Below are 144,179 nucleotides of genomic sequence, written 5' to 3'. Positions count from 1 at the left end.
TCTACTCATTTCATGTTTGACAGGTTTTGCAATTGTGTATCGTTAAGCCATTGATATATGACTCTCAGTTCGACTTGTATAATCTTACTCATTTTGTGTTTGCTTTTATTGCAATGGATCATTGTACTTCATGACACATGGCCCGTAGCTTTTCTTAGTCTTTCTTCTATTTTCACTAACCAGGAGGAGACTTCCCCACTCTCCTTGCTTCAGTCGTGGGTTGTACACAAATAAGAGCAATTGTTTTGCGCTGGATCGCTTACAGCATTTTTGTTTTTCAGAGGGAGATGCTTTCACTTCTCCTCACTTTAGTCTTGAGCACCAGCTTTTGTAGCAGGCGCCGTATGAGGGTGACCTTTCTCTTTCACTGATTTCAAATCTGAATCTCTGTAAGTTCAAGCATAAGCTTTGCCTTATTCATTTTTCTAACTCTTTGTAGCATTTTTATTACTTTGTCCAATTTTATTTCAGTTTAATACACTCCTGTGAACAGGGTGATTCTTCAGCGGGTGGCTCGTCCCCGGACCGCACAGTTTGGAGGTACTGGGCACATTTATTTACTCAGCTAAGAGTCAGCATGAGTTAGATGCACATTTATTCAAGGACCGACACTGCCCGGAGGGGGTACTTTGATTTTAGCATTTTGGTAGAGCTTGTTGGGGATACACATCAGCTTAGTCACGAACCATGCACAAAGGTGTTGTTTTCATTTGGTTTTACCCTTTAGAACTCATGGCCTGCAATTGTTTTGTTTTTTGTCCTCTTTGTGCAATAATCTACCAGAAAGCAAATAAGAGGGACTTCGCACTTCCCTCCAAACGGTGACTTGGCGAAGCATGAATTCCCAAACTTCCTGTCCCTTGGTGTCCAGATGGAGGAGGACTGAGGGGGACTTTGGGGGCTCCAGTCCTAAACCCTGAGTGATTGCAAAATTGCTTAATCATTGGACATTTTGGATCTAGCCTTGCACAATTAAATAACGTAATAAACCTGTGAAAGTAAACTAAACTAAAAGATCCTGATCCCAAATATCCCCAAAATCAAGCTTCTTTATGCCATACCTGCTCTTATCCAACATTTGCACCCTTCGTATTGAGTCAAACCATTCTGTCTTTGATGGGGGGTGCAGGATTCTCCACTTAATACAGATTTCATGCCTGGCTAATAGTATCAACATAAACAACAGTTTTTTTTGCTTCCTATCCAACCTGGCCCCTACCTCCTCCACCTGTTTCAAAGCCCCAAAGTTACATAAAGTCATGCTTACCTCCACATCCCAAGACCCACCCACCCCACCAGCAACCTCCGCACCCAATGGCTACAGACCTCAGCAGACCCTTCCCAACAGGACGACCCTCAACTCTGAGGACACCCTCACGATCATGAAGAGCATCCACTCCGGAGCCCCCTGGGACCCCTGCCCTCACCACATCTTCAACAGAGCCGGCTCTTCCATCACCCCCGAACTCTGCCACAGCATCAACTGCTCCATCAAGCCCATCACCTTCCCTGAAAATTGGAAACACACAGAGTTCAACCTCCTGCTGAAGAAACCCCCTGCTGACCCGACAGACCTCAAGAATTACAGGCCCCTCTCTCTGCTCTCCTTCACAGTCAAACTCATTGAGAAGGCCATCAACTCCCAACTCTCCAAGTTCATCGAATGAACCACATCCTGGACTTCTCCCAGTTGGGCTTCGGAAGCAACCACAGCACAAAGACCGTGCTCCTTGTCACCCCAGACTGCATCTGCACCTAATCGACTGAGGAAAAACTGCAGCCGTCATCCTCCTGGACCTATCAGCCACCTTCAACATTGTCTCCAATCACATTGTCTGTGCAAGACTCCACAAGGCCTGCATCTGAAACAAAGCCCTAGAATGGATCCGTGCCTTCCTCACTTGCCAAATACAGAGATTCAGACATCCACCGTTTCACTCAGAACCCGCAAAGATCAGTTAATGAGTGCCCTAGAGATCCTCCCTGCGCTCCACCCTCTACAACATTTACATTGCCCTGCTTGCAGCCATCGTCAGAATCCAGGGACTCAACATCATCTCCTACACCGACGTCATCCAGCTCATTCTCCCCCTCACCGATGAACCCATAGCTGCCAAGCGCAACTTCCACAATGGGATGAAGGCAGTCGCTACCTGGATGCAGGACAGCTGCCTCAAGCTCAACTCAGACAAGCAGCTGAAGTCCTCATTCTGGGCTCCAGCCCTTCCTCATGGTATGACTCCTGGTGGCCTGCAGCACTTGGAACCCCCACACACCCAAGGACCACACATGTATCATCTGCATCATCCTGGACTGCTCGCTCTCTGTGAACCACCAAATCAACGCTGTCTCATCCTCCTGCTTCCACACACTCTGCCAGCTTCACAAGATCTTAAAGTGGATCCACACCAAGTCCAGGAAAATGGTCCCCCATGCAGTCATTAGCAGCAGACTCAACTACAGCACCACCCAAATACTCCTAAAGAAACTGCATAACATCTAGAGCGCATTTGCCAGACTCATCCTGAACATCCCTCTCCGCAGTCACATCACCTGAGAGAATTCCACTGGCTCCCAATCAACAAAAGAATTACCTTCAAGCTCCTCACGCATGCCTACAAAGCCCTCCACAACACCGGACCTGCTTACCTCAACCACCACCTCTCCTTCTACACTCCCATCAGACATCTCCACTCCACCCAACTGGTCACCATCCCACAGATCTGCAAGACCACAGCTGGAGGAACATCCTTTTCTTACCTCTTTGTGAAGACCTGTACCACCCTGCCTCAACATCTCAGTCAATCACTGTCTCTTCCTCAATTCAGGAAGGACCTCAAGACCTGGCTATTTGACTGAACTGCAGTCCCCCTCCCTCCACTCAGTGCCTTGAGGCCCTAACATGTGAGTAGTTGCTCTTTAGAAGAATCATGGTTGATTGATTGATTGATAGGTAGAGTTGATTAAGAACATAATGGTATTGACAATATTCGTCTTCTGTTAGTATTAATTAGACAAAACAAAGATAGGAAAATTAGCACAGGCATAGGTTCAGTAAATTCAGAAAGTCTGTTTAATAGGATTAATTAAGTTGCAATATATGGAATTTGCATTGACTTAATTTGTGTTGTGCACTAATTTTCTTACATTGTTCAGAACGCAATTTTTATGGACCCTCACTATGGTATAGCCTAAGGGCAAGATCTCTTATTAGTATTAGTTTGAAAAGACAGATATTCAGGATTATCACTAGTCTCTGCCACTTTTTCTCTGCTACTTCAAATCCTTACTGTTTTTATGGATCAGTGCCCTATTATTACAGGAATTTGAGATTCAGTTTCAATGGAACCCTGTCTCTTCTTTTGAAAGGCTGCGAAAGTGATTTTCATATACTGTGTCTTTGTCTTTCACAGTTTTATCATGGGCATGTCTCAATGTTTGGACCAGCTGCTAGAAGAAGAACTTGTGGTATCCCCCTCCTCCTGTGCTTCTGCGAAGTTGCCCTCTGTCGGGAAAGTAGCTCAGTGGGTTGACCTATCCTACCTTTTGTACTACCACAGCTGCTCTAATCGATAAAAGAACTGTCTTCTCTCTCCTCTAAGCTCTAACAGGCTGGGCACATCTGGAGGCATTGTGAATAATAACATTATTATGTCTTCACACAGAATGTACTTAATCCTAATTGCTGTGGTTGTGAGTGTTCATCAAGTGACCACAACGCACAGCCTAATCTTTTTCTGAATGAGTCAAAATTTCTCTTCAACAGCACAATCCCTACTAACCGTACCTCTCACCATTTTGACAATTGAAAAGAGGAGAGCTTTGTTTTCAAGCGGCGGTTGTATCCACATTTTAGGATGGGATGCGGATGCAAGGACGCAAAGCTATAAAATGTACATTTGCCAATAATTGCAAGTTGTAGGCAATATGAAGGCCGCATAAGCAGTGCTTTAATTGGGCAGGTACTGTCCGGTACTGAGAACCTGTACTTCTTTATTTTGAAAGGGAGAGTACCTGCAGGTCTGCAGTAGCAAACAGGTATTCTAGAGAATGAGTACCTACACTTCTATATTTCCATTTAAAGTACTGAGCATAATCACAAACTTTTGCCTAATGAAAAATCCTAATTTACAATTTTACTATATGTAACAAAAGAATGCTTGCACCTGCTGTTGCAGGACTGAATGAGGATGGCAGATTTGCCCTCTTCTAGATTCTGAAGCATCAGCAGTCTCCAGTGAGGGCCACCATCTGTCCAGGGTCAGGTACTGAGACAGTATGCCGCTCATACAGCTACCTGGTGCCTCACCCTGTGTGGCACAAATGGACACTGACTTGCTTATTTGCTTGGAGTCATAACTCTTGATGGCGGGACAGATGGACAGTCAGTCCCACTGCTGTGGTGCTGCTCATGTTACTGCTGCCATCCACGTCTAACCATGTTGGTTTACAATGAAGTGCTAGGTCACTGTACGTGGAGGTGCTAGGTCACTGCACGTGGCTTCATGCTCACGCTGTTGTTTCAGGGGAGGGGTGTGCAGCCAGGCAAAGTGGGCCAATAACAGCTACAGATTGGGGTGCTGGAGGTAACATGAAGTGCAAAAACAGAATAACAGGAGGCAGAGAGATGTGTACTATACTTACAATGCTTGCTTTGCTCCCGCTGAGCCCGTCAAGCTGAATGTACCACCCAATTGAAGGCAAATCGGATTGGTATTTGCTGTCCAGTGTCCTGCAGCTTTGAGGTCAATTTTTCCCTCGGCTTGATGATGTTGACGTAGTGAGTGACAGGATGGCCTCCATTCGCCCTCAATACTTCACAGTTAATTTAGAAAAAGATTAAGATAAACAAAATCAATAACTGCCTCTGTGCTACATATGCAAATGCAATGCACTGACAGAAAAAGTGTCCTAATCCTGGTCCTTAATTTGTAAAATATAAGTGAGGGGCCCAAACCTTTGCTCAGACGGTGCCACCAGCACTGCAGAAGATTGTAAAGCTGCCTAGTCTTGATTCCCCCTCATGCATCTTTAATCCATCCTAAGATCCTCTATCTCATTACTGCATGTTCTATTTCGTCTCTGCTTTCTCACTTTTCCACTGTTTTTCGATCTTTCTGTACCATCAGCTTTCTTCCTTTTGTGTTTTTAGGTCTGACCTAGGCAGCACATGGGCTCTCTCGGAAAGACATGTATCTAGATATGGGCTTCAAAAAACGGCCTTTTTTTTCATTGGTTCCTCTTACTGTCCTTTATAAATGCTGGCTTTTCATTAGTGAATACATGTACTAGTCCCTCCTTTTGTTCCGCCATGGAGACTGCCCCTGCTACTTGAATCCTTTCACTATGGGCCATATATATTCCTTCAGTTCACTACTTTGTCTTTCGATCTGTCCTCTCTGCTGCTCCTGTTTGACTCAATCTCCCCTGCCATTCACAGAGCAGCACCTCCTGCCCCTTGCAGCTTGTTTGTATTTTGAACAGTTGCTCTTCACTCCCTCTCATGGGCCACAGCTGCCTCCTCCTCCCTTCACCCTCCCCCGTTAACGACGTGAGGAGGAAGCTGGAAATTTGTTTTAATCAAATACTGCTTTGTGGTAGGTGTTACAGTAGTTCACGTTTGCTGGGTGATTGTTTCTGTTTCTCGTGCTGTACATACATCTTTGAGCTAGGCAAGCAGTCATAAAGAAGCTGTAAGTATTATGGAGGCTTTGCTTTCATTTAAAAGTTGCTTTTGTTTCCTGTGACACGGACCACAGAATCCAGCTACCTACTTCCAAGACGGACGCTAGAAGTTACTTTCCCGGTAATTTGCATAAAAATCAGATGGTTTGTTGATTGTGCATCCCTTTATGATGTTAAAGGGTTTCACATGCCCTAGAATTGTTTACATTGGCATTTTCAATGAGGCACGAAATACTAAAGGGCAATTGGGCTATTGGTGTGTGGGGGGGGGGTGGCTTTAAACATCACTTCCCCCCTGGCAGCCTCCTTGGGGTGGGCTGAACCAGGATGCAAGTATTGTTGCATGTATAGCACTGCTCTCCTCTAAGAACGTCTGCAGTAAATCATTCATTCATAAAGTCTTTATTTCGATATTAATATCATAAAAGACAAACATTATTTGTATAAAAATAGAAATTAAAACCAAGTGCATAACATTTCTTTTGCCCGATTACATTGCACAAGAAACCATCAGGGGGATATGGTAAATAAGTTAGTCCATCCATTATAAAAAAAATTATTTAAATGCATTATATTGTATATAGGTGTGATTATAAAATCGTTCGTATACACTTTTATTTATAGTAAACCAAGCCTTCATTGTTAAAGTGTAATTGATTGGTTTTCCTCATCGCTTGTTCCCTTTCAAATAGAAACACGCTACAAAATCCTGTCCTGTGCTTCCCTCTAAGTGGGGGTTCAGCAGCCGAGTTTGCAGGAAATTAAACTAGCTGAACACCCCAGATTTCGCGTATAATACATTTAGTTATATTCTGGTTAGATAACTTATTTGTGCTGCTTATCATTTTTATTCTTGAGGAAGAGTTGGTATGTTTGAAGATTTTAATCACAATATACTTATTTGGAAAGCTCCTTAGTGTAACGTGTACAAAATATAACCGGATGCCATATTACCAAATAAAAAGGATACTTAAGACAATAAAAATGTGGATAGAGAACTAAATATGAAACATTTGAAGCTCATCTGGACATTAATGCATCCTTAAAATGCATTTCCTACTCTTTTATGGCATCTCCCTATTAGTCAGTGTGTAGCAGCAGGGTGCGCGGAGCCAGGCACTTCAAAGCTTTTTTTCTTCTTCAAAGCCATCATGCTTATCTTTGGTATGTATTTAGTTACACTGGAAAGTGACTGTGTATCTTGTTGCTTTAAGCATTCCACATAGTGATCATGGTTTCTTGTACACTCCCTTTGCCCTCCATCACCTCTTCCCTCTCACAATCAACCACAGCCAGATCGCCCTCACATACAAACATGCTTTATTTGATCACTCTACAGAGTGCTTCTTTGCACTCTACCACTTCAAAAATCTGCAAGCCCTTCTACTTTCATTCCTCATTATGTTTTGCATTTTTATGTAGAGCAAGTAAAGGTATCAAAGAACTTTAACCAATTGGCTTGGCACTTTCAAGTTTGGTCACCAATGTCGGATCAGTACTCCTTCTTCGTTGGAGGAACAGCATATAATATGTACACTGAAAAAATTTACTGTCTCAAAAATGGAGCAGAGAAGCACTCTGTTTATGACTACCTGGAATTCTGCTAATAAGCAGCCTGTTTTGTTGGACCGTTTACTTGTAAAGCGCACAGTGGGTGTTGAGCTTGAGGCATTTTGCTTAAATATCAAATGTAAAGGTGCTTCATTTGTTAAACAAATTGTTTAAAAAGTGTTGCATAGCTAAATACTTATAGCTGCTTCTCTGGTCTCATTGGTAATTCCTCATTCTAAGTCCTCTAGGCAGTGCTGCAGCTGCATCTTTGGTCCTGTCAGTAACTGCTCATTCTACGTCCTGTAGACAGTGCTGCTAGCTGCTTCTCTGGTCCCTTCGTTAATTCCTCATTCTGAGTACTCTGCACAGTGCTGCAACCGCTTCTCTGGTCCCATCAGTAATTTCTCATTCTTAGTATTATACACAGTGCTGCTACCTGCTTCTCTGTTCTCTGGTAACTCCTAATTCTAAGTCATCTACACAGTGCTGCAGCTGCTTCTCTGGTCCCAGTGGTAATTCCTAATTCTTAGTCCTCTAGGCAGTGCTGCAGCTGTGTCTCTTTTCTTACACCCACTACACTCCAACCAAAACACACAGGTAAAAGACATGGGGGCATATTAGCAAGAACCCTGCGTAAAATTATCGCAGTTTTATCAGCAGGAAACTGCCGATAAAACGGCGATAATGGGCTTGCTAATATGCGTTATAGAATTCCAATAGAAGCCCAGGTTAGATGTCCTGCACATCTAACCTGAGCTTCTACTGGAATTCTATAACGCATATTAGCAAGCCCATTATCACCGTTTTATCGGCAGATTCCTGCCGATAAAACGGCGACAATTTTACGCAGGGTTCTTGCTAATATGCCCCATTGTCCTTTAGAACACCAATAGCTCTAACTCTAAAAAGTGCAAGACCTTTTACATCTCAAATGCTTGATCTCCCTCTTGTTCTGAGCCAGAGACTGGGGCCCATCTGCAACCACCAGCTTAAATTTAGGACTGCCTAATCCTCAAGAATGAGTGCCAGTGTTCAGCACCAGAAAACTCCAGCACAAATATGCAATATGTGACTAAAATGTATGGTCCGATTTTTGGTGATGTGGAAGAACTCATTCAGGGTACTCTAATTGAACTACAAAATAAAATGTGGGTTATTGCTCCATTTATTTTTCAAAATGTTCTTGGTGGAAGAATCCCACTCTGCACTGCCTAAACAGCCCTACACAGGGTCGGATTCATTTTCTGTGCTTGCTTGAAACCCTATGGCTTCAAGCAAAGCTCTATTCTGATTTGTATACGTTTTCTTGCCCTGTTTAGATCTATTGTGACAGTGCAGCTATCAAAAGACCCTATTGCTTTTTAAAAAAATACAGGCAGTGATGATTGGCACTGCCCAGAGAACTATAACTCTCTCACAACATGCTATTATTTGTTTGGTGTATCATTCCTTCTCCTATGGAGTGCTGCATCTAATGCAAACAGGGCTGTTTTACATCTCAAAAGGACACAGAACCATCACACATTAAAATATTTATCTTATAAATATATATAATGCAGGTAGCAAAAGTTTTGTTTGGCTACTGCAGAAATCTTTTATTTAACGACTTATCTCGTCTGTACGTTAGAACTCTTGACTTTGACAATGCTTGTTGTATCTGCTTTTGTGTATATAATGAGAGATTTGACAGTCTTCCCTTTAGTGTCCTAAGGTAGTTTCTGTGTTATGTGGTGTTTTAAGAATTAAACATAACATTAGCTTATTTAACAGGCAGTGACTCATTCCATGTCTAGAAGATAACGCACGGTCACCTAGAATTAATTACCCAGCTCACACTTTTAATTCTTGGCTCTAATCCTGCAAAGTGACAATAAAGGTTACTTTTACTTTTAAAAAAATGCACTGCGAATTACACTTAAAAAATGTAACTGAAAGTTTGCAATTATCAGATGTGATTAAATATGTATATTAATATTTAAGACCACAAATACATATGATGCTCTCCACGAGAAAAAAAATGATAAATTAAAAGTAAAGCATGAAAGAAAGAACTTTTTAGTCATCGTCTCTCGCTGCTGCCTTGTACTCTTTGTAAGTTTTAGAAATACCGGGTTATTGTTTCCAGTTTTAACGATCCTCTATTTATTGTCTTCAGAGGTGTTCTGTTCCAGCTAAAATGAAACTCTAAGGGGTATATTTACAAGTGAAGTGGCGAAGCGCTGCGTTAGCCTTGTTGGCTTGCTTAATGATGCGCTCCCCCACTTCTGAATTGCAGGGCTGCTTCGTATTTACAAGAATACAGTGCAGCCTTGTGTTTCCCCCTGAGCTGGCGCTAATTACAGATGCCTAGCGCCAACGCAGGCACCCTTGCATGGTGCAGGTACCCGTGCACCATTGTGCAAGGGTACCTGCGTTGAGGGAATGATTGTTTATGTGCAGGAAGGTGTCCCTTTCTGCACATAAACAATTTGAAATGGCGATTTGTAACTTCTATGTGTGCTTCTTAATGCAGCACACATAGAAGCTGCAACTCATTATTTTTTTTAAATGATTGTTTATGTGCAGGAAGGGACACCTTCCTGCACATAAACAATCAATGGTGTTTTGCTGTTTCCATGTGTACTGCACAACGCAGCACACATAGAAACAGTAAAAAAAACAAGGAGAAATATCACATTTCTCCTTGTTTCACCTTCTTAAGACCAGGCTTTCCCTGGTCTTAATTTTGGCGCTGCCTCCTATTTACGTTTACCTTGTACATATGGGGCAGCGTCAAAATCAATGGGTGTTGCGGTGGGACACCCACCAAAACACCCATTGCCTGCCCCTTTCACACTAAGTATAGCGTGAAAGTGTGCCTTATTCACAAGGCTGTGTTAAGTGGCTTAACGCCGCCTTGTGAATAAGGCGAAGCCCCTTATGCCGCCTGAACATCACTAAAAGTGACGTTCCTGTGGCGATGGGGGCTTGTAAATATGCTCCTTAGTCCCTTGCTTAGAGTCAGCAGGAACATAAGCCGGCCCCCTGGTGGGTGGGATGCGAACATTGTTTTAGTCAATTCCATATGGTTCGGGTTTCCGGCACCAGGGATTACCGCATGCAGTAATATTTATATGCACTGGGACTCAACCTGGAGGGAAAAGAGGCTCTACTTGGCTCTGCCTCGCCCCTGCTAAAGCCCAGGGGAATGTCCATTGCTTCCCTACAGCCCACAGTCAAAGCAGAGCTATTACTGCTCAACCCCACCCTGAAACCAGCCACGGCCCCTCCGTTCAAATAGTCAGAGTGGATAAACATCTCTGGAAAAGGACCCTCTAATCCTGTGACAATATTTTTTTTATCAATTCCGGGGACTAATACTTTGAATGGCCAAATTTGTGAAAGAGCGCTTAGCAAGAATTGGTCATTCCGGATGTGGTATTTTCACCTCTAATCTCCAGAAAACTCACAATGATACCCTTAGCCAGAAGATAGATTGCTTTGGTCACTGGACCATCTTGATGGCTGTTATCATGTTTCATTTCAGTGAGACAATTTAAAGAGCAAGTCAAGAAAGATTTAAAAACTCTCTTTAGTTGTTTATTCAAAGGCACCTCCATCACATTTTAGGCAAATACCGTGAAATCTGACATTAGGTAGTTGCTTTTTTAATACAGGAAAGCCAATGGCCATTGCAAAAGCGTATTTTTCAAGCCAAAAAATACTTTAAAAAGCTTGTTTGAAAAAACTTTAACCTGTAGTTTCAAGGTATGTGGTACTTCAACTATACAGATCATTTAACCCTTAAGTTTTGTCTATCAATGTTATATATATTGAAAAATCAGGAGAAAGGGTGGTTCTCCTCTCATTTGTTTGTTTATAATTATAAATTTATATTTAGAACAATGCAGCCTCGAGTTGCAGTACAAAATACCAACAAATCATATGTAACGATAACACATAAACCATATAATAAACATAAAACCACAAAACTAGCAGTTGTAGTCCAGAAAATTAGGTATGGAATATCAATTTAATACAATATCATATCCAAGATATTGAGATCCAAAATAAAGAGGTGGTAAATTTCAATAACTAAGTATAGATTTACTACTCTTAAATCCACATTTAGGACCTTTGAAGACAGATATATCGTCAAGGTACATATATATGTGGAGTTAAGTACAGTAAATGTATACTTACCTATAGATATATTTACCTGTCAATATTTTGGTTTCAATATTGTGGTAAATCAAAATTCTCTATCAGTATCCTGTACCGCCACAAAAACTAACAATCACAATACAGCAAAAAAAACGGAATCATTTACTGAAAGACATTAAAGATGTACTGTAACGCAATAATGAGGTTTCCATGTAGCTAAAAATCATGCCTCAACAAGAGCAGGTTGAACAGAAAACCCTTCCCCCAAACTGGCTCATTCCTACTAACAATAGTGAGCCTTGATGCATTAAACGTAAATGTTGAAATAGCAAATATCTGCTGCTGCAATTTTTTCTTTAGTTTTGCTCCAGGATCTTTTAGTGATTTCTCAACAAGCTAAGTCCGACTCTATCTTGGGATAGAGATTGTTAAACTGAAAGCCCTGATATAACTTGGTGTCAGGCTATGAATTGAAGTCTGAATAGTGTATTTGATCTGGAATACCACCAGCAACCATCCATGGTCATACGTCCTGAAGTTTGTGTATCAAACTTTGTGATACATGTGGATAAACATACCCCTCTACGGGATGTGGCGTGCTGCGACCTACGACTACGCTGGAGCACTGATAAAGTAGACTTTGTGTGGTGTGTGTGAGGGTTGTGTGAAAGTATGTGGTGGGGTAATATGAGTGAGTGAATGGTTAAAAAGTGCCTGGCTCGTGGAGTAAGACAGAACTATTTTAATGAGCCCCCGGGCTGGTACTATTAAAATGGGTGCAGGTCGAGGTGATTATGTGATATTAAGCACATCGTGGGTGCGTCAACATGTTTTGGAGATCAACTCCTTCTTCAGGACAGGGTGCACCACACCCCACCTTACTCACGTTTCTCTAAGTAAAAAAGTGTATTTACAAAGTAGTGGAGATGTAGTACTATTATGTGCCTACAAATTTAAAGAGGATTATTTTGCCAATATGCAAATAAGCTGGAAAAAAGAACAGGAAGAAAGGACCAAATTGTAGTACTCCACTTCTCAATTTACAAAGTACAGTGACCTGTAAAAAATATAGTGTAGGGCACTAGACATAATGATGTCATTATACTCGTGCAGGTGACCCTGTAAAACAAAGGGGGACAAATACATTACAGACACACATATAACATAAAGCACACACTCTAGAGCATTGTATTCCTTGTGTCCCCTAGGACATAATTTTTAAAGTGAAAAGTCAGCAAAAAGAGTTAAGAGAAAGGGCATACTTTGTGTTCTTGGTTCAATGCCTCATGAGCCTCCAAACGTTGGGGTATGCTTTGGCCAAATGACTCCTGTAAATAATACATATTATAGCGGTTAAAGGTACGTACAGGCTTGTTGATTCCCAATAGTCCCACCGCCATGAACCATCTACTCACGAGTTACAGCATAGGTAATGTCCTTGCTCCCCCGAACGCGGCTCCGTTGTGTGTGCGGTGGAGCGCCCGGGGGGTGATATTTATAGTGATGGAGAGCCTCGTATGTAAAGTTAATTGGTGAGTTAATTGACGGAAGGGCCGTATATGGGTATTCCGCCCACCCGTAATCCCGCGGTATGTCTGAGGCGCTGTTTAGTTGTTCGGGAGTCCAGCGCGCATGCGCTAATGTTGTCTTTGTTGCGCGCATGCGTGCAAAGTCAATCCTATAGCGCATGTGCGAGAGAGAGACAATTGTCTCTCGTGTTCGCTGGATAGCGCTAGAGAGAGCGGTAGGCCACGTGAGGGCCTCTGCATAAAGGGGAGGATACCTTGGTGGCTTTAACGTTTTAGATACATGCTGTTACTTACTAGCCCTGAAGTAGTGGGGACTTAGAGTCTATTAATTTGCAAAAAAATTCTTGCGGATCTGGAGATGCAAGTCATTCAGGTGGGTGAAGGGATGCACACCCCTCTATCAGAGGGTAGGTTTTTAGGGGTGGATAGTCATTAGGTGACTTGAGCCCAGGGATTTCATCATTGAGCCCATCTATATGTGTTCCCAGACTGAAAACCCACCTTTGTTCCTTTTGGAACAGGCCTGTCTCTGTGGGCAGTTGTTCAATGACTGTCCATTGTTTGTCATTTACACAATGTCGGGCTTCCAAAAAATGTGTTGCCATTTTCGTTGTACTTTTTTTACACCTGATATTGCTCTTGTGCTCAGTCAGACGTGTTTTGATTGCTCTGGATGTCATGCCTACGTATTCCAATGTACATGGGCATGTAATCATATAAATTACATTTTTGCTGTTGCAGGTTGTGAAACTTCTTTGTTCCCATGTAGTGCCATTTTTTAAGGTTAGTTGTTTGCTCTTTCTGGTGAGATGGCAACAGCTGCAGTTTCCGAAAGGGAAGTGACCCTGTATGCCGTGCATGGAGGGTGTGTATGTTTGGCTATCTTTAGGGCGAGTATGGACTAACATGTCCTTTATATTTCTCCCGCGTTTATTTGCGAACATGGGATTTTCAAAAGCCAGTTCGCCGCAGGTCAGGATTCGCCAGTTTTTATTAATGATCTTTGTGACCTCATTCGAATGTGTGTTGTATGTTGTAACACATGCCTGTCTTTTTTGGTCATTTTCTGTTGTCACCCTGTTTTCCAGGAGAGCATCGCGGTTATTGTTCCTTGCCCGTTTCATTGCGGCATCAATAATGCGGTCTGGATATTGTCTATGTTGTAATTTGGTTTTTAGGTCCTTGGCTTGTGTTTTGAACTGGGCAATATCAGTGCAGTTCCACCTGAGGCGGAGGAATTGGCCGTAAAAAAGTAAAAGTCCACATTTGTAAAGCGCACAATCACCCGTAAGGGTCTCTAGGCGCTGGGGGGCCGTCGGGGAGATTAAGCGAGCTATTGCCCAGAGTCACATGGTGCTGGGCTAACCTGCCGCCAGAGCCGGGGATCGAACCGTGGTCCCCAGATTCCAGCGTCAGTCGCCCTGGCCGTGGCGCCACACCTCTCCCACAAGCCGTAGGTAAGTTCGTTCGTAGGTGACGGGGATGAAAGCTGTCAAACCTCAGTAAGCAGTTCCTGGCTGTTGGCTTAAAGTGGTTAGTTGTCTTCAGTGTGCCTGCTTCAGGGTAGATGTTCAGATCTAAATATTCAAGGGACTCATTGGAGACAGAGCTGGAGGAGATACATAGACGATGTCTTGGTAATCTGGGAAGGGGATCTACAGTCGGTAACAGCATTTATGACTTGGCTAAACACTCAAAATGCCTTCCTTAAATTCACCAGCTCTGTCTCCAATGAGTCCCTTGTATTTTCAGATCTGAACATCTACCCTGAAACAGGCACACTGAAGACAACTACCCACTTTAAGCCAACGGCCAGGAACTGCTTACTGAGGTTCGACAGCTTTCATCCCCGTCACCTACGAACAAACTTACCCTACGGCCAATTTCTTCGCCTCAAGCGGAACTGCACTGATATTGCCCAGTTCAAAACACAAGCCAAGGACCTAAAAACCAAATTACAACATAGGCAATATCCAGACCGCATTATTGATGCCGCAATGAAACGGGCAAAGAACAATAACCGCGATGCTCTCCTGGAAAACAGGGTGACAAAAGACAATGACCAAAAAAGACAGGTATGTTTTACAACATACAACACACACTCGAATGAGGTCGAAAAGATCATTAATAAAAACTGGCGAATCCTGACCTGCGGCGAACTGGCTTTTGAAAAACCCATGTTCGCAAATAAACGCGTCCCTACATTTTGGAGTAACCGGACTGCCGCATGTAAATAGAAGACCCGATGCCTGGACATAAACGCTTTTACCAACGCTGCTGTTAAGGTTGGCTTGAAGTCACATCCAACATCAATAGTAGACACAGACTTTGAAAAAGGGGTGTCGCTCGCAGCCGGTTGCTGGAGGATAAACGTTCCCTGGAGTTTGGATGCTGTCTGGTGAACTGCCCTGCCTGCCAGAACTAATTTCCACATTGCGGGTGGATTGACGGTGCTTCTTCGAGGGTGCGAGACTGCGAGTCCCAGCGGACAGTGCGCCAAGCCCATCAGGCGCACCTGTGACTCTTCCCGCCCCCTACCTACCCTATAAAAAGTAACGCCTACTTCCGCGCAAGCGGAACGCGCGCGGGACCGCGCCGGGATAAGCCCGGGCAAAGGGCGGGCCCTCTTAGGCCCTCAGCGGCCGTAAGAGCCCGGACCGGGCCCCCGCTCTGAGTTGTGTAATCCTAGGGGTGGTAGGAAGGGCCTCCGGTCCGTGTTGTTGCCTGTTAATTGTCTGATGTCTCTAAGATCCAGATAAAATATTGTTTAACATCTGAATTTGGTGGATTGTGAATCTTCAGTGACGTCTCCATTCATATGTTTGCTATTTGAGTAATTCCAAATTATAGCCCCAAATCGATATAATGTCCTCACCGGTGCCAATTACAACGTCCGCAGTGGGCGGAGGGATAAAGCAAGGGACTCTAGATAACTACTTCATTAGGGCCTTAGGAAGACTGGATAGGGATAGTGCTCTTGCAGAACGACGGGCTGAGTGACGTCGCTCGATAGAGCTAATCAAGAACAAACGCTCCTCGTTGGGCCCGTCACAATTTGCCTTGTCTCCCCTCCCTAGTATTAACAGCGATAGCAAGGACGCTGAAGATTCTCCCGAAGACAGCATTCCTTTACTGCTACAAGATATTACTTCTCCCCATCCTGATATAACTAATGATTTGCCTATAAATCTTTCTGTATTCTCAGGTATTAAGTCGCCAGAGGTGGAAGTTTCTGTAGTTTTATCATCTCCAGTGGTTGAGTCTATTAAAAAATGCAACAAACCCCCGAAAAAAAAAGCACGTTTGTTTGGTCCTCCCCCGAAAAGAAGGAAAAGAGGGGTTAATATTGTCCAGAAGAATAAAACTAGCCAAGTAGAGTCTGGTAATCTTATGACCCCTGACTTAGTTATACCAACTACTCCTATATCACCTATAACATCCCCTTCCGCTTTACTGGATACAACCGATACCGCCTTAGTGAAAAGTATCGAGAAATTAGTAAGGTCTCTCACACTGCATTTGGTAGAGAGATTAAAACTAATAGGGCAACAACTGGGAAAATTAGAAAAGGCAATTAAAGAACTTAAAGAAGGAACCAGGAGTGTTTTAGTTCCTTCACCATTGACTACAACTATTACATTGCCCCCAAATATTACCGATCAAAAGGTGAACAAAATTACCAATCAGACAATTTCCCAAAATTTAAAACCATCACTTTCTAAAACAGCGAGACTAAAAGGGAAAAATAGTGACAAGTTGGTACAGGAGGACCTAAAGACAAACATCCCTGGCAATTTATACAAATCCTCTAGTAAGGATATCCTAGCGAAGCCTACCGCCTCTAATAGGCTAAATGTGGAATTACCCCCACAAGCAGTCCCACTAGTGGTGGTGCTCACCGGAGTTCCAGTATTGGAGGAAGGAAATGCTAGTAAAAATGAAAACCAAACTCAATTAAAAAATAAAGTTATATTTTGGCTTAAGAAAAATCGTCCTCTACCCCCTAATGTGAATGGTGAGATTCTCCACGTTAGGCGCCTTCCTTGGTTAGGGCCTAGCAAAAAGAATATTACGGGGGACGTCATCATAATTAACTTTAGAGACACAAAGGCAGTTAGTTACATTTTAGATTGGATTTCCCCCACTGACAGTAATCTGATTATCCCTCGCAACCTGACCTATTTTTATCCCAGAAATATGATAACCTTTCCAAATTCCAGGCCTCAGGATTATTATCAGGATGATACCATCAGACCCTTATTACATCGAGAGCCCAACTACTTTGGGCCTCATTCGGAGTCATGAGTAGATTATCCCAGGCCCTTATCCCAATGTCTGGATGCTTTTACCAGGTTTCAACCAATACAGCAGGAAGAAAAATACAGAAATATGCCCAATTATCAGTATAATTATACTGACCCTCCAGGTAATTATTATTCTTCACTATGGAGAAATTCCTCTACTCAGGTGGGCAGCTTTAATTACCACCCGACAACAAGACCTTTTTTTATTCCCACACAAAATCGTTTTAACATTCTGTCAGGTTTAGATGATATTGAATGACCATTACTCACTCCAATTCTTGAGGATAATTCTGTTTTGCTCCCTCCAGTTAAATTAAGAACAGCTCAAAAGCTACGCCAATTGGAGGATCGCCGTGGTAGTTTTTCTTCCACTGGTGAAGGTCCCACAGAGGATACAGATATTATTGCTCCCACAGAAAGTCACAGGACTATAATACAGGATGCCTCTCTCTTATTACAATATGGTAACGTCAACCTTAACCACTACCCTGATTCTTTCTATCCTTTTTTGGAATATTGCGGGTCTCCGTTCCCAAGTTGACCAACCGAACTGGCTAGAAGCAATTAGACAACATAACATAGTTTGCTGCCAGGAAACATGGTCAGTTACTCGAATTCACCTTCAGGGCTACAGATTATTTCAAGCTAGTGCATGTCCTTCACCTGCCGGTAGACCCAAGGGAGGCTTAGCAATTTATGTATCCAATACCCTAAAATTTGAAAAAATGGTAGAAATTTCGACTGATGAGAATTAGCAGTTAATCAAATTCTCAGTAAATTGAGGGGATACATATTTCCTGTTAAACTTTTATAATAATCTTTCACCACCTGACTTTGAGAAAGTCTTAAATAGGATACTTTCGGTCTTAGATGAGCAATGGAATAAATGTCCTTCTCAGTCTTTTAAATTAATTTGGGGTGGCGATTTCAATATTGCTCTGTGTAAAGATTACTCTAATTTAAATTGTGGAGTTGCAGATGAGGAGGGGGCTTCCATAACGCATTTCGCACACTCCAGTGTTGGGACCACTCTAAGTGAAACACTTTTTTCCCTAGGACTGGGGTTTGCGAACGAACTTGTTGAACCCCCATTTGATTTTTCCCCCACCTTTCATGGTAGGGGCTGTAATACTACAATTGATTTTATTTTGATATCCTCTCACATGAAGGAGGAAGTGGTTACATTTAATACGGGCAACGACATTAGTAGTGATCATTTTTCCAATAGTGTCACTATCTCAGTCCCCTCAGGGTTTGATCCTATAGGTAAACCAGGATTGCTAACCCAAAAATCCCTGTCTTTAGATAAAATTAATGGTTACTCGGTAACAGACCCGGATGTTATTACATCAAATGTCGTTCTCAAATCACTTCCTATGTTGGATACCTGTCTAAATTTGCACTCCACTGTTGATGATAATCTAACTAGTTTTATTAATATTACTAAAGTAATTAGTAAGGAGCTGCTCCGCAAACAAAAGCAGACTGGTTTTCAGGACAACGGGTGGTTCAACTCGGAATGTCGCAGAGCCCTTTCAAATTTAAAAGGGGCACTGCACAAAACCGAGAGGGATCAGCAAGAAATCAGGAAGCTGAGACGGATTTATAACCTGGCGAAAAAAGAATTTAGAAAAGGAAAGGAAAAAAGAATTGTGGGCAAACCTCCATGAGAGCTGCAATAGAAAGGATGGTAAAATGTTCTGGAAAGTGGTTAATTCACCCTTCCTGAACGATGTGAAGACTGGTCCGAGTTTAGAGGTAGCAATCAATGCAGATGGATGGGCATCACATTTTTCAAAAATATTTTCAGTAGAAGCTGTTGAACCAACTCCAAGTCCAAATACATCTCCATATCCTATCGATTTAACTTTTAGCCTTGAGGAAGTAATTGAGGCCCTGTCATCCTCGAAATCTGGTAAAGCCCGGGGCCGGACGGCGTTCCGCTAGATATTTACACCCATACCCAGGAACTCTGGGCACCAGTACTAACCAGAGTACTTGAAGCAGCCCTAAAAGGGGGACTTGTTAAATCTTGGTCAACTTCTATCCTGCTTCCCATTTTTAAGAGGGGTGATCGTAATAACCCGGCTTGCTATAGGCCCATCTCCCTCCTGGACTCGTTTGGTAAAGTTGCAGGTCTGTTGATCCTAGAAAGACTTCGGATCTGGTCAGAGGATAACGACATTCTGACCGACCTGCAATATGGTTTCCGGGAGGGACTGGGCACAGTAGAGCAGGCTTTGAATCTCTCTCTTCTAATTGGGAAGTATGTCCAGGCCAAGAAAGGCAACCTCCACCTGGTCTATGTGGATTTGACCGCAGCCTTTGACTGTGTTTCACATTCAAGGCGGTGGTCAATCCTAGTAGAACTGGGTGTAGATCTCCCGATAGTATCTTTTTTACGTGAGCTGTACCAGGGAGCAATGGCCAGGGTCAGATGAATGGGGAGCTTAGTCACATCTTCCCAGTTACAAAGGGGGTTAGACAGGGATGTGTACTGGCTCCCTTCTTATTTAATCTCTATAAATATGGGCTTGAGAAGGCCATGTTAGAAGGGAGCCAGGACCTATCTGCCATTGTTCGTATCCCTATTCCCACGTTACTTTATGCGGATGACGCGGTGATTATGGCGCGAACTCCAGTGCAGCTCCAAATACAGCTAAATTCCTATTGTAACTTTATGGCCTCATTGGATCTCAAGGTTAATATTAAAAACAACATTTGTCATGCACCTTGGAAAAAAGACAACCAAAAATAAATTGATATTTATTGAAGAATCTAGGCTGGAGTGTACTAAAACATACCCCTACCTGGGTATTTTATTTGATAGTGTTTCTTCTTGGAAACCTGCTATTGTTAGCAGGCATCTCCTATTTTTAAGAGCGACATCCGCCCTAATCGTGTTTGCACGCAAAGTAGGGAAGCCCCCCCAAAAGCACTTTTACAAATATACTACGCAAAATGCCATAGCGTAGCTGTTTATGGCGCTGGGGTATGGGGCTATGTACCGGCCGACATTTTGCAGAGGGTGGAGAATACCTTGATCTGTTATCTGCTGACCGTTTCACCACATTCTCCAACTTATGCTTGTCATATCGAACTGGAAATGGACTATATAGCTGATTATATAAAACTTCAGCCAATATTATTGTGGCACCGCATTTGGACAACAGAACAATGTTGCTTAACTCGTGCCTTAATTTTAGACTGTTTGGGCCTAGACAACTGGTCAAACATTCCGTGGCTGTCCTTTGTACATGATACTTTCAGGGATTTGAATCTTTCTATATATTTTAACGAACCCATACTTTTAACTGATATTACAAGAAAGACCCCGAAACTATCATGTCTGTCACACTTAAGAGAGCTACGTTTAGCTCAAGAATCTAACAAAGCCTCAAATCGACACTTGTTAAGTATTCAATGTAATCAGGGTATTCAACCGTATCTAACGTATTGCTTGACCAACTATGAAAAATATTTGTTGACACAGTTTAGATTTAACACTTTTTTTCATTTGATTACATTTCCGAGGAGACAAGATTGGTCTTCCTCAATTATCCGGTGTCCATGCGATGGTATCTCCGAACAATCTAACATCCATGGAGTATTGTTCTGTAAGTTCTACGTCCTACCACGCAAACGCTGGTTATTGCCAATATTGTTGTCCCAAGGACTAAGGAGATGCCGCCCCGCTTTTCTGGTTTTACAACACCTAGAAACAGTATCAAGTGCCAAAAGTATCGCTATGTTTCTTAAAAACTGTTTTAAAATTCGATGTACATATGACCATTCATAGCTTCAATATTGTATTATAATATTTTTCCTTGGAGCTCAGAACTGTCTAATTGCTCTTGGTTTTGATAACATACAATTAACTGGCTGTACCCAAACTTTTTATTTTTTATTTGTAGTAACAAAAGACTCTATTCGGTAATCGTAATTCAATTGTTTAATATCAATTTTAGCTTATTTCTATGTTTGTATGATGAAACTGTATAATATGTTGGTCGCTTTTATTATTTTATCTAGTTCTAAAATCGAATAAAGCTTTTTACTACTACTACTAAAAAAAAACATGTTCGCACATAAACATGGGAGAAATCTAAAGGACATGTTAGTCCATACTCGGCATAAAAGACAGCCAACCATACACACCCTCCATGCACAGCATACAGGGTCACTTCTCTTGCGGAAACTGCAGCAGTTGCCATCTCACCAGAAAGAGCAAACAACTAACCTTCAAAAATCGCACTACATTGGAACAAAGAAGTCTTACAACCTGCAACAGCAAAAATGTAATTTACATGATTACATGCCCATGTACATTTGAATACGTAGGTGTGACGTCCAGAGCAATCAAAACACGCCTGACTGAGCACAAGAGCAATATCAGGTGTAAAAAATGTACAACGAAAATGGCAACACATTTTTTGGAAGCCCGACATTGTGTAAATGACATACAATGGACAGTGATTGAACAACTGCCCACAGAGACAGGCCTGTTCCAAAAGGAACAAAGGTGGGTTTTCCATCTGGGAACACATATAGATGGGCTCAATTATGAAATCCCCTGGGGTCAAGTCACCTAATGATTATCCACCCCTAAAAACCTACCCTCTGATAGAGGGGTGTGCATCCCTTCACCCACCTGAATGACTTGCATCACCAGATCCCAAAGAATTTTTTCGCAAATTACTAGACTCTAAGTCACCACTACTTCAGGGCTAGTAAATAACAGCATGTATCTAAAACGTTAAAGCCACCAGGGTATCCTCCCCTTTACGCGAGGCCCATCACGTGGCCTACCGCTCTCTCTAGCGCTGTCCAGCGAACACGAGAGACAATTGTCTCTCTCTCGCACATGCGCTATAGAATTGACTTTGCACGCATGCGCGCAACAAAGACAACATTAGCGCATGTGCGCTGGACTCCCGGACAACTAAACAGCGCCTCAGACATACCGCGGGATTACGGGCGGGCGCAATACCCATACACGGCCCTTCCATCAATTAAGTCACCAATTAACTTTACATACGAGGCTCTCCATCACTATAAATATCGCCCCCCGGGCGCTCCACCTCACACACAACAGAGCTGCTTTCGGGGGAGCAAGGACATTACCTATGCTGTAACTCGTGAGTAGATGGTTCATGGCGATGGGACTATTGGGAATAAACAAGCCTGTAAGTACCTGTAACCGCTATAATATGTATTATTTACAGGAGTCATTTGGCCAAAGCATACCCCAACGTTTGGAGGCTCATGAGGCATTGAACCAAGAACACAAAGTATGCCCTTTCTCTTAACTCTTTTTGATGACTTTTCACTCTAAAAATTATGTCCTAGGTGCACAAGGAATACAATGCTCTAGAGTGTGTGCTCTATGTTATATGTGTGTCTGTAATGTATTTGTCCCCCCATTTTTTTACAGGGTCACCTGCATGAGTAGAATGACATCATTATGTCTAGTGACCCTACACTATATTTTTTACAGGTCACTGTACTTTGTAAATTGAGAAGTGGAGTACTACAATTTGGTCCTTTCTTCCTGTTCTTTTTTCCAGCTTATTTGCATATTGGCAAAATAATCCTCTTTAAATTTGTAGGCACATAATAGTACTACATCTCCACTACTTTGTAAATACACTTTTTCACTTAGAGAAACGTGAGTAAGGTGGGGTGTGGTGCACCCTGTCCTGAAGAAGGAGTTGATCTCCGAAACATGTCGACACACCCACGAGGCGATGTGCTTAATATCACATAATCACCTCGACCTGCACCCATTTTAATAGTACCAGCCCGGGGGCCCATTAAAATAGTCTGTCTTACCCCACGAGCCAGGCACTTTTTAACCATTCACTCACTCATATTACCCCACCACATACTTTCACCCAACCCTCACACACACCACACATAGTCTACTTGATCAGTGCTCCCGCGTAGTCGTAGGTCGCAGCACGCCACATCCCGTAGAGGGGTGTGAAGACCCCAATGATGAAGCATGACACCAAGGATCCTTTTGGTGTGTGAGGGGTATTTAAAAAACACTATGTGCTCCCCACCACAGTAGGGAACACACTGCCCAATCCGGTGGATTATTGTTGTTTATTTATATTACAAGGGAGAAGGAATCCACCTCTCTCTCTCTCTCCCTCCCCTTTGTTATTTACAGTATCTAGACAGCGCACAGCTGTGGGAGTTTTCCCTTTAACATTCTGTACACACACATAGCACACACACTCTTTTTACCACCACAATGGAGGATTAACATGGCCTGACCTTCGGCGAGGATGAGATTGATCGAATACTTGCTGCAGTTAATCCCTTCGAGGGCCTTAGCAATACAGACCCTGGTCCCAGTGTGGCAGACTGGGATGAGCTGAACAACCTCAGGAGAACACAAATTAAAACTGCCCTACATGGACTACTTATGACGGAGTACCTTAGGAATAAAATATCACCCCAAGGGTTAATAGTGAAGAATGAACCGTTAATTTTCCAAACGGATGCACAATTCAAAAAAGAATGGTCCCTCATTTCTTGGCATTGTACGAGGGACTGGCTACCACTCATAGTAAAAACAGCTACCAGAATCGCACAGGAGCTAAAAATAGACATTCAAAAAATAGCGGTCCAACTTAAAGCATATACATCACCTTCTGTACTAAAAAAGAGGTTAGAGGAGCTCAATCAAGAAATGACCGATTTCAAACTCACCCTCAAACAGAGCAAATTTAACAAACTGAAGAAAGACTAAGAACGCTTCACTCTAGAAGAAGCATACCCTTACACCAAAAGTGGCTACGTCACCAGAAACAACTTTAGCAGAACTGAGAGTGGAGGTTCTGACTGTGGATCATCAAGCTCAAACTCTAGTGGACAACAGAGGTACAATCATAACCGTCGAGGTTACAGATGCAGCAGACAACAATACCCGAGACAAAGGGGGTGGAGAGGTTACCAACCTGCACTGCCTCAATATCAACAATACATGGGCCTCCCTCAGTTCACCCAATTTCCATATGGTCCACCAGCCCAAAGATCAGTATTTCCACAATGGAATCCAGACTATGAAGGGTCGTATTATAACCACCAGCCTTTTATAGGGACACGCCCTGGACCACGGAGAGGGAGGAACAGAAAAAGCAATACTGTGGTGTGGCAAGACCCAAAGATGAACACACGGAGCATGACAGGGAACCTCCCCAACCAAGCATCAACCTCAACCAACAAGAGACCGAATTAGTAGTGAACCTCACACCCTGGCCTCTCACCAATGCCCAACACACTGTACTTAACAAAGGCCTTGGTTTCGTCCCCACCAATAAACCAGACATATTCAAACTCAATGTGGAAATGAAGGAATTTGTCTGAAAGATTAAACTACAGGCTTTCTTTAGTGACAAAGAACCACCTGCGACCATTTTGAATTCAGGTCTAAAACCAAAATCCTCTTTTACCCCACCAGATGCCATGTTACCCATTGAAGTCTTACCTTCGAGAAAGCAGTAATGAGGGAGTTGAACACCATGAACCACTTACAACCCAATAATTTCCATAATACCAGCAGTATGGAACAACAAGCCATCAGACAGTTAGCTTCCAACCAAGAGATCACGATAAAACCAGCAGACAAGGGGGGGAGCAATTGTTCTGCAAACCTCCACAGCATACGATCAAGAATGCCTAAGACTTCTCTCTGATAGACGCAACTATACGGTCTTAACAGACGACCCAACAGAGTCACTAAGATCAGTATCGGGGGCATGGTGGAGGAGGCACTAGCACATGACTGGCTCACAAAAAAAGAAGGGGAGTTTTTGATCCAAAAAACACCTAAGATCCCATATTTCTATAGTATCCCTAAGATACACAAAAATCAAGAGAAACCCCCAGGGAGACCCATAGTCTCGGGAATTGGCTCCATCCTCGAACCCCTTTCAAAATTTGCCGATGCTTTCCTCCGCCCACTTGTGCAGGCCACCGACACGTATCTAAAAGATACAAAAGCGGTCCTCCAATTGCTGAAAGACATGCCCTTCGACCCTAAGACTCAACTACTACTCAGCTTAGACGTCAAGAGCCTGTATACCAGCCTGCCCCATGACGAGACACAATGCATTATTTAAGAAGTACTATTCAGTAACCCCTGGAAGTACGAGACACCCAGAGGTGTGGTCCTGGAGTGTGTTTCATTGGCACTAACTAAAACCTTTTTTAGATACAACACCACCCTTTACCTCCAAAGCCATGGGACCAGTATGGGCAGTTCTTTTGCTCCTAGCATAGCAGGCCTATACGTCCACCATTTGGAAACAAGCAAGATCCTTAACCCGACTAACCCCTTCAGGGACAAGTTCCTCATCTAGAGGAGATACATAGACGATGTCTTGGTAATCTGGGGAGGGGATCTACAGTAGGTAACAGCATTTATGACTTGGCTAAACACTCAAAATGCCTTCCTTAAATTCACCAGCTCTGTCTCCAATGAGTCCCTTGTATTTTTAGATCTGAACATCTACCCTGAAGCAGGCACACTGAAGACAACTACCCACTTTAAGCCAACGGCCAGGAACTGCTTACTGAGGTTCGACAGCTTTCATCCCCGTCATCTACGAATGAACTTACCCTACGGCCAATTCCTTCGCCTCAGGCGGAACTGCACTGATATTGCCCAGTTCAAAACACAAGCCAAGGACCTAAAAAACAAATTACAACATAGGCAATATCCAGACCGCATTTTTGATGCCGCAATGAAACGGGCAAGGAACAATAACCGCAATGCTCTCCTGGAAAACAGGGTGACAACAGACAATGACCAAAAAAGACAGGTATGTGTTACAACATACAACACACACTCGAATGAGGTCACAAAGATCATTAATAAAAACTGGCGAATCCTGACCTGCGGCGAACAGGGTTTTGAAAAACCCATGTTCGCACATAAACGCGGGAGAAAACTAAAGGACATGTTAGTCCATACTCGCCCTAAAGACAGCCAACCATACACACCCTCCATGCATGGCATACAGGGTCACTTCCCTTGCGGAAACTGCAGCAGTTGCCATCTCACCAGAAAGAGCAAACAACTAACCCTCAAAAATGGCACTACATGGGAACAAAGAAGTCTTACAACCTGCAACAGCAAAAATGTAATTTACATGATTACATGCCCATGTACATTGGAATACGTAGGCATGACGTCCAGAGTAATCAAAACACGCCTGACTGAGCACAAGAGCAATATCAGGTGTAAAAAAAGTACAACGAAAATGGCAACACATTTTTTGGAAGCCCGACATTGTGTAAATGACATACAATGGACAGTGATTGAACAACTGCCCACAGTGACAGGCCTGTTCCAAAAGGAACAAAGGTGGGTTTTCCATCTGGGAACACATATAGATGGGCTCAATGATGAAATCCCCTGGGATCAAGTCACCTAATGATTATCCACCCCTAAAAACCTACCCTCTGATAGAGGAGTGTGCATCCCTTCACCCACCTGAATGACTTGCATCACCAGATCCCTAAGAATTTTTTCAAAAATTACTAGACTCTAAGTCCCCACTACTTCAGGGCTAGTAAATAACAGCATGTATCTAAAACGTTAAAGCCAACAGGGTATCCTCCCCTTTACGCGAGGCTCATCACTTGGCCTACCGCTCTCTCTAGCGCTACCCAGCGAACACGAGAGACAATTGTCTCTCTCGCACATGTGCTATAGAATTGACTTTGCACGCATGCGCGCAACAAAGACAACATTAGCGCATGCGCGCTGGACTCCCGAACAACTAAACAGCGCCTCAGACATACCGCGGGATTACGGGCGGGCGGAATACCCATATACGGCCCTTCCCTCAAATAACTCACCAATTAATTTTACATACGAGGCTCTCCATCGCTATAAATATCGTCCCCCCGGGCGCTCCACCGCACACACAACGGAGCCGCGTTCGGGGGAGCAAGGACATTACCTATGCTGTAACTCGTGAGTAGATGGTTCATGGCGATGGGACTATTGGGAATCAACAAGCCTGTAAGTACCTGTAGCCGCTATAATATGTATCATTTACAGAAGTCATTTGGCCAAAGCATACCCCAACGTTTGGAGGCTCATGAGACATTGAACCAAGACCACAAAGTATGCCCTTTCTCTTAACTCTTTTTGCTGACTTTTCACTCTAAAAATTATGTCCTAGGGGCACAAGGAATACAATGCTCTAGAGTGTGTGCTTTATGTTATATGTGTGTCTGTAATGTATTTGCCCCCCCGCACATTTTCTACAGGGTCACCTGCACGAGTAGAATGACATCATTATGTCTAGTGACCCTACACTATATTTTTTACAGGTCACTGTACTTTGTAAATTGAGAAGTGGAGTACTACAATTTGGTCCTTCCTTCTTCTTGTTCTTTTTTCCAGGTTATTTGCATATTGGCAAAATAATGCTCTTTGAATTTGTAGGCACATAATAGTACTACATCTCCACTACTTTGTAAATACACTTTTTTACTTAGAGAAACGTGAGTAAGGTGGGGTGTGGTGCATCCTGTCCTGAAGAAGGAGTTGATCTCCGAAACATGTCGACGCACCCACGAGGCGATGTGCTTAATATCACATAATCACCTCGACCTGCACCCATTTTAATAGTACCAGCCCGGGGGCTCATTAAAATAGTTCTGTCTTACCCCACGAGCCAGGCACTTTTTAACCATTCACTCACTCATATTACCCCACCACATACTTTCACCCAACCCTCACACACACCACACATAGTCTACTTGATCAGTGATCCCGCCTAGTCGTAGGTCGGAGCACGCCGCATCCCGTAGAGGGGTGCGAAAACCCCAATGATGAAGCATGACACCAAGGGTCCTTTTGGTGTGTGAGGGATATTTAAAAAAGACGATGTGCTCCCCACCACAGTAGGGAACACACTGCCCAATCTGGTGGATTCCCGTTGTTTATTTATATTACAAGGGAGAAGGAATCCACCTCTCTCTCTCTCTCCCTCCCCTTTGTTATTTACAGCATGTGGATAAACTGCAGGACAGTTTATATTAACCTTCACAGCACTGCTGCTTGAATTAACCATATAAAATAGGTAGCTGATAATAAAGGACCCATTTTGCAAACGTTGAAAAGTGTGCAGTGTTCTCACTGCCAGCATCTGGGCCTAGGCACATGCTCACTGGGGCTGGTGGATGTCTAGAAACAGATGCTCATTTAAAGGCTAGTTACAATTTAAGATTTCCCAGTACTGGGTCAGAAGTATTTGTCTTCATCCACATTTTCTAAAACTAGAGGCAATTAAAAATCAAGGAAATATCTGCTGAGTTATCATTGACATATGTTTGATATCACCAATAACAGATAATGATCCATGGTTAAGTGATTATGCAAGTATTAAATAAGAGAGGCAAGAAACCTGTACCTAGGTGTACTTCATGTGTGATAGGTATTGATAGTCATGTACATTGGCCTTGCTCAACTTATTGATGACATTTAGTTAAGACAGAACAGGGCTACTCCAAGGCCCTGAAACCTGCACCTGAATAGCTGACCAAATGTAAAAAGCAGCCATGGTCCACAGTATCAATGGCTATCAATAAATGTAAAAGGATCAGTGATGTGGAGTTAGGCTGAGCGTGGAATTCAAATAAATGCTCCCTTGTGTTCCAAATTTCTTCTTCAATAACCCTTAAGGGGTGACTCTCTGATCACTATTTGTAAAAGAGACCATTATACTCCATATTGCATTGAAGCTGAGTTATGACAGCTTCCTGCTGTATTGTTCCTACTACTGAAAATGGAAGCACTTAACTGACTGCTAGAGGGCAGTAAGAAAGAGGAAGAACAACAACCTGTCAATCATTATATAGTATCTGAATGGGATCTTAATGGGTCACAGTTTTATCCCTCAACATGTTGGGATTTGTAGTTTCTCTTATCATTACATTACTACTCAGTTATATGTATTTGTTATGGCCGCTGAGAGAGTAAAATTCAGTGTGTACTTTCAGTGTATTAGTGTATTGTCACAGTTGTTCCATATGTCTCTGAATGTTATAGAGCCTTGGTGGAAATGTAAATATTACAGGGCATATGAAATAGTTTTCGATGGATCATATTAACGTATATTTTTACCATATATTTTGGAAGTGGCTTTAGGCGGCCATAAAAGCAAAAATCCCTAGACAGTAAGTTGGAGTATATGCACTTTTAGTGAGACTATGGCCCCAATTTAGAGTTTGGTTGATAGAGTGAAAGCAGTCAGGATGGTAGAGACTTTATGTTCGCCACCCTACCTTTACTCCACTTGCCAAATTTAGGGTTCACCACTGCCCCAGCAGTGAACTCAATGGGTTTGTATGAACTGCTGTCACAGCAGTTCCTGCAAAGCCTTTTAAAAGTTTGGTGTACATCTATTATTGGTGACAGGTGCTTACACAAAACATTTAAGAGTTTTTACTCCCAGACTGGTAGTTTTTTTTCTTGGTCTTGAAAAAGTAAAAACTAATGGCCCCAACACAATTGGAACTTTCTCCCATGGTGTGCGAGTCATTTTTAAATTGTCACTGTCCCTCATGCCAGGATGTTCCTGGTGGTCACAGACAGTTAAAAAACCCATCCAACCACTCACTCTGAATATGGAAGACAGTCAGATGGCTTACTTCTGACTTTTACTCTGTCGGTGTACACATGCCAGCCCACCGACTCAAAATTAGGCAGACGGGCTGAGAGTTTGCGAAACAGTGTACTTCAAAATCAGGACCTAGGAAAATAGAACCTTAAAGTGCATGACAAATCTATATATATTAAGGGCCCAATTTACGACAGATCAGTGCGAGTAGACACAGGATCCAACCCCCATTTCTCGTGCATGCCATCATTTTGTTATAGTGAATGCAGCATAATAGAAAGTATGGTGCTCCTTATTGAAAAGTTGGTGGTGCCTTACCCCTTTGTGCTGACAGCAAGGTTGTTAGAGATGTAAACCAAAGTGGCATTTTTTTGTTTGATTGTACATAAGATTTAGAGACAAATCCATGTCCTAAAGACATTAATATTTAATTTGTAAAACCAAAAAAATATATAACTGCAGTGGCCTAAACTTCTTCTTAAGGTCCCAGGAATGGCGATGCCATATACTGTGGCTGCTGAATAACCAGGTTGCCTAAACTTGGTTCCACCTCATGTCTTTTTCACCAACCTACACTTCCTCTCTCTTATATCACTATATCCCTTTGCATATTTTTCCCATCCTTGCTTTCCCCCTTTGACAAACATCTTTCTTTCCCTTTCTCCTCCTTTTCCTTTTTCACTTTTTCTATACGTCTAAGGCTAATGATCAAAAAAATAAATCTAGGTCCTCAAAGATTGTGTGTCTGCCAAATACATGCAACCCCTGGCACAAAATAAGCTCTGAAGGCAAACATTGACAGTCTAGCAAACCAACCTCCTTGTGGATCTCAATGGTTTTGATGGCCCTATGTTTGCAACAGCAGGTCAATAAGACTCCTTTGTGGGTATCTCAAATTAAATCTACCCTTCCAAGTGTGCTTTTTCAAAAATAGGCAATATATTTATGTGTAATTATATGACAACCCACTTGCACTTAGTTTCAGTTCCTTTTCTCTGTATAAATATGTATATCATAACCTGGCATGTGGATTTCACTCCACACTCTTACTGCTGACAGACATGTTGCCGCTTTTACTGCATCAGGTAATAAAACAATGCCCCAGGTGTAGGTAGAAAAATCCCAAGGAGTGAGGGGCTGCATGAGGTAAGGGGGCGCCTCCTTCAATAAAAAAGAATCAATGGCACAGGAGCATCCCCTGTAAATACAAAAAAGAACCCAACTGGGCTAGAGTTGACAAGGTTGCAAAATCACCACATGGTTTTAACACCCATGCCTAGAGTTTGTCAGTGTTTGTCTAGCAGTGAAATATCCCATGGCATGTTGTTGAAAATTATATTGCAGATTTATGAAGTATCATGGCGAACCTTCTTCGAAGGTTGAGAAGAATCTGTTTGATCATCTTGATTGTATTGATCTACTAGTTGCATGAATATTTGAGTGGCCTCCTAATGCTGATGGGGCTGATAACAGAAGTTTCTGGCCACATTTGAATTATGAGTTTTTTTGTTGTCATTTGACATTTTTGACTGCTCAGCAGTATTGGACTTGCCTGCCTGGCAGTCTGGTAGTCTAGCATTGCCAGATGGTACAACTTGAAATGACCAGAGTGCGGGCTTGTGTTTTTAGTCCTGTAATGGGCCATGGTACCAATATGAAAATGGACCACACACTGGTTCTTTCAAGGTGACCCATATGGCAGTGCCTAACTGACCAACAGGCCAATCCAACACTGCTACTCAAAGAGGTGAGAGTTCATTCTAAAATGATGAATTACTAGGGAAATCAGACATGTAACTGCCAACTCTGCTTGTCATTTTTTATTTCTTATTAAATCCTCAAAGTCCAATTAGTAGTGTGTCATATTTTCCCCATCCTTAAAGTTACTGGTACCACTGGTGTCAGTTACTCTGGGGTGAGGAACAATCCAGCTTTTTCCTGGGCCACCCCTAATAAGGTCCGGAGTATTTCTTCACACTACAATAGCATATGGTGTCCTGAAAGACAATGATAAGGGTTTATGACACCTGAGATTAAGGCCTGTGATCCCAGGAAATATAGACAAACTTGGTAAATTGTGCCTCCACTAAATATGCAGAATGTTAGGGTAAATAAAAAAAGCTTTCATAGCTATATCCTGACAGAATAACGTAACACATTGTTGATCTCAAAATTGCTGTTCTTGTCTTCAAAATTATTGTATTTTATTATATTTATTTTTTATTTGGTAGTACAAAATAAATAAAACCTCACTGTTAGAAATGGGGGTTTCTAGTTGGCAGTGGTTTGCACCTTTGTCCACGTAGGGGCACTTCCATCTAGTGAGGATGAGGGGGCTACACTCCTAAAATAACCAATGATCACGCCCTTAGTAGCTTGGCACGAGCAGTCAGGCTTATTTCAGAGGCGGTGTGTAAAGCATTTGCACATAACCAACAGTAATACAGTAAAAACACCACAGAAGGACACCACACCAGTTGTAGAAAAATAACCAATATTTATCTGTGCAAACAAGACCAAAATGATAAAAGATCAACATACAATAATAAAAATAGGCACGTTGCAAGTATGAATTAAAAATGCAGTTCCTTGGAGTCGGTAGCTTCATCCGGTGCCAACGCAGTGCTGAAAACAACAGAATCCAACAGTGCTGGACAACTATTTCAGTGCGGACCATCTTTAGTGTCAGCAGACTCGTAAGCAGTATCTTTGGTTCTAGCCGACTGCATTTGTGTGGGTCGGTTGTGGCAATCGCTGTAGTTGAAAAGCGTAGCGGTGCAGGGTGCAGTGCTTCAAGTGCGGTGCAGGCACCGTCTTGTGACGGTCGTCCAGGGGCATTGGTGAGACCAGGGCTGCGGTGCAGAGTGAGGTGGTGCTTGTAGTGGTGCTGATAGGTCATAGTGCAAGCAACAGTGCCGGACTATGGGGGCTGGCGTTGGTCAGGCCAGACTGCGGTGTGGGACAGGGCGGTGAGTCGTGCAACTTACGAGCGGTGCCCCCAAACCATGGTGCAGTCATGGGTGTGGTGGTCAGTGGGCAGCCACGTCGTTGGAGAGATCAGGGCGGCAGAGTGCGGCGGAAAGGTGTGGAGTGTGGTACCCACAGGTCACGGTGCAAGCAGCAGCTCAGTGGTGGCGGGGGTTGCCGGTGAGACCGGGGTTGCAGTACGATGTGTGGCGGTGCCCTCTGTGGTTCCTTCAGGACACGGAGTCAGCAGCAGTGTCAGTGATGGTGTTGGCTGCTTTCCCCCTCTGTGGCAACTGAAACCTACGGTTCCAGAGGCGGTACCAAGAGGTAAATAAAGTCTTTGCTGTCCCTGAGACTTCGAGAACAGGAGGAAAGCTTGATTTCAAGCCCTTGAAGATTCTCAGCACAAGTAAAAAAGTTCAGGCCAGTCCTTTCACTGCCCAAGCAGAAGCAGCAACTGCAGGCCAACCCAACAAAGCAACAACAAATCAACAGAGCAGTACTCATCCTAGCAGTTCTTCCAGCTCAACTTCTTGCCAGTTTCTTGATTCCAGCGAGTTAAAAAATCTCGGGGTCTGGGCCCCAAAATTTATGCTGCATTTCTCTTTGTTCTCTTGGGCAGAGAATATCTGTGCTCAGTCCAAACCAGTTTGGTCCTCTCTGGCCCAACTTCTCGACAGGAGATGGAGACACCATTGTCCAAGGCAGATCACGCCCATTCAGGTGCAAGGAAATCTCCTCCCATTATTCTAAATGCAGCTCAGGACTATCCAGCCCAGCCCTGATTCATCCAGGAAGCTAGGACACACCTTGACCCCCCCAGTGGCTGTCAGAAGAGAATGAACATTCCCAGCCCCTGTCACTCCAAAGGCAGACAGTCAATCCACAACCCAGCAGAGGCACACATGATGACTAAGCAAAAAAAATACCTACTTTTAAAAGTGGTATTTTCAAACACAGAACCTAAAAAACACCTTCACTAAAAGATGTATTTTTACATTCTGAGTTCAGGCATACTAAACTCTGTTACTCTATTTTGTCCCAATGGGAAGATATACTATTAAAATGTTACAGAGTATTCCCCATTCTATCCTACAGGACAGATAGCCTTTTGACAGTGAAAAACGAATTACACTGTAGTTCACTATAAGGACATGTCACACCATTACATGTCCTACCTTTCAAATACACGGCACCCTGCCCATAGGGGTACCTTGGGCCTACCTTAGGGGTGACTCACATGTAATAAAAGGGAAGGTTAGGGCTTGGCAAGTGGGTGCACTTACCAAGTCGACATGGCAGTAAAAACTGCGAGCAGACAGTGCAGTGGCAGGTCTGAGAACCCTTTGAACGGCTGCATGTGTGGGTGGCACAATCAGTGCTGCAAGCCCACTAGCAGCATTTGATTTACAGGCCCTGGCACTCATAGTGCACTTTACTAGGGACTTACTCGTAGATCAAATATGGCAATCATGAAAACACCAATCCATAATCCAGTTTACAATAGAAGCACTTGCACTTTAACACTGGACAGCAGTGAAAAGTGTGCAGAGACACTAAACCAGCAAAAACAGAGTCAAAACCAGGAGGTCAGAAAGCAAAAAGACTGGGGAAACATGCCAAAAGATGTTGGGTCTCACGAATATGAAAATACATAAATACAACACAAAGGGTCTAATTTCGATGTTGGTGGGACTGCCACTGGCAGGCTGTCGGTGGTGGTCCCATCAGCATACAGCCCAATAATCTGACCGCCGTATTTGGATGAAGGCAGTTGGACAGCAGAGGTCGGGGGAAAGACCGCTGCCTCCGACAGGATCTAAGACCCCGTCAGGGCAGCAGTTGAAATCCTATCCCTTCAATGTAGGTGGTGCCTGTGCAGGCACCACCATAGGGATTAAGATTGACCTTTCCGACTGCCTTTCCCTGGAGGTCAGTTCATGGACCGCCAGGCTCATAATTAGGCTCTTAATTTGTGCCTGTGGTTGGAGGTGGTGGACACCAACACTAATTTCTGCTGACTGGGCTTAATCATTAGACTTAGACCCATGGCAAGAGAGAGAAAGGGAAACAAGAGGAATAGAAAGATAGGACAACGGTGACAACGGAAAAAAGCAGGGTTGTGAATGGACCATGCAAAAGTGAAGGAAAGAGGTAAGAAGCCGGTGGGGGGTGGGCGGGAGAGGTTAATAACAAGGAATGAGGTGAAATCAAGATTAGGCAGCCTTTGGTATTCTGTAATTTCTGTATTTGGCAGTGCCGTATTCCACTGCCTCTGTTTGAATGTTCTAAAGCGTATCTCATTACCACAGTGCCATATTGAGTTCCTAAGAAAACATATATTACTGCTTGCGTTTACTGCTGGGGGCTAAGGGGAAGGAAAGCAGTGAAAAGCACAACATGTAAATATTGCCTAGAGCCTTCTTTACTTTATGTTTATGCTGCTACCTCATGACCCCTCAGAGGAGCAGTAGCAGGGGCAGTTTCCTTGCTAACAAAGGCAAGCCAGGAGGTTGCAGCTGCTTCTTGACATCTAGATCCCTGAGCCTTACCCCATACACAGGCCTATTAGCCAGGAAAGCATAGCTTGATTTCCTGGAAAAGCAATCACATTATTTCCGTGCAGAGACTAAAATCTACACTCTCTTCATCGTATCTGTCTCCTGTATCTTAATGTCTCCTTTTTAAATGAGCATATCTGGCCCATTGATTGGGTTCTTTCTTTACCAGTGACCTCTAGGTGACTTGTGTGTTAGAAATTTCAATCCATCTGCTTGTCTAGCACATAATTAGGCAATCAAGCTGACTGCAGAGACCGTGTTCTATTTTATCCAGTCCACTGCCTTGGAGTACCACTGCAGCTGTTAGCAGTGCTTCGCATGAAGAAATGCAGGAGGAATCCAGTTCTAAGGCCCTGCAGGGCTAAAGCAACTTTTATACAGGGAATGGAATTATGAATGTGCAATAATTATCAAACCTTCGGTTTCAAACTTACTGGAATTTAGGGCAAATGTCTGTAAATAAAGGAAAGCATGCATCCTTTGCCCTGTTAAATACTTATTCTGAAAGTAATGCCTCATTTTGCAAGTTAAAAAGAAGGAATATGAAGTATTTACTACACTTGGTAAAAACCTCATCATATGGTAATGGTATATATCACATGTGGTAAATACCTCACCTTATTCTGACTAACTTGTAATGAGGGCCTTGGTTTTCATATTTTATTATTGTGCAGTTTTCGTACATAGGCCTACTATGGCCTGTGTCTGCAAATAAAGCTTGCGTGAATTAGGTTATTAAGGGATAATAGGTCACCATGTATTTTTTTTTTTTACATATCACCTAAATCATTATCCAGGTGCTCTACTTACAAATGTTACAATTGTCTAAAATCTTGCATTCCAAGGAAGCTGAGTTGAATAAATCCTGTTTCCAATTTAAGGTAGCTCTTATTCAATATTCCTCCGAATCATGCAACTTTTCTGCATATGACACAGGGGTCATAGGAACAGCCAGGTCCACCCTGAACTGAAACACAAGTAACCAAGGACCGGTTTCACCCTAGTTATGTGCTCATCAGCCAGGTACAGCTTGGTTCAAGGTACACAGTGGGCACGGACTCCATGTCTGGGCATACACGTTCCACTTAGGGTGACAAAATAAGCATACAAAATAGTGATGGATGGAATGCTTGAATTAATCTCAGCCACTGGTAATCACTGGGGCTGCAAACCAATTCATCTTTTTTTTGCATACCCTTCCACCTCAGTCTGGACCGAGCTATAAGCAAATCAGTCTTGACCCTGTTCCAATAGTAACAGTATTGCCTGATCTGACAAGCAAGGCCCTCCATGGCCCAGAACAGTAGCAACCCAGGACCGGTTTTGCCCTAGTTATGGGCTCAGCATTCCATCCATCAATTGTTCTTTTTGCATTTGTTGCCCTAAGTGGGAAGGGTATGCCCAGAGGTGGCTCCCGTGCTTGCCATGCTGCTGGATTCAAGCTATCCTGGCTGCAGAGGGGGTGATACCCCAAAACCGCTCCCAGGATGCTTGTTTTCAGTCCAGGAGGAATCAGCCAGGCAGTTCGAGCTGGACTGTTCCTATGGGGAGCAGGGTCAAGACTGAGCTGCATATGGCAGGGTCCAAACTATAATGACGTGGTGAGCTAAAAAACAATGGATTTCGGCCCAGATCTCTGAATGTTTGACATTATTCATCATTCCATCCATCAATTGTTCTTTTTGCTCTTGTTCTTTTTGCTTTATGAAATATGGGCACCTGTGGAAGGCCAGCACCCTCATGACTTCAAGTTTATTCGCAATGGTATTTCCCAACTACTTCCCCATGTATATAACACTATGGCCCTGATGATGAGTTGCACTGTACTAGGGTGATTTTACTGTTTCCTGCCGTAAATTACCCTATCACTGTGCATTTACCAGTACAACCCTATGCATTAGTCAATTATCTCGTTGGACCGATTGTTCCAACCGTAAAATCCACCAGGACTTCACTACTCTATGCATTTTTTCTGCATATATATACGATCTGATCTGAGCAGGTTGTAAATATATGTGGGTGCATTGGGTGGCGGCCAAGGAATTGGTGGAGGGAGAGTATGAAACGCTTTTTGAGCAGGGGAAAGCATTGTATGCTTTCCCCTGTTAAAAAACAGAAACAAAATAAAACTTGGCTGTGGCTGCTGCCAAAGCCTAATGTGATTTTTCTGGCCTGTTTTTCCAGCTGATGAAATCAAGTCAGGTTCTTCCACACCCCGCAAATTCGGTTGTAGAAACACATGCCCAGTAGTAATCAGGCAAAGCAAAATGAATGGATGCAAGCATGCATTCATTTCGTTCCTTCTGACATGTAATTAGGTCCAATGTGTGTACTGTGGTTACTCAATATTATAAGACTATCGATGACGAATACATTTGATGTCCATGCATTGCAGATGCTTCATCCCATCTTAGAAGTGGCATTTGCATCTTTTTTTATGTGCCTGTGATCTTGCCACAGTGTAACTGTAACAGCAACAAAATGGCAGATGGAATGCTTGAATGCATCTCATCCATTGGCATTCGCCAGGGCTGGATTCCAGTCCATTGTTTTTCACCCACTTTGCCACTCTAGACGAAGCCCCACCTTGTGCAAATCAATACCCACCCTACTTCTCATGGTAACCGTCTGTCCCGAATTGCCAGGCACGTCCCCTTCCAGAAGGGACTAAAAACAATGGCAGACCTGTTTCGACCTACTTAGGTCTCATCAGTGAGGTATAGCTTGAGTCATATAGCACAGTTAGCACGGGACCCATGGCTGGGCATACCCATCACACTTTGCTGTGTCGCACATACATGTTGCATAATTATGATGGATTGGGATATGCTACGAGTAATTACCCATGCCTGCGATTGACTCAAACATTCCATCTATAAATGTTTTGTGTATGTTAGTGCTCACTATAATTGTGACAGGTCTGTAATTTTAATGTAGCACACCATGTTTTTTGTATTGCATGGTGGTATAAAATGTTTGTTTGTGGGCACGTGAATTGGAGTTATCTTGTGTTCATGTTAAGCGTGTTACAGGGCTAACATTTGTCATAGCCCTGCGATATTACCATCTAGGTTTTCTTTCTGCCAAAACAGTGGTTTTTGTACTGTGGCAGTTATCTTTTAACAAGTTGCTACAGCGCAGACTGTTTTAGCAGGGCCGGCTCTAGGACGGTGTGACCGGTGCGACTGCACCGGGAGCTGACTTTGGGTGATGGCGTTGTGTTTGCAAGTATAATATGATTTGAAAAGCACCTAGTGCCCCGTTCCTGGGCTCCAGCAATTTTCAGGCAACAATAAAAATGGCAAGATAACTCAGGTGATTAATGTTCTTCCTAGAGAGAACTCGTAGGTTTGTCTAGTGGAAGTTTTGACTCATGGTAAGGTAGAATAGTGGGTTAATATGACTGCTGCAAAGAAAGTGTACCATGCAGATTGCAAAGTGCATATAATGTAAATAGGCCAGTGGGTTACCGGTTTTGCCTGAGAGATCCTTTTGTTACTTGCAGTGAAAATCCTAAATTAGAACAGTGAGCTAATAACTGTCATCAAAGAGCCACATGCAAATTACAATAGATTCGAGTGTTATGATTTTTTTCCCAGTCTTTCTTTATCCTAATGTTGTAAAAGGGTTCATTTGGGTAGAAATCAATTACGAGTATACCAAACTTGGTGTTACGTTTTAAATTCTGAGTTTGTCCTCTGCCTTAAGTAACATTTCCTAGACACTGATTTACACACCTATGATTGATTGTAGTGTGTGTGATGTAAAGTTCTCTGACTCCCTACACTGTTATGAGTGGTGCTATAAAATGAATTAAATGCATCTGAGAGAGAGTGTTATGGAGACTTGAGGGGCACTGTTAAATAGTGGTAGTGAGGGAATTAGTGGCAGAGGTGGTCCTTGAGGAACGCCAACAAACATTGTCACACTGGACGCAACCAGCGCTAAAGCCGGCCCTGTGTTTTAGCGATATTGATTTTTACTTTTTACCTCTCTCTCGCTACGGAAAAGTTAATGCCCCTGCTTAATTGGAACAACATGCGCATTACTCAGAATGAAAGTGATCCCTCATTTCACAGTGCCCATTGTTTTCATATAGAAGAGGAAGCTTCGGATTTGACGTTGCTGTAGATAAAACACAGCTCTACATGCCTTCCCACCCAACGCAGACATCCTATATTAGGAGGGTATAACTCAGCTGAGTCCCCGCATAGATGAAGATTAAAGTCCCCTAAGATCATAAGGAAAACATTTTGTTTAAACTTTGGTCTCATACCGTTCATAGACACACCTAGCCTAGAAATATTACAAACATCTAGGGCAGTAACAGCGTTATAAAAGTTCAGTAGCAGCAGCTTGTCTGTCCGCTGTGAAAATAACAAAGTCTGCACACAGGGATTGTCCATTTGCAACACCTTCATACAGCAATTGACAGCCAGGGAAACAGATAATCACCGCCCTTATGTCTTCCCGTCTTGGATGGAGTTGCGGGCACCAAGAAGGTCTTATATCCCTACTAGGAAAATACTGTTAGTGATGACCCATGTCTCCTGGAGACATAATAAATCAAAACATTTTATAAAAGCACACCAGTTAGGGTCACTCAGTTTACTTATTATCCCAGCAATGTTCCACAACACAATTATCCATGCATTTCCTTCTCTGGTACCAATAGGGGCTGAAGTAATCAGGGGTTAAACGGTGGAGATAACTGTACTAGAACTTTCTCAATAAGTCAATCACAAGAGTACAAGGTATCCAGGGAGGCAAATAAATTGAAGAGGGGGGTATCTTGAATCGTTAACTATCTGAAGGGCAGTCGTTGTAGGGAAAGAGCCAGGTGAGTCCAGACATTCCCTTCCCCAAGTGGTCTTATTCTAATTCCCAGAACTATAAACGTAATCCAGGGGAGGGCTACTATAGATTATACAGGGCCACAGCAAGTATTCTGACTGACTGTGTGCAAAATCCTGTCTACCAGGTGAGGCCTATTAAAGTTGATTACCATGCAGTCTTCTTCCATACATTCCTGGATGTCCTAGCCCACAAAACTCTTCCAACCATGTTGATAAAACCCTCCATTCTGAGACCTAATGTTGTGTTACGAGACAACCAGTGAAGGACTTTGGTCTTACATTGGTCAAAAGTTTCAATACCACCCTGCAGTAGAACTTTGACATTTCCAAGAACCACTGCATATGGGATTGATTCTGGGATAGGTCTAAAAGCGATAACCTCTTCATCTGTCTTGACTCAGAATGCACTGCTGCCCGTGCCTCCTGACAAGCCCTTTCCCCCCTCAACAGTTCTTCCTGCCTGTGTGGTATTTGGTAACCTAGGACAGGTCTGGTTTTTGAGTTGGGAGTTTTCTGATTCCCCTATTGCAGCCACAAAATCAGCATTCAAGGGATTCAAGTCCATTGGAGGCCGGAAGGGACTGAGATCTCTTTCATTTTTTTCACTCACGGACGTTACCGATGGTAAAGACCCCTGCCCATTGGGCCCATGATGAAGTACACTGGCACCATCTAATCGCGAGCCAGATGCTCCCCCCGGCCTACTCAAAGTAGCTCGAACCTCCATTGGCCTAATCTGATGGGACTTTTGGTGCTCCAATTCTATGGCTGCTAAACATTGCACAATAGGGTCTAATTTAAGATCCATCCTTGAGAGTAGTGTCTCCATCTAGCCCTCCATAAAAACCACCAAGTCTCCCTTAGTTACAGTTGGCCCAGAGTTTGCTGTTTGTGCCAGCACCTCTGCCCTGGGGTTCTTTGCTTTGCTTGTGGACAATGGGCCTTTCCTTTTAACTCCCTTGTTCCAGGCCTGCTCCTTGGCTTAGGGTTGAGCTTGTCACAGATGTTCCGAGTGGCCAGGCAAGATACTAACTCCAGCCCTGTGATCGGTAATGCCTCTCTGCCCGGTCCGGGTCCTACGTCTACCCATGGCCCGCTGGTACCAGAGCTAGGAAGCATAGAACCTGGATCTTATTCTACTTGGGGTTCCCGCTGATCTAAACTGACCCTTGAGGTGCCAGGTAGGCTGGATGATGACCAGCGACTGGTGATTGGGACAACCGACGAGCGTCAAGCTAAATCTCCTTGTCAATGATCCCCAGGTGCCTGTGATAAATGAGACACCGCCACCTTTAGAGGGACGGGTTTGGCCAACTGAGGGGTGGCATGAGGAAGGGTGGAGAAGGGTTTCTGGGTGGTAAACCAGGAGGAGGTGGGTACAGTTCCTCTAGGGTCCACCACCACTAGGGACTGGTCATTTGTGGAGGCCTCTGAAGATGATGACAAGGTGGTGCCTTCTGTTCCAGTCCCCTCACCCTCCATGCAATTGTGTTGATCGGTATCAAATGTTTCACCTCCCAAAACACAGTGTCCAGCTGCTTCTCTACCTTCTAGGCCAATGTCCCCTTCACCTGCTCCTGAAGATGCTGTAAAGATATATACAATAGTTTTTTTGAATCTGTGTAAATATAACTGATCATGAAGTCCTTTCTCAAAATATTTTCTACATTTTCAAATTACAATTGCTTCAAGGCTTTTAAACCTTGGTTTATTTTTATCATTATTTCCTGCATGTAGGGAACATCTTCAGAAATTATTTGGTCTCAGTTTTGTAATTTCCGATTATTGCTCATAAATTATTTTTGATCATTTCTCTTTAGCATTTTCAATTCTCTACTGGAACTGTTTTAACTCCTCTGAATGGTTCTGATTTCTTGTTTTGAATAGTGAACTTACGTCATAAAAAGTAATATAAAGCAAAAATCCCTTTCTACTTTGTGTGTACTAGGCAAAAAAGCTGAATATTTTTTTTTTAAAAATATGAATCAATGTGTGTCAATATTTACTGCAATGTTCTACCAATATTTGTATAAACTGAAAGCCTGTTTCATTTGTTTGTACATTTCACAATGGTAAAACTTACTTCAAGTAACTTAAATATTTTTCTAATGTTCCATAGAAATTACAAATACTCGTATGATTCACCTTTATTATGTTATGTGAATTTGTAAAGCATATTATCACCTGCAAGGGTATCCTGGAGTTGATCAGTTGTGTGTTTAACCCTGCCTATGGTAGAGTGTTTATTTGAAAAGCCCAGTCTACATTTTCTTGTGTAATTCAGGAAGAGTGGGGTGGGGGCTCTGACTTGGAGTGGGAGGCCATTCCATGCTTTAGGAGTAACATATGAGAATGCCTTTCCTCCTGATCTGGTTCTGCGTATACATGGGATTTGTACAATCAGGGATCCTGTTGAGGTGTCTGGATGGTTGATGGAAGGAGATATGACTGTCCTGGTCAAAGGCGTTACATTTTGTAGTGCCTTGAATGTGTGTGTGAGGAGTTTGAAATTATCGCATTTGTGTATCAGGAGCCAGCAGAGTGCCCTGAGATGTGGTATAATGTGAGCTCTGTTTGGGAGGTCGGCTGTCGAGCTCTGGATGCTTTGTTGTCTTCTAGTGAGTTGCTTGGTGATTCCACCCTAGAGGGTATTCCCGAAGTCAATCTAGTCCAACTTGCTAGTGACTTGGCATAAGTGACAGTGTTTCCAGTGTTGCTTGGGAGCCGTTTGAAGATCTTCCTCAGCATATTCAGGCGGTGGAAGCAGTATGCAGTGATGACGTTGACTTGTGCGTTCATGTCCATTTTCTGTTGGTCATTTTTTTGAGGTTCTTGGTATGTGTGCTGGGTGTTGGTCTGATTTCGGCTGGCCACCAGCTGTAGTCCAATAGTGAGTTGTTCTTGCCAAAGGTCACTACTTCTGTCTTGTCGATGCTGAGCTTGAGACAGTTGGCTTTCATTCAATTAGCAACTTTGGTCATGCAGGCGGGAAACTTGTTTCTTGTATTAAGGGTCTTGTCTGAGAATGAAAACATAAGTTGCGTGTCAGTGGCATAGGAGCCATCCTTGAGGTTGCAAAACACTATGACCTACTACTAGACTCAGAATTATATGAAAACAATCAAGAGGAGCAAAATCCCTTTCTGGAATAAAATGAGGGCATTTTCAAGTAGACGCATGAAACATTCAGGTCACAAGTGCGAACTCAAGTTCCACATTTCCTGATGGAATGTGTGGGGCACCATATTCAACCAGGAAGCAAAACAAGTATTGTGGCAAGAGTGGCATAATGCCGTCCACGGGGCACTTGCATGAAGTCAGCCTACATTACATATATTCCTTGAAATTCTCATAAACAGCATTAGTACTAAGATTTATATAAAAAAATCACTATTGCTAAAGCTGTGCCCCAAACTTTCACAACAAACTAGACAAAAGCATGAAATGCTAGCAGAAAAGGTACAACTGTATGAAAACCATCCAGGATTATACAGCTTATAAATCATTAGATATACTCTAATCTAAGTTACATCACTAAAAACACCACAAATGACTAATTTAGTTAGTCGAAACCAACAATTTGAAATATAGAACATTTTTAATGATAATTGTAAAATAATGTAAAAATTAATTTTTGTGATCCCATTCTGGTACATTTTATCTTTTAAACGTAAAATATATCAGTCAAAATGCAATAAAATAAATTAAAGTATTTATAAAATGCTTACATTAAATATCCTTAGAAAAATACTATTGCATACATTTCAAGCACATAAGTAACATAACTCCCAATTTATTATGATTTGAAAACCGTAAAACCATCAAATTAGCTTTAAAATAATACTACTACAAACTAGTATACAATATTTATTCATTAACATCCAATATAATACTCTCATTAAAATTAAAATGTAAAGTATAGTCACAATTTTAAATTTGAAGGCAATTCAGATGAATCCACATACACAATTAGGTTTTTGAGGACTATTACCCCAGAAAAGAACTGAAAACAGTCACAAATGGCAGATGTATCAGCCTATTTACAGATTACTGCTGAGGCACAGCTTCGCGCTGTTCATATTCTTGGAAGACAGGCAACCAGATGCTCTGTTTTTTACAGAGACATAGCTCAGAGAGCACTCTATGCTAGTTGTTGCAATGTTCCTTCCTCAATCAATCAAGTAGTATTTATAGAGCGTGGCTTGTCACCCACCAGGGTATCCAGGTGCTTGCTTCAGGTCTCATTCGAAGAGCCAGGTCTTGGGCCCCTTTGTGAAGTCGGTAAGTGAAGTGGAGGTGTGGAGGTGGAGGGGTTCCATGCTTTGGCGGTGAGACGGGAGAAGGAGTGTCCTCTGGTACAGCAGGGGTGTATGTACGGTATCTGCATGAGGGCAAGGTGTGTGGAGTGGTGGTTCCTGGCGGGATGGTGGAAATGTAGTTAGTGGTTCAAGTAGGTGGGTCCTTGGTTGTGCAAAACGTTTTAGGCATGGTCCAGGAGCTTCAAATGGCATCTCTTCTGGACTCGGAGCCAGCGGAGGTCTTTCCGGTGCCGGGTGATGTAGGTTATCTTGGACAGGTTGAGGATAAGTCTAGCGGCTGCATTATGGATCATCTGGAGTATTTGCATGAGTTTGGTGGTGGTGCCTGCATAGAGTGTGTTGCCATAGTCTAGTTGACTAGTGATGAGGACATGTGTTACTGTCTTACTGGTGCTGATGGGGAGTCAGTTAAAAGTATTGAGGAGCGTGTGGAAGCAGGTTGAGGAGACAGCACTTGCCTGATGTTTCATAGAGAGTTTGCTTACTAGAATGATGCTGAGGTTGTGGGTGTGGCCTTTCGGTGTGGGGGTAGGTCCGAGTTCCAACGGACACCAGGAGTTGTTCCAGAGGGTGGTGTGTTTGCTAATAATGAGAGTGTTTTTTTTATCCAGGTTACATTTCAGGCAGTTGTCCTTCATCCATGCTGAGATGTGTTTCATGTAGTTGTGGAAGTTGGACTTTGTTGAGGAGGGGCCAGCAGAGAGCGATAGGACGAGCTGTGTGCCATCAACATAGGAGATGATGTGGATCTTGTGCCATCTGTCAGTGTCTGCCAGTAGAGTCCGGTAGACATTTTAAGATTGTTGGGATGAGCCTTGGGGAAGGCCTTAGATGTTGTGCTTGGCTTGCAATGTGAAGGGAGGAAGGTGGACTTTCTGGGTGCGTCCTGTTGGAGAGAATGCCATCCATCTGAGCGCAGCGTCTGTTATACCAATCTGGTGCATGTGATCGATGGGTCTGTGATGGGAGATCATGTCGAAGGCGACGAAGAGGTTAAGCAGGATCAGGGCGGCTGATTCTCCTCGGTCAAGTAAGGTAGGGATATTGTCTGTTGCGGCGAACAGAGCTGTCTTGGTGCTGTGATTGGTTCTGAATCATGACTGAGAGAGGTCTGGGAAGCTGATTTTTTCCAGGTGTTCGGTGAGTTGTAGGTTGATGACCTTCTCCAGTACTTTGGTGGGGAATGGGATTAGTGGGATGGTACAGTAGTTCTGGAGTTTGCTGTGGTCTGCCGAGGATTTCTTGAGGAGGGGTCTGATCTTGGCATGCTTTCAGGTGTAGGGAAAAGTGGCTGTGGTTAGCGAGGCGTTGATGCTGGTGTTGAGTTGGTGGCTGATCTTGTCTCTTCTGAGGTTAAAAGGTCGGTGGGGGCAGGGATATGCAATAGCAAGGATGTGACCCAGAAGAGAAAAGAGGTGGTGGGGTAGCTATAATTTTCAAGGATGAATGGCAACGGAAATTTGCACCCATTTTTTATCCCGGGGATTGAAAGCTTGCTTTTTTCCATAGATCTTTCTATTACCTCCACCTTCTCAGGCATACTGATGCATGGTCCTACGGGTGCAGCTACTCAATTTATTGAGGTGCTACCCGATCTAGTGGCATAACTTAGCCTTCAGAATTTGAACCTAAATTAAACTCAAATAAATCATTTTCACCACAGGACCTAGACCCTCCAGCCATATTTAGGAAAGGGGGAAATGCAATTCTGTCAATTTTGACAGATATCTTCAATCATTCTCTGGAAAGTGTAAACACCCCCTTGCATGGAAACATGCAATTGTAAGACCACTGTTGAGAAAACCCTCTGCTGATCCTTTACGCGCTAAGAACTACAGACCAATTTCACTTTATTCCAGTGGCTAGCAAATCCTTGGAGAAGTATGTGAACAAACCCCTGTTCTCATTTCTCAAGACACATGCTATTTTACACCCAACCTAAACAGGTTTCAGACCTGGAAGCACTACTGAAACTGGCCTACTAGCAGCCACAGTAGAATCGAAAGCAATTTTGGATCAAGATGGCTCAGTGGCTGTCATTTTGCTCGCCATTTTTGTTGAAAACAGGAGTTTCTTGGTATGTGAAAAATCCCTGTTTACTACTACCTACCCCTTAAAATGTAGGGTTTTTCCTTTCACCCCACATTATTTAGTTTATATGTGCTCTCTCTGGTGGAGATAGAGCAGGCTCTTGGTCTAGCACTGGTTTTCTACGCAGACAACATAAAGATTGTCATATTTCTTACTCCTGATACAGGAAAAGTATTGAACCGAATAAATGCCTGTCTTAAACGGGTAATAGATTGGATGTCTGTCAGCAGCCTAAAACTAAATGATGAAAAAACGGAATTATTATTTGTTGGCATAGGAACTGTGCTGGCCCGACAGACTAGGTGTGCCCCCTCCTCCCACTCCCACAGTTAAAAACCTTGGGTTCTGGATTGAGAACAAACTCTTCATGGATATACAGGCTGGTAAACTGGCATCCAGATGCTTTGGACTTCTAAGGGCACTCAGAAAACGATTACATTGGTTACCGTGCTCTTTGTGGAGAGTGGTCGTGCTGGTGATTTCACACTTGGACTTTGAAAACTCTCTCTACCTAGGAAGTCTTATTAATATTTCATGAGAAAGAGACTGCGGTTAAGGACACTGCTGTCTGGATCCTCTTTAAAATTCCAAAAGTACCAGTCGGCTACACCGGCCATAGCAGCTTTGCACTGGTTACCTGTGCATAAGAGAATCAAATTCCTGAAACTCTGCTTAACTCATTGTGCTATGCATAGTAAGTTTCCACAGCTCATTCAGCGATTGCTGAAGCATTGTATTCCAAAGAGATCAGTGCATTTTGGGGATTAAAGGTTGCTGCTGGTCCCCAGGATAGAGAAGGCAAGGAGTGGGGGCGCTCCTTTACCCAGTCAGTTTCCAAACTCTGGAATGCGCTTCCATCGGATCTTAGAATGAACCAGTGAGAATTTAGGGCCTGATTTAGATCTTGGTGTATAGGTTACTCCATCACAACAGTGACGGATATCACGTCCGCTGAAATATAAATCCCATCGAATATAATGGAATTTATATTTCTGTGGACGAGATATCCGTCACCATGGTGACGGAGTAACCCGTCCGCCAAGATCTAAACCATGCCCTTAGTTTTAGGAAACACTTAAAGACCTTTCTTTTTTAGTCTTTCTTCTGGACATGCTCTGAGTCTTGTGGCAGATGTTTTGTTCTCAGTGCTGGTTGGCTCATTGGGTAGCTATGCGCTATACAGGATCTCCAGAATAAAATAGAATAAAGTACAACAATATATTCCTTCTTAAAAATCACAAAACCTTTAAAAAAATATATTGTAGTGTAGTTCCTATCATCCCAATAGGCTCTGCGCATTGGAATAATACCTTCAATAGTATAGGCCTAGACCAGACGTTAACTAGGTCTACTACTGTCGATATTAGACTTAAAGTTTTGGGTTTGCCAGCTTAGCTCAGAGTTCACTAGAAACTTTCTCGAATAGGCAAGGAGGAGTTGAACCTCCCTGGATAGACAAGAAGGGATTTAGTTTCTGACAACCATAGAACATGACAACTTTGCTCTCCCCTAATCAAGAGTGTATCTCGAGAGTCGTGTGAACAAAAGGCAATTTATTTTACTCAGTCAGTACGTGCATTCTTAGTCTCATCAGATTGTAGAGAAAAGGAAGAGACGGGCGTGTTCAATAAAAGATGTTATTTATTGATCAGTTTCTTTTCTCATACAAGAGAAATGGATCGATATTATTGCAATACTTATAGTTAAGTAAAGTGCATACATTAAAAGCAGAAGTATAAAATAATACTGTAAAAACATTTATATGGTTTCTAAGCCATATGAAGGTTTAAAATGAATTAAATATATTACATACACATATACATTTGACTAATCGTACTCAACTGGTGTTTCTAACTACGCCTACCCCGTGTACCTGACCTAAGCCTAATACGTGGGCGGGAATAGAAAGTTACAGTTTAAGTTAAGTTTGTTTTGCCAAGTGACTGACTAAAGAATTCTCTGCGAGGGGTTATTCAGTTCTGTACCTGGAATCTAGGATGGATGAGTGATGGTATCTCTCGTCTCTGGTCTCGATATTCCAGGCTGCCTGCGAGGGCTACCCGGAAGCGCCGGAGCTGGATTTCTCGGCAGGAGAAAAGGCAGCTGCTCGTTCTCAGCGCGTCAAGAAGGCGGGGCTGCGCCAGCGGGGTCTGCTCTGCTCTGGGCTTCGGCAAGTCTGGCTGCTCCGATCTCGTCACCACCGCGTGTGTTTGCATAGGGCAATATCGGTAATATTTATACCTTTAAGGTGCCGAGATTGACGTAAGGATGGACATAGATACGTCAATAAGGATGTCATACGACTTGGTCGTTAGCACATTCTTTTGCTGAAGTTCTCGGTGAAATCAAAACAATGGCCGCAGGGTTTTTCCAGGTTGACATAGGTTTGATTTGTTTTGAGAACTCCGTATGCCTTATCAGGGGCTGGAGGATTATCGCTTGTCTAATTAGATGTCAAGCGTTATGACCTAATCAGATAACACGTTCCTGTGCCGTAGTGTGGCTTTATCAGATAACGGTTCCTGCATCATGGGGGTTTTCTGCCTCATGGGCTGACTGCTAGTTAACTTGTTAACCAGAATAGGGTCAGGAATAGGGGGATCGATACAGAACCTATAGGAATACATCACACCCACTCCACGCTAACTATGGACATATTTACTAATCTATGCAAAGTAAAACATACTGTAGAGTATCGTGTATACCTTACCACCCCAAAATACATAAATGCATTTTGAAATTATCAAATATACGGAAAAATGCGGTCATATGTATAGTATGCACTCAAGCTGTAGAATAACGTTAAAGTAATTACGCATTTGTATACATTATTGCTATTTGGTATATGAGAATTTACACATGAAATGGCTCTTAATACAGAAAAAAAGTTCGAGACCATTTCATCACAGAATAAAATATTTATGAACATACCAGCGGGCAGCTAATGTCTATAAACTACCTAAAATTAGAAATTTTAGTTCTCTAAGAATAGTTCTTACTTTAAGCAGAAGATAGTGTCCCGAAAAATATGTAAAAATATTTTGGGGCTGCTGAAAAAAACTGCTGTCCGTGAACTGGAGGGAAAATTGTTCATGTGACTTTATTATTAAAGTTGAAGGCCAAATTCAGGGAACGCCGTGTGCGAGCTTGCTCAAAAGTCTCTATTTCTGCTCTGGTGAGAACATCATATCATTTAGACTCTCGAAAAAGTTGTCAACAGCTTCCTGGGAAAGTTCCACTAACTCGGAAAAAGGTGTAACCATGCATTCGTGCGCATGATTGTCTCCATTGACATTCTGATTTGGATTGCTGACAGAAGGTCGTACCTGATCGATGCTGCTTTCATCTTGAACTTCACTACCCCTTAATCGTAGTGGTGAAGCTTCCACGAATGCCGTCATCAGGATTGGTAGCCGTTGAGGGCAGGACAAAGCATGAGCCTTTATCGGACTCAACAATGTTTCTGCATCCATTGGCGCATCCGATTGTAGCGTCAGACAGGTGTCTAACACGCATTCTTCTCCGCATAGCAGGCACCTTAATACAGGTAAAACACATCGTTGCCACATTGGTCGAAATGATAGAAACCAAGTCATGTTCAGGTCTCTAAGCCGGGATAGTCCCAGGATTTTTGATATCCGGTCCCGGTATCCAATGGCTAGGATTGTTTCTTCCCTTGTCGCAGGTGTTTTGTCTGTGACACGGTTTGCCATAACGAAATATAAGGACTAGGAATAGGATTCCTGCAATCAGTCCCAAAATGAGGGGAAGTCCGCCAAAAATCGAGTGGACGAAATCTGGAAAAATACCCAGTATGGCTTTGAATGGTGTTAATGCCATCGAAAATACTGTCTTAAATACCTGAGAGACTCCACTGGTATCAAAAATATTTAAGATTTCATTCAGGATTTCTGCGAAATGTATGGGGGAATTAGTTGATAATAAGGAGTGTATCTCTGCAGTCGTCCTTGCGACTTGGAGATCATACGTTTCTTTTGATGACGTGAGCCTTGTCGGCGTCTGAAGAAGCACTGTTTTCATTCTGCTTAAAGTATCTATTCGAATAGAAGTAATTTTCAAGTTGGGCCATGCCCTTGCCTCCCTGTCTGGAAAGGAGCTGGGGAACAATGAGTGTCCACAGCACTTGACCTTCGCAGTCGTAGTTACGAGATAAGGAGTCCCGGGCATAAGACTACAGCATCTGCGGTCTACAATTAGAATGTAACTCCCATTGTAGAGTCTTTGAAAGAATGGTTCTATCTCTGTTGCAGGTGCGCCTTGCTGGTGACATGAAAGGTTATTTGAGTTCCCTTCACAGGCTCCATGCAAACTAATTCCGTTACACAGAAGTGTACCGCTTAGTGACATCGCACAATTATTGCCACTAAGAAACACTTTCTGGGGGGGAGGAGCCAAGCTCGCGTCCGAGATGGCCGCGTTTTAGCTCGGCTCCGTTCGCCTGCCTGTTTTTATCGTCTATCCTGCTGTTATCCTGCCCCGGGAAGTCCTCTTTGCTATGCTGTAGTGCTAAGACACCTTGCAGGCACTCCCCTTTTGCTCTGGTTGTTCTTGGGTGCCGTGGATCCTGCACGTCGCTCCCGCTCGCTTCGGGGCCTCCGGAGCGGGCTGGCCTGGATCTTCTCGGCGGCGCCCGGACGGGGCGGAGCGCGATGGTCGGCCCTTGATGGCGCTGTGGACGCGGTCGTAGAGGCCGTTGTGCGTATAGGCCGGCTGTGGCTTGCTGGCCGGCTCTGGTGGGCCGGTGGCCTTGGGTGGAGGCGCTGCCTTCCGTTGCCGGGGCTGACCGTACATTTGGCTTGCTCCCCCTTTGTTCTCCGGTCCGGCCATTTTGATTTCCTCCGCCCGGACTCGGAGAACGGGACCGGCGGCACTGGGGAGCCGGCGATCCCCCTTCTTCTGGTGGCCCCCCCTTCCTGCTCGGGAGGTGCCCTGCTGCCGGTCGGCTGGTCTTCATTTGCCTCGCTGCTGCCCGGACGGGGGTTGACGGACGCCGCGGCCCCGCCGGGCTTCCAAGATGGCGGCCGACCCTGAATGTCTCAGCCGGGCCTGGACGAGCGCTGGAGGCCCGCCGCATGGCCCGGGTGCCGGATACTGTAAAGGTTTCCCTACACTGGAGGACATCCTGGACGCCCTACACTCCTGGCGAGCTTCGGTAGCCGCACCCGTTGTCACCCTGGAGGTGGATCCTCTCTTCGGGCCATTCGGGCCCCCTAAACTGGATGCGGCTTCGTCGCCGTTGCAGGGTGCGGCTGGAACTGTCCTGGGAAGCATGGGCCCGGCGACTGCCGCGTCTGTGGGTGTGTGGAGTTCCGTTGCCCTTCATCGTCCTGTGTTATCTCCGGCGCCACTGGTCCGGGGGCCGGATCCCGTCTGGACTGGACTCGATGGTTCTTTCTGCCTCTCTTCGCCTCGAATGACCGACCCTGGCTCCTGTGCTGGCCCCGCTGAGTCGGCTTTTCTCGAACTGTCCCTGAAACTGTGCCTGCATCGCGTGCGATGTTCTTTGACTTTTCCGGATCATCCGGGTTTTACTCCACGTATCTTATTTGGGCTGCCGTTTGATCTCCCTGTTCTTCGCCTTCTGTTCTTCGTGGTCTGGTTCTTAGTGAATCGGACGACTACAACTTTGGACAAACAAGGACAGGGCTGAGATGGACTTGCCTCTGTGTGCGGTAGTCTTGTACTGGTTGGATGATCTACATGTAACGGTATGACTAGGTGTGGATTTGTGGTGCTCCTGGTGTGTATCCTGATACTTTCTTGACTTCCCGAGGGCTCTGCCTTTTTCTCAGGCGGGTGGGTGGGTGCTGATAATTCTGTTCCTTGGCCCTCTCCCGTGCGTTTTCTTCCCTTTTCCCTTCCCCCCCCCTTTTTTGTCTTATGTTTCCGTCTTGCCTTTGCTCTTCTATATTTCGGGTTCTAATTAGGGCGACAGGCACGCTGCTGGGGGGTAGGCCATAGCCTTCTGCAGGGGTGCAGGGTGGGCTTGCGGGGTGGGTGGGGGGGGTCTGTCACTTTGGGGGGTCTTTTTCCCCCCCCTTTTTCTCCCCTTTTTTTGTTCTATGGCTCTTAAGTATTCTCTTTTTCGGGACTCCGTCTCGTCATGTGTCCCCCTGGGGTGTTTCTGATGCATTGGCCTGCCGGTCTTATTGTGATTATGGCTCACTGCGTGTTTTGTCATTAATCTTTAATGTATATTGTGTACCGGTTTATGTTTTCCTGCTTCGTTGCCGGGGGGCGTCTGTTTGAGGAGGAGCCCCTTCCTTTTTCTTTTTCTTCCTTCCCCTCCCTCTTTTGTGGGGGATTACCTTCCTTTTATTGGGGTGTGTACCGTATTGATTGATACGATGGGCCTTTTTTTTTTTTTTTTTACATCCGTTTGTTAAGTCTGGTTGTAGCTGTGGTGGGTGGGCGCTGGACGGCGAGCGCAATTGCCTCTCCTTGTGGTACTTCCGTTGGGATTGTATTTACCGCTATGTTTAGTTCTTGTTTGATTTATCCTGTACTTTCTATGATCGCCTGTTCGCGGCTCACCACGGCCCCTCCCTTTTAGCCTGATTCACTGCCCGTCATGATCCTGTACTTCCCGTTCCCATAATAGAAAATCAACCTTCACATATCCTGTCCATGCTGGTTGCTCTATGGCTTTTGGCCTATATCTCCTGTGTTCTTGTTGTCATATCCTGTGGATACTTTTGTACTGCTGATTATGCTCCTGCTATGTGGTGGCCAGCCCGCTGGGTTGTAGGCCCGTATTTGTGAGCACTTTCTGTACAATAAAGGTTTTTAAAAAAAAATAAAAAAAAAATGAAAGAAACACTTTCTGTCCTTTATTACTGACACATGCATGTGAATAGGGCAAGTTCCATGTTGTTTTAATGTACCCTTTTCCTAATTTTTCATACATGCCAGCCTGTATATATTTTTGGCAGTATTGAAACCTGAAGGTTGATATTGGAATATTAATTATCCCATGTATTATCCATTCACTGACAGGTCGTTCTGACATTGTCACTGGTAATCTTTTGAGTTTCTCAATGCTCAGGATTGTATAATCAGCACCCTTTTGTGCCATACTGATTTGTCTATCAGTAAGGTTAAAGATATGGAATAGTGACGTTGTGTTGATTAAACGCCAAGGCACATAGCCTGAACGCAGATTTTGTAACGTCCAGCCAAGCTGTACAATAGAACGCAATTGTGACTGACCGTGTTGTAACAACAGCAAGTCTTGCGATAATATGTCGATTGCTGAAGACACAATGCTGTCCAGAGAAAAAATTCTGGAGGACAGAGTCATTAACCCATTGTCCACTACAGAAAGTGATTTTTCCAAATTAATACGGTCAATTTCCCGTATCCTTTCTGCTGTTTCAATTTGAGTCACCTTCCAGGCCTCGTTGTATGCTGCATATACAGAGGCTGCTATGAAATGCTTTTGACGCTGTTTGCGTGGTCCCATAATGAAATCACGCAAGTCAGCACCATCAGTAAGTAAAGTTAGGTGTTGCTTAATTTCTGCCAGTGTGGAAGTTTGTAGCCATTGAAGGCATAATTTGCCCACACTGTAGGTGGTTATTATCCCTGGGTGTTGTCTTTGAGGATATCTAGGGTCTGGCCTGGTCATTTTGAACCCCTGTGTTTTGTTCAGGAATCTGTCTTGACAGTTATTAGTATCTGTGGGCCAGATCAACCACTTTTTCCAATCTGGATGTGTTCTGTTTTGGTTTAATACATAATTTACGTCTATCTCTTCATCTGTAGAGCTATTGCTGTTCATTGTTGGTTTTGGAATAGACGGTTTATTTAAATCTTTGATTTTGGCTAGGCCAAGACAGGTGGTTTGTTGAACAGTGTCATTTAAACATATAATTTGTTCTGGGATCATGCAGGCTCTAAACAAAGATTCTATACCCTGTACTTGCCAATCTTTCGTACCCCAAACACTTTTTACTTCAACATGTTTGTCCCAATAATCAAAACCAAAAGTATTCATTTTTTCAAAGAATGAGTCTGAATATATCAATTTCGTGTTTGTTATGATGTTTTTTGTGCCTGTCTTGTTTGACAATTTGAAATAAAATGTTTCAGCATTACTTATGTTAAAACCTGAAAAATATGAATATTTGTCGTAAACGGTTCTTGAGCTTCCTTTTGGAGGGGTTGCACAATGTTCCCATTGATTATAATTTAAAACATTTCTAGGTTGTGCAGATTTATGTAAAAAATGGTTACCATAGTGGTTGTAGCAATACATACTATCATAATTTGTAGAACCCTGCAAATAATCATGTTTGGTAAATTTAGCAGACATTACTAAGTCAGACATCATATTATTAATGCTTTCGAAATCCCAATCATCAGCAAATGAGTTTTGTTTTACAAAGTCACTCAATGAGATCTTAATTTGGTGTGGATATTTCAGGATTTCAACCGGACCATAGATTTCGTAGTCAGTGTTGTCCCATGCTACCCCACCCGGTATAGGATTGGCTGTGAAGTTGACTGAAGAAAGTTCTCTTTTCTCGATGTGTGAAGATGTGTGTGGTTTGAGGATCAAGTTGATTTTCTGACTTGCTGTGTCCATTTTAGCATATTTTCCCTCAATGAAGCGTCCCAATGTTAGTATCATGATGAGCCAAAGTATGAGGATAAATGCACCAAAACCCACCCAAAATTCAATCCATGGAGAAATTAGATATGTTTCTTTCAGTTGTTTCAAAAGTTCTTTAGCCTTATCTTTAAAGGTTTTTGATGATGGCTGTGTCTTTGATTCACTGAAGCCTTCAGAGGAATCATCGAAGTTTATGAAGTAGCCGGATGCAGTTCTGTCAATTGTTCCAATTGCTTCAGGATTACTGTTTCTTGCATTATCATTTGGTACTTCATTATAGATTGGTGTGTCTCTGCTAAATGTTTTTATTTGGGTTTTCAGAAGTCTAAGTTCCATTGCATTGTTGCATAGTCCTTGTTGTTCTTCTGTAGGCGTTTCGAATGTGATTAGCCTCCTTGTTAGGACCTCTGTACTGGTAGCAAACCTTGGTGTTCTGCTACTTATGGGGAGTCCACTTGGCCTACTATTTGTTATCGGCCACATGATTGTGGTTTTACCAGGTCGATGGATACAACTCGGTTCTCCTTTTTACCAGCAAGCGGCGGTAGTACAACTGATCTTGTCCCGTTGACAGACAAGACAGGAACTGCTTTTCTGTAAGAAGGCCCAAATTCCTTCTTTACCGCGATCTTTTCTCTGACTAGATCCCCGACTTTTGGAATCCAGACAGGTCTTGCTGGGACAGGTGGTGGTTCTTCAGTGGTTGTGGGCTGCTGTTTCAATTTTATGTTGCTCAGGTCTTTTCTTGTTTCGTTTAAGTCCTGTAAAATAGCCAAACGGTCTTTGATATCAAAGCTTTTTTCCTTCACCACTGAAGTTTGACTGTCAAGGTCAGAGATTAACATCCTAGTTCCAAACAATAATTCGTACGGACTGAATCCCTTCAGAGAATTTCTTGGCAAGTTATTTAGACTACGTTGGACACTTATTAGATGTTTGACCCACCCAGCTCCCGAACCTAATATCCTTTCCGTTATAGATTGCTTTATGCCTTGGTTTTTCCTTTACACCATCCCGTATCCCTCAGGAAGGAAGTGAGAAGATTCCCGCTGTGCTATGCTCATTTGGCCATGTTTCCCATCAGGCTGGAGGGCTAGAGTGAAAACAATGGTCAAACGTAGCATGCTCTTAGCGTATATGCCATTTAGACTCGCAAATCTTGTATAACAGTCCAGACGTCAGCCGAGTGCTGGTGATCTACATTATAAGTGGAAACTAGCCTGTATATGTTAATCGCAAGCCTTGCTTTTTACTGTTGATTTTTTCTGGAGTGAAACGACACGGTATTACACCGTTTCTCTCACCACTGCGATTCCTGTTGCAGTTTGGGCAGTTTTTTACAAACATGGTATGATGCAGGCTCATGCCTGGCCACCAGTACCTTGATTGTAATTCTTCCAGAGAATCTTTTAGTTTGAGGTGTCTGAGACCCTCGCCCATATGTGCGTCTGCGATTAACAAGTTTCTCCTGTCCATGTTTGGAATCACTCTATCCCCCACTCCAGGGATTCGAGCAAAAGGGACGGAGTTTGCATCGATTATGTATGTATAATTGAGTGGATAGTTGATCGGTAGCGCTGAGCAGTCGCCTTTTGATGACGTTTTCACCGCCAGCATTGTTTCACCGTCAATGTATTTTAATGTACGCTTTTTTCGAACTACCGAAGCCGATTTAGTTGCTACCGCTGTGGCTGTCTCAGCCAATGTATTCCCTGCAACGTGAACGCCATCACGCTGATGACTCAGTGAGTGTGTCACGTGAGTCTTTGGTAGTTCTTTTTGTAAAAGAGCTATTTGTTCCCAAAGCAGTTTCTGCTTTATTGTTGCATCTGTGTCATCTTTGTAACCGTTTTGAATCCATGTCTGCAAATCCTTGTTATATGATTTGACGCAGTAATATGAATCGGACACTATAAGTGTCGGGAATTCGCGATCCGCATTATCTAGCGCCATTTTCAATGCTAATATTTCAGTCTGTTGTTCTGAATTAGTTTCTACTGAGTGTGTTTTTGTTAATAGAGGTCTTAGTTTACCTCCGCGCCACACTTCTTTTGTAATCTCACATGTGGGGTTGTATGCTTGTTCTCCCCAAACGGAGGGTTGAGCATGTCCGTCTGTATAGATTACGCAAGCGTATTGTCGTAAGGGCAGAATGTCGATCGGCAGAGGGAATGTTCTTTCATATTCTAGATTTTTTAATTCCTCTAGTTCTGGATCAAAGTAGTAGTATACTTTGTCCGTTGTGATTGAATTCACCCATTGTATCCATTCCGGATTCAATGTCGTTGTTGGTAAATTACATGGTGTTGTTAATGCCTCAAAGGCTGATTCTGCTGTTCTGACTGTGATGTGTCTACCGTCCGCTTGATCTTTTTCTCTAGCTATTGCGGTTTGAACTGCATGTACAATTTTTTCTTTAATGCTGAATTTCTTTTCAGCTTCTGTGTACAAGTGTGATTTGAATGCAATTGGTACCTTTTCTCCCTCATTAGAGGTCAGGTATGTGAATCCGCATCTTCCTGGGATGACTCGAATCACAAGATTGCGTGTGTTATCACGTGTTTCTAATTTTGTTTTAATTAGCATGTCTGTTTGTAAGGATCTCAGAATTTCTGTGTGTATTTGAGTCCAATTTGTTCTTTTGAAATCTGGTTTTATTAGATCATAAAGGGGTTTGACCCTTTCTGCGTAATTTGCAATGTATGTTCTTCCGAAATTTAGGAAGCCTAGAATTGACTGTAGGTTTTTTAGTGTTCTAGGTGCTTGGAGTACGGCACATTTTTCTAGAAAATTGTCAGCCAGGCTTTTGCCTTCACTTGATAATTCGTATCCTAAGAACAGGACTGTCAGATGGGCAATTCTGGATTTTTTAAAGTTGAATTTGTAACCCTCTGCTGCGAACCCAAGTATTATGGTGTTCACTCTCTTCAAGTGAGTCTCCAAGTCATCATCTGTTAAATAAATGTCATCGACATAAGATAATGCTTCGTTGTCATATGTTTGTAGTAATTCTGTTACTCTCGCTGAGAATACTCCCGGGCTGTTCTTGTACCCCTGGGCTAACCAACAGAATTGTTTTTGAGTGCCATTTATTGAGAACGCAGACAAATATCTGCTCTCTGGTGCTATGTTTTGACAAAAGAATCCATTAGAGATGTCTAATGTTGTTTTGTATTTTTTGCGCACTATGTTATTCATCAGTGCAGCACTATGTGAGTTTTGCACTGCAAAAGTTTTGCAACATGAGTTAAGGTGTCGGTAATCCAAAACTAGACGATATGAATTGTCTGGTTTGGAGACCGGAAACAAAGGGTTGTTCATTTGTGAGGTGCAAGTTTCAATCACCCCCTGGTATTCTAGCTGATCTAGTATTTCTTTTACCTGTTTTTTAGCTTCTTGCTTAATTGGGTACTGCCTTTGTGCAGTAGGTTGTGATTTTAACTGGATTTTGTGAGGAGGAGAGTCCTCATCCCATCCTACATGATTTTTATATAAAGCAGGAGCTTGAGCTACTGCCCACTTTCTAGCAAGTGTGTATTTTTTATGAATTGGGATATGATTTGAGAAGGCAGGCATAATTATTTCTTCGCCATGAGGGCAATCCCTGACAAACTCTGGTGGCCAGTCTTTTTCAGCTAGAAGGATGTCATAGCCCTTGGAGAGATTATCCCAAAATAGTCCCCTTATTTTTCTAGTCTTATCCCCCTCTATACGTAATGTTATTTCATATATTTTGTGAGGTTTGCTAACTCTGGTGTCTGCAGTTTCCACTTGAAGATATTCATTCGTGTCCACTGTCTCCAGATGATTCATAAGGACTTTGCGAGCTATGCTCACTTCTGCTGCGCTGTCTAGCATTGTCTGAGCCCATTCTCCGTTTTTCAGTTGTGTCCTCAGAATTCTCGGCATTGTTAACTATTTTAATGCTGGCTACCTTCTCTTTTGGAAATTGTAATTTCTTTTTTAGCTGAGCAGGTTCCTTGTCTTTGGACTTGGCGTGCTCTTCTCTTTGTTCTGATCGTCCTCTTCTTTCCGATTTCTGCGAGGAAGTCTGAAAAGATTGAGAGGGACGTGTATCAATGTCTTGATATCTATCAGGCTTTTTTATATTATCCCTATTTCTAAGGTTATATCTTTTCCCAGAGGGGTCACTTTGGGGTGACCTGTGTCTTTGGTTCGGAGATTTTTCTCTTCGCCTAGGAGACCTTCCTCTGGACTGGAATTTCTTTTCTTTAGGATTGGATTGTTTGTTTCCATCCCAGCTCTTTTTTTGTGATGTTGAATTATTGTTAAAAAATATTTTTTCAGGACTTTCAATCAGTTGTGGTTTTACTGGTATTTCACCTAAACTATCCCTACCTAGTTCCTCATAGGATTTTTCTATGATTCTGGCAATTTCAGCTGGTTGGTCTGCTATATCTGTCTCCTTTAACCTCTGGCGGATCGCCACGTTTGCTGCTTCTCCCTTTATGTTGGCTAACAATATAGCCGAGACCTGCTTGAAGTCTTTCAGTAATTTCATACCAAGAGTTAAAGCGGGTTCTGGACCATATTCGTCTTGAATTTGTTTTAGCACATCTGGTATTACCGAGATGGATGGAACACCGTGCGTTTTTGTGTAAATGGAAGCAAAGACTGTACCCCAAGTGTCACAGTCCTCAATGTGTGGTGCGATTCCCATTGGAAGACAGATAGTTAGAATCCTGTGTTTTTCTAACGGGGTGGTGTCTGGAAACACCGCCTCTATTTGGGTGATTTTCTGTGCCAACCAGAATGGTATTTGTTCCCGTTTAGCCGGTACTTTACCTAGGCAGGATTGTATGTTCTGTGGTGTAATTTTATTTGTGTTCCCCTGGTGAGGGGTCAGCTGTGGAATTTTAATTGCTGGTTGAATTGTTGAAGTCCGCATCACATACTGGACTAATTGTCTATGTACTTTTATTAATTGTTTTAGCTGTGTTAAAAGCTCTGGTGCAGGCATTCTTTCGATGTCTGGATGTGGTGTGTATCCGGCTAGGACCGGCCACGTTGCTCCTGGTCTACCTAAGGGACCGAGCCTGGTGATGTGATTATTATGTTTTAGGGCGCCTTCAAATAAGAGCAGGTGCTCTTGAAATTTGAGTGGTACTTCCACCTCCTCGAAAGGAGTGTACATTTCAGGAGGTTCCTCTATTTTGTAATAGTGGAAGTACTTTGTTACAGCATTTGCTGCTGGAAAATGTATCCATGAATAGTATACCTCTGTCTGCCGATATTCGTGAGCCTCAATTACGAATATGACGGTGCCACCTCTAGGTGTCAGTCCATTTTCTATAAGTTTTAAGGTTATAGATTTCCTTTTGATGACCGGGATGAGTATTATATCCTGGTCTGCTTCTTGCAGTGCAGTATCAGCTGCTGCTATTTCAGCTGCTAATCTAACTGCCTCTCTTTCGTCATCACTGTCTACCATTTTACCGACAGGATGGTTATTTCTTTTGTTTGCAGATCAGGTTTCTTATGGAAACAAAGATTAGATGCACAATATTTTGGAACGGTGTATCCTTCAACGTTGACTAAACCAAGTACCATACATAGGAGTTCCCTCCTGCGAGGTTTGGCGGATATTACCTTTTACCCACTCCAGACGTCTTTGGAGAATTATGGGAAAAAGGGGTCTGAGTGAGAAAGCACGACTGAGTTACTCTAAATGTCTTACGTTCGTTTTATCGCCCTTCCAAACGCGTTTGGCGCCATGTAGTGTAGTTCCTATCATCCCAATAGGCTCTGCGCATTGGAATAATACCTTCAATAGTATAGGCCTAGACCAGATGTTAACTAGGTCTACTACTGTCGATATTAGACTTAAAGTTTTGGGTTTGCCAGCTTAGCTCAGAGTTCACTAGAAACTTTCTCGAATAGGCAAGGAGGAGTTGAACCTCCCTGGATAGACAAGAAGGGATTTAGTTTCTGACAACCATAGAACATGACAACTTTGCTCTCCCCTAATCAAGAGGATGGAAACAGGCTATAGTGCTTCCTATTAAGAAAAAGCCCAACATCAGTGTGGACGTAATGGATAATCTACGACCCATATCCCTTTTACCGTATGTCGCCAAGTTGGCAGAAAAAATCGCTAACACCCAACTGATGGAACATCTGGAGACCCATAATGTCTTCCATAAATCCCAGTCGGGTTTTAGATCAGGGTTCTCAACGGAGACAGCCCTCCTAAGGGCCACCGAAACCCTACGTGAGGGAGCAGATGAGGGAAAGACAATGGCCCTCATCATGCTTGATCTCAGTGCCGCTTTTGACACTGTAGCACATTCCATCCTGCTACAGTGTCTAAATAAAGCTGGAATCACCAAAAAGGCACTGGGATGGCTGAAGGCTTTTTTGCTTGACAGAAGCTTTCAAGTCCAAAGGGGGAGCTTTCTCTCCGATAGGGTGAGGCTGGAGCAGGGGGTGCCTCAGGGCTCTGCCCTGAGCCCTACCCTGTTTAATCTATATATGGCCCCTCTGGCAGAGGTAGTGCAATCGTTCGGCGTGGAGCTTGTCTCCTACGCCGACGACACGCAGCTCCTTATTTCTCTGACCCAAGCCCCTTCCAAGGAAGCTGATAATTTCAATGTCTGCATGACTAAACTTGCCACTTGGATGAACGACCACTGTCTGAAACTGAACGGGACTAAGACGGAGGTCCTCATCATGGGAGGAAATGAGGCTAAATGGACGAAGGAGTGGTGGCCTAGCTGCCTTGGTCCTCTGCCCTCCCCATCCCGAGAGGCGAAGAACTTGGGTGTGTGGGTGGACAATAAACTGTCCTTTGACAGCCACATAAGAAAAACGGTGGGCAAATGCTTTGGGGTAATGAAAACTCTGAACCGTACCCTTGACTTGTTACCTATTAATTCCAGGCGTACCATGACGCAAGCACTGATAACGTCCCGTATTGATTACGGAAACGTGCTGCTCATGGGCACATCTGAGAAAAATATTAAAAAGCTTCAGGTGCTACAAAATTCGGCAGCTCGCCTGGTCTTAAGGCTCCCTCGGCGAGCTCCATCTCGCCCCTCTCTTGTAGCCCTCCATTGGCTGCCCATCAGGAAGAGGATTGATTTTAAAGCTATGCTGTGGTGCCATAAAATAATTCATCACAGAGCACCGGCCTACATGTCGGATTTGGCTACTGTCTATGAACCGAGCAGGTCGCTTAGGTCTAAAGGTATGGGTCTGCTCAGAACCACACGCCCCAAAAAGGCCAGAATGGGAGGCAAATCCTTCCGGACTTTGGCGGCCAGGAAATGGAACCTTCTTCCTGCGGATATCAGGATGGAGAATAATGAAATCCTGTTTAGGAAGAAACTAAAAACCTGCCTCTTCACTTGGTGATGGGTTTCCTCTATTCCTTCTCACACTCTCTCCACAGCGCGGGGACACGCCGGGAGGCGTCACCAGGCGCTCTACAAGCTCCTTTAAATTAAAAGAGTGTATCTCGAGAGTCGTGTGAACAAAAGGCAATTTATTTTACTCAGTCAGTACGTGCATTCTTAGTCTCATCAGATTGTAGAGAAAAGGAAGAGACGGGCGTGTTCAATAAAAGATGTTTTTTATTGATCAGTTTCTTTTCTCATACAAGAGAAATGGATCGATATTATTGCAATACTTATAGTTAAGTAAAGTGCATACATTAAAAGCAGAAGTATAAAATAATACTGTAAAAACATTTATATGGTTTCTAAGCCATATGAAGGTTTAAAATGAATTAAATATATTACATACACATATACATTTGACTAATCGTACTCAACTGGTGTTTCTAACTACGCCTACCCCGTGTACCTGACCTAAGCCTAATACGTGGGCGGGAATAGAAAGTTACAGTTTAAGTTAAGTTTGTTTTGCCAAGTGACTGACTAAAGAATTCTCTGCGAGGGGTTATTCAGTTCTGTACCTGGAATCTAGGATGGATGAGTGATGGTATCTCTCGTCTCTGGTCTCGATATTCCAGGCTGCCTGCGAGGGCTACCCGGAAGCGCCGGAGCTGGATTTCTCGGCAGGAGAAAAGGCAGCTGCTCGTTCTCAGCGCGTCAAGAAGGCGGGGCTGCGCCAGCGGGGTCTGCTCTGCTCTGGGCTTCGGCAAGTCTGGCTGCTCCGATCTCGTCACCACCGCGTGTGTTTGCATAGGGCAATATCGGTAATATTTATACCTTTAAGGTGCCGAGATTGACGTAAGGATGGACATAGATACGTCAATAAGGATGTCATACGACTTGGTCGTTAGCACATTCTTTTGCTGAAGTTCTCGGTGAAATCAAAACAATGGCCGCAGGGTTTTTCCAGGTTGACATAGGTTTGATTTGTTTTGAGAACTCCGTATGCCTTATCAGGGGCTGGAGGATTATCGCTTGTCTAATTAGATGGCAAGCGTTATGACCTAATCAGATAACACGTTCCTGTGCCGTAGTGTGGCTTTATCAGATAACGGTTCCTGCATCATGGGGGTTTTCTGCCTCATGGGCTGACTGCTAGTTAACTTGTTAACCAGAATAGGGTCAGGAATAGGGGGATCGATACAGAACCTATAGGAATACATCACAATATGAAATCCAGTATAGGCCTGAAAAATCTGAAAATATACATTAAAAGATAATCACTTCAGGAAAACAGCAAAATCTAAAGAAAAAGGTTGAAAAGATAAGGGAATATAAAGATTCCAAACAACCTTCCTTACTCCATAAACACATCCTTGATAATGCCATGACAATTAGAACAGAAAGGTAAACAACAAACACACTCTCCAAAAATAATCTTAAAAACCCTGAATCAAAACAGAAAATGGCCTTATTTCGATGTCGGTCGGAAAGCCTGGACATGGAAGGTTTAAAGTCTGTAATACAATATCGGCGGTTGGAGTGTAAACTGGCTGGAGAAATCAACTCGGTTTCAACGGAGTCAAGAACCCCGTCAGCCACTTGGAAACCACTCATAATCCCTTAAGGATGACATTTCCGATTATGATGTCGGTTTCCGACAGCCTTTTCATGACAGCCTTTACGACATGAAAAGGCTGTCTAAAAGTGAGTTTGGGGTACCCTAGCAGGGCCCCCTTATCCTCTGTCCCTCCGGTTGTAGCCCTGGGGCCCCCCTTCACATCCCTGCACTGTGTGGCAGGCACTGTGAGGTGCTGGCCACACAGTGCAGGGATTTGCAAAAAGTGCTATTGTCCAATGAGAGCTTGTGCTGCGGGTGGATTTTTACCGCCGCACAAGCTCCCATTGTAAAATGGAAGTTTGTGACCGCACCATGTGTTGTCACATCCTATTTGCTGTGTCAGGACCTCCGACCGGAAGTCGGTAGGTACTGCATCCACGGAAATTTCGGTCGGAGGCACCTCCGACCGACATCGTAATGAGGCCTATAAAGAACCTGACCGATAACCTACCAATGTAGCCATACACTAATACTTTACAAAGTAACTCTTGAATTTAGGACTACACCTAATTTCTAAACACCAAAAACCACTCGATTAAATCTAATGAATAAACTAACTCAGACCTGCACATCTAAATTGAGTGCACAACACACTTACTTCCCCAAGTAGTATTTTGCATTAACTGAAAGAATGAGTGGTAGTAACTAAATCAGAGAGCCGCACCGCCGACCACCATCTTTGCAGACCTCTCTGAACTAGGGGGCCGATGAGGATGGCGGTGAATCCGCATCCTCCGGGCCGGCGGAAGCCACGGCCGGCCAGGAGGATGCGTATTCACCGCCGTGGACATTGGAAACACCCACTGCCACATTAGGATGGCGGTGGGATCAGCGGCGGATGGCAAGTCCGTCCGTCGCTGATCCGCGGTGTATGCAGGCAAATATGGTGGCGGTGTCTGCAAGACACCGCCAGGCATATTAGGATGCAGGCTGAAACATGCTTTTCCACTGCGGCTTTTCCCCCGTGGAAAAGCATGTGGTCTTTTGTGTTTGGGGGCCCGTTGCGGGTTTCCAGGGTGTCGGGGGTGGGGAGTGCACATGGGGGGTACCTGTGGTACCCCCCAGCATTTACATGCACAAAGCGGCAGGCACCACGCGGTGCCTGCCGCTTTGTGCATGTAAATGCAAAGCATGCATTTTTAACCTTGCGGCGGGTGCTGCTTCAACCTAATTGGTATGGAGGGACCGCCGCTGCCCCTGCGGACAGTTCCTTCACCTCGGGGGTGGCGGACGGACGCAGGTCCGTCCGCCATCCTAATAGGCCTATAGACGATCAATTAGACTTAACAGTAATAAATGGTTACAAAATACAAATAAAAATGACTATAGTTTGATTGAATACAACAAACAAATTGCATTACTACTGCTATTACTATTTTGTATACCGTTGCATAACCATGACTGTTTAATTTTAAAATAAGTACGTCTTATTACATTAAAGAACGTAATGTTTAAAAATTATATGAAATTGTGCTTTGAATAAGACAAATGACAAATGTATATTGTATAATATTGTATTGAGGAGGGGTTTTTATTGAACCTATTACTAGAAAATGCCCATCTGATGCACATTTTTGGGAAAATGTATGTATGTAATTAATACTCTAACCCTACATTTTGGAAAGAGCATATCTTTGGATGGGATTCAGATTTATTATTCCAACCCCAGACCAATAAACATTAGGGAAAGTGCATATAATTGATGGTGTCAAATTTACTATCCTAATACCAGCACAGCAAACATTTAGGGGAAATTGTATGTTTAGGGATTCAACAAATATGAGGGAAGATCCATATATTTAGAGGGTCAACTGTGCTGTCATAACTGCAGTTGAAGAAAAAAGTAGGGAATGAGCATACTCTTGGAGGGGATCTGTTGGGCCTGACTCCTTCTGCAGGGTCCCCCCAGATGGTTGCTGTCCCTTGCCATCCTTTTCTGAACCTGTTGTAATTGCCTTTGAGGACTCTGTGCACTTTGCTCCTGCTAATTAGTGATAAAGTAAGTGTGATTTCCCTTTCAAACATGCTAAGATTGGTACACACCTGATTGGACCATTTAATTTACTTATCCTAAATATTGTATGCACTTAGTAAATGGTTTTACACGTACCCAGGCCATGTAAATGAAATGCTGACAAGTAGGCTGCAGCACTCATTGTGCACACAACAATGTAGCCTTGTGAAACATGTCTCAGGATGCCACTGCAGCCTCTAATGGAGTTTTCAACGGCCATGTTGACTTGGCAAAGTAATTCTTTTGCAATGCCTAACACCTCCTTTTTAATACTTATACGTCTCCCCAAGGTGGGTCCTAAATGCTTATAGTGCAAGGGGCTTGGTAGAAAGGTATGAAGTGCTTAGGTTTTACATGTCCTGAGAGTGAAGAACTTCTAAAGTCATTTTTCATTGTTGTAAGGCTATCTCTCCCATAGACTAACATTGGATTCTATTATTACACCTATGAAGTGATAACTTCAGTTTGGGAACAGATAGAGAAATACTTATTTCACTTAAATGAATTGTTAATTTAACCCCTTCCATGCTGATGACGAGCTCAGCTCGTCATGAGCGTAACCTGCCGTACGCTGATGACGAGCTGAGCTCGTCATGTAACGCGGTAATTTTAAAAATGCCGCACACAGCGGGAAAAGCCGCCGCAGCGATGTGGTTAAAACCCTCTTTAATGGTAAAGTCAGATTTTAAGTTAGTAATCTGAAAATGGCACCTTTACAAAGTTGTTTTTTTATTCTGCCTAAACCAAATGTGCCTTTATGCCAGTAATCGGGATCTCATGACTGTGAATGGCTCTCCTGTGGTGTTTTGTGTATTCCTTACAGGCATGAGGAAAAGGGGCCTTGGTTGTGGGGCAGGGTATTTATCTCCCGAGCAGGACGAACTGGGGGGGACATTGTACTCAGTCACCCAAACCTTCAAAGGGTAGTCTCAGTGCTTGACCACCTCCTTCTTGCACTCTAAAGGCACCCTGGCCTGCCACTGACACCTAGGCCTGCCCCCCTGTGTTGCCCTAAACAGTTTGGAGCCAAACCTAGGAAAGGGGTGAGGTTAGACAAAGGGGGCATCCACCTCTCACAGACTGGCACTGTGTATAAAAGTGGCATCTTTAGAACCTCTCACCAGAACACTTTTGTACCCGAAAAAGGAAGATTGGATCTGCTTGCCTTGAACCCAGGCTCCCCAGAAGTGACTCCAAGGCTCAGTTAGCTTACCTGGTTGTGCTACAGGGACACAACCAGTTTCTAGAGACCTCCCTGTGACCTTTCATCTGACCAGCACCAACTGGACCTGATTGGACTTGTCTGGGAACTGCTGCTGGCCTCTGCTGGTCCTGGCCCCCCAGAGGTGCTCTTCCAGGTCCTGGTCATTCTGCTTGAACCCCCAAGTCTTGAGTTTCAGGTGAAGATTCTGATGTTTTTGGGCTCTTTGCGATGGCAAAACACTCATCGCATCACCTGATGACCATCTGTGCTGCCCGCTGATGCAGATCTGCAGAGATGACCTGTGTTGTTCTTCACATGCGTTCTGAGAGCCAGTGCCAACAGCTGCTGCGCACGTCGAGCACGAACGCAAAGTCCCAATGATGTTTGGCTCTTTGTGGCGAAAAGTGACCATGCGTGATGCCTGACCAGATAACTACAATTGGCCCATAGTGGTATTTGGCGCTATTTTGCACAACCCTGGTTCTACGATTGGATTTCTGTTGGGTGGGTGTAGGTTTATTTAATACAATCAACTCTGGTTTTCTAAATTTGCATGGGCTTTTCTTGCATTGGGCTTTTACTTTATTACTGTTTGAGTGCTGCATAAATAGATTACACATTGCTTTTAAGTTAAGTCTAACAGCTTTTCCTACTCCTCTGAACTAATTAGCCCATTTCTTACAGGATCTGAATTACTATTCCAGCTTCTAAACCAAATCCAAAAACATTTAGGGAAAATGCATATATTAGGATGGGGCAGATTTATTATTCTATCTCAAATCTAAAATCATAAGGGAGAGTACATATAGTTGAGAGGGTAAAATTTACTATTTTGAAGCCAGTTCCGCAAACATTGGGGAATGGGTGTGCATTTGTAAGAGGTATATTTACTATTCTAAATCCAGTAAACAAATACTAGGGAAGTGCATATTGTTTGAGGGGGTCAGATTATCTAACTCCAATTCAATAAACATTAGGGAACATACAGAAAGTGCATACATTTGAGGGTTGGGGGGTAGCTTGCTATTTTCCCTCCAGTCAACAAACATTTTACACAGGGCATTTGATTAGAGGGATTCAGATTTCTTATGCTGTTTCCAATCGCTCAAACATTGAGAAAAATCCATACATTAAGGGTGGGGATTACTATTCTAACTACAGTCCAACATTCATTGGAGAATGCATATATTCGGAGAAGGTCAAATGTATTATTCTAGCTCCAGGCCAACAAACATAGAGCAACAGTCAAATTTACTATTTGTAACTCCTCTCCAACAAATATTAGGTAAAGTGTAGCTGTTTAGAAGTGTTAAATTAACTGTTCTACCTTTTGCAGAAATAATATATTTAAAGGTGTCAAATTAACTGTTCTTCAAATATAGGAACACGATGCAAACCTGTTCTACCTGTTCCAGAAATAATAGTCAACATATATTTCTGGGGTGTACTATAGTCTATCTAATATGGAGCAAAGTTTAAAAAATAATATAAATATTAGAAGGTTCTAGAAATGTAAGTCATCAACCTAATATATATTAATACATTTTATATTTTTGTTAAATATTTACCATTATTAACAGATATGTTTAGAAATTCTACAACCAGTGACTTCAATATTCTTTTTTTCTGTCTTTTGTAAAAAAAGAATTGCTGTTTTAAATGCTAAGATGACTAAAGTTAAATTATGATTCAAAATCAATTGAATTCAAATTAAACTGATAATTGTAAACACTGTTTTTTTAAATAAATGCTAATTGATTCTGAATATTCCTAGATCAAATGTTATACTAACCCCAATTAATTTAATGCAATTAAAAGTTAAAAGGAAATAGCTCTTTTTATTCAAGTTTAATGTTTAAAATAAAATTGCAATGTGTAATCATTCTTAATAGTTCTTTATAATTTTACAGAGAACCACAATATATGTACTACATTTTAAAATGTTATTTAAATCAATAGCTTTTTCATACATCAAAATGTAAATCATCAACACGTATGTAAAGTATATCAACTCCAATATTAATGTTGTGTTTGTGCAATAAATATTCTAAATATTCATTTCAAATAAGTGAATTATTATATTGTTAGTATGCTAATTAATTGACATTATAAACACTACCCAACCAATCCACTAATAAATGTCACAACCTGTAAAAACGAATAATGCATCTGTAAATGTTCTTACAGATGCTTTAAATAATTACAATATGACAAATGTAGTTGCATTTACAATAAATGAACATTAAAATCACTACCCATCCCCCCAATCAAGCCAACCATCCATACAAATTTTGAAAAAATAAGAAATTGTATAAGAATAAATTAACTTACATTTTTAATTACAAATGACTACAAAATGTAGTAGCATTAAAAATTATATTAAATAAGATATTTAAGAATACATTATTTTAAAAATCAACATTTTAACATTCTATCTGACGAATGTTTTGTAGATGTGATATTTTTACAACAGTATTATTGTGCTACGATATTCTAGAGTTGGATATTCAGGTACTTTACCGTTTGGTACATGGGTTAATATTACTTGAAATTTCCATATGTGAGATCCTTAAACGAGGTGTTTTACATCTCTCCCCAATGCATTTGAGTCTGGACTTTCATTACATTCCCCATCCCGTGGTATTGTGGTGGATGTCAGCAACCAGATACAACATGTACATTGTGGAGTCATTGTTGTGATCACAAATTGCACAATACAAATGAGAATATGAAGATTATCTGTCCTTGTCAGAACTGTATTAAGTGGCAGGGAAAGTGACATTGAAGGGCCTAGTAATTAGAGACTCCACCGTAGCAGGACTGAATTGGACCAATTATGCCTTGACCAAGCACCCAGTACAATGTATATCCTAGGCAGCTATTCTGTTGCTGTCTGGTAGCTTGAATATTCTCTCTCAGCTCTCTTTTTACCATTAAAGCTTTATATACCCTCCAGAACCTGAAAGGAAGCGCTATGAATACAGGGAGAAAGCTGGCAGGCCCCTCACTTTATGATTCCAGCCATCTTTGGCCCTGGCCAGTTGCTACATGCAAAGTACTTAGCCGTTCGTTACGGATCAAAGTCCTCGTTCAAGCTAGCAAATGATGGCTTCTTTGGCGGAGTTCTTTTGATCTGAGGATGCCGTATGTGAAGGGTGCATGTGGGCTAGAAAGAAGTGACCATTAGTGTGTGCAAAGTGACTAAGTGACTTTAAAATAGGCACCGGACCAATGAACGTTTTAATCAAAAATAGGAACTGAACTAAATAAAAACAGTAGGCTACCAGGAGGAGAGACGCGTAGGTGAGCCGGCAGTGCCTGTGCCTTCTCTTCGGTGTCCCTCCAGTGGTCGGTCCCTCCCCTGCATCTATGGAGTAACACCCCCACCTCAATTGAGGTGGAGACGCACCTCTGGTTTCTTATAAGGGATCAGACTTAGTTTGTTTGGACATCCCAACCTTACGGGGAGTTCCCCCCCCCCGATCCTCACCTTCTGTGGACCGCATTTGTTTATTTTTTGGTCCTGAAGATGTGCTGCTCAACTTTTGAGCTCCGAAGGCACGAAACATGTTGACCACACACACATAATAGCTACCCTGGTACCTTAGGACCTCCTAGTAGCACCACTGTTTCAACTTAGTCCTGGAACCATTATTGAATTAAAACGTTTGTGGGTCCGGTGCCTATTTTAAAGTCACCAAGTCACTTTGCACACACTAATGGTCACTTCTTTTTAGCCCACATGCACCCTTCACATACGGCGTCCTCAGATCGAAAGAACTCCGCCAAAGAAGCCACCAGGCCCGTCAGACATTGCAGCGCCGGTCTGACGGGGAGCGCCCTATGATGAAGCATGACACCCTAACAGGTGTGTGAGGGCATTACGATCTGAAATTCAGATCTCCCAGTGACTTAAACACTAGTCAGGTGGTAACCTTGAGTGCATCTGCCCGATACTCAAGAATTGTCATGGCATCCTATTGTCTTCCTCTCAATTGTGCCAAAGTTTTACACGTGGCTCAACACACCTATCCGACAGGATTAGACACTGTGATGTCTGCAGATAGCTAACAGTCTCCACTCTGCATATTCTATTTAGCTCAGATGAATCATCTCTGCCCATTCAGGTCGGCCTATTGTGTGCTCCTGGGAAGAATTTCACATCTCTTTTGTGCCTCTGCCTGGGCTGAGCAAAGATTGGGAATTTGCTAGGCTAATGCCAATTTGTCTTGTGACAGTTCAAGCATTTCAAAAGGTAACTTACTAGAAGTTACTTTTCTATAATATATTTACTAAAAAAAACAACTTCACCATTGAATTGGATCTTTAATGACAATTAAAAACAGTGGTTTCATTATTTTCCTAGCTGGTCTCACTCTCGACATGCAGTATTAGTATTTTTTTTATTTGTATTCTGATTTTCTACGTAGGCCAGCTAGACATGCCACAGTGAAATATGTTTTTAGAGCCATGTTGGACATAGTAACTTTAACTTTCTACTTCTCCAATTTGTAGATACAATGCACTCAACCTTGCAGGCTACAAGGTTCACATTGAGGTGACTTACTAACATTTTCAAAGGGAGATTTGTACGTGTTAAAAGGGTAATACTAGTAGGATGCACTGCAGGTTTTACACTGTCACAGCCGGGATTCAATGGCAGTCCTGAAGCCATGTTCTCCTTTACCACTCTAGTGGATGGCTCAATGAGTGCTGCAGTATACAGATAAAATCTAACTTTTCATGCCATGGATAAATTTCCGCACCACATGCTATGGCCTTAGAGAAAAGTTAAAGTGGACAATTAGGAGTTAGGAGCCCTAACACTGGTGTCCATGATGTTTCTGGGGTGTGACCAAGTTTCACATTGAGCCTTGGCAGAGACAATGCTGTAAGTGTCCCTGGTGTTTGCATTGTATATACAAAATTGTCGTCATGAGACTACGCATGGATTACCTATGACTAACCCTGGGCGTAGTTCGCAAAGTAGCGCTACATGTAGCTACACAAAGTGCACTTCGCACTACGCGAGCTACGCATAGCACTTCGCGAACTGCGTAGTACCCTTTTCGCACTGTGCAAGATGCTGTTTTCAATGATTGCACAGTGCGGACAAGGATCCGGCACTGTGCAATCATTGAAAACAGCATCTTGCACAGTGCAAGCTGTAGTTTGCTGCCGCTCGTGTAGATTTTTACTCGAGCAGCAGCTTTCTCAACGCGGACTGGAAGTTTCTCATCGCGAGCGGTCGTGAGCATACGCGGCCACTCGCAATGAGAAACCTGACCTCCCCGCGTTGAGAATTTCGCCGGGAGGTTTATTTTCCACTCTCGCGATCAGCAACTTGATGTTGCTGATCGCGAACGAGGAAAAAGTCTTGCCAGGATGTCATTTTGCTTGCCCGCGGTCGCCAACTTGACGTTGAGGACCGCGAGCAAGCAAGAAAATGACCGCTGCACTACGCTACGCTATGCATGTTTGCACTGTGCTACGTGCAATTCGCGTGGTGCAAAGTAGCCCAAACTTCGCAAACTACGCGAGCGTAGCGTAGTGCTTTGCCCAGGGTTACCTATGACCTATTTCTTATAATTGGCCCTTCTTCCTGCCTGCTTCAACGGCATGGGTAAATAAGGATATGCACTCACAAAACGCCTGTGTTAAGACGTTTCAAGACTGTTATTGAAGATTTCGAAATGTTTTCCTACTTTGCAATATGTTGAAGTAAATTTGGCTCAGCCCCACTCCATTCAAATGCCCTTGGTTTTGAGGTGTTTGTTGAGTATGGCCCATACCATTGCACGGGTTAGCGCACTGTAAGTTTTCTGCTTGAAGAACAGAAACATGCACGAAGTGCCACGGCTCATTAAAATGTCATTATGATACGTGTGTAGCACGAGTAGGCTATCAATTCCATCCCTTAATGAGAAACTATACTTATGCAAAGTTTATTTTGTGTTTGCACTGTGGGCTAGTTTTTTTTAAGGTGCAGAGAAATGGTTCGGGCTCCGGTGGTGGCTATCTAATTTAAGATTGAGCTCAATATTGTCCGTTCTTCTCGCGCATCGGACTCGGTCTACACACACTCTTTCTCTATCTCATCTTCTCTGCTCCCACCCCTCCCAAGATCAGCAGAAGACGTCGGCTGGCTATCATCCAGATCAAAGACGGGGGAACCAGAGGGAGAGACTAAATTTGGAAGGGGTGCTCTCCTGGAGGGGGGACAGCACAGCTCCCGAGGCCCAGAGGGTTGCTGTAGGTGCTGACAGAAGGCGCGTGGGCATCCTGCAGATGCAGAAGTGATTTACTGAGCAGCTCCCGTCGGCTCGCGACGAGTGGTGCTGCCTGCCTGCTTCCCAGCCTGCACACAGCCTCGGCCACCCTCCTTCAGCTCCCCCCTCCCTGGCATCCACCCCACTCCGGCAAAGGTGGCTCAAAGCGCTCCCCAAAGATGCGTTCATTGAAATGGGACAGCACGCGGCGCAGAGAGAGGGTGAATGAGTGATCAGCAGATTTCGATTGTGGGTTCGTGAAATGAATCGATACCCTTTCCTCTATAGGCTCGCAGGTCGGGTCGATGGATGGTTCCCATCCTCAAAGCTTGCCCCCACATTTTCAGGGGCGAACCCCTCTTGCTGCCCCTGCTCGGTCCTTTGCAGGGAGCTCCCGGGATGTGTAGCGTTCCTCTCATCTCCATGGAGCCGGAGTGAGTGAAAGCTGCTGGCTGGCCGTCTATATGGAGGCTTTCAGCTTTGGGAAGATTTCCAAGCAGTCAGGGTAAGTACAACGTGCCCCTGGACCCCGGTGCACAGATGTGTATTTCCGTTGCCACTGACGCGGCCGTGATGCTGAGCACGAGGTCCCGTGCACGTGCTGCGAGAGTGAACATTTGAGGGCTGGAATTTGGCAGCTCAGCAAGTTAATAGAAGAGGAGGGGCAGGCCTGATAACTTCCTAGTCTCTTTTCAGCACAACATTAGGGATCGATTGCACGTGCACAGCTACAGTTTATGATTGGCTCCCGAGCAGAGAGGCGGCACAGTTTACATGATTTTCTAGGGACTAGTGTGTGTGCGACTCGTAGATTAGATGCTTGCCACTGAGATCCGAAAGAAAGTTTGGAATTTATTTTTTACAGATTATTTGACGATAACTCTCCTAAATAGGTGCTGTTAAGCTATCTGCACAGTGGGAGGACCATGGTTTATTGACTTTTGACTTGGTATTTCTGAAAATGTCCCGTGGACAATGGTTATTCATATGTTTAACGATATGTTGGAAGCAGTGTTGAGTTTTTCGGATTAGATCTACATTCTAATGTGGCAGGACAACTTGCCGTGCATCATTTATTGGAAGTCAGTGCTCTGTTCTTCCACCAGCCCCCACTGGATGAGTTGTTACTCATCTGCTATAAGCTGTGGTTTTAAAACATCTGCGTGAACAATTTGAGGAATGTGAGTGTTTTGGGCAAAATAGAAATTTGACTTTCTATGTTTCCATTTCAAGCACTGGCCACTGAAAATTACACCAGCCCACATCCCAGTTCATTGTTTTGTGTGTGTGCTCTTTGTGCCACTGTGGAAAGTGAAGCACCATATTCAAATCAGCTGGCCTTGATCCAATATGAAGAGACCAGCCCGAGCTGGAAAACAAGTGACCTCAGACTGTTTCCCACCTCATTGGGCCTCATCAGTGAGGTGCAGCTTGTGTCTTATGCCACTATGAGATGTAGGTTTTTGTATAAGCCACTTTCATATTAACAGAAATGGCATTATTGACATTTTCACACACACACATATTGGAATTATGATGAAGGAAAATCAAGAAATATTATTTTTGCCTCTTGAAGAAAGGAAAAAAAACGTAAGCTGTTTTTCATTTTATAATTACCCGTAATCATGCTTATTTTCTGGCAGTAGAAATTCCGTTGCGTAAAGGTGATGCATGCATGGTGATGGTGATTGGGTTTCCATGATTTTTGTAGATTGAGGTGTGTATGCCTTTGGCTTTTTATGAATCCCTCAATAGCGGTAAAAGTACTCAAGTATTATGGAAAAAAACTATAAGTAAAATGAAATATGACGTGGGCCTTGTAACTTCAGGGATTGAGTTTTCACACACCATTTACCTCCCAGATCCCACCACATAAGGTCAATTATTAATACATTCAAATCTACTGTTTGTTCCTCACTCAATACAAGTGCAGATTCATACGTTTGTACATTCATATGCTTAAAAATGTTATTCTACCCTTAGAAATAACAAACAAACTTATTCACAGAATCAGAATTTGCATTTTTTTCAAGAAGAGTTTCATTTTTAACTATGGATGGTTCACCAGCTTGTTGGATCTTCTGTGGTCATAAAGTGGGTGGGAGAAAGGAGACTGAGAATTTTGCATGGCCGTTGTGAAAGGTGACATTGCCAATTTGGTGAACTACCACAATTACAAACCTTGTGACTTTGCACATTAGCAGTGCATTTTCCTAAACTTCATGCTAACGGTGTGCTTTCTTGAGTCGGTGTAGGAGTGCAGTGAATGTGGGAAAGGGGCATCCATTTTTCAGAAGTTGAAGGGATGGGATATCCCTACTAGGAATATTATTTCCTATGTGCCTAAAAATGGAAACACTGTTTCGCATTTATGGTAATACTGCCACTTTCCCCCATGATGACAAGCCACAGTCAATAGCATTAGGGTCAACATGCATTTTTCACTGAAGATTTGAATAGTTGTAGTTTCTGCTGGGGTATAGTTTTCTCTTTTGTGAGTAACAAAAAAGAGTTAATCTGTGTAGTTCATGACTGGATTTAATATATATATATTTTTAAATAGTTCCTTAGTTATTTTGGCAAACATTTAAACCAAAAAGTCATGTGGAAGAAATCTGTTAGTTCGCCGTGTTGTCTACATTGAATTTCATTGGAGATCATGTGTCCTAATTGAATCTATAACTCTGACATGCATATTTGGGCCCTTGAGGGCGCACGCTATTGAGTTTATTATGTTGATGCACTTGATTTTAGGATTTATGACTAGGAAATATCAGGTTTGATTCCTAAAGGATCTTCCATTCCTCCTGAGATTGAATAAGTGTGTGCCAATCACAAGGCAATAATAACACCTGTTAATTACTGTGGAAGAAATCTGCACTATAACAAATCAAAATAAAACAATTGTTGTAAGCACCCCACATTGAGCAATTTTCAGATGAGGTGACATTCATCAGGAATACAGAACTGGAAAAAGAACGTAGTTGCCCTGAGATAATTGTGCAACAAAAGATATTCTAGCATGCAAAGAATGTAAGTATTCCTTCAAGCTCCTGAACACACACACTGTGTGGCTGATGAGCAATATCCTGTAAAGAGGTCAATTCAACAGAAACAGAAATAGTGTATCTCAATACATATGTAAAATAACAACAATCATGGTTTTCATTCTGTTCTAAACTTCCCAGCCCATTAAGGGCATCATTACGATGTTGGTCGGAGTTGCCTCTGACTGACATCGCCGCGGTCTCAGGACCGAAGGACCTCTGGTTGGCGGGCCCGAAACCAAAATTACGATGCGACCGCACATGGTGTGGTCACAAGCTTCCAATTCTCTGTGGGAGACTGTGCTGCATTCGGAAACTGGCTGCAGCACAAGCTCCTATAAAGAACTGGGAGTTTTTGTTAATCCCTGCAGGGGCACCCAAAGTGGCTTTCCGGTAGGCTTTTAATATCAGAAATCCCGACATGAGAACCCTGTCGAAAACCGACATCATAATTCCGACGGCAGAAACACCGTCCTAAAGGGATTACGTGGTGGTTCCTACTGGCTGACAGGCTCCTTTAGCTCTGCAGAATCCAGCTGGAATGGCCGTCCGGCAGCCGCGGGCCGTGGAGGCAGTTACGGTGGGGCAGGGGGGCAGGGAGGGGGAGGGGCGGGGTGGAGGGTGCTAAAAACAGGCATATGGATCATTGCAGGTAAGTACACAATTTAATTAATAAAACAAAATTCGTAGCGCGCACTGCATTGCTTTTTGCCATGCAGTGCGCGCTACGAATTTCGTTTTATTAATTAAATCCATATCCATGATCCATATGCCTGTTTTTAGCACCCTCCACCCCGCCCCTCCCCCTCCCCGCCCCCCTGCCCCACCGTAACTCCCTCCACGGCCCGCGGCTGCCGTCCGGTTTGAATTTCAACCACCGTAATCATAATACCGCAGGTCGGAGGCTTTCTGATCCTCCTCCTAATAAGGGCCTAAGTGTCCAATCCACATAACCATTAATATTGTTATTAAATTCTGCAGAGGAAATTTTCATTATAAAATGCAACACTGTTTATGGATGTCTCCAAATTTCATTGACAAGCATGACGATATTCTCACGAATGTCTTTACAAATTATTGCAATTAGTCTGGCCTGGGTACAAAAAGGGAAAACCTTAAATAAGACACATAAGAGACACTAGGCAAACAACATGGTTACCGGGTTGTCACTGTAACAAGTAGCGCAATATTTTCATTGTACAATGCTTTTGGTTTTGTAACCTTTTATACACAATATCCAAGTTATGCAGCTTCACTGAACTGTGGTTTATAGACATGAGAATAAGTGTTCAAAAGCATTTTGCTGCCAAACATTACCCCATTGAAGATGTAGGACACATAGATATGATTACACAAGGTGAGTACTTGTATACTGCCTTTGCATAGACATCATCAAGGAGAAAATCTACTCAAAGTATATGCTAAAGCAAATTCTACATCTATTACAATGCACTCTTAGAAATTGTTCGAGGAGGCGTTTGCTTTAGGCAACAGAGATATTCCTCTGGATAGACATAAATAATATGTTTGGGCATCACATATTTAAGTTATCACTCTCAACCTACTCCTAAGCATAATTCTAGTGGCCCTAACCATAGGTCAGACACCTAAGCTATCACTCAGGTTCCAATGCTTTATCATCTTAATTTCTGCTTGATTTCTTCTAAAATTCCTTTCAGCCCCGTATTTAGTGCTTTTGGGAACCTACTAAATGTATTGAAAACCTACATATGCAATATAAGAGTTGAGATGAAACTTTTTTCTTTTTTTGAGACTTGTTTTTATTAATCACTGCTTCCAGCTTATCCATAAGAAATACATGCGGGTACTTTTTTAATATCTGTAGCCATTATACGTCCAATGCTTATAACACGACATCCCATTGTTTTGCTCAATCTTACTAACCGTGAGCCGAGTTACTGTCATTTTTAGCAGCAGTACAGTTTTGTTAACAGTAGGACCTGCATCCTAAACCAATATAGGAACAACAGTAACCATAATAGGGAATCTACATTCCCCTGATCTAACCCTCACCCCACCCCCCACCCCTGTGGCTGTGATAGACAGGTGGCACAGCACAACTGATACAGGAAAAAATCTAGCTGTGCACTTGTGGCTTGTTTATGGTTCATGTGTTTATGGTGTGAGAGGGAACGTGTGGCAGTGTTGCATTCGCAGGTGATGGAGTGGGCCCAGTGCTTGGTGAACTATGTGTGCTCTCATCCTCAATCTCATTTGTTGCTGTGGACACTTCATTCAACATTTGTCCCCATTCCAAGAGATCGCTCTCCGCATTCTCATCGGTCCGTAGAGATGTTACTTATACAGTGCAAAGAACGCCCTAAGGCTGCACACCTTGACAACAGCAGAAATGAAGGTATGAAGAGAATAAATTAAACAGATGCATTTTAAGAGCCTTCCTAAACATACAATGGTCCCTTGCTTTGTGTAGGCCAAGACAGTGTGCATTCCAAATAGAGGAAGCAATATAAGTGAAGGACTGTCCACCTCTACAACCCCTGGCCATAAAGCTTTTCTAAATCGGGGGACTGATAGCAGGAGGGAAGAGCCAAAATGAAGGGATCACTTAGACTTGGGAGCAAATGCATAATTAGTAATGGAGCCAATTTTATGGTAGGCGCTGTGGGCCAAGCAGAACACATTAAAATAGGTCCTTCTAGAAACTGTCAATCAATGCAGCTCATACCGAGCCTTGGAGAACTCCTAATATTCTTGACAAGTCACACTGCCATATTATGACGGCATTGAAGCTTTTAAATAGCTGAGTCAGGAAGCCCGATGTAGCAAGCATTGACAGAGCTAGATCTAGAACTGATAGTATCATTAAACACAAGCTTTCAGGTGACACGGACTAGAAAGAAAGTTTTTCAAAATATCCTGATTTGGAGGTAACAGGATGACACATCAGAAGGATGAGTCAGGTACAAAACCATCATTGTCATCTCGTCTGATGACATTCGGTACAGTCACAGGGGCAGCCTCGGTGCACAAACCAGATCTTAAACTCATTCTGCTTGAATGTAGTAACATGTGTCCTTCAATGTTTAAACACCAAAACTTCTGACCAATTTTAGTGACTGCTGCTAAAAGATGAGCCTATAATTAACTTCTGCCCTGGGGTCTAATAATCTCTTTCTTCCCTCCACAAGGGACAGATGTTATGGATGAAGGTAAAAATAGCAGTACCAACTTCAGATAATGATTTGAGAGTCATGACTGGACATCTATAATCTTGGGAGCCCTACTTTAGGGAAGTAAGCAAGGAGGAAACCTCCTTCTCTTCCTTAATCAATAATTGAACTGTGAGAGGAGTCACAAAAAATGGTGACGTTTTGAAATCACGATTATTAGGCAGGAACACATCAGAAGTTGGGCATTGCAACCAACATGGCCTTGATCTCACAAAAAGAGGTTCAGGGGTCTCCAACCTTTTCTGTACTGAGAGCTACTTATGTTCAATAAAACACATTAGCAGCTACTACTATTATTAGTGCAGTATAATTTCAATTTCTTTATATGTATATTAATTCAAGCAAGCAAAATCTTTCTAATTTAATAAGCTGGGCTACACACAGGTGAGCTACTCAGAGTTAGCTCAAGAGCTACATTAGCTCACGAGCTACTGGTTGGAGACCCCTGCTTGATTGTCATAAACAACTTGGGAGGAGAAACAGTCATTTTTACACAAGGGAGAATGGTGAGATTGGAAAAGAGCAATAGAGTAGTTGGAGGGCTGAGAAATAGAATTTGAAGTAGTAGTGGGTTTAGTAGCAATAAGGAACAAGACTATGTCACAGCTACGCCCAACACAATCTTTGTGAATCAGGTCTAGAGTGTTCAAATGGCACCGTCTGGCAATCTTAGGGCATGATTGATAAAAAAATGAGAAAGTCCACATAGACCTACTAGCTTACAATTTACATAGGTTTCCTCATTTTTGTCCTTTCTAAAAGTAGAAGGTATACTTGAGAGAAAATTTTGATTTTCATAGTTTCTGTGGTGTTTTTGTGTGCCTGTGAACCCCCACTCCTCCTCTGTGAACAGCCCCCAGAATTGACAGTCTGAAGGTGTAGGATTAATGTAAACCCTAATTCTCTCCCTTTCTTTAGACCTAGACAAAAGTTTTGTTATACTGGTGTACTGTCGCATAATTTTCAGCATTTGGCTTTATTGTTTTTACGTGACATCCCAAAATGAAGTCATAACGCAACGTTGTGTAATTTTCTGTCAATTTGGGTAATAGGTTTATTGTGGGAGGATGGTAACAATGTGAACTAACAAACATGAGTGGCTACTTTTCACGTCGCATATGTTGCAGCACTATTGTTTTAGCTCTAAATGCATCCTTGCAGACACACATTGCACTAAAAAATGGCATGAAAATGCAAGTTTTGTTGTGTGTGTAATTTCGTGTAATTTTCCTGACATTTTGTGCAATTACTCAAAGGGGATTTATGCAAATTTGATAGAAACAGATTTAGAGTTCCATCACTAGGCATTCCCATGAGGACAGCACTAATTTATACTTATGACTGTGGCAACCGCATACAATTACACAATTGAAATGCAAACAAATATATCTGCAGATTTTGATTTTGTGACTCAGGGGGCTGTATCAAGTAAAAGTGAGCACTGTGTGTGCTAAATTAAAACAAGGTATTTGCCACAGGTTTAGGCTGAACCCTGCCTTAATTGATTGAAGAGCTGGATCTGTGCTGTTTTGCTACCTTACTCAGTGGTAAATGGATGGAAATGTAGCAGCTTTTGTGGACATATATAAAGTAAACAAAAAAACTTAACACTAAAAGCACAAAACAACATAACACAACACGAAAAAGTTCAAATAGAATGTAATACAACAACCATTGCATAGCACAACAAAAACACATTGCAGTAAAGCAGCACCCAAATATATCATAAAAAACATCAACACCCTTCTTCACTAAAATAATATGCAACACATCCAATATTCACAAACATGTTTGCAACTCATTAGCGCCTCCAGAAATCTGCTTCATATTACAGTGGTTAAAGGAAGTGTTTATACCAAGCACTGCCTCAACTTAACAACAACGGACATGAAATAGTGCCAATCAAAAATGTTTTGTGATCTTTGCCCAGGTTCTTGTGTCTCTGTGCAGATGTTACTTTCTGCTCACTTAAATTTGACACGTGTGCTCAAAAAGTGCTGCAAATCGGTTCCATGTCATATAGGTGTTTGAATGCACTAAATCCTTGTTAATGTGCCTAAGTCCTAGGAGTTGTCCACAACATCATTTTGTACTGCTGTGCTGTCTTGAAGGGTCTGTAGCAGCGTCTTGAGCCGCATGTTTTTCGAGATTTCTTTGTGGATAATCCTCTTAAAGGCTTGAGCTTTCATCACAGAGGTTGGCAGTGCTCTGAATTTTGATGCCCGAGCCGAGGACACGCTATAATTTCCTCTTTGACCTGGCAGTCTCTATATCTGCGGGATAACATGGAAATCCTGTCGCTCTTCAGAAAAGAAGTGCCCCTTTTAATTGTTTTTTCTTCACCAAACTTAAATGTATTAATATGATTTTTCACCTCGTGCATGTAATCCGAAGCAATTTTAAAACTGCATTGGGGAAGCTTTTTTTTTTTTTACTTTAGTAATAACAGCCCACTGCCACATGTCAATATTAGGGGTGTAGGACTAAATGTTCCTTTGCAAACTTCTAGGAGTTTTCATTAAAACTTGCCAAGCTTCTCAAACGGCTGTGCACATATCCGTTGTGTCCTTGTTCTTAGTGAGGGAGTGGGGCAACATGAGGTTAGGGTACAGTCCCTTATAGCACATTCTGCCTGCAGCAGACCTTTCGTCAGACAGGCATGACCGTGGGCTGGACTCTCATTGCACACTTTGGATGCTGTTGATTTTATATTGTGTAGCAGAGATGATGAAAACGTACCCACATGCAGTGACATCACAGGAAGTGATGTCACACTCCATGTACATTGCTCACATAAAGGGAAACAGGCAAATTTAACAGTCAAAGCTGCGATGCAATCTTTGAATTGTTTAAGAAGGTGCAATATTTGAGATATTTTAGATTTGAAATATATATAAGTTTGTAAATATATATACATCCTACACATATTTTTCTCTGTTTCAGACATACATGTACAGCTATTTGTCGTCTCGGAAAACAAACAGTGAATGTTTTAGATAATAAAAAAGTCTACATTTAAAACACAAGTCACGAATTTTTAAACACATAGGGGTGCATTACGCATCGCAAGGAAGCCAGGGTCCGACCGCCGAAGTTGCGGCGGTCCTGCCACGTGTATTAGGATGCGCCCGCCACACTGGCAGGCACATCCTGGCCTTTTACATTGCAGGGGGATCTGCTTGCTGCAGACCCACTAGCAACGTAAAAGGACTGTGCACAGCATTGCCATGCACCACATGGTGCCTGCCACGTAGTGCTTTGTAATGAAGAGGGGGAATCGACAGGTACCCCCATGTGCACCACCTACCCCCCAACACTCTGGGGGCCCGCAGCGGGTTCCCAAAAGCAAGAACCACCTGCCTTTCCATGGCGGAAAAGCTAATCTCCACCTGCATCATGATATGGATGGCGGTGTCTTGCAGTCACCGCCAGCCTATTATGCCCCTTTTCCGCCCGGTCGATGACTCGACTGGTGGAAAAGCGGCGGGTGGTCTTTCCGTCGGCCGCGGATCCCCCAGCCATACTAATATGGCGGGGGGTCAATGAGGCATGGATGGCAGGTGGAGCGTCCCCGCTGGGCCAGCGGTGGCTCCCGCCGGCCCGGGTGGGGCGATCCACCCGCCATCCTAATGGGCCCCTAAGTAATTTGCATAAATTAAGTGATGAACACATTTATGTACCTAATTAGCAAATTTAAATTGATAAATGCAGATGCTCTTAAAGTTGGCTTTTACATTTGGAACTAATGAAGTTGATATCAGGGATGGCCTATGAAAAGGTAAAGGCAATTAATTGTGATGCATTTAAAAGGTGATTGTGTGTGAGGTTTGTGATCGTTTGAAATTGTCTCCTGGATGAATGTGAAGTTTAGAAACACAGTATAATGATTTTTTAATTTTTACTTTTTATAAATCACATATGATTCCACATGATAATATGTAGTTGAGCTTAAATATGGCTGAAAGTGACAATATTTTTAAAACAGTCCCTTGAAACGTAACCAAAGATGTGGTGGTGCACTACCCAAGTGATGTTCTCAATAAATCATGTTTGACTTGTGTTGTTGTATCAAATAAATCCTTTATTTTCAATGTCATCCAACAATAAAAAAAAGTTCCAGCCAACGCGTTTCGTTCATTAAACAATGAACTTCTCCAGGGCATTGGTGATGGTGTGATCTGTGAGGAGAAAAGATCCGTAGGTCCCTACGTGTTGTAATACCCGGGATGCGGGATGCGAGCTTGCTCAAGTAGGCGTGTACTGGTTGTTACAGAAAGCGTCTGTCTTGCAGGCGCAAATTCATGCAACAGATGAGGCCTCCTTGATAAGGGCCAGGAACCGTAGTTCTATGGTACAGTATGCCTAGGCCAGTCCTGTTCGGGTCAGAGTCCCTCGAAACTTGCTAATTACATTTTATAGTTGGTTTACACCGTGCTTTACAGGTAATGGCCCTGCTTCAAAAACCAAGCAAAGAAAAAACCGGGTGGATCCAAAAAACACATTTTTCAATAGAATAGCAGTAATGCAGGGTCAGGTTACTGTATATATGACAACATTACTATGATCAGACGAGTTCCTGGGTTGGTTCAGGTCACAAAGACATTCTTGGAGATTGTGTTGTAGTTAATGTCAGAGATAATTCTGTCGCTGCTGCTCTCCTCTGCAAATTCCCCCATTAGGGAAAATTGTCAAATAGAGGTCTTCCCCTGGGGGTATCTTTACTGGTAACTGAGTAATGGGTGCACTCCCCATCATCCAATAACCTCTGGATATTTAGCAGACCGCCCATATGTATTTAACGTCCAAGTGAAGAACCCCTTTGCTCCACTAGAACATAATGACTGACATCACAAGGGTACAACGAGGTAAAGGACTTTGAGGAGGGGAGTATTGGTACAGAGGGCCCTATAGACTCCTAGTAACTTTCTCAGCTGTTAAGACCTCCCCAGATGCCTGTTCCATATTGCATATTAGCATAAAGTGTGCTTCTTGGAGCATGGTACATATTAGTTCCAAATTGATGAATCCTAACCGACTAACTTTTATTATGGATTTTGATTTTCTTTGTCTACAGGAGACGTGGACCCTTGATCCTTTTTATTGTTTGTTTTGCCACTTTTCGCACACTATCTATACCATCCAACTTGGGCTGAGCGAAGGATGGGTTAGCCGTTCTCATTTCAGCCCAACTGGCAACTTGGGTTTCCTGATATATTCTTGACTCTCTGCACAACCAGCTGGTTTGACCCTGAGACTTTAGCTCCAGAACACAACCAGAACCTCCAGATGAAATACTGGGCACATGTATGAAACAGATTCCCACATGTTTTTCCCCCAAATCTGTTAATCAGAAGTATTTTTGCACCCCAACAGTTTCTTTTACCTTTGCTATCAGTAATTCTGGGATGGGGGAGAGGTTGAACATTGAGCAGAGAGCAATCAGACATGTAACGGCCCCTACATACATGTACATTAACATCAACACTTGTCCTGATAGTTGTTTTCTATTATTAGATTTAATTAGTTACATTTTTTCAGAAATCTACTGGAGTACCTAATGTACGTGGTGGTGGAGAGCGCCATTTTGTCAAAAACTCAAATGGGATTCCTGAAGAATGCTCCCCCCTTCGTAATTTTTTCCTTGTTGCCATGTTTGCAGCTGATGTGAATGGGGTGACATCCTTCCCACCATTGTATACTTATATAGATAAAAGAATGACATTTAACAAGTGAAATGCTAGTCTTCGTGAAAGGTACATCCTTCAAGGCATGCGCTTGTGACAGCAATCCTGGCCTGAAAGCTTGTTTTGCGCCTGCAGGAAGATTTTATCTACCTGAGGGTTAGTTCCATCTCAAATATATTCGTTTGTGAGTGGCTTCCCTCTCTGTATGCTTGAAAGACACCTCAGAGTGGGGAGGAAGCAGTTCAAAACCTGACCTCCACGATGACCCTCGACAGTAGAAGGGAAGTTGGTCACAAAGATGAATGTTTGAGAGAAAAGCTGATGCTGTGCTATTTATACATGGAAAGGGTCTTACTTGTTTAACTTTATATCTTAGGACCTTTTGTGACTAGCTAGTGCATTTCTGCCTGACAAATCAGCTATTCACCTGGACCACCAATGTGGACAAGTTGATCAGGAGGTATGGATCCCAGCTGTGTAAAACCCATACTCTGTTGTGTACAACAGCTAACACCCAACTGTGTTTGTATAGCTGCCCACTGCAGCTGCCTGTCTGCTTAGTTTGAGCTGTGGTCTGTTGTGTTTCTTCCCTCCTAAAGCCACACCTAGTTTCCAAATGAAGCCTCCATATTATAGTTTGTGACCTAACTCATCTTGAGGGGACAAAATGGCAAAAAGAGGAGGCGAAATATGTGTGGAAAGACTGTGCGCATTGCTTATTTTGCGGAGATTATTCAGTGATCACCCCTACACTGTGGAGCGGTGTCGAGTGACTCCTTGAAAGGGTTGGAGGGAGCCCATAAAATCCAATGCCACACTCCTTTCCATGGACAATGAGCCAGGAATCTTCCCCTACTGAATGAGTGTTGAAGGGTGTGGAATCATAATTTATGAGGAAGTGAATGGTAGCCTGTTATCATGTCATGTCATGTCATGTCAAAATACCCTTTATTCGATTTTTGTTAAAATCATAAAAGGACAACATACATTTTTTTTAAAACAGCAAAAGATTTGATTGCAAAATTTATGACATGAATTATTAATTTCATTTGTCTTCATACTTACAATGGTTAACATTACAAATAAAACTAGATTTAGGATTAGATTAAAATAAGGCTTTCCCAGATATTCTTTTCTTCCTTGATCTGAATACAGCTGTTAAGTAACATGCAACGCTAAAGATGGTTTGAGTGTCTGCCAGCCATTGAAGAAAAATTAAAGCTGGCCTTACTTGGATAAATCCAGCAGCCTTTAACACAGGAAGTAAATACTTTGCCCTCTCAGTAGTATACAAACCACAAAAAAATATAAAATGGAGGGTATCCTGGATTGAAAACTGATCACAATCACAGGGTGGTCCATCTTCAGGTTTTGACCACACAGGGAAGTTGCCAAGTGTGTAATGAATTAAATTCAACCTAAATGTTGTTAGCAGGAGTCTGTGGAGTGGGTTAGTGACGATTTTTAAATATGGTTCCAGAGAGGGAGTGGTGGTTAAAAATATGTGAGCCCGTACCGAGGGTTTCCTCAGTTCCAACTCCTCTCTCGCAAAACGAGCCCTCTCCAGAAACTCTTGCTTAATCCATCTAATGTCTTCCCTCCTGATGTTGGTTGGGTCATTAAAGAGCTCCGGTCTCCCAAGCGTGGCAAAAGCTGATCTAATGTATTTCAGCCTGGGTATTCTTATGGCATTATCCCTTGAAATTACATCCTTAAGGATTGCATGATTTAGTGTTAGCTCGGAGTTCAGCCATGTTTTGGTCCAGAAAAGAAGTGGGGCTAATTTTAGTTTGTCAATAATATGAGGCAAACCCATTTCCTCATGGATCGTAAAGGTAGGCGTGGATTTGGGAACGGATACAAATTTTCTAATGAGCCCATTTTCCACCCTCTGGATTTTATCCAGGTTTGCATAGCCCCACATAGCAGACCCATACATGGCAATGGGCATACACTTGCTGTTATATACCTTTATCACTGCCTCCATTGGTTTAGCCCCTAATCTTTTTGTGAACGCTAGCAGGGCTGATGAGCTTCGTGCTAAACGTATACTCTTTGCCTTAATCTGGGGGGCCCAGGAGCCTCTCTGGTCAAAAAGGACCCCCAGGTAAGGAAAAACAGGAACCCTTGAAAGAACCTCACCCTTGCAGGTAAAAGTTTTGGCATGCAGCTTATTACCTTTACGGCCTATGATCATAGTATGTGACTTTGTTACATTAATTTTTAAGTCAAGGTTCTCCATAAAGGAGCCAAAACGATCTAAAAGGGCCTGTAAACCAATGCCAGTACGGGCGATTAACACGGCATTGTCCGCGTATAGGAGAGCTGGCACCTGTTCTCCTCCTATACGCGGCACATCAGCCATTCCTGCTTCTAAATATTTCCCCAGCCCATTTATATAAATGGTGAAGAGAAGGGTGGCCAGGATACACCCTGGCACACCCCTTTCTCAGACCTAAAACTCTCCGTGCACCTTCTGTCCCTAGTGACCCTTATTTTAGCAGAGAGGTCCTGGTGCAAACTAGCAATAAGAGCTACTAGATGTTCTTCTATCCCTATCTCACGTAAGAGAGACCATAACTTGGTCCTGTTCACCAGGTCGAAGGCCGAGGAGAGGTCCATAAAGGCCAAATATACCGACCCCTCCCCGGCCACCGTGTATTTGGAGACCAAAAGGTGCAGGTTGGAACATTGTTCCAGGGTGCACCGTTTTTCTCGGAACCCATATTGAATGTTCGAGAGCCCCCCACATAGTTCTAAATTTTCCCTCAATTTGGCCAATAAGACTCTGCCCAAGATCTTAAAGGCAGAGTCAATGAGGGAAATGGGGCGATAGCACCCTGAATCCTCCCGATTACCCTTTTTAAAAATGGGTACAATGATAGACATTGCCCAGGTTTCAGGGAAGAATCCTTCATTTATTACCTTAAAGACTCTAGCTAGTACTTTGGACCAAAGTGTCGGGCAATATTTAAAAAGGTCCGCCGGCACACCATCGGGGCCAGGCGCCTTATTTTTTGAGGACTCCATTATTGCTTTATGGATCTCCTCCTCAGTAAACTCTACTGCAGATAAAAATTGGTCCCCCTCCATTGTTCTAACTGTGTCATCACGGTTACTACCGTATATGTTGCTAAAGTGCTGCACCCATTTCTCATCAGGAATCACACAATCTGTGACTTTGTTATCATCCCCCGAAAAGAAAGAATGGTTTATGATGTCCCAAAATTGTTTACTGTCTCTAAGTACATCTATGGTAAGGAGATCATTCCAGGCATTATTTTTGATCTCATTTTTCCTTGCCCTGATATTTGCTTTATAATCCTGTCTCAACTTTGAAATTAAAACCTTATCTCTTACCTCGGCCTTTAAGGCCTGTTTCAGAGCTCTATAGGACCGTGAGCATTTAGTATCAAACCATTTATGGGGTTTTGGGGGGAATTGTAGTGAGGGTTTTGTAAGGTCCCTAGCAGTTTGTGGACAGATAAGATCAAAAGCTGCTATAATTTGGGGGTTTGGAGTGGTATGATCCATGCAAATTTCAAGTGATCCCTCAATTTTAGACATTAAGGTGTTCATAAACGTTTCCTCCACAACCCTGCCCCATTTAAGCCATCTGCCCTGGTCACTGGAAGCAGTTCAAAACCTGACCTCCACGATGACCCTCGACAGTAGAAGGGAAGTTGGTCACAAAGATGAATGTTTGAGAGAAAAGCTGATGCTGTGCTATTTATACATGGAAAGGGTCTTACTTGTTTAACTTTATATCTTAGGACCTTTTGTGACTAGCTAGTGCATTTCTGCCTGACAAATCAGCTATTCACCTGGACCACCAATGTGGACAAGTTGATCAGGAGGTATGGATCCCAGCTGTGTAAAACCCATACTCTGTTGTGTACAACAGCTAACACCCAACTGGGTTTGTATAGCTGCCCACTGCAGGTGCCTGTCTGCTTAGTTTGAGCTGTGGTCTGTTGTGTTTCTTCCCTCCTAAAGCCACACCTAGTTTCCAAATGAAGCCTCCATATTATAGTTTGTGACCTAACTCATTTTGAGGGGACAAAATGGCAAAAAGAGGAGGCGAAATATGTGTGGAAAGACTGTGCGCATTGCTTATTTTGCGGAGATTATTCCGTGATCACCCCTACACTGTGGAGCGGTGTCGAGTGACTCCTTGAAAGGGTTGGAGGGAGCCCATAAAATCCAATGCCACACTCCTTTCCATGGACAATGAGCCAGGAATCTTCCCCTACTGAATGAGTGTTGAAAGGTGTGGAATCATAATTTATGAGGAAGTGAATAATAGCCTGTTATCCCTTTGACTGAAAGGTGCTGAAAGTAAAAAGAGACTGCCAGGCCCAAGCATTTTTCTGAGTGGTCACCTAATAAACTGTGAGAAACTCTGATGTGCTTTTTGTGTGCTTATGATGTTAAGCCCACTCCTAGGTGCGGAGGAAACTAATTCGCATTTCATTGTGTGATGGCGCATCTGACTTAATAACCTGTTTATCTGGGCTAATTTAGGAGCCCTTTTCGTGGCAAATCATTGGACGTGCGCATAAAACTATTGTCAGACTTACAAAAAAAAGAGTCTTTTTATAAGATACTTGTGATTAACCATTCTCTGGTAAATTGTTGAAAACCCTAAAAACGTAAGGTATTCCGGTTAAGGTGAACAGAGGTTGGAAACCAAAAACCAAGACTCTTCACAAAAATAGAAGATGGACTACAATTCTACTTTAACCAAATGGCACAGAATGGCAATGCTCCTCAACACAAAAACAAAGACACCGAAGCTCTAAGGGAATAAATTAAAGGCAACCTTTAAACCCACAATCATGTCTGTTAAATAATTTGCTTTCTGGGAAGGATTGCTAACTAGTCATGCCTTGGAACACATCTAAACACTCCTTCCTCTGTTTTATGTCGACTCTCTCTGAAAATAGGGACATGAGCTAAACTTGCTGAAATCTGCTAAAACAGGTGGTGAAAAACTGAGTGTCCCATCAAATGAATTGTCACTCTAATTCTGGTAGATTAATTGCTGGGATCTTTAAGAGGGGAAGCAGATAACATAGGAGTTGTTATTTTTACAACTCTTTACCTCACGCTCCATAATGATTACTTTAGAACTAAATAGAAACATCCTGCCAGTTCCAATTTGTGTGTGTTTGATCTCCCAGAATATGATATGAAATAAGAACTCTTGCTATACAAATATGGGTGAGGAACACATGTCTTTCCTTTCAAGCATAGCTGACATTCTGTGAGCCTACATTCCAAATGTTGTTCAATATACATTAGAAGCTCTAATGGTCTGTTTTCAGACAAAAACATTCTGTTTTCAGACAAAAAACAATTTGCATTCCTTTCTCCAAAATCAACATTCTGCAACATGTCTAGTGTGAAAATATATGTTCGTAGCAAATGGGTAGAATTTTGTTGGAGTTAGCCTGTGAGTATTTGTACTTGGGACTTCACTTTAACAACAGCTGAACATTGACGTCCATTCATGACCACATGCACCTTCAATCAGACTTGCTTAATGAGGCTTCAAACCACATCTCAGTCTGACTACTAATTGGTATGCTTATTTCTGCTACAAAATGATTGTGCTATTAGAATTTCGAGACACACTCTTACAAGAATGATCAAACTTTTGTAGTGCATTGTTACACAAAACACATCAAGATGCTGATAAAATAATTATTCAAAAAATATATTTTGAGGACACTTGTAAAGAAAAATTTGAAAACCTGTTCAACAGTGAAATGGAAGCTCTCAGCTCTAATTTAAATCCAGTATTTTATTGCCGGGCTCTGTCAGAGGTATTTAAGGTAATGGAATATCTTTGAAATTTGCACAAAATTTATTAAATTTGGGCTTTGGCAGACTTGTTTTAATAGAAGTTGAAGATGATTGGCTGGGTATTGGAATTTGTAAGGTTTTGGGGATTAAGCATCTAGATTCTATAATCGATTTTTAAAATACTATTATTAACACTTTGGGGCTGATTACCTGAGGAAAGCCTCTGACCGATAGTTAGATTCTCCCAGACCGTGTTGGAACGCTTCTGACCGACTCGGTCGGAAGCAATTCTGACCGATCAATTATGATGCTCGCAGTTGGAAAAGGGAAAACGTTCGGTCATTCCAAATTGGTTCCCACCGACACTTGAATGAATTTGAATCGGTTAGAGCCGATTCATACAGCTCTATGGACAGCGTTTCCGACCGTCCGGTTACGATGTCAGATTCTGACAGCCTTTCCGACTAGGTCTATCCGACATGAAAAGGCTGTCGTAAACTGACTCTGGGACCAGCAGGCCCCCCTTCACCCTGAGTCCTCCGGTTTTGGGTCGAGGGGCTAACCAAGGGATCCCCCCTGTAAAACCATGCACAGTGTGGCAGGCACCATGGGGTGCCCGCGAAAGGGTACAAGGTTTTCAGCAGACATCCATTTTCCCCAGAGGAGCCTGTGTTGTCAGTTGGAACACAGGCTCTCATTGAAGTCAATGGTGATCCTTCAGAACGGTGTTCGGGAGCATCATAATCAGTAGGGTTGAACCTCTGACCGTGAGTCGGTCGAAACTGAATCCGACAAGGAGGCGGGTGGTTTAATTTCTGACCAACATCGTTAATCAGGTTCTTTGTCTGAATATGGACTTTGCAATGATGTGTCATTTCAAATTTTCTTTAAATCATAACCTTAACCCTGTGTCTAAGTATGCCAATTTCAATCACATGGATGTCATGGAGTAATTAAAAAGAAGCTGTGCATTTATAAATACGTGGATAGCTTTCTATATGCAGTTATACAACATAAGAATAAATGTAGCATCCATAACAGAAAAAAAATATATAATGTCTACAATAAATATAACTATGTTCCTCATTTGTGAAAATATCATATAGTTATATAGCATATATAATCAACACCTAAATAATACTATACAGAATTCCTAAAATGCAAATATAGTAAACAATTGCTTATACTGCATCATTAAAAAGACTCTCAATTAATGAGAAACCATAGCCCATAATTAATTAATTCGCTGGATTTCTGTGATTTTTTTTTATTAATAAAGAAGGTATCCTGGGTGATTGTTAGCATGGAATAGCGTATAGTTCAATTGTCTGTAAGTATGTATTGGTGCTTACATAGCAAGAACTAGCGAAGGAGCAGTAAAGCATTGTACATTATGGGGATGTTTTGATACAATAGAAGATTGTGTTCTGTTAGAAATTGAATTTCTGGTTGGCTAGGGCTTGCGCCCAAGCCAGGCAGAAACCACCACTCTAGTCAGGGCAAGGGAGTTACACGCTGAAGATATCCCCTGCTCACCTCCTTGGTAGCTTGGCAGGAGCAGTCATGCTTATTCCAGAGGCAATAGGCAATATGTAAAGCGTTTGTGCAACTCACACAGAGCAGTAACACACTAGGCACACCACAAAAGAAACTCCACACAAGGTTATACATAAAAATAGCCGTTGTATTATCCGAAACACATTAGAATAGTAATCACACAATATACGCCGTGCCAACTGGCACTAGGCAATATTTATAGGGGATTATATGCACATGACAGGGCCAATTGGGCCACTGTCAGAACCACCATCACAAAGCACAATAGTAAATGTAGAACAGAACCAGTAACTACTGGCAAAACACTGTACTCTGCATTATATCCTGGAACATAAATCATATTATGCAATCACATCAGGCATAAAACACATTCTGCGCCAACCTCATAAGCATAAATAGATTATGCAATAAACTTCACCTGCATAAACACAGTATGCAATAACCTTTTAAGCATGAACCTCAGATTAGGGATTAACCTCCTAAACATAAACACAGTATGCAATAACCTCATAATCATAAATCACATTAGAGGCATAAATCACGGTGCATAAATCACAGTTATCCTAGGCACCACATAAATCACATTAGGGCCTGGCACCCTACCAACCCAACTGACCCCCTCGCCAACTGGCCAACTGGCCCTCTCAGAGGGCACAAAACGCCCTATGTCCCAAATGTCAGGGCTGGCTGCCACTGCAGCAGAATCCAAAAGTACGCAATTGCGCTGTTCTAAATGTTGCAACTGCCACTAATTGCTGTGCAGCTGTGAAGATACTGGGGGCACTGGCACTCCAAAAAAATTCCACACTGGGACTCTCATCACAAATATGCCTAATCATTGCAGCTTCACTCTATCAGGCGGGGCAGCTGTGAAAAATGACCTGAGCCCCCCTCAGGGACTCTTAAAACAACTGTGCCACAACGTTGCAGTTGCCCGCTATGGTGGCGCAATTGAGAAAATAACTAACAAGAGGCACGGGCACCACTGTGACCTTTGGGCCCCCACTGGGGCTCTGCCAATAGATGTGCCCATCGTTGCAGCTGCCCACGCTAGTGTGGTGCAGCTGTGACCAATAAATCAGCCCTGGCACCCACGGTGTGCTCGGGTCCCCCACTGGGGCTTTGAAAAGGAATTTGACCTTGTTTCAGCTGCCCACTACAGCGGCGCAGCTATGAATAAACAAAGAGGTCCTGGCAGCGCCTCTGGAGCCCTGCTCTGGGGCTCTATAAATCAAACTGCCCCCATCATTGGAGTGGGACGCTCTCCTGCGTGTCCGCTCAGGAAATAGGCACTTGCAATGTGCCTCGGTCTCACTCCCCAGCCAGCCCCACTCACTGGGCCCTCCTGGGTCTCCTCTGATCTCCACTGGACTCGGGACAGGCACTGGGGATCCTCCTCATTTCGTCTGGTCCCCTTTCCTGTGACTGTGACTTCGACTTGAAGACCACGAGGCTCTGGACGTGCGTAGGGATGTAGGCCCCACCCACAACCAGGCAAGGCCGCCTGGCACCGAATCAAAGTAACAGTTGATAAACCGGCGCCAAGCAAGTGCTCTTTTATGAAAAGACAATGGCGCAAACTAGTCCCCGATATCATGGGTCCAGCTCTTGCCCAGAACCCTCCGACCCTCACCTCCAATGTGGAGACGGATGCCCGACTACTCAATGTCTGGATTGGCAATATGGTAACATATATTGCCCCGGCGACGGCCGCTACATCTAAACGAGACTCTCCATCTGCTCCCTGGTTCTCTCAGGAGCTTAGACTACAAAAATCAGATTGCAAAAAACTGGAGCACTTATGGAGGAAAAACTACGAACCTCTACAGAAGACTTACTATAAGGAAGCATCCAAAAAATTGCATAGAGCTATTAGAAAAGCAAAAAACAGTTCTATGCGAACTCTATTCAGCAAGCTGAACACCCAAGTAGGGAAACTTTCAAAATAGTACAGTCTTTTTTTAAACCTATGAGTGTTGAAAGGGATGTCCTCCCATCGGTCTCATTCTGTAATAGCATCTCTGACTTCTTTGACTCTAAAATTAAGAAAGTCTATGAGTCCTTTGGCCCAGAAAAGATCACGGAAAAAAACGATCTAGCCGGCACTACATCGGACCGCGCTATCTTGACACAATTTGCTCCGATAGACCTGAGTACAGTTAAGCTAGAACTCAGCCGATGCAAATCGGGCTCGCCGGACGACCCATGCCCTCCCAAACTTTGGAGACGCATAGCCGACTTCGTGGCCCCCACTATCCAGCATATATGGAATTCATCCATCTCTTCGGGGACATTCCCGAATATATGGAAACATGCTACTTTACTCCCCTTAAAGAAAAAAACAAATGGGGACCCCAAGGACCTCAACAATCTTCGCCCAATCTCCCTCTTGGCGGCACCAGGCAAAATGCTTGAGAAAGTTATCCAGCGCCAATTGAATCAATTTATTGAGCAAAACAAAATTTTACATGAGACACAATCAGGCTTTAGACCCGGCTTCAGCACCGAAACAGCACTAATTGAGGTGGCCGAGTCAGTGAGGTGGTCGATGGATTCGGGAGACTCAGCTATATTGGTGCTCCTGGATCTGTCGGCCGCCTTTGACACGGTCGACCACAATATTCTGCTGCGACGACTGGCGAAGCTAGGCATCCAGAGCCAGGCTTGGGAGTGGATACAATCATACCTGGCTCAAATGACTCAGAAGGTGGCTCTAAGGAATGTCTCCTCTTCTCCAAAAGCCCTAAGCTGTGGTGTCCCCCAGGGTTCGGCCTTGAGCCTACTCCTATTTAATGTCTACCTTGCTCCACTCTTCACGCTAATTGCCAACTGGGGGATCAAGGCAATTTCATACGCCGATGACACCCAGCTGGTGTTTCCATATTCAGAGGTGTCAGAGACATCCTTTCTGAGTCTGAAGGGGTGCCTACAAGACGTGGCCTGCTGGATGAACACCAATAAACTAAAACTCAATGCCAGCAAGACAGAGGTGATCTTTTTCGGAAAAAGCCCCCCTCCCCCATCTGATCTATGGTGGCCGGCAGAGATGGGACATGCCCCCACGCCCAGCCACTCAGCAAGAAATCTTGGAGTCCGGTGGGACGACAAGCTGTCCTTTGCCTCACACATCCAGCAAGTGGCAGGTTGCTGCATGAGCAAATTGAGAAATCTCCGCAAGATTCTCCGACTTTTACCAGCTAGCTGCCGAAAAACTGTAATCCATGCCACAGTTACTTCAAGGCTGGATTACGCCAATGGCTTGTATCTGGGCCTACCAAAGTATCTTATACGACAACTCCAAATGGTCCAAAATGCGGCTGCGAGACTTTTAATGAGGATTCCTTACAAACACTCTATCTCTCCGCATCTCCTTTCCCTTCACTGGTTACCAGTGGCAAGCAGAATAAAATTTAAAGCACTCACCCTGGCTTTTAGATCTCTGTTCGGCAACTGCCCAAATTACCTGAAAGCTAGACTACCAAGATACACCCAAGCCCGGTCCCTTAGATCCAACAACAGTGTATGCATTGCAGCCCCTAGAGCAAAAAGAGCCAGGCTAGGTGGACGCACCTTCTCGGCCAACGTGGCGGCATTATGGAACTCGCTACCCCCTGCTCTCCAACAGGCCCCATCCGAAGCACGTTTTAAGCGACTACTGAAAACCTGGCTGTTTGCCCAACCACGCTAGGCACCACGTTAGACTCCAGCTCTCTACCTAAATGGGCACAACACTGTTGCTATAGCGCCGGGACACCTCCTCGTGAGGTAGCTGTTCGCGCTTTATAAAACTCTGTATTATTATTATTATTATTCCTGGTCATGCTTTGTCAGCGGCCCAGCGATTCCTTTCGACAGCTTCCCTCTTTTTCGGCCGCAATGCGCGGGTGGACTCCCGCTTCCATTAAAGAAACTTGCCACAATGCGGGGTGCGCACCCACTCGTCAAATAAATCAGCAATACGGGGTGGGCCCCCGTAACATCAAAGGTGTACAAAATAGGGTGGGCACCCGCTCACTAGTGAATCATCGATGCGGGGTGGGCACCCACACCAAAGGCACCACAACGCGGGGTGGGCACCCTCCTTTAAATATCCATAAAGCGGGGTAGGTTCCCGCTCGGTTTGGCCGGAATGTGGGGGAATCCCCACGTTGGCATTCCTTCCAAATAGGCGGCAGCTCTGCGCTGCGAGGACAAGACAAAAATGCTCCTCTCTCCTGGAGCCCCTGTATTTATATTGCACATTCCTTTGTCTGCCCTGGCACAGGGATTGGGGGAACCAGCACAAACTGGTTCAGGGGGGAATTGGAGCACTCTGTTTACCAGGCTTCTCTTTCCATTTGTCAGGTGGGGGCTCAGTGATCAGAAACACCACAGGGGGCAGAGCCAGCATTGTACAGGGCAGGCAAAATCCTATTCAGGGACAGGGGACTACTCCTCCCACTACTCAAATGTAGATGTCCCATTCAGCCTAGTGCTGACTCACCCTGCCCCTCCTGGAGCCACACACACATCCCACAACCTGTCACTCAAAAGCAAGAAATTCAATTCACATCATGCAGGCAGACACATAGCACACAGAAATGGCAACTTCTAAAAGTGGCATTTCTTTAATAGTTATAATAAATCTGCGCACACCATTGCGCATCATTTATTATTACTATTCCAAATATACTAAACTTGACCACGCTGCTCCTCTCATATGGGGAGTTACCACTGAAACACTTAACAGGATAAGCCCCAATGCATTGCTATGGGAGGGCAGCCCCACAGTAGTGAGAAATCAAAATGGCTTTTTGTCACTACCAGGACATGTCAAGCACTTATGGTACATTTCCTATCTTTTACATACAATGCACCCTGCCCATAGGGCTAGCTAGGGCCTACCTTAGGGTGATTGACATGCAGTAAAAAGGGGGGTCACAGACATGGCACACACTTTAGGTGCCACGTCATAGAGGCAGTAACACTGCACGCACAGGCCCTGGAATGGCAGAGGCCTGAGATAGGTTTGAAAGGCTACTTTGGTGGATGGCGCAATCAACGCTGCAAGCCCACCAGTAGCATATATTGTTTCTATTTGTTTCCTTATCCCTGGACTCTCCCCCACTCTTTGTTCTGTATCCAACCTAATACTTCTGTAAAGCGCTCTGATACCCTCACTGGTCTGGTTCGCGCTCTATAAAACACTAAATAAATAAAAAAAAAAAAAAATAATTAATGTACCAGCCCTGGGTATGAGATACCACTTTACAAGGGACTGACAGGTAAATTAAATAGGCCAAACAGGTGTAGACCAATCTTACCATATGTAACACAGAGAGCACACGCACTGGACAGCAGTGCTAAAGTACCCGGAGTCCTAAAAACACCATGTCAGAGAAAAGGCTAAGAGAAAGGCAAAAAGGGCCAAGTCCAACATGTACATTAAGGAAGACTTCCTTATTTTGAAGGTCATGCGCAGGGGAAGGTCTTGCGTCCTTCAGGATTGATGGGCTCAGGGTCGGGCTTTCTGCCTTTGGCTAGGCCCTGTGACCAACCCCACCCTTTGATGTGCACAGCTGAAAGGGTCGTGTGACATTGGGCTCATTCAAGAATGTGTGTAGTGCATTTTATCAAATAACAGAGCATTGTCCATATGTCCTGGCAGAAGATGTCTTATCAATGTGACCTGTCACACTTACAATTGGGGGTCATGTGAAGTCTTTAAGAGGGTAATCACACTAAGGTGAATAGCGTACAAATTATTTTTTGGGAGGGTGTTCAAGGACTAAAAAGGGCTGACTCATTAAACTCTATCGAGAGATTTTGAATCTTAGGTGAGTGAATGTCAAGGTGCATATATGTAGAGTTAAGATTAGTAAGTCTATACTTTCCTACATATATTTACTTTCACATCATTTTTGTAGTTGATTTTCTGACTACAATAGTTTTGTTCCACGATATTTTAAACTCAATATTCTGGGACTCTCCTATACTGGCAAATGAGGCACAGCCATGTTGAATTAGCTGCAGATGTCATAAATGTTGCGAGTATTTACACCATTTTTAAAAGAATATTTTATTGGATTTTTACATCTAATTAGATGTAACAGTGAATAGGGTTCTTGAATCTCAGGTCAATGGGACCCATGAAGTCCATTGATATCCACCACTCTGTCCTAGTACTATAACATTACTGTAACAGGGCTGTTTCCTTTTCCATCTAAATTACAGTACAGGAGTCGAATGATGAAACTTTCATTCACTAGTATCTATGGTCTATCCTGTGAGCGTGCACTTCTCCAGGATGGCAGCTGTGGAAGTCCGGGCCATATGATTGCCTCCTCCCCCAGTCCAATGTGTTCTGCCAGAGCCCCCCAAATCTTGTCAGATGTCTCTGGGCAAACCCTTTTAATGTACGCACTCTTTTTGGCCAGCATACAGCAATCTATGTTACAAATCCAGTCCTTATTTGTCATTGGTGTATGAAAGCCTATTTCTGTGAAATGTCCATCTTTGTTGTGATAAGTCCCTGATTAATAAATAGGTTTTCATATTTTAAAGTATTAAGTGTATCCAAGATTCCCAGCAAAATAGTTTCTGCATTCAGTTCCATTTTGATTCCCAGTGCCGCCCTTAGGGCCAGATTAATCAAACCAAAATCCGCTCGCAAAGGGCCAGATTCTGAGAATCTGGCCCTTTGTGAGCGGTATTTTTGCATTTGGGATGCATCATCCCAAATGCAAAAATCGCATTTTTAGAAATCACTAAATTGCGATTATTTGCATTTAAGGAATCTCAATTTGAGATTCCTTAAATGCAATGCATGAAAGTTTCTAAAGTAGCGAATTTGCTAATAGGGCACGCAAATTACCATGAAGTACAACTTCGTGGTAATTTGCAAAAACTTTGAAAAATGCACTAAAGTGCATTTTTCAAAGTTCCATGTTGCGCACACACATGCCCTAAGGGCATGTGTGTGCGCAACATATGTGCACATATCAATTTCAGGGGTGCAACAGGGTGTCCTTTGGACACCCCTGCACCCTTGAAATCGCAATCTCAATTTGCGAATCGCTAATAGTGATTCGCAAATTGAGATTATCTTCCCATTCATTCCAATGGGCCTCTAGGCCCATAGGAATAATTGGGGAGGTATTCCTTAATTGCGAGTCGCAATTTGCAAGTCGCAATTAAGGAATTCTAAGAAATCGCTATTTTTTCAGTGATTTCTTGATGCATTCCATTTTGCAATTCCTTAATAGCGAATCGGTAATTTTCGCTATTAAGGAATCGCAAATTGGTTTGTTGATGCATCTAGGGGTTAGTTCCCTACATATCCGCCTGCAATTTTCTCCTATTATTGGGTGATTCCAAAGTGTATGTATAATTGTACTCTTTAGTCCACACCCCTTCAGGCATTTATCATTGGCAGACACACACCGAAACGTGTCTTTTGTGTAGTACTCACAATGGACAGATCTTTCATTGTATTAATCAAAATTTCGACCTCACTGACACATATTTTAGGTGCAGAAGGTCCTTTTCCCACGACTCATGATCAATACGACCGATGTCTTTTTCCCATTTTTTTCTTTGGTGTGCCACATATGTCTGTGTGTTCACCATCAAGGTGACGTGTGGGATAACCCTTTTTGAATAGTTTTGTTATCTAGTAGCATACATTGCATTAAAAATTCCTCTATGTAACACGTGCCATTACCCTCACAGGAAGTTAATGGGAATTTACACCATTAGTAAGATCTACAGTTGGTTCAAAAGTTGTCCTTAATTCTTTCTCTGTGTGACATATATTTGAATATCCCCCCTCTCCGCTGATTATAGTCCATGCAATCTGTAATGTGTTCCACACCCTGATTTTGCAGATGTCTGGAGAATATGATCAAAGTATTTACAATTTTGTGCTGATTTCAAAAGATGTATGTCAGGCTCATGGAAATGTCTATTCACCTTTACTACGTAATTCATTATTGAAGTTCTCACTTTGATAGATAAGTATGTAAGTTACTTAATTGCGAGATTTTATAAACATGACATGTTAAAAATGATTTGTTATGTTTAAAAGTTTAGAGTATTTATTTTCTTACAATTTTGTTATACAGTTTAGTGGGTACATATATTTAGCTTCGCTCAATGCAGTGGTGCACTAAAATCAGCTGCCTTATATTGTGATAATAGACAAAAATTGTATTTATAGCGCGTGTCACACTAATGGCATACTTCGCCACACAAATAAAAAAAAATGACTCTACACTTGCCAGATGCTAAATATGATTTAGCGTTGCACCTCGGTGTAGAGCTACAATGCAGAATCATGCATGAGCTTTATCCTCAAGGTATAACTTTGAGGACATGTGAAATCATGCGGACGAGGGTGGAAAAGTTGCGTGATATATTCACTTTTTGCAACTGTTATACATTTTGCCCCCCTTAGTCAACTCCCTAATTTATGAGTATTGTTTGTGCCTGTTTTATTTAGTCCTAGTGTGCCCCACAGTGCAACTTTTCATGACTTTAGTAGGTATGGGATTGCATTGGCTCCTGTGGAAGTGCGTGCACTTCCCACCCCATGTTTGCAATTGTTTAATAGCACTGCTCACGAACAATTTCAGAACAAACATCTTTTGCATGTGATAGTTGAGCAACACCATTATTCGCGTTGTGGAGACTGTTATGCAAAGTTGTAGTAAATTTATGCCCAACACGTTATCTTTCCCGTACCATATTCAAAGAATTAAATGGTATAGTAAGATTTCTATGTGCGTTTGAAGCTCACATTAATCATGAAGCTAATTAAATAGCCTTTGTGGCTGTGGTCTACCTGTTACAGAATTTCATTTTCTCGTTAAGAGAATAACACTTTCATGTATATCTTAGCTGATTTCAAATATCACTATGAAATTATTGAATCCATACCCCATTCACCTGTGGTCTTTAAAATGTAAACATCTGAATTAGGTAATACTGAGCACAAAAACCTTTCAACCTCTGCATCACTATCGAAATATACACTCAATACTTGTCTTCTGAAATACAGTGCTATAGAATTTCCAAAATGGAATAGTTCACAGTGCGCTTACAGCACAACATAGTTCCCAGGCTTAAATCTGTTGAACGTTGTAAACAAGATCAAACAATCATACCTAGCCCCAAAAGAATATTTTCCACATTTGTCTACTCAACTGGAACATGCCATCCAAGTTTTTGTAGTGTTATTTCTCCCTCATGAGGTTACTTGCAGTGCAAATGATATCCAAGTAGGTACTACATCTGGAAATCATGCCCCCCCCAAGCAATTTTTTAACAGAAAAATATCATTACCATATTCTCCCAGCTGCCTCTATCCTTTAACCCTCATTTCATCCCCCACACTCTCCCAGCCTTCCTCCGTCTTGAATTCTTCATTCCTCACATATCTTACTTCCTCATCCTCTTTACAGTGACCTTCATTTACCTTCTTACTAGAGGTAGACTTGCCAAACTCTCTCCCCTTATCTTATGCTCTGGCTCTTTTCAACCCTTCTCTCAACCAGCCACACTAGCCACAACACAATAATACCCCCTCATCAAGGAACCTCACACTTCTTCAGCCTTACTAATGCGCTCACCTTTCTTAGCCTTTCCTCCCAAAAGGAACACATCATTCTTTAGCTCACTTCGCCACCCCAGATCAGACACAGCTATATGCAAATCAGTCTTGACCCTGTTGGATGACAGTTGGGATTTTTGAATTCACTCTAGACAGTCACACGCAAAGGGAGCTGAGGAATTCTCTGCATATCCCAATGGTCCCCCAGCTGATTGATGGGTCTTCCTGAGCTAGAGTGGTGGGAGGAGTTGACACTCAGTAGGGATGTGTCTGTTCCCATACAAAGAATTGCACACCCCCCTGTAGATTGTCTGAAGGCAGGAAGGGCAAGGTCTTTTGGACTATAAAGACCTTTATTTAAGTCTCCTTACCTCAAAGGCCAAAATGTGTATAAGTACTGGACCTCTGACACCCTAACAGTAGAAACACTTCTGAACTGAGGACATTGTGCCAGAAAGAGGAGCTATTGGACTGCCAGGAGGGACTGCCACTTTGCTGCTTGCTTTGCTGTGTTGGCCTGCTGTCTGCTGTGTCTTGTCTGGGAGTGAGAGGACTAGACTTTGCTATCTGCATACTGCCTTCTAAAGTTTCTCCATGGGCTTGAGTTGAGCTTGCCTCCTATTGGAAGTCTCAAGGCCATCAAAGACTTCACCTGCAACTTACTGTCAGCACCGGGGCTCCACGGCTGTGAGACCTGACCTGCCAAGTGGTGCCAAATCCAGTATTGGACCCTTCGAGGTGATTCTGGTGCTGCAACCAAAAAATTGATGCATCGACTCCAAGCATCACTTCAGAACCGGTGCATCCCAGCAAAATCGACACATCGCCACTGCCTACACTGAAGCAGGGGTCACAGAGTGCGCAACGCAACAACCGCGACGTACAATGCAAGCACCGTTGGTACCGCGGCACCTTTAAGGTACACACTATCACCTCGGATGAATGCAAATAACCAATCACCACTGAAAATATTTTCACGGCAGCACCATTTCAACTCGTCTAAAGCTGGTGGTGTTTTACATGACCTACAGAAAAATCCAGGTGAAGTGGAAGAAATTCAGTAGAGAAAAAAGGATTTCTTCTCAACTAAAGAAAGTAAGGGCCATATGTACAAGTCCCTATCTTCACCGGATGGCTACTTTTTTTGATGCTCCGGTGGCCTAGCGCCATTTTCCATATTTACAAGGTGGTGCAAAGCCACTTAAGGTGCCTTACCGCTACCGTGTAAATCTGCCCCATTCCCCTACAGTCCTCTGCAGCAAAAGGGCATGCAATGGGTGTTGCAGTGGGTGTTACACTGCAACGCCCATTGCTTTTTGATGCTGCCCCAGATTTACAAGGCTGAGGCAGTGCCAAAACCGAATGTTAGGGAATACCTGTTCTTAGAATGGTGATACGAAGATAACTTATTCTTTTCTTCTCGGTTTTTAGTTCTTTTTATGTGTGTTGCATTCAGCAGCACACACAGAAAGGGTAAATTGCCATTACTGATTGTTTATGTGCTAGAAAGTGTCCCTTCCTGCACATAAGCAATTGTCCATGCAGCATAGTCACCCTTGCAAAATGGCGGCAGGGTGCCTGCACTGGTGCTAGGGAGTTATTTTTTGCACCAGCGCTAGGGCAAACACAGGGGTATGCCGTATTCGTGTGAATATGGAGCATCTCCCTGTTTAAAAAATGTTAAAGCACGGTTTGCCAAATTTAGAATAGCACGCGCTCCTGCGTTTTTTTTTAATTATGCCCCATTGTTGCTATACTGTTTCTTCTGGTAACCAAATATACTTGCCAGTTTAATTCCCATCCATTTTTGACTTAAGCGTAAACCATGTAAAACCTTTTTTAGTGATAACACCCCAATCGTTTTAGTGAATTTGATTTGTTATTTGGGTATCTTATTTGTGGGCAGTGGTACATGGTCACAATACGTTCTGAATACCAAAGCTAACATTAGCAGGGTCTTGCAGGGGATTTAAAAATGTTCCTCTAATCTGGGCAGCCAACCAATCAAGGAAATGGTTTAAACATACAAAGCAAAAGGAGAGGGGGGCGTGGAAAAGCTGGGCAAGATGACGGACGCCCCTCCTTAGCGCTCCGACCAGTGGCCCAATCCAGCTGTAATTAAATCTACAAAAAATGCCTGCACCACGATGTAAGTCAGCGCGGTGAATGCAGCTGATCGTGGGGGCCCTGGGAGGTGTGACAGCCGGCCCGGATCAATGTGGATGTCGTGCTATGGGATCGGATCTCCGGCCCTGCCGATGTTGTAAAATGACTGTGCCCGTTTGCCAGCGGCAGCCGGCGGGGAGGAGAGACCCGCCGAACCCGGTAGTCCTTAGGCAGAATGGAGATTGCAACCCGGGTGCGGCGGAGTATCCTGACGGACACCCTGAGACACCCCCATGGCCACAGTGAGCACCTGTGCCCACTGAGGGGCATTCCTGGCGGTGACGCGATCCGACTCGGGGGGCCCTTGTTGTGATCGGGTCCCCCTGGACCGGCTGGGTGTGGGCACTCGGCTGCCTCTCCCCCTCCTGTGATCGGTGCCAGATATCATGGCACGGGGGGTGCTACATCTGGAGGGACACCCGCGGGGACAGTGACACCGCGAAGCCTCGACCACACTGCAACGGGGCCCGGTTGGGACAGAGAGCCCCCCTACTGAGGAGCGTGCTGGAACCGCCGCCGCTCGTGGTTTGGCGGGATTCCCTGTGGCTGGCCGAGCCCGGTGAGGCCATCCCCGACCCCGCGCTGACTGGCGGGTCACCCTACTGACAGCGGTGAAGAAGGGAGACCTCCATAGCTGGCCCCTGTGGCGCGGGGGTGTGAATGCAGAGTGCGCCAAGACACAGAGGAGCTGGAGGCTAGGGCGTCCCTGCACGACTCGAGCTGTGTGGGGCGCGATACACCGGCGGTGCATGAGGAGTGGAACAAGGGCTGGGACATGGGACCCCCGAGGAACAATCAGATCCGTCAACTACCCCTGAACGGCGACCCCCCCTGCCCCACACAAAATGGTGGGGCTCCCGAGCTGATGGAGGGGGGGAGCAGACTTTATAGCAGGCCCCCGTGGTAAAAGGGCTCCCCGAATCCAGAAAACACCGGGACGCGGGGGACGAACGGTGCAGCGCACCGGCGACACATGAGAAGAGGAACAGGGCCTCTGTGAGGAGCAATCAGGACCGCCAGCCACCCCTGGATGCGGGGCAGTGTCAAGGGGGCATGGTTTGCACCGGGAGGCCTAAACGCCACGCTCCTAGTAAGCGAAGACCTTGTGCCATGCCTGGGTGCACTATCTGAGCTGGGAGAAGGCGGGCAGTGTCGTGGATGAACAGAACTATAAGCAACATCGCTGGGCTGATGTCCTCCTCCCTCCCTCGAATGCGGGGGCTCTGCAGTTTGGACCTCCCGGGCCACATGGATTACTAATACCGGCAGCGAGGGACAACAGGGATTACCGTGCCCCCATCGAGGTGCCGGCCGGGGTAGGATCCACAAAAAGAGGCAGAGAGGACGAGCGCCACTATCATCTGTCTGGCCACCAGTTGACCGGTACATAAAGGACTCTGCACGGGTACAACAGCCACCAGACGCGACCATGGGGAGACAATGGGCCCTGAACACAACGCCAGGCACGACACTGACAAGACAATCTTCCCCGGGCACCTCGGAGATCAAGATGACTGGGGAGTCCCCCCAGCCGGACGCCATGTCCGCTAAACTAGACGAAGTTCTGGCAGCTACTGAACAATCCAGAGTGACTACGGAATGTAAATTTGGCGAACTCACATCAGACCTCAGCCTGTTGCGGGAAGATCACAGGAAACTGGCTGATAGAGTCAAGCAAGGGGAGCGAACATTGCAGACAGTGGAACCACAAATGCAATCGCATCAGGAGGCCATCCCAGATCTACAGACCAAAGTGAAAGCGCTGGAGCGTAAGACGGACGACCTGGAAGGGCGCTCCTGCAGGAGCAACATCCAAACTATCAATCTGCCTGAGGGGGTGGAGGGGACAGACCCCATACGATACATTGAAGAATGGATCAAAATGTTCACCCGGGCACAAGACCTCTCACCGTTCTTCTCGAGGTTGGGCTGGGCTACCCCCCATACATCTTCTGTTACCCCCTTACGTACTCTAAAGTAAGATCTGCTGTTGGAAATATTATTGTTGTGCACATTGTCGAATTTCTGGAGAACTGTAAGAACTTTATTCCATAATGCCCACGAAAACTATCACGGCTGGTAAATCATCAGGGGGAAGAGCCACTACCTCCTTTAAGGGGACCCTAGACAATTACATCACTAGGGCAGTTTCAGTTGTGGAGCGGGAAATAGCGCAGGCTGAAAGGCGTATTTCCTCTGAGTGGCTAAATAACCCTTCCTCCTTTGGGCTTACCCAGAAATTACTCTCTACTCCTGAGCTCAATCCAGGTCCCGTTCTTTCTCCTGATCCAGGTATCCCGCGTCTTTTACAAGATCTTCCCGAATGTCCGCCCACCTTGGTGCGAAACAACTCCCTAACCCATATCATAACTGATTCACCTACGGACAGCTCTCTTGATGTGCAGCTCCCAGCAAAACTTTCCAGTACTGTAAAGGCTGCGCCTTCTGTCCCATCTAAAAGAAAGCGTGGTTGAACCAAACATAAAGGTTTTAAAGCAAAAAGTTCTAAAACGTCCACATCTCCCTTACCTTCTACATATGATCGCCAAAACCCAACTGTTTTTAAACCACAGCACGCATTTCCATTAGACGATGTCATGAGTAAAATAGAACATTTAACGAGATCTTTACTGCTGCCTCTCCTTGAGCGTGTCAAACAAATAGCAGTCCAACTCGGGGAAGTTCAAGCTGCGTGTACTTCGAATATGAAGTCACTCAGCGAATTGACTGCTAGCAGGCTTCCTTTGAAAATTCCCCCCTTAGAGAAAAATCTAAACTAGGTAAGAGTCCACCCAAGGCAAAGCCCATGCCTACGACGACACCTCAAGTTAACCCCCCCACTAGTCACTCCCTCAACCCAGCTCCAACTATTTATATTTCTAGAGATACAAGAAAATTAGAACAAAACAATTTTCATGCACAGGAGTTGGATAATATTCATGGGGGGAGGCCTACGGTGATCAAAAACTTAAGAGGGAAGGTGCTGCATGTAAACCTCCCGCCCGAAGCAGAACCCTATGTAATAGTGTTAACCGGGGTTCCGATTCTGAAGCCTGGCAAACTTGAAAATTACCAGACCTTGAAAAACAAGGTCACGCATTGGCTTAGCATCAATAGGCCACTACCCGCAAGTATAGACGGTAAAATCCTACATGTTAGGAGGTTACCCTGGCTGGGACAAAGACCCAAGGACATACAAGGGGACAGCATAATTATAAATTTTAAAGACTACAGGGCTACTAATTTTATTAGAGATTGGTATAGCGACAGCTATGAGGGAGGCATATCCACCAAATCTTTAAGTTATTTTTACCCAAGACCTCTTGTTGAAAACCACACTCCAATGAACTCGATGAGTAATTCGGCCCCAACCGCCAATATCGCTACCTTCAATCATTTTGCGGCCCTATCTAGTTTAGAGGGGGTGGATTGACTCGTAAATAAGTATGTGAAGACCCCAAACCATAAATTGATTCGGAAGGTCCCTATAACCCCAAATAATATAAGTGCTGGGCATTCAGAGGATCTTATTTTGGTTGCCTCTCCACATAACCCTTTTATTGTGAGCACTGACAACGTGCAGAATATGTACCAACCCCATGTGGTGGATAGTCTGTCTAATCCCAGGCATAATTATTCCACACGTCCCTCAAGTACCCCCCTCTTCTACCATTGTACCACCGGGCGAGCTAACACTTAATACAATTTATTGGAACATAGCAGGGTTACGCACTAAAATCGACCAAGTTTCCTGGCTTGAAATAATTCGAGAACATTCCGTAGTTTGTCTGCAGGAAACTTGGCTGATTTCTCCCATCCACATTCAGGGTTATAAAACGTTTCACTCAAATGCTCGCCCCTCTACCTGCGGTAGATCTAAAGGAGGCCTAATCATCTATCTATCTATTGCTCTTCCGGTAAAGGAAATTTCCGCACTGAAGATAGCTGAGAATGATCAAATCTTAAAAATAACAGTTAACAAAGGGTGTACGTACTTTCTGGTCAACATGTATAACAATTTGCCCTTTTCTGATTTTGTTATTGTTTTGAATGAATTGTTACATGTTTTAATGGAGCAACGGGCTAGACTCCCTGTTTCTTCTTTTAACTTGATATGGGGTGGTGATTTTAATATTCCTTGGTGTGCAAGCTATGATTCTACTAAATACGGCGTTATAGATGAAAGTGGATGTCCTTTAACTCACTTTACTCATTCTATCCCAGGGAATTGTCTGAATGAACTGCTATTCTCGTTAGACTTGGGCTTTGTAAATGACTCAGTTGTTCCCCCTGTAGCATTCTCTCCTACTTTCCATGGAAGGGGGCTATCAAGTGTTATTGATTATATATTAAGTACTCATAATTCGCATTCTCACCTGTCAAAATTCATAACGGGGACAGATATTAGTAGTGACCATTATTCTAATAGTCTTACTATTACGATCCAGGGTATTCGTCATCAGACTAGGATTACCAGCTTACTTAACCAACAGGCCCTGACAATAGCTAAGCCAAATGGGTACTCAGTTAAATGGTCGAGTGCAGACCCTAACGCTCTGTCAGCTACGGTAATTAAAAGAGCACTCCCCTTATTGGAAATATGTTTAGACATACAATCCTCTGTGGATTTGATTTTGACCAGTTTTGCAGAGATCACCAAAATAATAAGAGAGGAACTATTCCGCAAGCAGAATTCCAATCCCCCTCAAGGGATAGGCTGGTTTAACACCCAATGTCGTAAGGCTCTTTCTTTATTGACGGAGGCCCTACGTAACCCTACTAGGGATGTTCTTGTAGTGAGAAAACTTAGAAAGGAATATAGTTTGGCCATTAAAAACTGTAGACGCGAAATAAAAAAGGACTTATGGGAACAACTTCATGAGAGTTGCCGAACCAAAGATAGCTCTGCATTTTGGCGCGTAATAAAATCTCCCTTTCTCTCAGAGTCGAGCTCAGCACCTAGGATAGAAGTAGCTGTCTCTGCTGAGAATTGGGTTACCCATTTTTCAAACTTTTTTCTGGGGGACAATTATCGCAGATTGATGGTGAGCAAACAAGGGTGGGCGCCTCCTCCACTTCCAAAACGTACCCTATGCAGTTAGTCTTTGGTCATAATGAAGTCATCGCTGCATTGTCAGCCTCAAAGTCCGGCAAAGCTCCTGGCCTGGACGGGGTTCCTTTGGACTTCTTTACCCATTACCAGGAGCTCTGGTCTCCGATCTTGACCCGTTTTTTGAGGCTGCCAAAGCCGTTGGGTTAAGTGACTCATGGTCAACATCTACGTTACTCCCCATCTTTAAAAAAGGTGATCGTAACGACTCTGCATGCTACAGGCCCATATCCCTCCTTGATTCCCTTGGCAAAGTGGCAGGTTGATTGGTTCTCGAGCGACTACACGACTGGGCTGAAGCCAATAAAATTATGACCGACCTTCAATATGGGTTTCGGGAGGGTCTGGGCACAGTAGAGCAGGCGTTAAACCTTTCCCTTTTTATTGGAAAATATGTGGGGGCTAAGAATGGTAATCTTCACCTTGTATACGTAGACCTCTCCGCAGCATTTGACTGTGTGTCTCACTCAAAATTATGGTCAATTTTAACTGAACTGGGTGTTGACCAGCCCTTGGTCACATTTCTATGCGAACTGTACCCTGGCGCTTCGGCGAGGGTGAGATACGGGATCCATGGCGATCTTACATCGTCATTTGCCATTTCCAGGGGAGTTTGACAGGGCTTTGTACTGGCTCCCTTCCTTTTTAATCTTTATACTAATGGCCTGGAGTTGGCTATGTTGGAAGGGAGACAGGACCTCCCCACAATAGCCCATCGCCCTATCCCTGCATTATTATATGCGGACGACTCTGTGATAATGACAAGAACCCCTAACCAGCAGCAGCACCTTCTTAAAAACTATTGTAACTTTATGTCTTCTTTGGACCTAATGGTCAATATTAAAAAGACTTTTGTTATGCATGTGGGCAAGCGGTCAAAGAAACCCAAACCGATTGTTATCGCCAACTACAAGCTGTATTGTACTAACACCTATCCCTATCTAGGCATTCTATTCGACAGTAAAATGTCTTGGAGGCAGGATATGTGCAGTAGGAAACTACTGTTTCTACGAGCCACCACTGCCCTGGTAGCCTTTGCAAGAAAGCTTGGTAAGCCTTCCCCCAAAGAACTTTTGAAAATGTATTACGCCAAATGCCATAGCGTGGCAGTATATGGCGCGGGGGTTTGGGGCTATGCGGCCGCAGACGCTCTTCAGGCTGTAGAAAACGCTTTTATTAGGTATGTGCTGGCAGTTCCTAAAAGTGCTCCAACTTACGGTAGCCATATTGAGTTGGGTATGGACTATATTACTGATAACATCAAAAATCAGCCCATTCTCTTATGGCACCGATTGTGGACCACGGAGCAGTGTCATTTGACTCGTACCCTTATTATCGACTGCCTGGGCTTGGCATACTGGGCCAAAATCCCTTGGTTGGCCTATGTGAACAATTTTTTGGTGGACTTAGATTTGTCTCTGTATTTTCTTGAGCCATTAACTATGTCAAACATTTCAAGGAAAAACCTGAACATGTTATATCTATCACATTTAAGGGAGTTGCTTTTATCTCAAGAAATTAGCAAGCCCTCTAATATTCAGATTCTAACTGTCCAAACCACTTTAGGCATTCAACCATATTTAAAATACCATTTGAACGCACATGAAAAATATCTCCTCACAAGGTTTCGTTTTAATACTTTCTTTCGTATGATTTCCTTTCCGAAAAAACAGGATTGGTCTAAATCCATCATAAAATGCCCATGTGACGACTCCTCGGACCAATCCACAATTCACGTTATACTATTTTGCAGGTTTTATGAATTGCCTCGAAAGCGTTGGATCATTCCTCTACTCTCATTCATGGGCTTAAGATCTTGTCGTCCCGCTTTTCTGGCTTTGCAATATTTGGATTCTGTAATCATTGCCAAATGTGTAGCATATTTTCTTAAAATGTGTATAAAATACCGATGCAATCAAGATTAATTGGCTGTTTTAACGTATTAGCATTTTATTATCACATCCTTTGCCTTTTTAACAATTTTAACAAATTGTAATCCTTTTTTAATTGTAATTATGTTTCTCGGAAATACTCCTACTGTTGACTAAATGTCATAAATTGTATGCTGTAATGTACTTTTTATGATTCCTACAAAATTATGGCAACCGAATAAAAGATTTATGACTGACTGACAATGGGCGTTGGCAGATGTGTGGAGAACACAAAACCCAACCACTAAGCTATATTCCTTTCACTCCATCCCACATGACTTGCGAGTGCGCCTTGATAGATTTTTATGCTCTATAGGTATACTCCCCAAAGTACAACATTCTGATTATTTGGGAAGGGTACTATTCGATCATGACACACACACGATCACCCTCAGATGGAGACCACCTCACCCCCCCCATACCCACCTGGAAACTACCACGAAAGTGCCTTACAGATAAGGCGTTCAGGCAGGAACACTGGGACCATATCCAGGAACACTTCACATTAAACGCGGGAACATCCACATCACCGTTGATCGAATGGGATGCCAGTAAGATCGGGGCGAGGGGACACTGCATAGAGCAAATAGTGGGGGTGCGTAGAATACTAAAGAAGGTATTACAGGGGGCAGAGCACACCCCAGCAGACCTATTGAAAAAGGAGGACAGAGGCGAGGCCACCGTATAACTAGTAGCCAGGGCAAAGACTGACTACGCGGAAACACTGAGAGACCTCCGCAAATATAATTTCAGGGTATATAACACCAGGGTACACCGGGAGGGCAATAGGGGAGGAACCCTCTTGGCCTGCCTCGCCAAACAAAATCCAGAGACGCAACCAATCACAGAGATATGAGACCAGACGGGCATACTCCGGCAATCACAGCCAGATATTCTACAGGTCTTCCACACTTACTATTCCAACATTTATCAAGCCCCGAAACCAAGCAACACTCATACACCCACTGACTTCCTACAATCAATACCGTTGTCCCAGGTCCCGCAGGCAGACAAGAAAACGCTAGAGAAGAGGATTAAAAAAAAGTAGATTTGACTCAAGCAATCAGGGCGCTAGTGCGAAACAAAGCCCCGGGAATGGATGGCTTTCCACTCAAATATTACAGTACATTCTCAGCTCAATTGCTCCCCCATATGGTCACCATGTATAACGATGCACTGGATAGGGGTGAATTGCCGGCATCCCTCAGGGTATCGGTCATAGTCACGTTTCTGAAACCCTTTAGAGACCCAACGCTCCCCTCCTCCTATAGGCCAATCACCCTACTCACCGCGGATTGTAAGATATTAGGCAAAATACTGTCAGAAAGATTCGCCCTGATCCTAATACCATTGGTCCACCCAGACCAATGCGGCTTCGTCCCACGACGCAACACATCCCAAAACGTGCGCAGAATATTCCACATTCAAGACAGATCTGGGAGACGGTTTCCCAATGCGGCGTGTCTAATATTGGATCTCGAAAAGGCATTCAATACTCTTCTATGGCCATATTTATTAGAGGTCCTTCGTCATCTCAACATCGTCCCAGTCCTGACAGCATACACCAAGCTTCTCTACACACGCCTTACCTCTCGAGTTAGTCTCGGCAAATACATCTCCCCAGAGTTCGCAATAGAGAGAGGCACTAGACAGGGCTGTCCGCTGTCCCCTCTTCTATTCGCCCTCGCGGTAGAGCCCCATGCGATACGCCTGAGGCAGGAGGGTAAAGAGTGGGGAATTCCACTGGCGGACACGGTACACTGCATGTCCTTATACGCAGACGGCCTATTAATATATGTCCGTGATGCCACCCGGGACATGACCTCTATCTGGAGGACACTCGAGGTTTTCGCGGAAGCCTCGGGCCTCAAAGTGAACTGGGGGAAATCCACAATATACCCGTTGAGTCCCCACCTAGCCCCATTCGAAGTACAGATTGGACCTTAGTCGCTCGCGTGGAATGCCAAGGCGCCAAGGTATTTGTGGGTGAGACTATATCACACCCCCAAAGATCTATATGAGGGGAATCATTGTAAGGCGTTAGCAGGAATCCGATCGGCAGTGGGTTTCTGGAAAACATTACCTCTAGCCCCCATTGGCCGGGTGACATTAGCGAAAATGATAAGGGTCCCCCGACTATTATATCATTTCACAAACTTCCCGGTTATACCGCCACGCTCCTTCTTTAAGGAACTGGATAGCCTTCTTACTGAGCGGATCTGGGGGGAAGTCGACACAGGGTGGCGTTATCAACACTATACTTGCCCATGACGGACGGCGGACTGGGAGCACCCTCATTTGAGGCATATTTCATAGCGGCACAGCTACAGTGGCTGTCTTACTGGACAGCGGGTCATCACACCGGGGAGACCACCACCATGGAAGGTCACATACCACTACCGGCACTTCACAGACTGCTGCTGCCGGGCACTAAACCTACAAGCACTCACCCACTACAAGTATCTATTGCCCGTACATGCATGATGAGAATACATAGTATGTCGAAGGATAGACCTCCATACTCCCCTCTGCTATCATTGATGGGTTTCCCCAATAAGGAGAAATACTACACAGTGGGCGCCCTTCAGACATGGACAGACTTAGCAATCACCGAGATGGAGTCCTTATTCGAGGAGGGTCAGCTCAAAACGTACGCCCAGATGATCGAGCAATATGATCTTCCACCCGGCCGCTTTTAATGCATAGACATCTGATAGGCAGTAGCTGCCGATATTGGAACCCAAACGCAGGAGAACCCAGGACGCACCCAGTGATCCATACCATCCTCCACATGGGAGTGGGGCGTCATCTCGTCACTTGGCTCTACAAAGCTGTGCGAGAACTGATCCTTCCCTCTCTTCAGCCCTTACGCCAAAAATGGGAAACGGACATAGGAAGAGGAGTCCACGATAAAGAATGGCAAATGGCCTTAGAGTATCCAAAAAAAGTCTCTAGGAGCACGCGGTTTCGTAACATACAATTCAATATACTTCACAGAGCCTACCTCACGCCACACCGTCTCAGTCAGTTCTTCCCAGACACACACTTTGCATGCCCCAGATGCCAGGCCCCGCAGTAGATTTTAAACACATGTTCTGGGACTGCCCCAACAGTCACCACTATTGGGACGGAATCCACCGGACACTTAGGGCAACAACAGGCATCACAACCATGTCCACGTGGGAAGCCTGTGCACTCGGGATCTTCCACAGGCAGAAGACCGAAAAAGTGCAGTGCCGATTCATGTCCCTTGCCATCCTACTCGCGAAAAGGGGGATAGCCATGCACTGGAGAACCCCAACCGGCCCTCCAGAAGCAGCCTGGGTAGGTGCTCTAAGAAAGTGGGGGAAGGCGGAAGACGAGACACTCAGAGAGGATGAGCTTAAAGAAACTCGAAAACATCCTAAATCCCTGGAGTGGGCGCAACTGCTACGTAAGTTCACATATGGGACGAACCCGCCGGAGAATCCGGTGGATACACAACACGGGACAATTCCGTCCCTCCCAGGTTGGCGCGATAAAGACACGCCACACAGGAACCAGCCACCACAGGGTTAGCCTCAGGCACTGGACGCGCATGGCATGCCCTTCTGAACATTGCTAGGTGGACCCCAGAATTGCACAGCCCCGACCTTCAATCCGCACATGCACACACACGCCTCCACACACTACTAAAGGTATGATATCATGGACACATCATCTCCCGGAGGTACCGGGAAACAGAGCCCCCCCCTTCTTCCCTTTCTCCCTCAGTTTAATCCAACAGTTGTTAGTTCGCAAGGTTGTGTTGGCAGGCTGTTGTGCCAACAGTTGTTGGGGAACATACATCCACAAGGCTAAGTAAGCAAGATAGCGTCAGGCACCACACATTATAGCGACAAATTTGCATCTGCCCATGAGCGGCAAGTCACATTCGCACAGCAGATAGACCCACTGGTGAGTTAAGACTCCCTATTGACAGTCCGACACCATGGGTTATTCCAGATCTACCATAGTGAAGCTCTGGAATGTAAGGGGAAGTATCCTCACCAGCTCAGGCAAGCCACAATATCACAATGTTTGTTGATGCCCACATGTGTGATGCAAATTCATTTGGTTTTATTGATTTTCTATGCACTGATGTACGGAGTCGCAGAACCATCAAAATTGTAAAAACCCAATAAAAAAATTCCAAAAAAAAAAAACAAAGCAAAAGGAGAGACTACAACCTCATACGGGGCAGGCCTCTGGGGTTATGCTAATGGTACCGTCTTGCAAGTAGAAGAAAATATATTTTTTAAACGGCTCCTATGTCTACCTTCTTCTGCTTCAAACACAATTCTACATTATGATGCTGGCCTGCAGTTCCTAGCTCCTGGTGAATCCTTTGTTACTATGGGTGTCACTATGGGCAAAGGAAGAAACTGGTTTCACCAGAAAAATCAATTCACATTTTTTAGCCTTGGATAATGTTTTAAGTATTTCTTGGTTATTGAATATATTAATTCTTCCCTTGCTTGTTTAATGTACCTATCTGGTCAGATCCTACCCAGGTATTATTATTAACTAAGAGGAGGATTAAATAAACCTTCTTACAGTATAGATTGGATCAGCGATTGGCAGAAGATAGTAAAAAGTCATCAGTCACCTTTTATAAGTCTTTGGATCTGGAGGAGGGGGGAGAGAGCTATTTACTACATGTGACACATATGCAGCTTTCTTTTGTGTTGGTAAGATTGAGCACCGTTGATTGTGCACCGTTTAGTTGACTTTCCAAACATGAAGTGCCGCCCTTCTGATATGGTTCTCTGCCCTTGTGATAACCAAAGCAAGCAAAGCACCACTGCACTTTATATTGTTTTGTAAATGTTACCAGAATCTCAGGTGTTTTTATTTCAAACCTGTGTTTGTCTCATAGAGCATTAGATCACATCAAACAGCTATGAAATTTCTGGTGATACTAAGTGAACCTTCTGTTTGTTATAATATTGCCCTATTCATTTTGAAAGACATTATGTTGTTATGTTATGTTATGTTATTAAAAATTTATAAAGCGCACGTACGCCCGAGGGCTTCTTGGCGCTGGAAAAATAAAAAACATAACAAAGGGTGAGTCTGCCGGCAGCGTTATTTCAAGTAAGCTTTTGTGAAAAGGTGAGTCTTGAATGCCTTTCTGAAGGCAAGGAGATCTTTACTCTGTCTGAGGGCTAGTGGCAGAGAATTCCATAAGCTAGCTGCTAGGAAATGGAAGCTGCTGCCGCCTTGTCGTTTTTTCTTAAAGCGAGGAACTTCAAGAAGGTCTTTGTGGGCAGATCTTAGGTTCCGTGAGGGAACATATCTTCCGATCAGCTGTCTGATGAATAGAGGTCCCTTGCCTTGCAGAGCCTTAAAAATAATGCACCCGGCTTTGAATTCGGCTCTTTGAGCCACGGGTAGCCAGTGCAGGCTCTCTAGGCCTGGTTTAATTGATTCCCACTTGGGTACTTTGCAGATCAGCCTGGCGGCCTGATTCTGCAAGTACTGCAGTCTTCTGAGTTGTCCTGCGGGTAGGCCTAGGTATAGGCTGTTTGAGAAGTCGATGTGGGAGAGGACTAAGGCCATGACCACCTGAATTAAGGCGGAGGGAGTGAGGAAATGGGCGATTTTCCTGATTTTCCTCAGTTGGAAAAATCCAGAGGAAACCACGGTTCCGATTTGGGATTTTAGCGAGAGGTCCTCGTTGATGGTTATCCCCAGACTTTTTACAGTCAGAGATTTCTTAGGGGGGAGGCCCATATCAGACAGCCAGAAGTTAGGGCTCCAACTGATTTCGCTCTTGCCGGGCAGGATCAGCTCAGTTTTCCCTGGGTTCAATTTAAGGTGATTAGAGGACATCCACCTCTGGATTAGAGTCATAGTGGCTTGGAAGTCCTCCACCGCATTTGGGGAGTTGAGGACAAAAACGAGCTGTAAGTCATCTGCATAGTTATATACAGTTACTTTATGCTTTCTCAGGGCAAAAAGAAGGGGCCGCATATATAAATTGAATAACAAGGGGGATAGTGAAGAGCCTTGGGGCACCCCACAGAAAGACTTGACTTTGGCGGCAGAAAAGGAGCCTAAGCAGACAGACTGGGTACGTTCGGAGATGAATGATTTCAACCAGGCTAGGGCAGAGTCTCTGAGACCCGCCTGTTCGACACGGTTGACCAGAATGGAATAGTCAACCGTGTCGAATGCAGCGGACAGGTCAAGAAGTACTAGGGCTTGATGAAGGTTGTTGTCAGCGTTGGACCTCAAGGTGTTCTGGACGGCCAATATCACTGCCTCAGTGGAGTGACCAGGCCGGAAGCCTGCTTGGTTGGGTTGGAGATATTCCGTTTCCTCCACGAAATTAGAGAGGCAGTTGGTGACATGCGCCTCCAGCATTTTCGATAGGAAGGGCAGCATGGATATGGGCCGATAGTTCGTGAGGTCCAGCGGGTCGATACCAGGCTTCTTGGTGAGGGGAATCAATAAGGCCTGTTTGAAGCTGCTAGGCACTGTCCCTGAAGTAAGAGAGTCGTTGAGCAAAGGTATCATGCTGTTGGGCATAGCTCTACCAATTTCTTTCATGATTTGGGGGGGGCAGACATCCATGGGTGAGCCTGATTTGACTCTGGACAATAGTGCCAAGAAAGTTTTCAAGTCGATAAGGGGAAAAGAATGTAAAGTTGAGGGGTTGAGATAGATGTCGTCCACTGGGGCGCAAGCTGGAAGTGTGGAGATGTTCTGCTTAATTGTTAAGATCTTATCGCGGAAAAAGTCATTCAGGGAGTTGCATAGCGCTTGTGTGGGAACTACCGGGGGGGAAGTTCTATCGTCATTGCAAAGATCGTTCACTATCCTGAAGATTTCTTTTGACTTGTTGGTGGAGTTTAAGATTTTGGATGAGTAATAGGTTGTTTTATGGTTTTGTAGAGATTTTTGATATGTTTTCCTGGCTGAGCAGTATGTGGCCTTGGCCAGTGGGCAGTACTGGGAGCGCCAGGTTCTTTCCTTTTGCCTTACTTCCAGTTTCAGTTTTTTTAGTTCAGGTGTGAACCATTTGTGTGCGTCCGGACTCCTAGTGCTGCTGAAATGTGTAGGAGGAGCATAGATGTTAATCGCTGTAGTTAGCCATTCAATGAGCCGGCCATCGGCCTCCTCCACATTAGTGCTGCCAAGGGGAAGGGAGTTACCCAAAAAGTTGAGAAAGGCTGGCATATCCATAGAGGACCATTTCCTGATGGTTTTGCTGGATTGTAGCTTGAAGTGGGTTGTCTTATCTAACTGGAAGGAAAAACTTATGCTGTGGTGATCAGACCAACAGCAAGGTTTTATGTCTAATGCGGATAGAGACAAGTTCAGAGACCAGATTTGGTCAAGGCTATGGCCCTTCTGGTGAGTCTCAGTGTGGATGTGTTGTATCAAGTTGAGATCACAGAAAAGTTCACTCATCTCTGCAGCCTGGGGGTCCAATGATAAGTTGTCAAACCAGAAGTTTAAATCCCCAACCAGAAGTAGTTTAGAATGGTTAGTGACCAATGGTGCCAATAGCTGAGCTAGAGTGGAAGGGAATGTGGCCATGGTTTGGGGGGGGCGGTATAGTAGGACCAATACAAGTGAGCCATTGGGAGTATCTATTTTGGCGACTAAGTTTTCAGTATTAGGTAGAGGCAGAGAGGGGAGCTGTCTAAGTTGGAATTTTTTATTGACGATTATAGCTGCTCCTCCCCCAGTTTTTCCGCCTGGGCGGAGTGCTGATAGAATGTAGTAATCTGCAGGTAGGGCAGCTAGAATGTCCGGTAGTGAGTCCGGAGTGAGCCAGGTCTCTGTCAGTAGCAGCATGTCAGGCTGTTTGTCCATTAGTAGCAGAAAAATATCTGATTGGTGTTTAATCATGGAGCGGGTATTGAGATATATACACCTGAACGTGTAGGTAGAGCAGGGTGTGGTCGTGCGCATAGAGTACTCAGGAGCAGGGGCATTTGTGAGGGTGGCGGGGTTGCCTATGCCTAAGTGAGATATACGTTTCGCCGCGTTATGGGGGACAGGTGGACACGTCGTGGCGGTTGGGCGCAGCGCTAGTAATTCAGCAGAAGTATAAGTGTAGTAGCCCGCAGGGTCCTTGGCCCCTGGTCCCGGACGCTCGCGGACGAGCGCAGACGAGCTTGCCTTAAGCGCGCCTTCGGCGCGCTTTCGTCGCGCCCGCTGCGCTCGTCCGCTGCGCTTCCAGTGTAAACACATGTTATATAGTAGCCGAGAGAGGGATAAGGGGGTGTGGCCGGCGCGGTGGGCGTGTCCGCAAAGCCCTGAATGGCGGCAAGATTTGTTCGACACTCGCCTGCACCAGCTTGTGATCAGCTGGGCGGTGGTGTCTGTGGATGCAGAAAGTGCTCCCTGTGCAGCAAGTAAGTATTATAGTTTAAAAACACAATATTACACCAATAAAATGCAAATTAATAAACCTCCCGGCTATTTTGCCTCAGGAGCGGTAGGGTAAACGCCGCGCTCGCAGTCAGCGTGCGTTTAAATGCGAGGATGAGGGGGGGTGGCCGGCGCGGTGGGCGTGTCCGCAAAGCCCTGAATGGCGGCAAGATTTGTTCGACACTCGCCTGCACCAGCTTGTGATCAGCTGGGCGGTGGTGTCTGTGGATGCAGAAAGTGCTCCCTGTGCAGCAAGTAAGTATTATAGTTTAAAAACACAATATTACACCAATAAAATGCAAATTAGTAAACCTCCCGGCTATTTTGCCTCAGGAGCGGTAGGGTAAACGCCGCGCTCGCAGTCAGCGTGCGTTTAAATGCGAGGATGAGGGGGCGTGGCCGGCGCGGTGGGCGTGTCCGCAAAGCCCTGAATGGCGGCAAGATTTGTTCGACACTCGCCTGCACCAGCTTGTGATCAGCTGGGCGGTGGTGTCTGTGGATGCAGAAAGTGCTCCCTGTGCAGCAAGTAAGTATTATAGTTTAAAAACACAATATTACACCAATAAAATGCAAATTAATAAACCTCCCGGCTATTTTGCCTCAGGAGCGGTAGGGTAAACGCCGCGCTCGCAGTCAGCGTGCGTTTAAATGCGAGGATGAGGGGGCGTGGCCGGCGCGGTGGGCGTGTCCGCAAAGCCCTGAATGGCGGCAAGATTTGTTCGACACTCGCCTGCACCAGCTTGTGATCAGCTGGGCGGTGGTGTCTGTGGATGCAGAAAGTGCTCCCTGTGCAGCAAGTAAGTATTATAGTTTAAAAACACAATATTACACCAATAAAATGCAAATTAATAAACCTCCCGGCTATTTTGCCTCAGGAGCGGTAGGGTAAACGCCGCGCTCGCAGTCAGCGTGCGTTTAAATGCGAGGATGAGGGGGCGTGGCCGGCGCGGTGGGCGTGTCCGCAAAGCCCTGAATGGCGGCAAGATTTGTTCGACACTCGCCTGCACCAGCTTGTGATCAGCTGGGCGGTGGTGTCTGTGGATGCAGAAAGTGCTCCCTGTGCAGCAAGTAAGTATTATAGTTTAAAAACACAATATTACACCAATAAAATGCAAATTAATAAACCTCCCGGCTATTTTGCCTCAGGAGCGGTAGGGTAAAACATTAATATGAGAAAAAGCTTTATATAAAAGCATAGCAAATCAATTATATTACTATGTTTCAAGTACTGTACCAAAAGATGTTTTAATGTTATTTTATATGTGTCATTTTATATATGCTTTTATGGCTGTTTCTGATAGCCGAATAAAGTTTTATGAAGCAAAACAAAACGACTGTTTGCTGGGGTTTCTGTGCAGGAGCAGCTTTTCTGCCAACTTGCAGTTAGCAGTCAAACTGCTATGGGAAAAAGGGACATTCTTTTAATTGGCCCCACTGAGTTGACACATGTAGTGTGGTTTTAGGCTGTCGCTCTACTGTGGAGCACTTGTTAAATTTACAATTGCTTGTTTATTTTTTGTAAACGGAGTTGATGGCTGCTTGGGGGGTAGAGATTCCAATATGATAGGCAGGCGTCCATAGGCAGAGATGCATACAGGGCTGAACCGCCTGCCTGCTACAAACAGAGATCCCTAATGGCGTTGACAATTACTATAAATCATAATGTTAGTTTAAGTGATGTTTAGAAGACGAGGGGAACTTGTAATTATCCTGATATATTGTGGCTCGCATAATCAACACTGTTTCGTTTTGCATTTTAATTAGTATTAAAGTGCAGCAGTGAAGACAGTCAGCGACATCCACTACTTGTAAGGGTTTGTGGGCTATATGTTCCCTTGCTTGATAAATTCCACAACTCTCTCCCAGGCAGGGGCAGTGTACTGTAGATTCCTATAATTTCTACTCAGAAGAAGGTGAATATTGCTGTAGATTCAAGTACCCTCCCTCTGAAAAGAGTGTGTTCCATAGATTCTCCTACTCTCTCCTAAGAAGGATGTTACAACTCTCACCTTGGAAGGGTGCTTTTGCTGTAGATTCCACAAATGTCTTCACAGAAGAATGTGTGTGAATTGTAAGTATTGGTAAGATAAGTAAATCTATCTATCTATCTATCTATTTATCTATTTATCTATCTATTAATGGCAGGTTACGAGGTGGGTTTAGGGGATAAAAATGTAATATTAAATTAAAAGAAAAATATTTATATAATGTTAAAAATGTTATAGCCTCCTTTACTCTCTCCTGAGAAGAGGTGTGTGCTGCCAGGGACTTCACTACTCTCTCTTCGGAAGAGAGTGTGTTCTGTAGATCTCACTAGCATCACCTTGGAGAGCAGTGTGTGCTTTAGATACCATTACTTTTTCCTTGGAATGTGGTGTGTACTTATACTGCTCTTTCCTCTGAAGGTTGTGTGTGCAATAGATACCACTTCTCTCTTCTCGGAAAGCTGTGTGTGTTATGGATTGCACTACTACTATATATTTCATAGAGGTGTGTGCTATAGGTTCCACTTCTCTCTTCTCGGAAAGCTGTGTGTGTTATGGATTGCACTACTACTATCTATTTCATAGAGGTGTGTGCTATAGGTTCCACTTCTCTCTTCTCGGAAAGCTGTGTGTGTTATGGATTGCACTACTACTATCTATTTCATAGAGGTGTGTGCTATAGGTTCCACTTCTCTCTTCTCGGAAAGCTGTATGTGTTATGGATTGCAGTACAACTATCTATTTCGTAGAGGTGTGTGCTATAGGTTCCACTTCTCTCTTCTCGGAAGGCTGTGTGTGTTATGGATTGCAGTACAACTATCTATTTCGTAGAGGTGTGTGCTATAGGTTCCACTTCTCTCTTCTCGGAAAGCTGTGTGTGTTATGGATTGCAGTACAACTATCTATTTCGTAGAGGTGTGTGCTATAGGTTCCACTTCTCTCTTCTCGGAAGGCTGTGTGTGTTATGGATTGCAGAACAACTATCTATTTCGTAGAGGTGTGTGCTATAGGTTCCACTTCTCTCTTCTCGGAAAGCTGTGTGTGTTATGGATTGCAGTACAACTATCTATTTCGTAGAGGTGTGTGCTATAGGTTCCACTTCTCTCTTCTCGGAAGGCTGTGTGTGTTATGGATTGCAGTACAACTATCTATTTCGTAGAGGTGTGTGCTATAGGTTCCACTTCTCTCTTCTCGGAAGGCTGTGTGTGTTATGGATTGCAGTACAACTATCTATTTCGTAGAGGTGTGTGCTATAGGTTCCACTTCTCTCTTCTCAGACGGCTGTGTGTGTTATGGATTGCAGTACAACTATCTATTTCGTAGAGGTGTGTGCTATAGGTTCCACTTCTCTCTTCTCGGAAGGCTGTGTGTGTTATGGATTGCAGTACAACTATCTATTTCGTAGAGGTGTGTGCTATAGGTTCCACTTCTCTCTTCTCGGAAGGCTGTGGGTGTTGCAGATTGCTGAACTATCTGATTGTGTGTACTCTAGATTACACTGCTCTCTGCTTAGAAGGATGTGTGTGCTTTAAATTACACTACTCCCTGCTTGGAACTTGTGTGTGCTATAGATTCTGTTACTCTCTACTGAAAGGGAACGTGTTTCTGAAGATTCCGTTAACCTCTTCTTGGAGGAGGGCGATGTGGTTTAGATGCCACTACTTTCACCTTGGAAGGTGGCATACAGTAGATTGCACTGGTCTCTCTTCAGAAGGGGCTGTGCACTATGAATTTCACTACTCTCTGTGCAGAAGGTTGAGGAGGAGTGTGGCTCAATGGTTAGAGCGGCAGACCCTGATGCAGAGTTCTGGCCAGGGACCAGGGTTCGATTCCCGCCTCGGCGGGGTCTTGGGCTCAATTTCTTCGGACCTGTTAATTCTCGCCTCGGTGCCTATTCTAATCACGGGCCCCACGCTGCAACTCTGGGCAATAGCTTGATTAGCCTCCACACTGGCCCCAACAGCGCTAAGGATGCCTGGCTTCACCCTGGGGGTGCCCAGGAGTGGACACTTCACAGGGAAAGCCAGGAGGGGTTCCACAGCGGTATGAGTATCAGTGCCAGGAAGCCGAATAGGCGACACTGCAAGGTGACCGTCTGGTGACAGTGCACTCTATAAGTACCATGACATTTACATTTACATTTACAAGGTTGTGCACTAAACTCCCCTTCCCAAGGCCGTACAGGTCCCTTTTCTCAATTGAGCTGCGATGGGACACATAAGAATTATGTTTGAATGAGCGTGCAAGAATGTTATCATGTAGAGATCCAGTCAACAGGCCATATATATACAAACGTTCCACAGTATGAAGGCTTGGGAAAGATTATCCTCGTTGACACCAGATTTGCAAATGTAAGTGGGCTTTAGGGAGGCTGTGCTTGCCAAACAGCCTTTCTTTGGCTTCTACTTAATGAGAAATGCATCGCAGTGTTTGCTAATAATCTTGGTATTCATTTGCTAATGAAAAAGCAAACCTCCCAAAATTGCTATTTTTGAGAAACTACTCTAGAGAATTCAACCTCTGCTCCTTAGAGCTTTTTTGATTAAACTTTAAAAAGCAATTTAGCTTTTACATTTACTTTGACAGCATGATCTCCCCAGTCTCAAACACAGAGGAACTACAACAGAACCATTTAGACTGGGGAGGGGATGTGCTTTCAGCACTTTGTTTTGATAATGAGAGCCTCTTTATGAGTACACATTTGCTGCAGAATTCATTGTGGTCAATTCAAGAAGGTTGTTTGCTTGAACAAAACAGACACATGCCACTAAAACATTATCTAAATGTTTAACAAGCCTTGAGCCCCGAGACGCTTCTAGAGAAACTGCTACGCGCTTTATCAATTAATGTATTCAATATGGAAACGTTTAACCCCCTGGCTGCGGCCGGAATTCTGCGCCTGTGCAGCATATTCCAATCGCGGGCGTGGTCATGACGGCTCCCGGATGTCATCAGCACACGCCCACCATAACTGATGACGACCGAGAGCCATTATCAGCAGCGAAGGGGTTAACAAGTAAACATAGCTGCTGTGTACCTAAGGAGTGTGTGGTATGTGTTGGTGTGTATTTCTGTAACCTACACAAAACGTAACTAATACGTCCAAGTACATTTTAAGTTAACTGGGAATAAAGCAGGGGGCTGCTGAGGGAAGTTCTACAGGAGAGGTCAATACTATCAATGTTCTCTGATGGAAACTTAACATCTCAAAAGCAGCACCTTTTGGTGCAATCACAATCGTCTAGGAATGTGTATTCTAGCCTATTCCAAGCAGGTATCACATCAACAAAGGACAGAAAGCCAAGATGTGTGCAGGAAGGAGTGCCATACAGTGGCATAGTACCAAGAACCGCTAACATTGGTGGTCAGTGGGTCGACCCCATTGCCAGTGCTAGTGATGGTTTTTCCTGTCCTTTACATGGACTGGCTGAGTTGTCTTGCACCACAGAGTCTGAGCTTCTGCCTAGGAGTGTAATTGGGTGCCAGTTTATGGAATGTAGGGCCAGATGCAGGTGGCCATTTACCTGCCGGTAACGGCCGATTTCGGCCGTTACCGACCGGTAAATGGGTTATTGGGATGTAGGGGGCCAATTTTACCGAATCTGTAAATTTACCGAATCGGTAAAATACCGAATCGGTATTTTACCGATTCGGTAACTTCTAGATGTAGGTGGGACTCTTCTGAGTCCCAAAGGCCTTTCAGATTCGGTATTTTACCACCCAATCCAATTGGGTGGTAAAATACCGAATCCAGGTGTGCATGCACATGTGTGCATGCACACCTATGCCATGTGACAGACAGACATGCCCTTAGGGCATGTCTGTGTGCCACATGGCACACATGCCTGTATTTGGGGTGCTAGAGGGTGTCAAAGTGACACCCCCTGCACCCTTGCTGGAATCGGTATTTACCGAATCGGTAAATACTGATTCGGTAATGCCCATTGATTCCTATGGGCTTCAATTCCCATAGGAATCAATGGGCATTACCGAATCGGAATTTACAGAATTGGTAAATACCGAATCTTAACGATTCGGTATTTACCGATTCTGTACTACCTACATATTTTACCACTTCTTAAATACCGAATCGGTAAAATTCGGTATTTAAGAAGTGGTAAAATGAAATTACCTACATCTAGGCCTTAGTTTTGGTCACTCTTGGATGTTTTGACAATGGTACACACTAATGCATTTTTGATTCTTTCTTCTGCTGGGAGCCAGTGAAGCTTTTCCTGGACAGGTTGCATGTGGCCTCATCTCCTCAAATGGAGACCCCTGGTTTTGGATCTTTTGCAGTCTCAGACTAGCCTTACTTGCGGTTGCTAATAAATGAATGAATTAATGAATATTGGACTTGTTAAGCGGGAAACGTAGCCCAAGGGCTTCAAGGCACTATATGCGGAGCGTGAGGGTGCAGACAGAGAGACATGCTCATACCGAAGTCTGTGAAAAAAGCCAGGTCTTTAAGGCTTTACGGAAGAAAGAATGAGACGCCTGACTCAAAAGCTCTTCCGGGAGGGAGTTCCACAGTTTAGCAGGAGCAGAGGAAAAAGCTCTTACTCCCCATTTAACCTTCTTAAATCTCGGTACTAGAAGCCGGTTCTTATCTGCGGACCGGAGCGGTCTGCTAGGAATATATTGGTGGACAATAGCTTTAATCACCTCAGGACCTGAAACGTGGTAGTCATCGTGGGAGACATGCACAAAGTCTTAAAGACAATCCTACGGCCCATAGGCAGCCAGTGCAGCAACCTAATGGAGGCTGCGACTGAATGATATTTTTGGTAAATTCATCACCAACATGGCTGCAGCATTCTGCACCATCTGCAGACGTCGCACTAGGCCCTTGTTGATGCCCAAATAGAGGGCATTACAATAGTCCAATCTGGACGATACCAGGGCAATGACGGCCTGCTTACATGCCTCAAAAGAGAGGAAATGGGAGATGTTCTTAGGATCCTGATGATCCCGAAACAAGTGGTGACTGTCCTGCCAACCTGCAAGCTTAGGGACAGTGAATTGTCCACAATGACCCCAAGGTTTTTCCCATGGGAAACCGGGTGGAGACAGACGCAAAGCACGTCCGGCCACCAGTCGCTGGACCAGATCTCCTGTTTACTCCCAAAGATCAGGACCTCCGTCTTTTCTCCATTTAATTTCTGAAAAATGTTCACCATCCAGGAGGAGACTGCCTGCATACAGTTCAGAAAGTTAAGGGCTGCATCCTTTACACTATGCGAAATAGACACAATTATTTGGGTGTCGTTCACATAGGACAGCTCCTCCAGCCTATAGGATCTTACAACCTTCGCAAGAGGAGCAACATAGATATTAAAAAGAGTTGGGCTCAGGGAGGAGCCCTGAGGAACACCGGACTGCAAAGGTTTGGGGACTGAGTAAAATTGACCAAGCTTCACTATCTGAGCCCGCTCACTAAGAAAGGAAGCAAGAAACCCAAAGCTGAGCCCCGATACCTATCTCTCTGAGGCAATCAATCAGCCACAAGGAGACAGGGTATCAAAGGCTGCGGTGAGGTCAAGTAGAACAAGCAGGGTAGTGTGCCCTGAGTCCACTTGGGTCCAGATGTTGTTAAAAACAGCCGTCATTGCTGTTTCCATACTATGGTGGCTTCCGAAACCATGTTGAGAGCCATCAAGTAGGTGGAGATCTTTTAGACAGGTGCTAAGATGGAAGTTTGAGGTGGATTCCAGAATCTTAGCTGGAACCGGAAGTAAGGAGATCGGCCTGTAGTTCTTCAGTTCACCTGGATCCAGAGAGGGTTTCTTCAAAAGTGGTTTCACTATGGCAGTTTTCCACCGGGTAGGATATTGCCCCTCTGAGATGGCAGCATTCAGAACATCAGTCATATGGGTAATAATGATTTCATGGCCAGTTTTTAACACCTTGAGTGGATACTGATCCAGAGGGGAACCCAATTTCACCCGTTCTAGCAAGTCACCTCAGAGGACATGCGGGAAAAGTGAGAAGACTGGGAGATCTCTCCGTAAGTGAGGCCTCATTAGAAAGAGAGGAGTGTTTTGAACAGACAACCACACAATGGCGTTGGAGGCTTCAAGCGAGGAGTATATGTCTGAGATCTTTCTTACTAAAAGATGCATATTATTATTCTGAGTTCAGGCATACTAATTTCAAATTTCCACTGTGTTCCCTGAGTCAGTTAGGATTATAAGAATGTAATAATCTAACTGCTCATTCTGGCCTATGAGAACAGGTAGCCTTCAATAGTGAAAAACAAAAATGGCTTTAATTCACTATTTGAACATGCTACACACATCAGAGCATGTCCTACCTTATACTTATAATGCACCCTGCCCGTGGGCCTACCATAGGGGTGTCTCATGTGAAGCAAAGAGAAGGTTTAGGGACTGGCAAGTGGGTGCACTTGGCCAAGTCGACATGGCAGTGCTAGACTGCACACAGGCCTTGCAATGGCAGGCCTGAGACACACTTTACAAGCTGCTTCTGTGGGTGGCACAACCAGTGCTGCAAGCCTACCAGCAGCATTTGATTTACAAGCCCTGGGCACACATGGTGCACTGTACTAGGGTCTGACAGTTAAATCAAATAACCCCTTCATAGAATAACCAATTAGTACATTAATTTAACATACGGAGCACTTGCACTGTGGCACTAATTATCAGTGGCACAGCGCCCAAAAAATAAATCCAGCAAAAACATATCAAAACAGAGGAGGCAATCCGTCAAAATGGAAGGGAGACTCACTAATGATGCACAATGACCACTCTCAAAAAGTGGCATTTTCAAACACAGGATTTAAAAACAACCTTTACCAAAAGGTGTGTTAATAAATTCTGAGTTCAGTGAATCTAAACTTAATTTACTTACCTGGTCCCTATTGCAAGTTATGCATTGTCCCTATTGCAAGTTATGCACTACTCCAAATGTGTGCTAATCGGGGATCTGAACCTCTGGTTCGATGAACCTGAGGCGGATCCACAGGCGGCTGAACTCAAGGAGTTACTCCTTGACTTAAACCTAACTCAACACATTGATTCCCCTACCCATAGGAAAGGTCACAGCTTAGACCAAGTCTGGTCTTATAATCTGTCCGTTGCAACCCCGGTCATTGAACCATGTATTTGGTCTGACCACTTTTTAATTCGCTTCTCCTTTGCTGTTTGGGGATACCTGAAACAGACTACTGGGAAGGGGGGGACTATTAGGAAATGGAAGGGCATTAACACCTCAGTCCTATTAGACACCTTAGCCATGACTTTACCATCTTTGCCCAAAGACCTAGATCTCATGGAAGAGACCCTATCGCATTGGCTCCTTCAAGCAGCCGATACCCATGCTCCCTGGGTCAAGTTTCCTCATTCACGCCCCAATAACGCCCATAAATGGTTTACCCCTCAACTGAAACTTCAAAAACTGGAGGTGCGCCAGAAGGAAAGAAAATGGAGGGCCATGTACTCTCCACATGACAAAGAGATTTACTGTGCTGCCCGTAAAAATTACCAAAATTCTATCTTGAAACAGAAAACTGAGTATTTCTCAGAAATTATTTTAAACTCACATAACAAATCTAAAGATGTTTTTAAAATAGTGCAAAATCTCAGCAGCAGTGATAGAACAGCACCCTCAGTTACCCCTACACAAGAACTCTGCAACTCCCTTAACATGTTTTTTCTTGACAAAATTACCATCATTAAACAGAGTATTCTGGATCTCCCTACCCCGGCCCCCTTGAATGACATCCATCATAATCCTCTGCTGCTTCACACTTTTACTCCCATTGACACAAAAACTTTTTCTAACCTTTTGGGTCGTGTTAAATCAGGCCCCCCTAATGATGTCTGCCCCCCGCACATTTTTAGAGAAATTGGCCTTGCCATTCCGCAGGGGATTCTCTCCCTGCTTAACAAATCATTGTCCAGAGGTGAAGTGCCTAATAATTTCAAGAATGCCCTGCTTATTCCTTTGTTAAAAACACCAGGAGCAGACCCACAAAACTTGACTAACTATAGACCCATTTCTCTACTCCCTTATCTTTCCAAAATACTGGAAGCTCATGTTGCGAACTGTATGTCTAATTTCATTGAAAAAACAGACTATTTGGAACCTAATCAGGCTGGTTTCCGTCCCGGTCATTCGACGGAATACGTCATTCTTGCTGTCCAGAATACGCTTCTTGCTGTGCAGGCCCTTGTGCTCCTTGATTTGTCGGCCGCATTCGACACGGTTGACTATTCCATTCTGGTCAGCCGTGTCGAACAGGCCGGCCTCAGGGGCCCTGCCTTAAGTTGGATTGCCTCTTTTATCACTGGACGCACACAGTCTGTTAAGCTTGGTCCCTTTACAGCTCCCAAAACCTCTTCCACATGTGGGGTCCCTCAAGGATCCTCACTCTCACCTTTATTATTTAATCTGTACCTCCGTCCCTTACTTTACTCCTTAAAGAGCTTTAAAGTCACCATATACAATTATGCAGATGATCTTCAACTTGTTTTCCCTCTCAACACCCCAGACTCAGTCACAGAATTTCAGAACACCATTGAGCACATTCAACGGTGGATGAACCTGAACCACCTCAAACTTAACCCAGGCAAGACCGAATTGATCTTGCCTGGGAAAAGCGAGCTAAGCTGGGGCCCTCAGTTCTGGCCAACAAACATGGGAGAACCTCCTTGAAATTCTTCCTCAGTTAAAAGCTTAGGAGTCACACTCAACGCTGACCTTTCACTTAAGGGTCAAGTTGGAGCGGTTGTCTCCTCTGGCTTTTTTCAACTGCGGAGGATAAAAAAAAATGCCCAATTTCCTACTTACCCCGCCCTCATTCAGGTCATCATAGCCCTTGTCATGTCTCGCCTCGACTTCTCAAATAGTTTATATCGTGGATTACCAGTGGGCCAGCTCAAAAGACTCCAACTAGTCCAAAATCAGGCAGCCAGACTAATTCTTAAACAACATAAATGGCAATCTATTGGTCCAGGCCCTGAAGGGCTCCATTGGCTGCCGGTGGCGCAAAGAGTCGTGTTCAAGGCAGGTTGTATTGTCTTTAAAGCCCTACAAAACATTGGCCCCAAGTTTATTCTATATCTTGTCTCTAGGTACAGTCCCTCACTAAATTTACGCTCTGCAAAAAAAGACCTTCTAATTGTACCGTCCTTCAAGAAAAAACGCCTGGGCGGCAGCTGTTTTAACCACCTGGCAGCGTGGCTTTGGAACTCACTCACACTGTCTCTCAGGCAGAGTCCTAACCTCCTCACATTCAGACATTCTTTCAAGACGCTGCTTTTTAGACAGGCTTACAAGTAGGGCTGTGTTCTTTTTATTGTGTTATGTTCTCCTCGCTACAGCGCCATGAAGCCGACGGGCGTACGAGCGCTTTACAAATAATATTTAACATAACATAACATAACATGCATGTAAAAATGTTACAGTGCAACTCAAATGATAAACCAATGGGACAGATAGCCTTTCAACAGTGAAAAATGAATTACACAGTATTTCACTATCAGTACATCTCACACACACTAGTACATGTCCTACATTTCACATACACTGCACCCTGCCCATGGGGTACCTTGGAGGTGCCGTACATGTAAGGATAGTGAAGGTTTGGGTCTGGCAAGTGAGTGCACTTGTCAGGACAACCTGGCAGTACACAACTGCGTGCGCAGACACTACAGCGGTAGGTCCGAGGTATATTTACAGGGCTACTCATGTGGGTGGCACAACCAGTGCTGCAAGCCCACTAGTAGCATTTAATTTACAGGCCCTAATCAAATATGCCAATAATTTATAACCAATCAATGTCACAATTTATACAGAGAGCATATGCACTTTAGAACTGATCAGCAGTGGTGAAGTGCCCAGAAACCTATAGCCAACAAAAACAGGGTCAGAAAAATAGAAGGCAAAAGGCAAAAAGTTTGGGGATAAACCTGTCACTGATTGGGGCGATAGAGCCTAGACCCTGGCCCGCAACAGCAGGGGCATGTGCTAATTCCATGCCTTCCTGAACCCAGGTGGATCCCTTTATCCATACTGTCAGAGCCCTCTAAGCAAAACCGTATGGAACCCTTCTCCTCGCCTGCGGACCCCATCTGTGCAGCACCTAATCTTACTTTGCTCACAGATGTGTCACAGCAGGCAGACAGTATCCACATGGCCAACACAGTGGTGTGGCCCAGTCCACCCTCAGGGTAAGACTCCTGTCCTTTTCTCAGGGACAACTCTGTCCACCAGAACAGCAAGCCACAGTGGCCACTGACGGCTGTCACTGGCGAGAGCCAGGCATCACACCTCTCAAGGCTCTCTAACCTCTATGGTGTCAGAGAGTGGGGGGTGGTAGCCCCAGGTGACTGGCACCCTTTGTCCCCTCTCCCTCCTGTCAAGTCAGGGATGGCATCCTGACACCGACGCACCAGCTCAGGGCCTGTACCCTGCAGCTGAACATGAGACTGGGATGGTTCTCCCACATCCTGCCCTCCTCCTGGGGGCTATGCACCCTCCCACCTGGAGCAGTACACCCATAAAACATTCCTGTAGCGGTATTGCTACTTGTCACCTCTTCCTCCAGGTCAGGAGGGACACCCTGAACCTGGTCCTCCAACCCAGGGTCTGTACCCTTGGGCTGGACCTGTGCCTGGCAACCCAGGACTTTCGGGGAGTACACCAACTCCCACCCCCCAGGAAAACACCCTCCTCATGAGTTGTGCAAGAGTCTGCCTGGCACAAGTCTCCAGCCTCCTGTCCACCTGACAGAGTATGAAGACCCCCCAGGCCAGAAGTGGCCTTACCAGGGTCTGTCATGGGGTGCTCTGACCTCGGAGCTGGCAACCCCTGACCCACTGATCCTTTCACTGGGGACTGTCTCCCCCTCTCACCCCTTTCTGTGGACTTGTGCCCTCTCCCAACTTGAGTGGTACTGCCAGACAACAGGACTGGTGGAACGCTTGTTAAATAAATCTTTCCCAGCTCCCCTGACACCTTGGGATCCCCCTCAGGGAAAGGCCTCCCGGTACAGACTAGGCTCCCCTCCTGGTGTTCACTGAGGGAACCAACCAGGCCAGAGGCCTGAGTCTCAGACACCTTGGGACTCAGCCCAACCCCACTCCCTCCACTCAGAGACCGCACGTGGGGCTCCTCACCCATCGCACTACACTGTGACCTCACATCACCCTCCGAAGACTTGCAAAACAGTGTCTGACTGTTTCTGTCACTTAACCCACACTTTTCTTGGCGGTCTCCACACACATACCAGGACTTCTACCACGGGGCAACCCCTCTCTCCCTGCATCTCTCATCTAGAGTCAGTAGAGCGTCCCTCCCACTATTTGGACTATGAACCCCTGTGCCAGTTTCCCAATCAACCTCAGGGACCCTGCCCACCACTGGAGCTACCCCATATCCTTGAGCCCCCTGGTTTGTGTCAACCACCTCCTTCAGGTCTGGCACAACATCTCTGGCAGTACATACTTCTCTCTCAGCACTAGACATCACATTTTTTCTGCCATCATCTGAGCTGGACACCGCACTCATGACCTCTACCTCCAACTTATCCAAGCTCGATCCCTGAGCTACACACATTTCTTTTTCTTGGGCTAAGACCCTCTTAGCCTCAAGCCTCTCAAACTCCTCGTCATTCTCAGCGCATATGCCAAGATCAATTTATTTTCTTCCAAGGCATAGGCCTTCTTGCTCTCCTCTGCCTTGAGTCTCATGACCTCTAATTCATGATCCCTGGTTCTCTGCCTGTCTGACAGCTCTTCTGGGTATATACCTTTATGAGAGACCCTACTGCCTGCTGTGGAAGGTGTCTTTCCCCCAGGTTAAGACATAATGGACATTCAAGAACTGTCTCATTAAATAGGAGAAAAAGAAAACACTGCGGTCACTCACTGGTCTAAGTGCGGAGTTTGTAGTGCAACCATGAGTCACTGTGCTACTGTGCAAACGCAAGTTCTATCCTCACCGCTGATCACCAATGTTTAGAAATGGGGTTTCTGGATGGCTAGGGTATACACCTAAGCCAGGCAGAACCCACCACTCCAGACAGGGTAAGGGAGTTACACACCCAAGATAACCCCTGGTCACCCCTTGGTAGCTTGGCAGAGCAGGCCAGCTTATCCCAGAGGCAATGTGTAAAGCGTTTGCGCAGCACACACACACACCAGTGAAAACTTGCCACACTACAGAAGAGACTGCACACAAGGTTATATAAAAATAGCCTTTGTATTATATACACATAAAAATGCAGGAGCATGGAAATCTACTGAAAGATGAATGGCGAAATAGATGAGCTCTCTGATATTCCTCAGTAATTTTCTTTTTGGATGAATTATTGATGCTGATTTTAAAGTTTAAGCTTCAGTCGAGAACAAGTACTGGATTTTATGTATGTATTAATGCATGTATGAATGTGGGTTTATATAGGGTGACCGTTCCTAAAAAGCAACATTATTGTTTATGCAGGTAAGTGTTAAATGGAGTATGGCGAGAAGTGGCACTGGGGAAGAATGATTAGGAAAACTGGGGTGAGGTTAGTCAGAAGATAATGAAGGTGTGTACTAGGAAGGGGATTACAAAGTGAAAAGTGGGGTTACCACAAAAAGTCCAGAGACAGAGCACAGGGATGGGGTGAAAGAGACGCGAAGGTCTGCCTCATAGAGGAAGTGAGTGGCTCTTTGCAAGTGTGCTAGGTGTCTATTGGCGATACAGCAATGAGATGTTGCTGCAAGGTTTAAGGCTTCAGTCCTATGCAGAAGTAAAATAAGGATAGAGTCTATTAGATGTAGCATAATAAATATGACAGAGCAGCTTACATAGAGTATATGATGGCGATAAAATGTTGTCACAGACTTATCAGGAAAGCTTGACTGGTTTGCCATTCCGCTATGGAAATTATCTTTATTGTTAATTCTCATGTGGGCCCTTTTTAAAAAATGTTAAATACTCCAACCTCGAAGGAGGGATAATAAAGCCTCCGGTATATATGACTGCTTCCCAGTTGGAGTTCTGATGTTAAACCCCTCCAATAAGTAATTGCGACACACTGAAAGTGCCACACTCATCGTCTTTTCAACCCATTCCCTTAGATGTCTTTTCAGACTTGATCAAGTCCATCAAAACAGGCCCTCCTTTTCATCCTGCACCACCTTTTGCTATGCACAAAGGTTCCTCCATTATTTATCCTCTTGTGGTTGATCTTAATATATATATTTCTTCTGCAATGGTACCTCAGTCGTGGAAACATGCTATGGTGCTGGTTCTGTTGAAGAAGCTGGCCTTGGAGCCAGAATGCTGGAGAAATTTTGACCAATCTCCCTCCTCCAGCTTCTGTCCAAGGTGCTGGAGAAGCACATCAATCAGCAACTCTCTAACTACATTTAGACTCACAGCTTATTTCATGCATCTAAATCGGGCTTTCTCCCTGTTCACAGTACTGTATGGGCTATTCTTGCAGTAGCAAAAGACCTGAGATGGACATTAGATAAAGAAGGGTTTGCAGCGCTCATCCTGTTGCATCTGAGCATTTGTATTTGACACAGTGTCTCACAATGCATTGTTACTTAGTCTCTATGAATGTGGGATGCATAGCAAGACTCTTACATGGCTTAAATGATTTCTGAGATCTCGATCATTTCATGCAGTCAAGAAGCCTTTTTCAAGTCCGGTTGGCTTTCACCAGGAATCGTCGTTGAGTCTGATGCTTTTCATTGTATACAAGAAAACCCCTGGCAAGCCTGGTGGAATTGTTTGGTCTCGTCTTGATTTCATATGTGGATGACATGAAGCTTATTTTCTGTCTTGCTCCTCACATAGAGGACACCCTATACAACTTGATGGACTGCCTGTCTTCTCTAAAACACTGGATGGGTCTCAACTGTCTGAAATTGAAGAGTGGCAAAACAGAAGTCAAGGTGTTAGGACACCAGTCTAATATCTGGCCCCCGCACTTATAGCCTGGCGATTTTTTACCTTGTCCTGTGCCAAAACCAGTGGTAAAGAACTAGGGTATGTGGTTGAAAAAAAAAAAATCAATTTTCCGACTCCCAAATCAGATCTGTGTCTGGTCGTTGTTTTGGCTGCTTGAGATGCCAGAACAATATATTGTGGGCCTTCCCCACTACCACACAAAAGACCATAGTCCAGTCCATTATAATATATCAGCTGGACTGTGGTAATGTGCTCTCTCTGGGTGCCATGCAGTTCCATTTGACATGTTTAGCTTCATAGTATGATTGGGTGCCGAAACCGACTGCTTTGTAAACAATGCAATTAGTCTTGAATATGATGTGAGTGGGCAGGTGGAGCCAATACAGTTGCCTAAAAATTGGTGTGATTCTATCTTATTGCACAAGACATTTGGTGGCTTGGTAAGTATGTGACATGCACAGACCAAGAATTTGACATTTATACAAAAAAGTAAGTAAAAAACCAACAACATTTTCCAAATAGGCGGGTGTTGGGGGGGACTGCCAGCATAAACTCCTCAAATATGATAATTCCACAAAATACATATGGTCCCTTAGCACTTCAGATTAGTCAGAAGTTCGAAGTTTTGTTAAATGTACTTGTGATTTGCTCACAGGATTTTTTAAGTCATGTCCTTAGTATACAAATTCATCACAACTCTTGCCAACACTTGTTTAATCGGTGGTCATGGTAACATTTGACTTCCTCAGTGCCTACATGTGTGAGGGGGAATGAGAGCAAAGTACTCTCCTGTTGCTTCTTGATATATGCTGTTGGTGAATGTAATTGAAGATTTGACTTATGACCCTGAATGAGGATATTGGTTTCTCATTCTTCTGAACACTTGCGATTTTGGATATTGCTTGTAAGGACAGCCTGAGGAAGTTGATTGAAATTCTGAACAAGAGATTTAACAAAACTTCACGCTTCTGAATCATCTGGATTTCTCAGAGATCATAGGTATTGATTCTATCTTATTGTTGGAGACCTTTGAGGAGATGCACTTCAAAATTCAAATTCAGATATTCTGCAGGTGTCAGATAAGTTTCAGGCCTGCCATACTACTTGGCAGTGGCACAGTCAATATGCAATAGAAACAACAGTTGGTGTAAAGTACAGGATTCTGTTTCTGGTAGTTAAGCCTTCTCTCTGGAGAACAAAGGCAGCTGATGTCAGACACCAGTGGCTTCTTTCAGTGTGCATTATAATGCTGTGGTGAGAGCTGATGTGAAATGTAAGGGATTCAGTACTGCTTATGAGCTGAGCACTGAATCGGTCATAATTGTTCTCTGGGAAACAATTTTTAACATGCTGTTACAATGTCTGATTCATGGAAGAATACTTGGGAACCACTAATAGGCTTTAGACTGGTCAAGCAAGCTCAGAGTGCTAGTGTTACTCCCCCTTCTTAGGCTTGGTCTGTGGCACGGGAAAGACTAATGATGAGTTGACATAAATCATCAGTGCAGAAAATCTTTCCATTAATGAAACCCACATCATAAGCCTGAACATGAATTAGGTGGTCATCAAAGTCTGTAGTGAGGTCTTTCTCCAGTACTCATGTGTCGTGTCTAGGCCCAATGATGACAGACAAATAGTTGCATCTCTATAGGAGCTTTATTGGTTACCTCTTTTTGTGTCCCCGTCCCTACTCTAACTAACTCGATTCGCCTTACGCTCCTCCTCTTCCCCTCACCCAGCTAGCTCTGCCCCCCAACTACTAGACTGCTGATTACATAACATCTCCCCCCTTCTTAACAAAATAACAGAACGACATGACAGATCAGATTTCTTCAATAAGTCTTTTTGGTCGTTGGACATCTCGGCGGGGTCGCATAGCCATGGCTCCCGTTATATCCTCTACCAGAGAGTCTCTGATGTGACTCTCACTCTCTTGGTCACCTCGGGCAGACTCTTCAGGGGCGGATGCACCAGTTGCATTCGTCAAAGTTCCGTTCATGTCCTGAGAGCATTTCTTAAAATGCGATGCATTCCTGGTAATTCGTCGTTGATCAGATTCCGCCGTGAGCATGGTGCCCTTCTGTTGAGTGACCAGCAAAGGTTCATCTCTAAAACGACAGTCAGTCTTTCTTTGTTGGTCTTGTTTGACGATGACGTAATCGCCTTCACGCAAAGATGGAGATCTCGCCCTCCTCTTGGTATCGGCATTTGATTTCATTTTGTCCTTGTTACAACTGTCCGTTGCCATCACCTCTCGATGGCTGCGGAGTGGCGACACTGCCCTCAAGGCCCCTTCCCAGGTCGGGATGCGATTTCTCATGGGGCGCCCCAGCATCAATGTTGCAGGACACTTTCCGGTAGTTGAGTGAGGAGTTGTCCTATATGCTCTAAGGACCTCAATGAGGGCGGCTTGCAGGTCCTTCTTTTCAGCGGTGGCCTGTTGAAATGTTTTTTTAAGCGTGGCCATGAATCTCTCAAGTGTGCCATTTGGTTGGGGCCAGAGAGGTGTAACTCTCCTGTGTTTAAAGTCCAGGTGCTTTGCAAAGGCACTGAACTTTTGCCCATTGAACGGAGGTCCATTGTCTGTTTTCACCTCTCTGGGGACAACCCATGCAGCAAACACTTCATCTAGCACTTTGAGAGTGCTAGAGGCACTTGTGGATGGCACAAACTTCGCGATGGGAAATCGTGAGTACTCATCAAGTATGGCTACCACGTATTGTCCGGAATGTAGCGGTCCATAGAAATCCATGGCGACTTCCTGCCACACGCCATCGGGTAGGGTGGTCATTTGTAAGGGGGCCGGTGGATCCCCTTTGCTGGTCAACTGGCATAGATGGCAATTCGCCAGGGTAGACTCCACCATCTGGTCGAGGAGGGGAAACCACACCCGTTCCCGGAGGGCTCGTTTTGTTGACACTACTCCACGGTGACCTTCATGGGCAAGGTTGATGACACCTTGTCGTAGTTGACCAGGAACAACAATCCGCTGACCTCGCAATATCACTCCATCCCTAGTGACGGACAGTTCATCACAGACATGTCGGAATGCTTGCATTTCCTGCCTGACAGCCGGGTCATCGTCGTCTCCTTTAGGATCATGTCTCCACCGGTTGGTCTGAATCCGACGTAGTACTTTCTGCAAGATGGCGTCCTGCATCGTGGCCTCTCGGATGACTTCCATGGGAATGGCGGGTGGCAGAGCTCGATCAGCCACGAAGTGGATGTATTCCTCAGCAATGGAGGGCTTGGAGTCCGACGATGCGTGAGGGTGACGTGACATGTAGTCAGCCGGGTTCTCCACCTTCCCGGGTTTGTGAACAATCGTGAAGGTATATTCCTGGAGTCTCAAACCCCACCTTTCAATCCTCGGAGGCATTTTGGATCTAGGGTTGCCGTAGATGGTGACTAATGCCTGATGATCGGTGATCAGGGTAAAGTGCTTGCCGTAGATAAAAACATGAAAGTGTTCACATGCCCACACTACCGCAAGACTCTCCTTTTCAGGTTGTGAATAAGCTTTTTCAGGATCAGACAGACTGCGACTGGCGTAGGCAACAATGTGTCTCTGGTCAGAGTCATTATCATATTGTGCCAGAATCGCCCCTAACCCCACAGGGCTGGCATCCACAGTAATTTCAGTGTTCCGTCGAGGATTAAAATACGATAAGTTGTCAGCAGACTCCACCGCCAGCTTGATCTCTCTGAATGCTTGTTCACACTGGGGTGTCCAGTCAAATGGTTGGCCTTGCTTCGTGAGAGCTCGAAGGGGATGGCTAATGGTTGCATAGTCTCTGATGTAACGGGCACAATAGCTGGCCATCCCTAGAAACGATCTCAATTCACCAACATCCTGTGGGCTCTTGGTATTGTTCAGCGTGGCTATCTTGTCCGGGTCAGGTTTTATCCCTGCACCTGAAAAGATGTGAGCCGCTCGAAGGCACAGTGACAGCAGAGGATCGAGAAGTGACAAGGAGGCTCCAGTGGGGATTCTGCAGTGCAGCAGAGGGTCGTGGAACTAACCCTAACGGCGCAGCGGGACTGCGAGTCCCAGGTACCTCAGCGGCTGCTGAGACGCCGCACCTGAGACTCTTCCCGGCTGGCCGCGCCTCTCCCCGCCCTTGAAAACCGCGCCTCGCGGCCCCCGCTCCGCGGGAGCCGCTCGAAGGCACAGTGACAGCAGAGGATCGAGAAGTGACAAGGAGGCTCCAGTGGGGATTCTGCAGTGCAGCAGAGGGTCGTGGAACTAACCCTAACGGCGCAGCGGGACTGCGAGTCCCAGGTACCTCAGCGGCTGCTGAGACGCCGCACCTGAGACTCTTCCCGGCTGGCCGCGCCTCTCCCCGCCCTTGAAAACCGCGCCTCGCGGCCCCCGCTCCGCGGGAGCCGCTCGAAGGCACAGTGACAGCAGAGGATCGAGAAGTGACAAGGAGGCTCCAGTGGGGATTCTGCAGTGCAGCAGAGGGTCGTGGAACTAACCCTAACGGCGCAGCGGGACTGCGAGTCCCAGGTACCTCAGCGGCTGCTGAGACGCCGCACCTGAGACTCTTCCCGGCTGGCCACGCCTCCCAGCCCCGTACAACCATATCTCCACCCACTCACACGCGCATCGCGGGACGCACGCGGGCGTCTGCCGGGCGAAGACCGGGCAAAGAGCGGGCCGTTCTAGGCCGTTAGAGGCCGGTAGAGACCGGACCGGGCCCCTCCTCTAACATTGTCCCCGCCCCAAGGCTAATATACTACTTCATCAGCCTGTGGTTATTGACTGTTTTATTCCTCATGGCAACCCGAGTATCAAGGAGCAAGGCTGCCCAACAGTGCTCTGGCACACTGGAAAAATTCTTCCCTAAGGCTAGCGCGGCGGACAACAAAGGTCGCACAGTACCAGATACTCTCCTTGAGGTGAACGCAGAAAACGTGTCAGTGCTAGCGGACCCCTCGGACTCTTCCTCTATTGACGGCAGTACTCAAATAACCCTTGACGCCACCCATCTTTCCATTATGGATAGCATTGACCAGACAATTGAGTCCGTCCTTCAACAACTTAGGACCCCGTCTAATCTACCCAGGGAGAGTGAACCACTGCGTCCCTCGGGCGTGGTGGAGACCACTCCGTATATGAATTGTGCGGAGTTGTCTAAGGCGCATGATGATGGGCAAGTTGTAGTGTCAACTGGCCATGTAAGCAGCAGAGCGGAACATCCCCCGAAAAGGAAAAGGTCGGCATCTCCTGTGATCACCTCCCCGGGAATTGGGTCCAATCAATCAGACTCGCCAATACACACAGTGGTAACTGGTTGTCCTGGGCCGTTCATATTTGGTGGAAATCCTCCTAATGTACCAGAGGCTCTGATTGGCTCATTTAGGGACATTTTTAAAAGCCTCCTGGAGCCCCTCTCTGCAAAACTGGACTCCATAGCGGCTAGACTCACGGCCATAGAAATCGCATATAACAGTAATAGTCCTAGTAGGGGGTTGGGCCCAAGTGCACAGATGGCTCCCCGGGAATCTACAGGGAATAGACCACCTACTGCTGGAACAAGCACACAGGTACCGGCTGGGGCACAACACACTGCCCCAGGCAGTCGTCCTTCCTTATTGCCCCCCTCACAATCGTCTAGGCCCCCTGTCCCTGCACCCAGAAGATCCAAGCAACTGACACTACCCCAGCCAACGATTGAGGGGCGAGCTAACAATGACCATATTGGTCGCCCTACTAGCCCTAACACCAGGCGCAGGGCGGTCAATCTCCCTCCTGAGGCTGTGCCTTACACAGTGATTATGGTGGGAGTTCCTGAGCTCACTGGAGACTCCAGAGAGCCACAGGACTCACTCCGTAACAAAGTCATTAGTTGGCTCAATATCAACAGGCCCCTCCCCCCTAACATCAAAGGTGACGTGTTGATGGTTCGAAGGATTCCCTGGATTGGAGTCACCCCTAAAAACAGGGTAGGGGACTGCATTATAATCAGTTTCAAAAGCCCACTGGTTGCCCCTTATATCTGTAACTGGCTGGCAAGGCCTAATGAGTCCAACATAGAACTAGTTTCCCTCTCATATTTCTATCCAAATGCTTCCAATTTAGCTGTGGGGAGGGAACAAAGTTGGACCAGAGTGGGCTTCGCTGTAGATGGTTCACGGTACAGACCCAGGTACAATACACTCCCTGCTCTTGACAACTTTGCCCATCAGAATAGATTTTCTTGCCTGGACCAGGTTGATTGACCAAAAAGGGGAGAGCCAGCACAAATGCTAGTAAACGTAGCCCATGGGTCTATTCTCAGGGGGGAAGGTACATCCACTCCCGTAATTGAAAAAAGGTCCCCGGCCCCTGTAAATGAGGGGGGGACCGCCCTGGGAAGCACCCTACACCTAGATGAGGACCCATCAAGCACACCAACTGCTTATACAACGCAATTGGTGGAGCTTGCTGAATTGCCAATCTCGCCGCCCAATACTATTGGTTTGGGCGACCTGGGTAATTCTGCACATGTCATCCAGCCCACATCTAGTGAAGCAGGCCCACAATCACAAGATCCAGGTTTATCTATTCTTTCTTGGAATGTAGCTGGCATCTCAAGTAAGGTGGGCACCCCGGAGTGGGAAACCCTGGTTAGCAAAGGTGATATCCTCCTCTTCCAGGAAACATGGGCAAGGGTACCACAGCTTAGGAGGGAATATGATATCTCTGAAATCCCTGCAAAAACGAATGGGAGGGGGAGACCCTCGGGTGGTCTAGCTATCTGGGTGGCGACCCACATTGGGTGCCAAGTGGAAAGGATGGACACACTCTCACAGGATATTCAGTGTGTCCTCCTCAGATGGCCTGGTAAAAGCACATGGGCTATTGTCAACGTCTACTCACGTCCAGTTGCAATGGGCAAGGAATCCCCAACCCTAGTTGAACTTTCATCCTTTCTAGGTCATTTGCCAGGTGACCTGAAAATAGTGATGGGAGGGGATTTCAATTGCCATTTTGAACCCCTGGAAGGTCTGATGGAGGGCGCTTTTACTGCCGAGGATGACCATTGGGGAGTTCCACCCTCATCCTCACCTCATCCCAAAGCATGGTCCCTGCTGGTAGTACAACTTACTTCCCTCACCCTGAACTTTGCACTGAGGGCGTGTAACGGACGTACCCCTTCTGACACTCCTTCGGTGTGTACTTTTAACAGAAAGGGCGAGGAGTCAAGGTTGGACTATATATTTATAGATATTTCCCTGTGGCCCAAAGTTCAAGACTTTCGAGTGATCCCGAGGATAGACAGTGACCACAATTCCCTTCTGCTGGAGATTCATCACCCTGCCCCAGCTGTAGAGCGGCCATTCATCGACTCTGGAGCCGATCAGGGAGACTTACTAATCACTACAAGCAGGCGCAGGGTGAAATGGGGGAAGCTAGTCGACAAAGAAGAAGCTATTAATAACCTCTATGGCATAGCACTTCCCAGGTTCGAGGAGGTGGACGCTCTCATTAACCAACCAAGACCTTCTGATTACAATGAGAGATTATATGGCATTCACCAGGCTTTAGTGAAGGACCTCGCAGACGTCTTCAATCCGGCGCTGCCAAACAGAAGGAAAAAGACTCGCGCCCCGACATGGTACACCTCTACCTGTAGGAAAACCAAGTCTGAGCTACTTGCCGCAATCAAAGAGGGCAGCGATAAGGGGAAGGTTGCAGCCCTCAGGAAGGGATACAAGCTAGCATTGGCCAACGCAAGGGCAGAGTGGGACTGGAACCACTGGCACGAACTGACTGAAGCCCTAGAAGCCAAAGACTCCAGAAAATTTTGGGCACTGGTGAACAACGGGACAGGGGTATTGTTATCTGCAGTGGAACCCAACATTGCCCCTTCTGTCTGGGAGGCCCATTTTGGGACATTATATGAAGAATCTACCCTTTGGCCTGAAGGGAAAGTGCTGGAGTTTCCCTGTCCCCCGGATGTGTCCCTGGAATTTTCCTTGGGGGAGGTGAAGTTAGCTTTGGAACGCTTAGCG

Source organism: Lissotriton helveticus, chromosome 8 (assembly GCF_964261635.1).
Source record: "Lissotriton helveticus chromosome 8, aLisHel1.1, whole genome shotgun sequence".
NCBI lineage: Eukaryota > Metazoa > Chordata > Amphibia > Caudata > Salamandridae > Lissotriton > Lissotriton helveticus.
The sequence above is the reverse complement of the archived record's forward strand: the minus strand, read 5'-3'. Positions refer to the sequence as shown.